This window comes from Cetorhinus maximus, chromosome 6 (assembly GCF_964194155.1).
Source record: "Cetorhinus maximus chromosome 6, sCetMax3.hap1.1, whole genome shotgun sequence".
In the NCBI taxonomy this organism is placed as follows: domain Eukaryota; kingdom Metazoa; phylum Chordata; class Chondrichthyes; order Lamniformes; family Cetorhinidae; genus Cetorhinus; species Cetorhinus maximus.
The window spans coordinates 140,668,087-140,812,265 of NC_135884.1; the positions used below are offsets into that span (position 1 = coordinate 140,668,087).

General features: G+C 44.2%; 1 long non-coding RNA gene across 1 annotated transcript; it reads right to left on the reverse strand.

Moving 5' to 3' along the window:
* Positions 1-21,269: 21,269 nt before the first annotated feature.
* LOC144681398 (uncharacterized) lies at positions 21,270-62,098 on the reverse strand. The gene is made up of 3 exons (XR_013576780.1): positions 61,727-62,098; positions 23,581-23,715; positions 21,270-21,837 (listed from the first exon to the last, which is right to left on the reverse strand). It is a non-coding gene; the product is annotated as an uncharacterized LOC144681398 (long non-coding RNA).
* Between the last annotated feature and the right edge of the window lie 82,081 nt (positions 62,099-144,179).

Below are 144,179 nucleotides of genomic sequence, written 5' to 3' on the forward strand. Positions count from 1 at the left end.
AAATTCTGCCTTTCCAAAGGGTTCTGATCATGACAAAACCTGAAATGGTATCAAGGTTTTAACTGGTGTGCAGGTTATCTTCTCAAGTTGCTTTTGCCTTTTGAGTATGTTTTTGTTTTCTGCCTAAGGTATTAAGTACATTGCATCTAGTTCAGTCGCTGAGTGCAACACAATTTTGATATGTCATCACTCAAACCAAAAAAATAAGTTAGATAATGACAATATTTAATATCATCTGGAATTCATCTATTGAAACCTAACTACAAGTTTGCATCACTGAAAGTTGCTTAATTAGTATTTACCATGAATTGTTTTACTCCTGCCAAGTCTGCTTTTAAAATTTCCCATGGGTCTTTCCAAAATTAGGGAATAAAAATACGTGGGATCCAGTGTTCTGGTAATGTCGTGGTTAAGAAGCTTCCTTGTGACCACAAGTTTGAGTTGTAGGGCTCACTCCTAGTTGAACCCAGCACCGACACATGTCATAAATGTTTATTCTCATTCACATTGCATCCTATGGATTAGGAAGGAGAAAATGGTATTATTTACGGGGCCCACCAGCGTGTGCCCACAAAAGAAATTGCAGCCCTGGAGATGTTTTCAGGCCTGCAATGCCCACTTTCCCTGATGAAAATAATTAGGAAAGGTTAAAACGTCTTAAATGGATGAATATTGGGAAATATAAGAGATTAGGTGCTTTTCCAGTCCACTGTTAGGCCACTGTACTTGCTAGAACCGCTGAACCAATGTTGTCAATTTAGCTTATATACTCTTGAAAAGTTACTAATTTTCACTTGATTAGCAATGGCGACTATACCTAATTATATAAATGATACTGGCTAGCTGGGGATGATTAAAAAAGCAATGATTTTAGTGAGGATTTAGATGATATTTTAAACAAGGACAATGTTGTATAATCTGAATTATTTGATTGAGATCTGAACTTCAAGATCGGTTTACAGCCTTCAAATCATTTCCCCTGTATCTTTGTTTTCCTTAAATATAATTCCAGGCATTGTGCTATATTTTTTATTTAATTTGAGGCTATTTTCATGCCACATGAATTGTCAATATCCAACCCTCTGCACGCCCAATGGTATTGATGGGTGTGACATTTACTCAAAGGGCTGATAATTATGAGATTATTACCGAACGCTCAAGAACAATGCCCTGAAATTGATTACTGGAGAATTCAGAAATCAGTGAATGGAACAATATGATCACCAGACCATTCCCAGAATAAATACTCCTTAACTAGGCACTAGGTCACAATGCTCATTTGGAGAGCTGGTGCAGACATGATGGGCCGAATGGCCTCCTCTAAGCTGTTCAAATTCTGAGATTCTGAAAATTAAACTTACATTTTCATTTTCATTAATCTAACTGTATTTTCAGCCAGGCAGAACAGGATGGTCAAGATTAATCTTGCACACGTTTACAAGATCCATGTGATAATGCATTATTGCAAATCTAACAAATACTTGAATAGCTCATTTTGTTTTTTTAGTCTTTTTTCACCAATTAATTTCCTTCCTCACGTGAAGCCATTGACCTTTTGCTGAGTCTTAGTTCAACAGGACCAGTAGTCTTTTGTCAGCTTAGAATCATAGAGTCATATAGTCATAGAGATCTACAACACAGAAAAAGGCCCTTCGGCCCATCGAGTCTGTGCCAGCCAAACAAGTACCTATCTATTCTAATCCCATTTTCCAGCACTAGGCCCATAGCCTTGTATGCCATGGCATCGTAAGTGTACATCCAAATACTTCTTAAACATTATGAGGGCATCTGCCTCTACCACCCTTTCAGGCAGTGAGTTCCAGATTCCCACCACCCTCTTGGTGAAAAAATTCTTCCTCACATCACATCTAAACCTCCTGCCCCTTAACTTAAATCTATGCCCCCTGGTTATTGATCCCTCCACCAAGGGGAAAAGTTCCTTCCTGTCTACCCTATCTATGCCCCTCATAATTTTATACCCCTCAATCATGTCCCCCCTCAATCTCCTCTGCTCCAGGGAAAATAACCCCAGTGTATCCAATCTTTCCTCAATAACTAAAACTCTCCAGCCTAGGCAACATCCTGGTAAATCTCCCCTGCACTCTCTCTAGTGCAATCACATTCTTCCCAGAATGCGGATTCCAGAACTGCACACAATACTCTAGCTGTGGCCTAACTAGCGTTTTATACAGTTCCAGCATAACCTCCCTGCTCTTATTTTCCATGCCTCAGCTAATAAAGGCAAGTATTCCATATTAACCACCTTATCTACCTGTCCCGCTACCTTAAGGGACCAGTGGACATCCACACCAAATTCCCTCTGATCCTCAGTACTTCCCAGGGTCCTACCATTCATTGTGTATTCCCATGCCTTGTTTGTCCTGCCCAAGTGCATCACCTCACACTTATCTGGATTAAATTCCATTTGCCACTGATCAGCCTATCTGACCAGCCCGTCTATATCCTCCTGTAATCTAAGGCTATCCTCCTCACTACTTACCACACCACCAATTTTCGTGTCATCTGCGAGCTTGCTGATCAACCCTCCTACATTCAAGTCTAAATCGTTTATATATACCACAAACAGCAAGGAACCCAACACCTATCCCTGTGGAACCTCAATGGACACAAAAATCCAGTCACAAAAACACCCCTCAACCATCACCCTCTGCCTCCTGCCACTCAGCCAATTCTGGATCCAATTTGCCAAATTGCCTTGGATCCCATGGGCTCTTACCTTCGTTATCAGTCTCCCATGTGGGACCGTATCTAAGGCCTTGCTGAAGTCCAAGTAGACTACATCAAATGCATTGCCCTCATCTACATACCTGGTCACCCCTTCGAAAAATTCGATCAAATTGGTCAGACATGACCTTCCCTTAACAAAACCAAGCTGACTGTCCTTGATTAATCCCTGTCTCTCCATGTGTAGATTAATTCTGTCCCTCAGAATTGCTTCCAATAGTTTCCCCACCACTGGGTTAGACTGACTGGCCTGTAATTCCCTTCCTCCCTTCTTGAATAACGGTACCACATTGGCTGTCCTCCAGTCCTCTGGCACCTCTCCTGTGGCCAGAGAGATATTGAAAATTATTGATAGCGCCTCTGCTACCTCCTCCCTTGCCTCACTCAACAGCCTGGGATACATTTCATCCGGGCCTGGAGATTTATTTACTTTTAAGCCTGCTAGACCACCTAGAACCTCCTCTCTTTCTATGCTAATTTCTTTAATTATATCACAGTCCTTCTGCCTGATTTCCATACCCACATCGTCCCTCTCACTTGTGAACATCGACACAAAGTACTCATTTAGAAGCCTATCTACGTCTTCCAGCTCCACACACAAATTACCACTATGGCCTTTAATAGGCCCTACTCTTTCCCTAATTGTCCTCTTACTCTTAGTGTACGTGTAAAATAACTTTGGATTTTTCTTTATTTACCTGCCAATGTTTTTTCATGCCCCCTTTTTGCTCCCCTAATTTCCTTTTTAAGTTCTCCCCTACACATTCTATACTTCTCTCGGGCTTCCGCGGTATCTGCCATAAGCCTCCCTATTTCTCTTTATCCAATCCTCTATATCCCTCGACATCCAGAGTTCCCTGGATTTGTTGGTCCCGCCCTTTGTCTTTACTGGAATATGTTGGCCCTGTACTCTCCCTTTTCCTTCTTGAATGAGTCCCACTGCTCTGATGCAGATTTATCTAAAAGTAGCTGCTCCCAGTCCACTCTGGCCAAATCATATCTGATCTTATTAAAATCGGCCTTCCCCCAATTTAGAACTCTGATTTCTGGCCCATCCTTGTCCTTTTCCATAACAAGCTTGAATCTAACGGAGTTATGCTCACTGTCTGTAAAATGCTCCCCCACTGATTCCTCTACCACTTGGCCGGCTTCATTCCCTAAAATTAAGTCCAGGACCGCCCCCTCTCTTTTAGGACCTTCTACGTACTGGTTTTAAAAGCTCTCCTGGATGCATTTTAAGAATTCCGCTCCCTCTAAACCTATTACACTATGACTAACCCAATTAATGTTGGGGAAGTTGAAATCCCCCACTATTACTACCCTATTTGTTTTACACTACTCTGAAATTTGCCTACATGTGACAATTTCTCTACAATTTAAAAAAAATTCACCCATGGAATGTGGGTGTCGCTGGCTAGGCCAGCATTTATTGCCTATCCCTAATTGCCCTTGAGAGGGTGGCGAGGGGTGCCTTCTTCAACCACCACAGTACTGTTCGGGAGGGAGTTCCAGGATTTTGACCCATCGACAGTGAAGGAATGGTGATATATTTCCAAATCAGGATGGTGAGTGTCTTGGAGGGGAACTTGCAGGTGGTGGTGTTCCCATAAGTCTGCTCCCCTTGTCCTTCTAGATGGTAGCAGTCGTGGTTTTCGAAGGTGCTGTCTAAGGAGCCTTGGTGAGTTCCAGCACTGCATCCAGCAGATGGTACACACTGCTGTCACTGTGCATCAGTGGTAGAGTGAATGAATGCTTGTGGATGGGGTACCAATCATGCGGGCTGCTTTGTCCTGGGTGGTGTCGACCTTTTTGAGTGTTGTTGGAGCTGCATTCATCCAGGCAAGTTAAGAATATTCCATCACACTCCTGACCATTATTAAAAATCATTCAGGGGATGTGGGTGTCGCTGGCTAGGCCAGCATTTATTGCCCATCCTTAATTGCCATTGTTTAACCACATTGCTGTAGGTCTGGAGTCACATGTAGGCCAGGTCAGGTAAGGACAGCAGATTTCCTTCTCTAAAGGACATTAGTGAACCAGATGGGTTTTTAACAACAATTGGCAATGGTTTCATGGTCAGACTTTTAATTCCACGTTAGACTTTTAGAGAAACATTTTCCCGCCATTTTAGGTGGGAGGGCCAATTAAGGCCCACCCAGCGTGATGTTCGCCAGGAAGCGCTATGAGCTCCCTGTACGGGCGAGGTGGGGGGGGTGATTCCCTCAGCCGGGAGTGCATTCTTTCACGCATGTGTGTGAAAGAGTGCACAGATCTCCCTGATGCAGCACTTTGCCGACTCTGATTCAAAAGTTGAAATAAAGGTAATGAAAAAATGTTCCTGCCATGTCCCCTCATGTGACACTGTCACATGAGTTGGGACATGTCCATAACTTTTATTTAAGGATTTGGTAAAAATTTAAAGACCCTCGTGAAACCTCATCCCGCCTGTGGATGAGGTTTCATGCTTTGCCTGAGGCCCGCCTGGGCTCCTGGCCTGCCCGCCAACCTTAAGGTTGGATGGGCAGTTCCATCAATCAGGTTAATTCATTTTTTAATGGCCTTGATAGGCCATTGATAGTTCGGTGGGCACGCAGCCGAATCGAAAACCTAAATGACACAGGGTGACATCAGGACATGTGCCCAATGTATCCCCACATCAGTGAGCAGGCCCCACCCCCACTTGCCAACCAGAAGATGCTGGCCTTCATTCCAGATTTTTATTGAATTCAAATTCCACCATTTGCCATGGTGGGATTTGAACCCAGGTCCCCAGAGCATTACCTAGGTGTCTGGATTACTTGACCAGCAACAATACCACTACACCATCGTCTCCCCTAAATTGAATTTCACCAGCTGCCATGGTGGGATTTGAACCCATGCCCCCACAGCATTACCCTGAGCCTCGTGATTACTAATCCAGTGATTTTACCACTACACCAACAACACCCCCAAGCTTACCCAAGGGACCATTATAAAATCCTGAACCTAAAATGAATGTTAGTAATCTAATCAACTGGAGGAGATAACAGAAAATACTTTTGCTCTGTCCTCCTCAAATGTCTACATGTAACACACTCCTGGCAGTGGTTGTTGGATACTAAGCATGAGCAGGAACTTTGATCAATCTTCTCTTTAACCCAGAGATCCTACCACCACAAGCTAAAATTAGCTAACTCAGCACTGACCAGGTGAAACTGGGCCTTCCTAATCTGCTTGGTTCACAGGCTAGCTGAGCTATTGGGTTACTTCAGAAAACTGATTTAAATTAAAGTTTTTTTTTTAACGGGATCTAAAATAATGGTATTTTGACAGTGGTTGTTTGCATTTCTTCCTAAACTTTACTAAATTACCGTCTCTGCATCCACAAGCTAACATCTGCCTCAAAGGAAAGTTCAAAATGATGAAATGTGAATGAGATAACTAAATGAGATATCAGAATTCCTGGGATGACTGTGGTCGACTCATTCTTTCAAGGACAACTCCAAAAATAAAAAACAAAAAACAAAAATCTAGAGGCTGCTCGTAGTTGTAACATAATTACATAAATCTCTCAGTTCTCTGGTTGCATCTCTTTTATAAATTTAATTTTTAATACTCTTGATTAATGCAGAGTTTCTTAGTCCTTTTTGTAGAGGTTGAATGTAGGCAGTCTAATGTCGCGAGGATGATTAATAAGGATAGTCCATCATTGCTGCTTACGGTGCCAATGGCATGCACTTACTTTGCAACATGATGGACGACAGCTCAGTAACTCTCCTACCTTTGCAAAAAGCCTCTGTATTAAAGATCACACCCATTTTATTCTTGGGCCTGAGCTGATCACAAAATTACTCACCCAACAGATGTTTCATGTTGGCCTAACACGGGAGCACAATCTCCTTCCAATTTTTTTTATAGCTCTCAGGGCATTTATCATTTCAACATCATTTATTTTCATGTTCAAATGTCCATTTATTGTTCAGCATTTGAAAAAAAGCATTAGAAATGCTTTTTTTTTCATGAATTCCGCAAGTAGTCTTTTTTGACATTGTTTAATGAATCAATGCGGACAAATTGGTTGCATTTTCCTTAACTTTATTGCAGTATTCCATGCTTGAAGCTTATGGTTCCAATATAAACATTACCTGAACAGTAAAAATGTTTTCAGTTGGTTTCCCCCTACATCTGCTTTAAATTTGTCTTTCTTGGCATTGAGGACCACAGCTATACTGAATCACAGAGTAAATTGACTGGATACAGAAATTTGAAGAACTTTATATTTACTAAACCCAGTGGAAAGATTAAATGTCATGTTTCCATGATATGGAAAATGAGGAGTGTACACTAAATTGTAAAGTGCAGCATTTTAATTCCTCCACTTCTTTCATTGCAGTTACAGCAAAAGACTGAAAACTTTCAATTTATGGAAGCTAAGTCAACTTGGTGTACGTTAAAACCACCTGAGTTTGAAATATTTTCCATGAAGATGGTATCTTAAAAATACTGTAATATAGCAAGTTTATTCATAAAGGTTAAGGAGGCCACTCAGCTCATCCACCTTAAACTTCCACTGAACCAATAGCCAAGATCACATGGTGTTAATGATGGTGAAATTGTCAGCGCCCGCTGTCGGTATTCCACTGAAACTGACAGCGACTTCTGGAGATTGCGTATGCGCAGGTTAATGTGGAAACCCAGAAGTTGCTGTCAGTGAGTATAGTTCCTCCATAGAGTGAGCTATAGAGGTTCCCACAGACTGCAATCTCCAGTGCAAGCATAATTTGATGAAAACTGCTGTTAGTCTCACTGTGTAAGATCTTGCAGTGGGTATACCTTGTTGAATGAGGTGTAACTGAGCTTTTAATGGTGTACTAAGTTTATAATGTGTTAAACATCTTCACTGGTGAAGCTAATTTTACATTTGTGGAATGCCAAATTTCCCAGTCATGACAAAAATTACCACATATTTTAACTAAATAATTTTCTTTAAGTTTGAAACAAAAACAGAAAATGCTGGAAAAACCCAGCAGGTCTAACAGCATCTGTGGAGAGATGCTGTTAGACCTAATGAGTTTTCCACCATGTTCTGTTTTTGTTTCAGATTTCCAGCATCCGCAGTATTTTGCTTTTTTCTTTAAAGTTTGTTTACGTTTAATTTAGATGCTATTTTAATCCAATCATAATCATTTATTTCACTATGTGAAAAGCTAACTTAAAAGTGAAGGATATTAATTGATTTTAACTTCCTGGTTTGCTGTGTGTGTGAAAAATTCAATCTGATTGGCTGTTTACCAATTTAAACATAGGAACATAAGAACAGGAGGAGGCCATTCAGCCCCTCAAGTCTGCTCCGCCATTTAACTGGACCATGGCTGATCTTCTACCTCAATGCCATCTTCCCGCACTACCCTCGAATCCTTTGATGTCATTGGTATCTAGTAACCTATTGACATCTGTTTGCTGGCATCACTGCTGCTGCATGCCAGGAGGTCCCTTTGATGGAGGTAGATTTAAATAACTGACAGGAAAGGGGAAAACCAAGTAACAGATCTTTGTGGGCAGCTTTCTTCACAGCTGGCTGCAAAATCCGACCTAAGTTTGCCCATTAAGCCATCTAACAATCCCTTGAATGATTTAGACATGGCAAGCGCCATGCACTTCAATTTTTATTTTTTAGCAATCGTGAATCTGCCCAGCCCATATTATGACTTCATTGAACTGTTATCCTGATGTCCTTACCGGCAATTGTTTTACCACAAATTCTTTAGCTGGTATAATAGTTTCACTTATGACTTTATTAAGTGTTTCAGCACAGATGAAGTCCTCTGAAGCCTTACATCACAGTCGTTTCATTTATAGAACCATAGGAGTTTACAGCAGAGACCATTTGACCATTCAAGTGTACACCAGCTCTTTTCTAGATCAATTCAAAGACATTCCTACTCCCAGTGGGAAACTGATAACCCATCATCACTGATTTCCTAACCAGAAGATATAGCCCTTTCTTATTCATTTGGTTGAAAACCATTAATGGCTTTAAAAATGCTAGTAAATTTCCTCTTAGCCTCTCTGCTGCAGTGAAAATATTCCTATCTTCTAAAATTATCTCTTTATATAACTATAGTTAAATCTTTTGGCATTACCCTGATGAATTTATGCTGGAGAGTCTAGGTCAGGACAGTCTAAAGCTTTATCCCATGAATTATGAACTTTGTAGAATCGCTTCTGTTTATTATTTGATCAAATAATACGATTCCAACATGCATTTTCTTTGATAAATATATTGCATTTTTAAAAGTGATCAATCTTAAAAACAAGTTTGGAAACTATTGAACCCAAAGGTTCTTTCATTTATAGGTATATTATAGAGTGCGGGTGATAGTAATTTAGACACTCTCATTTAAACGCTGCAATTGTTCCATTGCTGCTATCCCTTAAAGGCATATTACAACAGGAATCTAGGCTCAACATCTAGTTCAGACTAATTCAATAAATGGTTTCATTCCATGCAGAAAAACTGCCCAATTTAGTTCTAACTGGCAACCTCATTCAGAGGGGAGGCAGAAAGGCTGGTGTGAGAAATGGAAAAATGTCACATTCGCACAGCGAATTTTCTTCAGAGGCTGGACTGAGAGCTTAATACTGACACTGAATGCAGAGTGTATTGTTCAGCAATAGAGTCCTGACATCCATTATTTTGGTCAGTGCAAAATGAGCAAAAAATAAATTTTTAAAAAGTGATTTTCATAAACCTTGAAATCATAAAATCCACCTGACCATTCGGTGTCGAGCCGAAGCTGTATGAGATGCTCTCTCCAAGTAGATCTCACACCACCTGGTTCCAGTATGTTCTGAAATTATATCAGCCGGCTCCACATTTATGCTGCTGCTTTTATGTTGATGCATAGCTGAAATCATCACCCATTGAAGTGAAAATAGCACTCAGAGTAACTTTCCACCTGAAATTGTATTGCATTTCAGAAAGTTAGGTTAATGATTTTAATGGAAAACGGCTGGTGAGAAATAACATGAACAGAGTGGGGAGCAATGTACCTTTTATTGGTGGTATTGTGGTATTGTCATTGGACTAATATTTCAGGGACCCAGGGACCTGAATTTTTCAGGCGGCGGGTGGGCCCGGCATGAGTGGGCAGGGGTGCCGCCCGCGATTGGCCCCGTGCTGCCATTTTACGCGGGCGGGCTAATTAAGACCCGCCCAGCGTAAGGCATGAGCATTAGCGCTCAGCGCTATCAGCATGGGCAGGGAGAGGAGGGAGAGTCGGGGCCAGCGCTCTTTCGCACATGCGCGTGAAAGAGCGCTTCAATCTCCCTGAGGCATGGAGCTGCCTCAGGGAGATTGAAGGACTTCTGAAAATATTAAATAAAAGGTTTAAAAAGCTATTTAAACATGTCCCCTCATTTGACTGTGCGAGATGGGGCATGTTTTTATATTTATGAAAATTTATTTATTTATTTAATAAAAGCTTCAGGAAACCTCATCCCGCTGGTGGATGAGGTTTCCTAAAAAACGTGAAGGCCGCTTGGCCTTTTTGCCTGCCCGCCAACCTTAAGGTTGGACGGGCAGCATTTACAATAACCTTAATTAGATCCTTAATGGACTTAATAGGACGTTTACATATCGGTGGCCGCACCGCCGACTCCGACGCGCATCCGCCGAACGAAACATCGCGAGACAGCGCGGTGATGTTGGGACACACGGCCGACGTCATTTTACGCGTGGGCGTGTCAGGCCCGCCCCCGCATGCCGACTGAAAAGTCCTGCCCAGGGTAACGCTCTGGGGACCAGGGTTCAAATCTCACCACAGCAGATAGTGAAATTTGAATTCAATAAAAATCTGGAGTTAAAAGTCTGATGATGACCATGAAACCATTGTCGATTGTCATAAAAAATTCCCCATCTGATTCACGAATACCCTTTAGGGAAGGAAATCTGTCACCCTTACCTTGTCTGACTGACATGTGACTCCAGACCCACTCCAGATCCCAGCAATGTGTTTGACTCTTAAATGCCCTCTGATCAAGGGCAATTAGGGATGGGCAATAAATGCTGGCCTAGCCAGTGACGCCCACATCCCATGAGTGAATAATAGAAAAAAACATCGGCTGCAATAGACCATAAGTTGGGGATCTTATAGTTTTTGTTGCATGCACATATCTTAAGTTATTGTACACTTTGTCACAGGTACTCTTGGGTGAATACACTAACACTTTAATTGGAGTTGACTTTACAGCTGGATACCTGTTAGAAACAACGTGCAGTTTGTTTTTGGGGTGGGGGGAAATCAAAATAGTTTGACGCCAATCTTTGCAGTGTGTCTTGAAATGAAATGTGCAAGACAAATTGCTAAATTCCAAATTAATTACACCTTGCATCTTTGAGAGTCATAGTATTACGGCAAAGCAAAATGTTGGGTTAAGCACTCCAAATGTTGATTGGAGGTTAGTTTTAAGTACCTTATACTTTAATCTGATCTTTAGACTGACCTTTAATGAGCTCATATATTTTTCAATTAACCAGAGTGAAAAAAAGTTGAGTACAACCTTTCAGTGTGGTGCAAGGTAGTTAAAATTAACCTCCAATCAACATTTGGAGTACTTAACCCAACATTTTGCTTTGCTGTAATACTATGATTCTCAAAGATACAAGGTGTAATTAATTTGGGATTTAGCAATTTGTTTTGCACATTTCATTTTGGTGCAGCATTGCATCTAAATAATAGTAGAAAACTTAACATGCGTATGCACATTCTTGAGTAATCCTTGTTTGGAAGCATACCAGTAACATGAGTTGTTACCTCAAACATGGATGAATAATGTGTGGCCTTTCTTTTCATTAAGTAAAGCCTAAGAGGGCTGGAGAATTGAACTTTATTTCTATTTTATACACAGAGACAGATCATAAGCCTTGCTAAGTGAGGTATAATGCAGATCAGTAGCCATGCCAGAAAACATTGCCATCTTTCTGCCAACAGCCTGCAACCCACTCTGAGAAGAGCAAACCTCCTGCAGGGAACTGGTAACAATGCCAAGTTTCAAGGCAGCTTTCATGAAGGTGAAACTGCTGAATCAAGCCCATTTCCCTTCGTTTGGAATGCACAGCAGAATTATATGTGTGAGGCTAAATTATGCAATGCACCAAAGTGTTCGCACACATACTTTGTTGGAAAATTTGGGTCATATTCATTTCCTCAGAACCAGCAAAGGTTAGATTTTAATTTTTAAGCAAGGCCGTCGTAGGATGTTGTTTATTTTTTAACTAATTTTAAAATGCCATTAGTGCGTAGTTGAGTTGAAGCACTAATTTAAGGAACCCAATTTTCATGCTGTGGTGTATTTCTCTTGGCATTCAGTTACACTCAGTTGGTTCAACGTCTAATTTTCTTCTGCTTTAGGTTCTTCATTAATATCATTTATCTACAGGCTAATCCAGAACAAAGGACCCTTTTGGGCATCAAACTTTCCATAGTATTGGACTGGTTGTGAGCCCTGAGGCTTGAATCTCCAGAGAGCAGTCTATTTGGCATAGAACAAACTGTTACCAAAGTAGTGGAAAAAGAAAACACAAGTTGTTCAGGATCTACTTTGAGAATTTAGAAAAACACAAATTGAAATATTCTTATATGCCAGAATATAATGAATTTAAAATGTCCAATTCTATGGACAGAGTTTTTTGGATGGCGGGTGTGGGCAGAGCAGGAGCGGGCGCAGACGGGCATAGGCCCGATCGAAGGTCGCCATCGGGTCCACGCTGCCATTTTACGCAGGTGGGCCAATTGAGACTCCCGTGCATGGCGGGAGTGGGCGGGCGGCGGCAGGCACGCTCAGCCATCGGGTCCAATGGTGACCTGGCGGCCTGTATAAAAGAAGGCCTGGCGGCCTTGGAAAAACTGCTCGCGATGGCTGGGCGAAGAGCTCCGCAGAGGGGCAATGGAGGTTATGCAAGTCCAGAGGGTAAGCCATCGGGGCAGGCCAGGCCGGAGGGTAGGGCGGTGGGGGGCCCAGTGTGCCCCTTGTTTTTCCGATGACTGCCTTGCTGCCCTCATCGGGGAGGTGGCAGCACGGCCCGAGGGAGTTGGTTCCCCAGGACGGGAGGAGGAGGCCCCCCCCATATGACGAAATGTGCCTAGGAGGAGTTGGCGGAGCTCCTGCGATGTGTGCAGCACACCAGGATCCAGTGTCGGAAGTACTTCAATGACTTGTCGCTCTCTGGAAGGGCCAGCAGATATTGCCCATGCCGAGGTCAGCTTGAGAGGGTGGTGAAGAGCTGTGTTCTGCGCCCGCAGCATGTGGTACACTGAGACCCACATGACTGTTTTGGGGGCAGCATGGAGGAGCTGCACCTAGGCACTGTACTTGAACTGCAGGACATGTCCAAGTCAGGATGATGACATGCAGCGAGGGGAGCTTCAAAGTGGCGTGGCAACGAACCATCTGCTGCCCTCTGCGCTCCACGTGCTTGCACCTCCTTGCTATGGAAGGATATACCGTGTGGTGCCTAATGTGATGTAGGTAGCATGTGGCCAAGGTGGGGGTCAGGGGGTGGGGAACAGGCCTAGAATCTTTGTGTGAGTGTCCGGCAGCAGCAGAATGACGGGGCATTGGAGCCCTGATATCTCCCACTCTGGTTGGGGTGGGCCGTGTGTGAAGAGAATCCATGTACAATTTGCACAAATCAATGCCCTTCTCTCACTTTCAGGAGAAGAATGCTCATAATGCTGCAGAGCAGGTGAGGACTGGCAGTGGCCAGGCGCAGTTAGCCATTCTCAGCCAGTTTCAGCAGGTGGCCCTGGATTTGGAGAGGCGCCATGTGCCCAGGTCCACTGGTGTTGGTGAGGCTGGGGTCCCACGGGCAGGTATGTTTGCTCAGCAGTGAGGTCAGCATTGTTCTCCCAGCAGCCATGGCACTGCTGAATGTTCAGTGATTTAATTTTGCAACATGGCTTGACCATTGCTTATGGAAGGATGAGCGCATAATGATCCCGGGGACAGGGAAGCACTTTGTCATTGTCTCCACGTTAACTGATCCCATGTCCTTGTTCTTCCTTTCAGTATCAGCAGAGCAGGGCCGGGAGGAGGAGCAGCAGAGGACCCCTCTCACACCTGACGCCCTGGAGTCTCACCAACATCTCACCATCTCTGCCAGGCAGGCACCAGCGCAGATACTAGCACCTCAGTGGGAGTTGAAATATCGGCTAGTGTCCCGGGGCACTGCAGTGAGGGCACTTCACAGTCGCAGGAAGACCTGGCAGAGACAGGGAGTGCCCATATTGCCAGCAATCGGAGGGCTGCAGGGGACCAGGCACATGCTCAGTTGGTACCTGATGATGTGCCTCTGGAGTCATCTGCGATGCAGCAGGGGAAGGAAATGCGGCCAGGTGTGCGGGAGCATCTGGGGGAGATACATGAGGTTATGCTTGGCTTGGTCTCCGTGGTGGAGGAGTCTACATGGACAATCGCCGAAGCAATGAGACACATGTCCATACGCCATGCGTCCTCCATGGAGAGAGTGGCAACTCTCATGGAGAGGCTCTTCCAGGAGACCCATCAGGGCTTCCTAGGGGTGGACTCTGACCAGCAAGCCCTCACATTAGCAATGAGCTCAGCTGGTCAGTGCCAGTGTGGGAGATGGTCTGGGCACTAAGTTTTGCAGCTCGGTGCCCATCCATCCACGGTGAGCAGGGAGGTCCGAAGCGACCTCACGTTGGCACAGCAGCTGCCTGTCGTCTCTGTGGGCACCTCTCAAGGCGCTCCAGATGAGGGCGGCAGCTCCTCTGCCCCTCTCCCAGTGATCATAGCATCTGGTGAGGCTGCGACGACTGGGGAGATGCCAGCTGTGGAACTGGCAGCTCACTCCCAGGCAGGGCCAGCACAGGCTCCACGGGCCAGATGATGAACGCCAAGGCCATCGAGGCCAACAGGACAGCAGAGTCAGCAGGCTGTCTCAGATACCATTCCCAGCGATGGGGCAGCACCAAGACGTAGCACCCGAAAGCGTAAACATAAGGCATCTTAGGCACACCACGGGTTTATCACTGGTGCTTTTGTGTCGACCCGAGATGAGGTCTTTCTGATTTGCTTTGAACTGGAACATCCTTGTCCTTTTGTTTCATTAAGTTTCTTTGCCTGTGATATTAAATTTAGACATGTGACCATGGCTGAGGATGCCTCTTTTCTTCTGCATGTGTATGGTTTCCAAAAATGTTAGGTGTGCTTTGTGGGACATTCAGCTTTATTAACAAGGCCCTTAGTTACTGTTCCTAACTTAGCAGATTTGGCACTTAGGTATCGAGTATCGAGTATGGAGCCTACAGCCCAGGCTTATCCTGGAGGTCCATCTAGGTGTGTTAGCTGAAGGTTCATTGGGTTAAAGCCTCCTGGGTGTCTCTGCCTCCCTGGAGTATGCCCGGGTCAGCATCTACCCCTTCAGCCTTTCCCTGTGCATGCTCATCATGGGACTCACTGCTGGACTCATCATGTGCAGCCGCAGCCACTGCATCGACGTCTTCATTGTCCACTGCGTCCCCCCTTTCCAGCATAAGATTGTCCAATGAAACCACTATCACAGAGACACGATCTGGGGGGTACTGGAGTGCGCCCCCTGAGCAGTCCAGGCATCGGAAGCGCATCTTGAGAAGACCGATGGCTCTCTTCACCACAGCCCTTGTGGTGCCGTGGCTCCTATTTTACCGCTGCTCAGCTTCTGATATTGGATGGCGGAGAGGTGACATGAGCCACCTTCTGAGGGGATAGCCCTTGTCACCCACCAGCCAACCATCCAGCTGAGCTGGAGCACTGAAGAGCCCCGGCACCTGGGAGTGTCTGAGGATGTAGGCATCATGGGAGCTGCCTGGGTACCTTGCACAGACTTGTAGAATCAGCATCCTGTGATCACACACTATCTGCACGTTCATGGAGTGGAAGCCCTTCCTGTTGACGAAGGCACCTGGCTCACCTGCTGGCGCCTTGATGGCCACACGTGTACAGTCTATAGCACCCTGGACACGGGGGAAGCCAGCAATGGCCGTGAAGCCTCTGGCTCGCTGTGTCTGACTTGCCTGGTCACAGTGGAAGTGAATGAAGGTTAATGCCCGTCTGAACAGAGCGTCTGTAACCTGCTTGACACAAGTATGGACAGCTGATTGGGATACACCGCAAAGATCACCCACCAAGCCCTGGGAGGAGCCAGATACATAGAAGTTGAGGGCAACTGTGACCTTCAGAGCCGCTGACATGGGGTGTCCACCCACACAGTTAGGGAAGATCTCAGGCCCAATCATCTGACAGATATAGTTGACTGTCTCCCTTGAGAGACAGAGCCTCCTTCAGCACAGCACCTCAGACATATTGAGGTAGCTGCTTCACCGTCTGTATACCCTGGCAGCAGGATAGTGGCACCTTCTGCGGTCCCTTCCGCCTTCGACTACCGCTTGGCCCTGCGCCCCTTGTGCCTGTGCCTGTCCTCCCAAAGGTGGCTCCCGTGGAGGCTGAATGTGCACTCCTGGCCTCCTCCCCCTTCTAGCCCTCCCTTCTTCCTCAGAGGAGGTGCCTCCAGTGGAGAGTTCAACTCCCATTCCCAGGCTATGGGAAGGCTTCCTGAAACCTGCAGGCCCAAGAAAGATTCCTCACTGCAGAGTGCTGACCTGAAGGTTAAGAGTCCAGACAAAGCAGCTGGTTTGCGTTTTGAAGTATTGCAGATCACACAGGCAAGTTTCAATAACTTTGAAACATCAATATTTGACAGAGCATACTCACAACCCCAGTGACCCCTCTTATCCTGCCCGTGGAGGAGAGTTATTCAAATGTATGCTACCTGCCTGCTCGTCATGCCCATGCGCCGACCCGAAGATTGCACGGGTGCCGAAAAATTTGTGTCGATTGGTGAGTCAAGGGCCTTAAGTGGCCCATTAATTAATGGCGGGCACGCAGCAGATATCATCGCGCACCCGCCCAATGAAATAGCGAGTTGGCGCACTGTGACGTCGGGACGCTCGCCTGACATCACCCCGTGCCATTTTACGTGCGGACTTGTGGGGCCTGTGTCCCACACGCCGATGGGAAAATTCTGCTCTCTAACTCCACAATAGTGATATCAATATTTCACCTTCAAGTCTTACACCTCGTGTAAATCAGTCGTATTTCAGCCATCATGTGTTATTATAGATGCCAAACAAACTTTTAAAAAGTATGTGACAAAGGAAGGCGAGGGGCCTTGGTCGAGGGTCCAGGGATTAACAAAATGCTGTCAATTTACAGAGACAATCACTAAGTGGCCTGATGATGTACCTAAGAGGAATTGGCAACCGCTGACCTCAGTCGGAGTAATGTGGTCTTGTAGCCTTGAAAGGATAGGCACAATTGAAAATCTCCACCCTTGCAGCAAATGGTGGGGCATGGCTTTGGGGGGCCTATTTCGGAGCAAGGGTGAAAACACGTGCTAAATGGTCAATATGCTGATAAAACATGCCTGTCTGAAAGTCTGGTTTTGGGACACAATTTTGTCCCTAAATGCTGATTGTCATCATTTGAATTTGCCTAGAGGTGCTTAAACAAACACCTGCAGGTTTAGTGCTCAACTGTTGATTGGACACAATTTTTGAGGAGCTGTCAATGTGAGCTCCACCTACACACTTCCACTGAAGGTGTGAAGTATGCTTGCTGACACACAACATCACGTTTCAGGATGACTCAAGGACTGAGGGAGAGGGCGCACAAGTCATTGGACGTGGCATTGGAGGAGGTCCAGAGAATTAGGTATCTCCTATACCTGGATTGGACTGGGGGGAAGAGGTCCTCACCCTCCTAACCCTCTCTCTTGAAGAAGCTGAATACATGACCTCATGTCTACCTCCCATCCCTCCTGCAGGGCAACGGGAACACTTAGCAAGATGCTGATGATCTCTTTCTGCTTGTGAGTCCTATAAAGTGCTCAATAAGGTGGGGTAACAGAGCGATTATTCTTTTCAGGCGAAATCCTCAGAGAATTTCCGAAAGAAATGTTGACTGCGTGTGGGTGACGTCTTGGCAAACTGTCCCAGGAAGTCTCCCAAACCTCCAGCAGCAAGTGAACAGTATAAGGTGATATACCTTTAAACAATGCTTGAAATCCTCAGCAATAACTAGTTACTCCCAATCGGCTGGTCATTGTTAGGAGAGGGTTAGCTGCCAAAATACTGTGCAGCCTCATTATCAAGCTCGCGCAGGCAATTTGAGTGGCAGTCAGTGCTTAATGATCCAGTGCTTTGTTCCAGCTATTCCTAGAGCAACCTTTACCAAGATGGTGTCTCATGCTAAACACAGATTAAACTATTACTTCAACCAAAGGCCCTGCCTTGGTTACCCTGGAGACACTTTAGCATGTGCCACGCATTAAAAATCTTCCCCATAGCCCTTATATTGTTGAATATTTAAATCCTTATAAAGCCGCTTATTCCCCCAATTTATGAGCAAAACCACATAAGATCCGGAAGTTTAATAAAGAATGAAAGTAGGGAGTGTCGCATCCAGTCTTCTTACCACAAAATGGACATTTAGTAAAACTGTCAGAAGAAATGAGATGTAAAACTAGAGATTATTGTATGTTTTGACAACATTAATCTATCCCCCCATATTTTTAGTCACATTTTGACCGTTTACATTTAATGGTTTGCTTTTCTGCCAATTTTATGGTTGTCTTTTGAGTTTGAAAGAAAATACAAGTAGACTATAAAATTATTCATGGGGGTGAGGAAATTTGCTTAGAACTTCTGCCTCCCCAACACTGTAACTACACATGTAAACAGGATTACTGTCAAACTTACACTTATATTATGCTGGTGGAGTTGGAGAAGCTTTGAGGATATTTGCCTCCCAACAATGGTTATAAAGATAAGTGAAATTGTAAGTTAAGCATTTGCAGATGTTCGCATTTCAGAATAGTGCCATTATATACCAGTCCCCTGGTGCTGCACTCCCCATTTAATTTCCCATACAGTGCCAGTCTCCAAAAGACACTGGTCATTTGCAAAGTCAGCAAATGCAGTAACCATTTGTAAGACCCCTCCCAAACAAATGGTGCAGCTGACTGTTGGAGAACCATCGATGACCATGCCTCACTTTAGCCAGGTTGCCCAGAGGAGGGAGGGACAGTAATCAGGATGTGATTCCTTTCCACATTCCTTAAACATGCATTTCCTGATTTTTGCAGTAGGAAAATCCGTGCAATCAACAAGACTGACTGGAACAAGGTTTTACGATTTGGAGTCACATCTTTTGCAAACCAAAAGAAATGTTTAATTTAGTAGAGCTAGGTTTAGTGTATTTGTGCAATCCTCTGCTTTACCTTTGGACATTGTGGTGACTACAGTGAGACAAATAAAGAAGCATTGCCTTTAGCTAACTAAAAAATCTCTACCTTTTGGATATTTTGAAGTTGAAGGAAAATGAGCATTAGATAAGCGAAAGGTGTGGATTACAGGGTTTCAATTCTGCTGACTTCTGAATTATTGATATCAAATTAAGTATCCTTTTATAGCTTACAATAATATCTATGATGTCTTCTTACTATATATAATTACAATTTAGCTCAGAATTTTATTTTTTTAAATTGACTGTTCTCGCAATAAGCATTCTCAGAAATCTTGATTAGAATCTACATTTGTTTAAATCGTGGGTCTGGAGGTTTCTTGGAGCCATCAATGTAGTGAAGCTGGATGCCTGGTCTCCCCTTACCCAAGCAGTGACCCTGTGCCATACCATAGGGACAGAGTAATTTCCATGGCTGGGGTGGGCACCATGAAGATGTACACAAGGAAGCTGGCATCCCCACTGTGTTGGTGGCAATCAGAGTGGCATTCTGGCAGTAGGTGGGCCCGACTGGGGACTCCACGGACTGAGCAGCTCCAAAGATAGGAGCAGTCAAAATCTCTTAAAAGTGAATATAAGCAAAATAGCACAGATGCTGGAAAACTGAATTTAGAACGGAAAATGTTGAAATCACTCAGCTGCTCAGGTAGCGTCTGTACAGAGAGAAACAGAATTAATATTTGAGACCAGTAATTGATAGCAGGTCATAATGAAACACTGGCTTGAATTTTAGCCTGGAGCTGAGTTCTATGTGGGGTAATGGGTGAGGTGCAGGTGGGTTGGGGGGAGTGGGGTGGGGGGAGTGGAAAATGGGAAACCCAGAAGAGCAAGTTACCCAAATGCAGAACGTAATTGCAGGGAGCCTTCAAATGGGATGCCCCAATCATGGAGGGTTGTGGGGGTCGTGGTTAGTGTTGAGGGTTCTGGATCATGGTGGTGGAAGGCATGAGTCTGGATGGTGAAGGGGCTCCGCTGGTAGTGGGAGGATCAAATTGTGGTCAGGATGGAGCAGCTGTTGGCGGTCGAGAGGATCAGATGGTGATCAGGGGCGAGCAAATGGAAGGTCCGGGTCATGACGGGTGTGGGTTAGATGGTGGTCAGGAATGTGTCCGACGATGGTCAGTGGGAAAGCAGACAGACCACAGGGGTAACTTACTGGATGGCTTATTGGGCCTGGAGGTAACACATTAGTTCCTTCTGGCCCACAAGCAATGCTGTAAAGCCACTTACCTCAATAATGCATCTTTTCTTGCCTCCCTTAAGTTGCCAAATTTGCAGGCACCTCCCGGCTGCCTAAAGTTAAATTAGAATAACTGTTAAAATGAAGACATGCAGGCCTCATTATAATATGTAAATGGATAACCCACTTCTCATGAATGTATTGGTTATCAACCTCTTGTCCTATCTCCATTAAAAACAGAAAAGGGTGGATTTGAGGCATGTTGGGTTCCTGCTTCAGATTTCTTCTTGCATTTTAATCTCTGACGCAACCCCAAGCCATTCCTTTTTGGAAGTTAAAATACAGCTCATCTCCACAAATGCTGCTTGACCTGCTCGGTACTTTCAACATTTTCTGCTTTTGTTTCTTAAATGCTCATAGGGAAGCAAATAGGCAGCACTTCAATTCCCACTGAGATCAGTTGCTTTTCTCTTGGGCCTGGGACTTTTTAAAAGCCAAGTATGTGACCCATGCATGCTCAAAAGGCTCCACTGAAATGATACCTCCTACCAGAAGAGCAGGATTGCTGAAGTAACTCTGCGATAGTCCCAGGCAATGCTGCCAGATGGAAAGGAAGTGGGCAGAATTCATGGCCATTCCACAAGTCGGAATTAAGGATGCAGCATGATTTGGGTAAACCTGAGTTCTACCCAAATATTTGTTTCCCTTTCCTGGGTGGGATCACCCGCCACCTGCCTAGAAATTTCACTACCTATGTGCTACATAGAGAGGACAGTGTCATCTCTGTATTCATACTTGGTTGAGTGAATCAAGTGATTTATGGCTTTTTTTGCTTTCCTAATACTATATTAACATCTGTTTTCAACTGATAAATGTTCACATTCTAGTACAGAGTGATAATAAATAATATGTACAGAGATATAGAAGTCAAACACAATCTGTCAAGATTGGATAGCTTAGACTGTATATTATTATATTGGTATTCAGGAATTTTCATTCAATTGCCTTTAATTTCAATTGAATTTATTGAAATTTCATTTTTTCAATTAGTTTACATTTTCATTTTATTCAGTGTTATGAACATGTTGCACAACAGAGCAGCAAGTTTGTCACAATAAAATTCAAATCCATCAGCTTGAAATATTGAATGGGCCAGATTTTAACTCAGTGTAAATGGATGGGTTTTGAATTAAATAAATGAGTTTGATATTAAATGAGCTACATATATTCACACACATATTGGCAAACAGAAAGAACATGTCCGCACTTTGCGCCTTTGAAGCTTGGGGGACAGCCATTCCCTGGTTCATTCCCAATGGCATTGTCTTGACCAATCAGAGTCAACTTGCCTGGTTTGAACCTTAACAAAAACTTGGCAGTTAACTGTTTCTGTGCATTCTCGATGGCAATGTTTCTACCAATCAGGGTCCACTTGCCAACTAATCAGCACTCTCTTCTCATGCAGCATAAATCGTTGTTCCCTTTAAGATTTGGTATTCTTGTGATTCTCTCCTGATGAGTAGAAGATGAAAAGCTTCTGACTTGATGAGTGTTTCCAGCATTTTCTGTTCCTGTTTCAAATTATTAACATATTTGAGGAGTGGAAAAAAATGTGGAAGGCTTATGTTCAAAATCTGACCTGTATTATGTTTTTTAAAATTCATTCATGGGATGTGCGTGTCACTGGCTGGGCCAGCATTTATTGCCCATCCCTAATTGCCCTTGAGAAGTGAGCTGCGTTCTTGAACCGCTGCAGTCAATGTGGCATAGGTACACTCACAGTGCTTTTAGGAAGGGAATTCCAGGATTTTGACCCAGCAACAGTGAAGGAACGGTGGTATATTTCCAAGTCAAGATTGTGAGTAGCTTGGAGGGGAACTTCCAGGTGGTGGTGTTCCCATGGGTCTGATTCATTGATGAAGTAGCTCAACATGGTTGGGCCAAAGACACAAACCTCAAGGGCTGAAATGATTGGCCTCCAACCACAACCATCTTCCGGTTGTTCTTTCCTCCCTTCCTCCCTTTATTTTGGTCAGTCCTACAAAATGCCTATCTTGTCTTCCTAGTTCAGTTCTCACAGTGATTCTCATTTGAAATGTTAACCTATCTTTTCATTTTCAGAGGCTGACAGACCTACAGTAAACTTTCAGCATTTTCTGGGTTTTCTTTCAATACCTAGTACATTTGCGGTATTTCTATTTCTCTTTACCGCTTGCCTTGCTTGGGAAACAGCATTTCCATATTCATTAAGGCCATGTTCAAGCATGAAGAGGTATCTCAAAATGTGGCAATTAGTGAGAAAGTACAAACAGTATTGTAGGTAAGAGTGTGATATATGAGGAAAATTTTGAATGCGTGCATATTTAGTGCTATCTTTACACTTTTACATTTACAAAGACTCGCTACTGAACAGTCCCTCTCCATCAGTCTGCATATCACTTGCATGCAACAGTTTCAACTAAGTTGTGTATTAAGTAAAGATTGGCTTGAAGGCTTACCTCAGTGTAGGTATAGGAAAATAAATTTTAGTTGTTGATTTTGGCAGTGCTCTGCCATTTCTAGCATAGCTAAGGTAAAGAGTAATGTTTAAAATCTGTGTGCAATAATATCCGGGAATCTGTAGAAGAGGCAGTGACATTCATTTAAGTGCCTAAGTAGTGGCAGGCAGCAGTATGCCTTTACTTGCGCTGGTCATCTAGTCAAAATCCTACCGATTAAAACATTGATGGAGTCGGACAGAACCAGGAGACGGGCAAAATAAAGCAAGGGGAGGATGACAGCAAAGCTGTGTGATTGTAGATAGGATCCTGAAGAAAAAAATGTAGGAGAAAGAGAGAAAGCAAAGGAATTGTGGATAAAATAACAGTGGCAATACGGAAATAAGCAATGTGATGGAACAATAATAATGGGAAGTAAGGAGAGACAGGTTTTAACAACAGAAATCGAATTAACGTCTCGGGTTAAAATGTTAATTTCAGAGAGAAGCATAAGCCAATGTAATTTAACACCAGTGGTGCCAAGATTCCACTTATAGCATTGTCCTCAGTGCATTAACGCTTAGTATAAGGGAGGAAAGAAAGAGAAAGTGAGAAATAAGTGTGGGAAGGATTAAGAGATCTGTGAAGATCAATAACCTTGCCTAAAGCTCCATGTGTTTACCATTTCAGAACTAGTCTGGGATGGGTAGCATTGCATTTATGAGTACTTTCGTCTTGACATCTTCCATTTTGCCATATTCCTTCATGTGTTCAGCAGCACAACCTGTGCAGAAGTTATTTGGCCATCATTAGTGGCTAGAAGATTTATCTGCTTACCATCCATCACTTGATGAGTCCCTCATATTGTCAACATGCCAAGATACAGAGATAGCACAAATCATAGGGGGACTGACAACCTCACCACAGCAAGTTGAATGATGATACTGATTTTTCCACAGAATAATTTGGAGTCTTAAAGAAAGGAGAAAATGCATTAACATTTGAAATCTTAAGAATTCATTGAGCATTCAGAGCAGAGATATTATTATACCCTGACTGCCAGCAGCAAGAGCCAGTTACTGCATGTTGGTTCCTGGCAGAGGGATAATTCTGTTCTTTCATTCAAAGACATAAATCAATCATAAAATACATTGCATCTGCACCGGATTTCATACACCAGACAGTAAAAGTGTCAGTAACCCTCCCCTAATCTTTCAGACATATTACAAACATCTGAACTCATTAGCAATATTATTTGCCAATCTGAATAAAGCAACATTACGCAACACAATGCTAGTTCACAAATGCATTACAAAAATACAAGGACACTCCCAAAACCTGAAATAACATTTTTTTCAATCATAAAAGTTTTATGAATGTGGCTGCTGGAGGAACACTGCAGTTAATCCCTAAGGAATGCACGCTTGGTAAAAAACCTGTGGCACACAATTGAGCTGTGAAAATTGGAACACAGCCACATTGACACTGCAATTAAATTACCAATGCAAAACACTACTGAGAATTCCAGGTCAGTCTGAACCTCAGTACAAGCCTCAGCAATTTTTACTGGGTTTTTACTGTGTTTTTTTCCCTCAGTCAAAATTTGTTTAACAAATGTGCTGGGGTGAAACGACTGAATGATGTCAAGAATCTAAATGAAATGTGAATAAAATTCAAATTTACACCAGTAATTTGAGATCACTAATTTAGTTATCCTTTTGGTTTACAAACACAAAAAGCCTAGTCATTCAAAAGGTTGGAGATTTTTCTTCAATGCTACAGGATTCAGCCATGAATATAAAAAGCTATATAATGGGAGTTATTTTTAGCTATTTCCTTTCTTGCTCCCTTATCTCTGTTCCAAATTACAGCATATTGCTACAATACTGCACAGTTCCTGTATTTTGTTTATGATATAGAAATAGAAGGTGTGTGAAACAAGATAAATTGGAGATCCTGTGAACTTTGCCAGAGTCATCTATGTAAAAGCTAAACCTACCAATCGTCAATCCAAGCAGAAGAGGAAATTCATACCAATCTTAGCACCTGGTAGTGCACCCATGTGACAATCCTACTTCCTGTGTTCTTGGCAGCCTCTTCTGAGTGACAATGACAAGTTAGGAGCAAAGAATTCTTAGCGCCTGATCCTGGCATATGCCAAGAATGTGTAACACAAAAAAGCCGCATCCTTTATAGTAAATGGATGGAAAATTGCAGTTAGGCATACTTTTGCCTTTTGACCTTCGTCAATGGAGCTCTCAATGCAAAGAACACATTGTTAGCCTGTTAAGATGGTCTGGATGCTCAATCTGACTGCAGCCAGTGAGGATAGGGGCCCACTGCATCTGATGTTGTCATTGATTACCACACACGCTTCTGTAGTAATAATGCTTTTGTTAAATGTTGGACCGTACCTTTAAGAGTAGTGCTGTGATGTAAGATCACATGATCTGTGTAAACCAATGTGTTAGCAGCGCGGGCTACCTCCACAATTGGCGCAGAGGTAGAGATGGAGTTGAAAGCACACGTGCAGTTGTGCTGGCTGTATTGTGAATAAACCTAATGAGGAGAATTTTCTCCACATTGGTCAGGCCGGTCGGGAGCGGGCACGGGCAGGCGTGGAGCCAATCACCGCCTGCGATCGGCTGCACGCCGCCATTTTACATGGGCGGGCCAATTAAGGCCCACCCAGTGTGACGTGCACCCGGTAGCGCTCAGCGCTACCTGCGCGGGCGGGGGGAAGAGGGAGAGTGTGTGACAGCATGTGTGCGAAAGAGCGCAGAAATCTCCCTGAGGCACGGAGCTGCCTCACGGAGATTAGATTGAATTTGAAACTTCACAATAAATAAAGTTAAAAATCATTTACACAGCATCACATGAGCTGGCACATGTTTATTAAATGTTTAATAAATATCTATTAACTTAATAAACTCTTCATGAAATCTCATCCCGCCCACGGATGAGGTTTCATGAAAAATGCAAAGGCCATCTGGGCTCTTCGCCTGCCTGCCAACCTTAAGGTTGGATGGGAAGCCCTGTCAAATTGCTTAATTGATTTATTAGTGGCCTTAACAGGCCTTTGACAGTTTGGCAGGCGCACAACCGACTCCGCCGAGCGAAAGATCGGAATGATGCATGGTGACATCGGGACACACGCCCATCCCCCACGCCGAACAGCAAACCCTGGCCAATGTTTCAACTGGGAAAGCTGTCTGCAGATCAACTCTATTACAAACAGGCGACAAAGCCATGCTACAACAAACTGGCGACCCGGATGGGATCACAATAAATCAAGATAAGTCGGAATCGATACTGTACCTCGCGCAGTGATTGTGAGTATCACTGTCCATTTAAAATAACAGAAGATATACTCACCCAAAATGCCACAATTTGGTAGAATCAATCCCTTTGAGCCAGCCACAGGTGATTGGCCTCAGTATATAGAACACCTTGTGTCCTTCTTTCAAGCAAACAAAATCATGGGGGAAGAGAAGAGGTGAGCAATCCTCTTGAGTACTTGTGGGAGCAAAACCTACAGTTTGATTCGAAGTTTGATGGCACCCAGTGTCCCAGATTCAAGGAATTTTGGAGAAATGGTGGACCTCATGAAGGGACATTTTCAACCCAAGCCTTCAGACACAATGTACAGGTTCCGCTTCAATTCATGAAATAGAGCCCCGGGTGAAACAATTGCTAGCTACGTGGCAAATTTGAAGCAATTAATGAAACATTGCGAGTTCGGTGAGATTCTGAATGACATGCTCAGAGATCGTTTAGTGTGTGGTGTGAAAGAAGACACCATTCAGTGAAGATTTCTGGCTGAAGTGAATCTTGATTTTAAGAAGGCGTCAGAAATAGCGCTGGCCATGGAAAGCGCTGTAAGAGATTCACAAGCAATACAAGGGGTGCAAGATGGCGCTGTATTCCAAATCGGGCGGGAACAGCCAGCCGAAAGTGGCGCGAGAAATCTAGACTCCGCCGCGAAGCGGGAAACAGCCCCTGTTCACCGAAAAATAAGAAGAAATAATTTAGCAGTTAAATTGAAGAACAACTTTAAATCGATGTGGAAATAATCAGTCTTTTGGCAATTGGCAGTTTAAAAAAGTAGAATGTTACTTTTGTCACAGAAGTGGACATATAATGAGACGATGCAAAGAGAGGTTTAAATAGGCCTGCAAACAACAGAAGAAGCTCAGTGAAATCTACACTGTCGAAGAGCCTGAAACAACAAATTCTGACATTTATTCATTGTTTAACATGAAAGTTGGGAAGACAGAGCCAATATTTGTTACAGTACAAGTGAATGACAAACCAGTAAAAATGGGAGTAGACGCGGGAGCTTCCACTACTGTAATTGGAGAACACACTTTCAGATATTTAAATAATGGTGAAAAGCAATTAAATTTGGAACAAACATCTGCCAAGCTGAAAACATACACAGATGAAGAAATCCAAGTAAAATGTATCAGCAGAGTAACTGTCCATTATAGAAACCAATCGGCACAGCTACCCTTGATGATGGTAGTAGGTGAAGGGCCAAGCTTTCTTGGGCGAAATTGGTTAAAGGAGATTAAATTAAACTGGTCTGAAATCTTCCAGTTGAGAGCAAGCGGGCTACCAGGGCTGCTTAATAAGTATGCCACCATCTTCAAGGATGAACTGGGAAAAATCCAAGGCCTGCAGGCCAAGATTTATCTGGATCCAGAAGCAACCCATCGCTTCATGTAAGCAAGACCGGTGCCATATGCCCTGAGAGAGAAGGTTGACGCTGAGCTGAACCGGCTAGAGAGGTTGGGTGCCATAAATAGAGTTCAGTTCTCGGAATGGGCTGCACCCAGAGTCCCTGTTCATAAACCAGGTCAAAGCGTCCAAATTTGTGTGGACTATAAACTAATGGTCAACAGAGCAGCCAAACTGGACAGGGACCCCATTCTAAAAATCGAACACCTATATGCCAAGCTAGCAGGAGGGACAACGTGTACAAAGCTTGACATGAGTCATGCATATCAGCAATTAGAGTTGGATGACGCCTCCCAGGAATTCGTCACAATTAATACGCACAAAGCGTTGTACCAATGTACACATTTGACTTTCAGTGTTTCCTCAGCCTGTGCCATCTTTCAGAGAACAATGGAAAGCTTACTGCAGGGACTACCCCAGGTTGTGGTCTACTTAGATAATGTGCTGATAACTGGATTGACTGAAAAGGAACATTTGGCTAACCTAGAGCGAGTCCTAAAACGTGTTTTGCAAGCAGGAGTGTGACTGAAAAAGGAAAAATGCACTTTTCAAACAAAGGAAGTAATCTATTTGGGCCACCAGGTAGACTCTCAGGGGTTATACCCGGTTGAAGAGAAGGTTAAAGCAATAAGAGAGGCACCTGCACCCAAGAACGCCTCTGAACTTAAACCATTTTTAGGAATGATAAATTATTATGGGTGATTTTTTCTTAATTTATCTACAGTTCTGGCCCCTCTGCATTCACTGTTAAGAAAGGACCAACGTTGGTCTTGGGAGGTACCCCAAAAAGAAGCTTTCATGAAAGTGAAACAGCTGTTACACTCATCCAACCTGTTAGTGCATTATGACCAGGCAAATGATTTGGTGCTAACATGCGATGTGTCTCCCTACGGAGTGGGAGCGGTACTATCTCATAGAATGGACGACGGCACAGAGCAGCCAATAGGCTATGGATCCAGGATGCTTACCAGAGCTGAAAAAGAATATTCTCAGATCGAAAAGGAAGGCCTGTCGATCATTTTTGGTGTAAAAAAGTTTCATCAGTACCTGCATTTCACAATTGTATCAGACCACAAATCACTATTGGATTTGTTTAACAAGGAAAAGGCTATACTGTCCTTAGCCTATGCAAGAATACAATGATGGGCCCTAATTTTGGTGGCTTAAGAATACACCTTTGTGCATACGCCTGGCATTCACATCGCAAATGCCGATGCCCTGAGTCTCCTGCCCTTACAAGAGAATGACATTCATGTCCCAGGTCCACAGGAACTTGTTTTACTGTTAAATTTTCAAGATTCCTCGCCAGTATGTGCCAGACAGATCTAAGATCAGACGAGTGAGTCATGGCCCATCCTATCTTGAGTACGAGACCAAGCGTTACATGATTGGTCCCAGGAGCCAGTCTCCAATGAAATGAAACCGTTCTTCAACCGAAGGCACAAGATGAGTAGTCAAGGTGGCATCCTATTGTGCGGTGCATAGGTAATAGTGCCTCCAAAGGGAAGGGAGCCACTTTTATTCGAACTACACAGTGCCCATCCAGGGATCTCCTGAATGAAGACCATAGTATGCAGCTACCTATGGTGGCCGGGGATGGATGGCGATATTGAAAATGTGGTAAAGCACTGTGTGCAATGTCAGCAGCTGCAAAAGTTGCCGGTGGCAGCTCCATTGCACCCATGGGAATGGCCTGGTGGACCTTGGATGCAGTTACCCATCGACTACATTGGACTGTCCCTTGGAACCATGTTTATACTGAATACAGATGCCCATTCTAAGTGGTTAGATGTTTATGAGGTGTAGTCACCAACGCCAGGTGCCACAATAGAGAAACTATTCGCCATCCACGGACAACCAGAAGTAGTTGTATCCGATAATGGCACTGTATTCACGAGTGCCGAGTTCCACCGATTCATCAGCCTTAATGGTATCACCCATATGAAGACTGCACCGTACAATCCGTCATTAAACGGACTGGCAGAAATGGCAGTTCAAATTTTTAAGGCAGGCATGGAGAAGTTAACAGGTGATTTGTTGGAGACCAAGCATGCACGCTTTCTTTTTCACTATGGAGCGACTCCCCACACGACGACAGGAGCAACATCTGCAGAATTGTTGATGAGACACCGTCTTAGGACAAGACTGAGCCTAATATTTCCAAATTTGGTGTGGAAGGTGGAGAAGAATCCAGGAAACCAAAAATCTGCACATGACTTGTGCGGTCGTGAGAGACAATTAACTGTTGGAGAAGCAATATATGTGAAGAATTTTGGTGGAGGGCTGAAGTGCTTACCGGGTAAAGTAAGTTCAGTGACCGGACCATTATCATACCGCGTGAAAGTGGAAGGCCGGATCACCCATAAGCGTGTGGACCATTTCAGAAAGAGAGAGATATCAGAACAAGATATGGTTCCATCTGCAACCATTGCTGAACCAGTGTTTCCTGTTGAAGATGCTCAACCAAGGACTGACATGTCTGGTGTCTCCATCAGAGTGGAAGACACTGAACTGCAAGTGCCCACTGAGGTGCCTGATGTCCATGCAGCTCCAGAGAATGTAGTTCCTGAAAAAGAATCTGAAGTTATGGAGCTGTGGTGTTCCATATGAATCAGGAAACCACCTGAAAGACTGAACTTGTAAATCTCATGACCTGTGTAAATATTATAATGCCATGAGATAAATATACTTGTAAATACAATGTGTACAGCAAAATTAAAGGGGGAGGAATGTAGTAATTGTGGTTTTGTTAAATGTTGGACTGTACCTTTAAGAATAGCCCTGTGATGTAAGATCACATGATCTATATAAACCAATGTGTTAGCAGTGCAGGCTACCTTAACAGGCAGTGTAGAGATGGAGATGGAGTTGAAAGCACAAAGGTAGTTGCTGCTGGCTGTATTGTAAATAAATCTAATGTTTCCACTTAGAAAGTTGTCTGCAGATCAACTCCATTACAAACAGGCGACAAGGCCATGCTACAACCGCTTCCCTTTGGTGAAACTATATATCTCTAGAGGTACTAGTTCTAGCTCCTTCAAATTACTGTCACTAGTATTGAGGCTGCTTTAGGAACATAGGTAATAGAAGAAAAAGGACCAAGGTCCATCTAGTTCACCGTCTGCCACCATTCTAATCATATGATACATCGATAATAGAATTGTTGCATTTGGCTGCAATACTGTAACATAAATTCAGCTTTACTATCAAAAAAGGGTGGATGGGATATATGAGCAAATTTCCAACTCTCTTGCAGGTTTTCTGTTTTTTTTTGAAAAAATAGGGGAATAAATACAGCTGGAGGATGACCTTACTTTTGAGCTCTTTTTTTAGAAATAGTTCTTCCTCTCTTGAGAGGCACAGAACCCCCATATCAATGGGTCGCACTCTTGCCCCTGAGCCCTAATGTTCTGAATTGAGTCCCACTTCAGGATTTCAGCACAAAAATCAAAGCTGACGCTCCAGGTCAGGACTGAGGGAGTGCTGCACTGTCAGAGGTGTTATCTTTCAGATGGGACATTAAGCTAAGGACCAGTCTGTCCTCGGCAGCTGGATGTAAAAGATGCCACAGCACTATTTTGAGGAAAAGCAGTGGAGTTATCCCCGGGGGCCTTGCCTTGCCAATAATTGTCCCTCAGTCACAAGGCCAGATTATCTGTTCAATGTCGCATTGCTGTTTGTAGGAGCTTGCCATGCACAAATTGGCTGTCATCTTTCCTACAGTGACAGCACTTCAAAAGTACTTACTTGGCTGTGAAACACTTTGGAACATCTTGGGGCTATGAAAGACACAATATAAATGTAAACCTTTCTTTCATATAATTATATATGTGTGTTTGTGTGTATGGGCAAAGAGATTGTCAATGGTATTATAAATTATGCTAACCATTCAGTGCTTCTTGCCCTGATAGAATTTAGGCTTATCTTAAAGACTGAATTACACTGTCTGCTTTCTCCCAGTACCCCTTTGCACTCCTAGCCTTTAAGTCGTTTTCAATGATGCAACTCACTCACAATTGGAAAGGAGTTCCAGCACCACCCCCCCCATCATGATAATGCCCATGTTTAATGCCTGAACATCTCTATATTGCTGTGAAGGGGTCATTCAAATATTATCTTTGGCATTAGTGGGATACAAATCTCCCATTAGTCACTACCGCTTGTAAAGATCATAACTACCGTGTAAAACAGAAATTTGCATTTAAAGTGTTGGTGAGAAATCAGGGTGTTCATGGTCATTCATAGTGCAGGTAATTATGTGAAGAGTTATTAAGTATAGAATAATAGATAAATTACAAGTCTACTGCAGATGGCTGGGGTTAAATGTAAATAGAGGCAGTCATGAGTTTGGAGAAGTTGTCACCAAGCTATGCCCATTTAATTTTGAAAATATGATTTTTCAACTTGAAACTCATCACTGTCTAAGGGAGAGACACTAAAATGCAAAGTGCTGGATATTGAAACAATGGCTGCCACAGATATACCCACCCAAAACCTCTTGGAAATACACAACAGGTGAAGTAGAACAGGCCAGGCTGCAGCCAATGCAGGGACTGTAGGAAAGACTTCATCAGGAGAGATAGGCTGAAAGTTCACTATCTCCCTCTCCCTCTTTCGTAACATGTGTAGTACCCGGTTCGAGAAGTCAATTCTACCAGAAACCTAGCAGCGAGCTGAGATCTCGTAATAACTGTAACATCTTCTACATTTGACCACATCCAAGAAACCAAGTAACCTAAATTGGCCGCAATGTTTAAAATCCATGCCTGTTATGATATGGCAGGTGTTACTTGCCAGGCTGACCAAATCCCAAAAGGAAACTTGGAATCCAAAAGGATACTATCACAATGATTTTGCAATTTGTATTAATTATGAGAATGTTTGTGCACTGAAGTCAGAAGTAATGAGTCCACTACCACCTTTAGAGATTTAAAAGATTAAATTAAAACATTTATTGACAAAAGCAAAGTAAACACACAAGACTACAATTGCACAGTTACATTTAGTTTTATAACAGTTCTGACAAACATTCTACTTAACTAAACTCTCAACAACACACCCCTTTCAGGCAACAGTCCAAATAGATTCTTAATCTATAAAACATCCAGCAATATTACTACAAGCACCCACTGTTGCTTTAAGGGAGGTATTTCACAACTTCTCACTGGCTTTTAACAAAGCCTTGGGGCAGAATTTTATGCTGATTGGGCAGGCACGTGCCCGACCTGATCCGGCGTGAAATCGCGCGAGATGACATTGGGCGAACATCCTGATGTCATCCTATGCTTGGGCAATATTTCAGTCAGTGGGCACGCGTAAAAGTTGGGAGCATACCCGCCGACAATTTAGAGGGCAATTAAGTTCATTAATGGAGCAAGTGACTCCGATTTTTCATGGTCTGTCCAACCTTGCAGTTGGCGATCAGGCGAATTGGCCCGGTGATCTTTACATTTTCCATGAAACCTTATCCACAGGCCGGAAATAAAATATAAATAAATTTCTGTGCATAGCATTTTCAGTAGCTAAATTTTTAGGTGATTTATTATGATGCATGGACACTTTCTTTCAGCTTCTAAAACCTTTATTTTTGATTTTTCAGGTCTACAGCTCCCTAAGGCAGCTCTTTGCCTTCAGGAAGCTTTCGCTCAGCGCTGGCCCGCGCCTGTATTGACATCAGTGCCTGTCCACTTCCCACCGCCACCCTGGCAGCGCTGAGCTTCTCAGTGCGTGCTTCACGCTGGCTGGTTGTTAATTGGCCAGCCAGCGTGACATCACGGTCGGGGCCGTTCACAGTCATCGGTCTGTTCCCTGACCAATCCCAGGCCTGCCCATCACTCCCGCCAACCTAAGAATTCAGACCTTGGTTAGTGGAACAGCAAACTTCTCCAGGGTGACTGGAGGCATTTCCACAGATCTGTTTCACACAATGCACCTTCCAAGATCTCACAAGGCCAACCCCCACACAGCTTTCTATCTTTCTTTAAATATATTTCTTCCTTTTGACCTGTAAATACTATTTTCCCAAAATATAAAAATCTTTCATGTTGTCATTATGGCCAGCACTTTCGGGAAAAATAAACTTAATAACTTTGACTCATTTATCTTGTTGTAAACATCTTATCATGTCCCTTTGAAGATCAAACAAACTCTCAACTTGCCTAAAAATGCAAATTCCATTCACACTGTATCTGCTGAGAATTCATCCTAGCTTACCCATCTTCATTTCAGATGCCTGTTTATACCTAATCCCTTTTGATGATTCAAACTGTGAGGTCTGACTGTCTGCAGTTTAATTAAACTACACACACACACACAAATACACACACGCACAAGCCTGCTTTAAAGTATCCCACAGTAATATTAGGAAAAAATGATCTTTCCTTACATACCTCAAGGACAATCAAAGGACACTTAACCATATATTCTTTTACCTTTTTTATTGGACTCTTTCTCCTTTTCTCTGATACCTGTGGATCTGTGTGTGTGTGTGTGGGCCCGAACACTGTCGTTGCATTTTTATTATTTTTTTCCTTGGGTTTACCGGTTAATAAATTTGTTCTTCCTTTGCCTCAAGGAAACCTTGCTTCATTGGCTCCTTATTGCTCACAGCTTAAATAGTTAAATACATTTGGATTTGGTAAAGGCATATCCTTGTGAAAAAGAAACTCAAACCTTTGCTGTGCCCAGCTGAGGAGGTTGAATGGAGGGAAACCAGTTCACCCCTTCTCATCTGGCCATAACATAATGCAGATTTTGCAATCAGCGGCAAAGTGCCAGCACTCACCACTGATCTCAAAGAAAGGTGCCACAAAAATCTAGTGAACTCCATGCGTGGATATCACCTTTCCCAAAGTTAATTTCATTCTGGCACAAACCATTGAGGTTCTCTGGCCTCCAGCAAGAATGATGTCATCAAGCAGGCTAAGCAGCCAATCACATTGAAGAATTCTTACAGACAGCAAACCAAAAAGTAATAAGCAGGTTTTATACTTCAGTTTTATAATTTTATGGAAATAAAAGTTGGGACATAAAATGTAGGATTAAGGTAATAGTAATAAAATTATTATTATTTTTTTAAATATGTGAAATTTTTATCATGGAATGGAGAAATTTGACATTCCACAGATATAAAATTAGTTTTTCAGTGTCAGAGAGGTAGCCCGGCAATATCTATGACAGCATTCCATTAAAAATCCAGTTATACCTCATTCAACATGATATAACCTTTATAACAAAAATAACCACATAATGAATGGGAGTTCACATAAATTCAGTGAATTCTATTTGATTTCTATCTGCAAGGACTTCAACAACTCACCTTGTAGAGGAGTGGGGAATGACTGATGGCAACCTCAGGATTTCTGCATTTATTTGCACTTGTGAGGATGCCAGAAGTTGCTGTCAGTTTCACAAAATAATGATGGCTTCATCAGCATTGCAATTACAAAATGCTAGCCATGAATACTGCAACTTGAGAATATCAGTTGCTTATTTGGTCTAAAAAACAGGGTCTGAGATGCTATTCTAGTCACCTCCACAATATCTAATGATAACAGCACTCTCACTGAGTGGCCAAGGCAAAGCAGCAAATCGATCTAACTGTTGCCACAAAAGATAATGTGAATGTCCAGAGCAACCCTGCACTAGGTAGCTGTTTCAACTGGAACATTCTCAGGGTGGAATTTTCTGTCCCCGTTGGCATCGGATGTGAGCGGAAAATATGACGGGAGGGCCAAAAATCGATTTCACAACGTTGTAAAACTAATTTGTGATTGTCCACTCTGCCCGTCGATGGCAGGCCGCCTTTCCCATTGCCGCACATTGGGAATATCATTTTAATACATCTGCATCTAATTATAAGCCCTGCTTGCCGGAATCATCCCCCCAGGTCAAATTCAGAGGGAAAACATGTCAGCCCAGAACACGACTTGACAAGTGTGACATGCAGAAGTCAGGATATACTGTCAGGGCCTTGCTCACATCGCGGACGTCTGAGGAGAAGAAGATGCTGGAGCTCTGCAGCTATCCGACCCTAGAAGAACACTTGCATCGCCCGCTGGGTGGATTCTGATGGACATGACTCCATGCAAAGCAGCTCACGGAAGGTGCGAGGTCACCGTTTATGTTTGGGATCTGCTTCCGGACATCAGTGTCTTGGCCATGGTCTGCTATACGGATGATCATCGAGGGAGTGGAGAGGATGGTCCAGCTGTGAGTGGGAGAGGAAGGTGTACCGGGGCCGGTGGAGGGGGGGTGCAGTGTCGGGGTGGTGGGCGGGAGGGGAAGGTCTAGGTTTGACTGGGAGAGGAATGTGTACCGGGGGGTGTGAGGGTGAGGTTGGGAGGGGGAAAGCAGTGGTGTCGGGGGCGGGGGGGGGCGTGGTTAAGGTTTGAGGGGAGAGGAAACGATGGTGTCGGGGGGGTGACTGTGAGGGGGAGAGGGAGTATTGGGCAGGAGGGTGTAATGTGGGAGAATGTAGCAACTGAGGAGGTAGGTGTAAGGGTGGAGGAAGGTGTAAGGGAAGGAGTTCAGAGAGGGGAAGGAGTTCAGGGGCAGGAAGGAGTTTGGATGGGGGAAGGAGTCCAAGGAAAGGAAGGTGGAGGTGGAGGAAGGAATAAGAGGGGAGGAATGAGTAAGGGTGGAGGAAGGAGTAAAGATGGGGGAAAAAGTAAAGGGGGGATGTCCAGGCGAATGTGCAAGGGATGGGTCTGTGGAGTCAATGACTGCCTCTAGGGGAGTGAATTGAGGGTGGGCGTCATAGGAGGGCATGGTGAGAACAAGAGAGGGCAAAGTGAGTTGGTAGGGTGGGATGATGAGGATGTGACAGGAGCAGTAGAAGGGACGGCGAGGGTGGCTGGTGGGAACTTGGAGGTAGACACTGATCCCAGGGGTGGGAAGGAGGAGGTCGGGGAGGTCAATGTGGATGCGGCGGGACTCTCACAAAGGTAGGGAGCATGCACATGGACATCCCGGAAAGAAAAGGGTTCTGGCTGGTAGGTGATGGTGGGGAGGTGGAAGGTGGTGTCGGGGGGTCAACAGTGATGGGGGAAGGACATGGGTGACTGGAGGAGGGGAAAGGATGAGGGAGCTGAAAACATACTTTACAATCACCATGCTTGTAAAATCGAAAGTGAAAGGAGTCTCGTGTTGGGTGGGCACAGGTGCTGCATGGGAGTGCGATCAGTGGGTGGGTGGAGATGCAGGTCAGCTCAGATAGACAACTAAATGAGAACTCAACAGGCAGCATTGGAAATGCTCGGGACAGTGAGATGAGTGTGATGGAGGACGGCCGGTGTGCATGGAGGAGTGCTTGCACGAGGCTCCAAAAGGCTCCACCACACACACACACACTTCTCCCTCCAGAATCACTCGTGGATTGGCTGCATGCAGCTGAACTGCTAGTGAGCGGGGTTGAGGGAGGGGTGAGGTTGGAGGGTTGGTGAGGATGTAGGAGGAGGACTCAAGAAGCCTGAAAATGAAGCTGAAAGATACCATTACACATTATTCAGTGAAAGTGAACACATTTTCAGATTATAAAGTGACAAAATGTGTTCACCCGTGCAATCACTTGTGATCAGAATTTCTTAACTTTTCTAGCCCTACCACAGCTTCTAAGTGCTACCCTGACATCCACAACAGGGGTGGAGACAGGCTGTGCAATGTTTGGCCCTGTTGCCTCTGATGACTTCGGCATACACCCTCTGGAGAGCCGAGGCTTTGAGGGCCCTGGCTTGTTTTGGCTGTCCTCCTGTGCTCCCTCTGTGGCGACAGAGGATGAGGCTGACGGGGTCACAGGAAAAGGGACTCGGAGGGAGAGGACAGCCTCTGAGATACCTGAGAGGATGACCCAGCGGTGTCTAGCTGCTACTACTCCTCTCTTCACGTGCCCGAGGGTCTGGTCTGATTCCTTGAGGGGAAGGAGCACCTGGAGGGATGTTGAGGTGCCCCATTTCCCTCTTGCTTAACCACTGCAGGAACTCACCCATGGCTAACGCAATGGAGTGCAAGTTGCGTTCTGCTGGACCAGGGTCTCCATGGTATCCATAAACCTCCCCGTGGAGACCTCCATACGCACACATGTCGGCACCATTGCATCAAAGAGCAGGTAGATGCACTCTTCCGATTCGCATGCCACTCTGCTCAGGGCTTTCAGCCTCTCTGCATGATGTTCCCCAGCCTTCTGCTGACTCTCCATGATGAGTTGGAAGGCTGAATCCAGAGGCTCATCTTCTGACTCGGACCTCACAGATGCGTCTCCCTCCTCAGTCCTCCGAGCGCTGGGCAGCTCAGCTGAACCTGTCCCCCCTGCTGTGGACGCATGTCCATGCGGTGACCACCAGATTGTGTACCCGAGCCTGCTCTAGATCCAGGTCCCATTGAGGTGTGTGGCTCTGCGCTGGCGGAGCGTGTGAGTAAATGTTGTGACAAGTCTTCCCGGCTGCTTATTTCCAGCTCTTCAATGCAAGAGGTGTCCTCTTCTTTGGAGTTGAGGACCTAGATGGAGTTGAGGGACTGGCTGGCTGACGGTTTCGCTCACTTGGCAGAGTTCCCTGTGAACCAAAGTACAGATAATTAGTGCATGGCAGCAGAGTCAAAAGCAGGAAAGTGAGAACTCACCGTTAAGAGAGGGATGATGTGGTGCAGGATCCTCACAGGGGTGTTCTCCACTGACCTCACCATCACCGCAGGCACAGTCCATATCCTCACCAGCCAGCGAGATGGCACGCTCCTTAAAGTGAGTGAGTGGCCTAATATGAGCCACTCCACCCCCTGTCTGGGACCTCTCCCGGCTGATGTGAGCCAGCTTCTCCTGCATCTCCTGCATGAAAACAGATGGAGACAATGTGAGCAGGACACATGGCACTGTATGGAATGTTTGTGTGGTGAGCGGAGCCATGGACGGGGTGAGGACGTGAGCTCGAAAGGATATGAACCTGAGGAAGATGTGAGGGTGTGTGTGAGAGTTAGTGGGGTTGTCCCTTGAGGTGTGAAATCCCTGTGGATGTGTGATGGGTTTGTGAGTGTGTGAGTTAAGAGTGATTAAAAGAGCGACTTACCCTGGTGGAACGGATGAGACCATTCATCCTCTCCCTGCACTGGGTGACTGCCCGCTTTTGCAGGGCACTGCCCTCTGCATCCATGCTGGATTGGTGACCTTGCTTGCAGGCCTTCACCCAGGGAGATGTGTAGAGGGCGTCGCAGCAGGCCTCTACTGCATCCAGTAGGTGCTTCAGGGAGGTGTCGCTAAACCTGGGGGCAGCCTGTTTCCATCCTTTGGCAGCTAACAGTTTCCAGCAGCTTCCTATCCTTAGAAGAGTGTTAGCTCAGAGAAGGGGCGGCCTTTAAATATGACGCCCTTACTGAAGGGCTGAGGTGACGGTGAATCAGAGGATGCCAGTGACCTGGCATGTTTCTAGGAAATGAGGCAGGATTAAGACGATATAGCGCAAAAACCCGCCATTGCGGCCAGTGGGTAAAATGCTTTTTTCCTGCCCGTTACCACACTTAGAGCAAGCTTGGGACAATTCTGCCATCAGTTCAGGAGTGATGGAATGTAAGCTCACGTGACCCATGAGACTTAATCAGATTTATTCACACAAGAAGGGCTTCAGTCCATCAGAGGCATTGCATGTTACCCAAAATCCCCAAATCAGCACATTTTCACGAAAAAACCTTCAAGTCCTTGAGGGACATTTTCCAGCTCCTCCCCTAATCTCCTTAATTCAGGCAAATGACTTCAGGTTTTACCTTCATTTTGAGTTTCCCCAGCCATTAGCCCTTTCAGATTTTAGCGCACAGAAAACCAACCCTTCTCCCATCTTCAACAAATTACACGCGAAATAACGATCGTTGCTCCTTTCTATGAAATGTCCAAACCCAGTTTTTGTCAATCGCATGCCATGCAGGTTTTTTTTTTCTCTCCAACTTCCCCCATAGCTCCTAAGGAGCTCAAATTCGAGCTGATCCCATGACCCATTCTAGCTTGGTGCAATATCTTCCACAGGAACATCTGCTCCCTTGCGGGACAAGTCCACTGGAGTTAACCTCGCTTCTTCTGTGATTTTCCTGATGCTGCACTTGCTCTTTTTTTCATCATGCAAAGCAGAGGGCATTCGCTGCTCTCAAAACACTCAATGCTTCTAACTTAACCTCTAAATCATTATGGCAAAAAGCCAGCAACACAGAATTTATGAATTGCCATGGCAACTGTAGGCCATAAACCCTGGACAGAGCATTTGTTGTCAAGGAAAATACCATAAAATCTCCTCATAAACTTTTTACAGAATTTGCTAAAAGCCAGCCTTAGTCGGTTAACCTATTCCTATCTAGACATAAATAAAATGCTATCAAAGAAATACTGTGAAACATTTACATATATGCATAAAAAAAACCCCTCTAGCAGACGTTTTACCGGTCCTATTATGTCAAGCACACTTAGAGTTCATTGCTCAAATGATGTATTCATAAAACAGCAACGAGTCAGAATTAAACAGGTATAGGAACAGACAGATCAAAAACTACCAGTGATGAACGACTGAGGATTTATGAGATCAAAGAATCAAGCATCAGTAATACAGTGTAATCCAACAATAGAGGAGCATGAACAGTGCCAACACAAATAATTTTGTTTGCCATCTTGAACTCTCACAAGCTAGAAAACTAAGTACAAAAAGGATTAAATTGTGCCTTAAAATGTGCTCGAAATGTATCCAGTGGTATTTTCTCTCAGAAGTTATTGCCTCTCTGTGAACTATCGGACCAGAGTTTGTTATTTTCCTAGAGGCATCATTGAGAGCTGAAGAGATAATAACGACAATTCCCAGCAATTACCTGTATACTCAATGTCCCTGCATGGCACTGATTTGCAGTGAAAGCATTCTGCAGAGAAACCACTCAGAATGTTCTAGAGGAAATATTGTGCAGCACTTGAAATAAGGGAGAAAAGCTGAGTCAGTAATTATGGCCGGAATTTTCCAGGCCCCCACCACGCCCCACCTCCACACACACCCCCCACCCCACCCCCCCCCCCCCCCTCCACCCAACCCCCCCCACCCCCGCCAGCAGCAGGGCCGGAGAGCCATTGAAATCTCCGTTCATATCGGTGGGACCAGAAGATCCTGCCGGTGTGAAGGGCTGGATAATTCCGGCCTATGGGCTGAATTTTCCCCCCGTCGGGGGCGAAGTTGAATGGCGGGCGAGCACAGGAGCGCTTCCGATCGGGGGCGCGGCGCCACTTTACGTGGGTGGGCCAATTAACACCCGCCCAGCGTGATGTCCGCACAGAAGCACTATGCGCCCCCTGAGCGGGCGGGGGGGGTATCTCAAAATCGAGAGTACGCTCTTTCATGCATGCGCACGATAGAGCGCACTCATCTCCCTGAGGCTAAGTGCAGCCTCAGGGAGATTGGATCAAAATGTAAAAAACCTAAAAATAGAAAAGTAAAATTTCCCTAACATGTTCCCTCATGTGACAATGTCACATGAGTTGGGACATGTCCATAATTTTCACCAAAACTTTATTAACATTTTTAAAAACCTACATGAAACCTCATCCCGCCCGTGGATGAGGTTTTGTGTTTTTTCTAATTCGCGCTTGGGCCCCTGGCCTGGTCTGGCAACCTTAAGGTTGGACAGGCAGGTCCTTTAATTACTTAATTGATTCTGTCAATGGTCTCAATTGGCCATTGACAGGTTGGCGGGCGCACAGCTGATTTCGCTGCGCCCCCGCCTTCCTGAAAATTTAAATGGGGCGGGGTGGCGTTGGGAGTTTCCCCCGACGTCACCGTGTGTCATTTTACGCGTCGGCGAGTGGGCCCTGTGCCCACTTGCCGACGCATAAAATCCTGCCCTATGAGTTTGTTTTTCTCAAATATTTCAAAATAAGAAAAGCATACATTTCAAAAGAGGCTGCATTTCAAAAATACTTCTGTAAAGTGCTTTGGGACAACCTGGGGTCTTGAAAAACAAAGTATAAATGCAAGTCTTTTCTTTCTTGGGACCTTCATTCCTGTAAGTTTTGATAGGATATTTATTTTCAAAGGCTCATTTTTCCAGACAGAGATAGAAAAACACATGATATGTATGAGTGAATGAGAGGAAAGTGTGTATGACAGAGGGATATTGAGAATGCGTGGGAAGGAAAGAGTTTGAACATGAGTGAGAAAGAAAAATCCAAAGAGACAGTAAGAGAACACGAGTGAGAGCGATATGGAGCACCAGGAATAATGAAAAAGGATGAAAAGGAAATAGAAAGGTACAAACATTTAGAAATTAAAGACTTGGGGCAGAATTTTACAGGCTTCCCGCTGGTGGGTTTGCAGGCGGGGTGGGGGGGTGGTGGGGGGGGGGAGTCTGTAAACTCCCTGGGTTGTTTTCCTGCCACCTATCTCCCCGCCCCTGGGCCTAGGGTATCGCCCACATCCGTCCTTACCCCCATTGGGGCCCTTAAATGACTAATTAATGGCCACTTAAGGGTTGCTTCCCACGTGGTTGCAATTTTGAGGCCACAGGAGGAGGTTAAGGATTCTAGGCTGGGGGGGGGCGATGGGGCAATCGGTTATCCCCCACAGGTTCCGGACAGGAGAGGGCCCTCTTTCCTGATTTGGGCAACCCTCCCCCCTCCCCACGCCCCCTCCCCCTCACCCCCCTTCTCACCTCCCCCTATCCCCCCACCCCCGCCGCTCCCCCTCCCTCCTCCCCCCCCCAAGGTCCGCTTACCCTGGCGCTCCCTCCCTCAGGATCTGGAGACGAGGGACTAGGTGCAATCCCAGCAGTGGCCACCTCCCTCGCCATCCGAAAAATCCTGCTCTTCTATTTATATGGCACCTTTCGCAGCCTCATGATGTCCCAAATTGCTTTACAGCCAGTGATGTATCTGTTGAAGTGTAGGCACTGTTTTAAATTTAGGAAACAGGGCGGCAAAATTCTGCAGAGCAAGATCCCACAAACAATAATGAATAATAGCCAGATAATCTTTCTTGAAATTCATTTACTGGATGTGAGCTTTGCTGGCTGGGCCAGCATTGATTGCCCATCCCTAGTTGCCCTTGAGAAGGTGGTGGTGAGCTGCCTTCTTGAACCGCTGCAGTCCATGTGGTGTGGGTACACCCACAGTGCTGTTAGGGAGGGAGTTCCAGGATTTTGACCCAGCGACAGTGTAGGAACGGCGACATATTTCCAAGTCAGGATGGTGAGTGACTTGGAGGGGAAATTCCAGGTGGTGGTGTTTTTGGTGATGTTGGTTGGGGCTTGAGTATTGACCAGGAGAACTCTCTTCTTCTTTGTAGTAGTATGCTAGCATCTTTTATGTCTACTTGTAAATACACAGTAGAGAAGAGATAGAATCAAGGAGAGCCTTATACAAAAGGGAAGAGAGAGTGACTGATGGTCAGAGGCAGATCTAGTTTTATTGGAAGCATGTTTTAAAACAACTATGCTCTGTTTCACTCAGCCTGACATGTGAAAGATGCTATAAAAATACAAACATTTATGTTTCTGATAGGTTGCTATAATATCTGCCGTTACCATCAGCACATTTAAAACTAAATCGGTGATAAGTAAAGTAAATGCTGACTGTACAGTCAGTGACAATAACCAGCTGGAAACTTGCATCGCTCAGGTGGGTTGAAAGAGGTAAAATATTGGCCCATTAAAAAACGTTGCTGATTCCGGTTTCATGGCATGTTATGGGATGCATGGCGTATCATCTGACTTACCGTGAACAATGACAGGTCTGGTCGCAGCAAGAAAAAAGCAAAGTAACAAAGGGACTTTAACTATGGCTTGGCTGGTAGTCCTCCTGCTTCTGAGGCACAAGGTTGTGGGTTTAAGTCTTATTCCAGAACTTAAGCACAAAAATAACAAAGTCAGTTTAGCCCTGAGGTATGCTGCATCTTTTGGATGACACATTGAACCGGCTCTCAGTCTGCCCTCATTGGATGAAAAGATTTCATGGCACTATTTTGAAGAAGAAAACTGATTTACTCTTGGCGTCGTAGCCAATATTTGTCGCTCAATTAACACCACAGAAACAGATTACCTGGTCACTATGACATTGTTGTTTACAAATAGTCATTTGGGAGTACAGAACTTTAGTATTGCTGAAAAGAAAACACATGTTGTCGAAGCTTTGTGTCTTCCATTCATCAGGACAATTCGCAAGAATACCAAATGTAAATGGAACAACAATTTATACTGCATGAGAAGAGTGTGCTTGTTGGTTGGCAAATGGACTCTGATTGGTACAGCCATTGCCATAGACAATACACCAGTTAATTGATGACTAACAGTTAGCTTCTAAGCTTTGTTTAAGTTCAAACCAGGCAGGTTGACTTTGATAGATCAAGGCATTGCCCTGGCGAATGAAACAGAGAATAGCTGCCCCCTATTTTGTTGAGTTGAAAAAGGCACAATGTGTGTACATTTTCTTTCTGTCTGCAAAGGACAGGGCTCTGTGTATTAATATATGTAGTTTCTAGCATGCGTAAGTGAGTCACACTGAGAACCCAACTGAAAATCTTAAATTGATTGTAATTCTTAGCACACTCAGGATTGTTTAACAAGTGTTGTCCAATTGTGGAATCACATATAATGTTGGGCACTATGTTTTGAGTTTTTCAAGCACTGGTTAGGTATGGTCAGTACATTGCCTGTTGCAAACAGCCAAAAGAGCACGCTGTTTGATATGATCCACCTGTTCGGACTGACACAAATTGATTGCTGTTTTCTACATTACAACAATGATTACATTTCATCGATTGTAACGTACTTTAGGATGTCCTGTGGCCATGAATGGTGTTATATAAGTGCAAGCCTTTTTTTCAATATAGTGGAGCAGTCAGCCCCACCATAAGGTGGCCAGGTAGAAAGGGAGATAAGATGAGCTGTAGAGATAATGGTGGAATATTGGGGAATAATGCTTCAGCATTTTAACAATGCTGTTCAATCATCAGTAGCAAACAATCCTACAGATTTTTGAAGCTCTGTTAATTAAATCAAAAAATGTATCCCAATGGATTGTACAGCAATAATGCAGCACTTATCCAATATGTGAGATTTGAAACTATTTGCGATAATACCCTTTTTATTCACAAGAACATAAGAAATAACGTCAGGAGTAGACCATAAGGCCACTCAAGCCTCTGCCATTCAATAAGTTCATGGCTGATATTGCGCAACAAGTTTTGGCTGATTAAGAATTTTTTAAAATACATAATGATTTTAAAAATACAGATCAGATCTGCAGAAAAAATGATTTTGACTATGCAATTATATTACTGATATCCACAGTTGATTCTGAATTCTGCATCTGAATTCATAATTTCTTTCGTCTGAAGCACTCATGCACAGTTTTGGATGTTTGCTCTGGACAGTTAGTACATGGTTCAACAGCAGTATCCAGTTTGTAGAAAGACAAAACTATCAAGAGGCAGGGGCAGAAACCCATCAATTTGAACACAGTGGCCAGAAACTACAAGTTCCAGGATTCAATGGGTGGATTCGCGCACATTCGCTCATCAGGTGAGTTAACTGAGTTCATTCCACACTAACCCATAATACCACATCTCCGCAATTAGCTAGGAAAGTATTAAGAGAGCTGCTGAGCCCTCTTCCTATCACTGTGGTTGCATGACCATAGAAATTGAGGTGGGAAGCAATTATATATGGAGGATGCACATTTGAAAATGGTAGACTGAACAAAGCTAATCCAAAATGGAGCAGTAAGCAAATTATTGATCACAAAATTGACTCCACTATCTTTTTCTCTGAAATCCAAAAGGCAAGAATTCTGTAATTATATAGGAATGTTAAAGATCGCACGGTGACCACAGATGAAGACCATTCAGCCCATCTTTGCTTGTCCACTCTAAAACAAAATCCCATAGTTCCCCTGACACACCATCCAATGACATGACCACATCTTTTTGCCTACACTACACTTCTTGGAGGTTTGATTATGTTTTGTGTGAAGAAAATCAGAGTTAGATTTTTCTCTTTACCAGTTTGAATGTCTGATAGCTTGTCCTACCCTTATGCTTTATCTTGAAGTTATGGACACAATGTTGGCTGAGTGACAAGAAACAGTGTAACAGTGAATATTTGTTTTTAGGACTAAAGGAATGTATGCAGTGGGGTTCACCAGGGGTCGGTACTAACACCATGGATTTTCTTGATGTAGATTAATTACCTGGATTTGGGTGTGCAGGGCACAATTTCAAAATTTGTGGATGAGATAAGATTTGGAAGTGTTATGAACTCTGAGGAGTATAGTGATAGACTTCAAGAAGACATCGACAAGCTGGGTGAATGAGTGGACACCTGTAGAAGAAATTTATTGTAAAGTGGCACATTCTGGTAGAAAGAGCAAGGAGACGCAATATAAAATAAAGGGAACAATTCTAAGGAGGATGCAGGAACAAAGAGAACTAGGAGTATATTCGTGCACAAGTCATTGAAGGTGGCAGGGCATGTTGAGAAAGTGTTTTAAAACAGGCATGTGGAATCCTGGGCTTTATAAATAGAGGCATAGAGTACAAAAGCAAGGAAGTTGTGATGAGCCTTTATAAAGTGCTGGTTCAGCCTCAGTTGGAGTATTGTGTAAATTTTGGGCACCATAATTTACGAGGGATCTTAAGGTTTTAGAGACGGTGCAGAAAAGATTTATGAGAATGGTTCCAGGTATGAGGTACTTCAATTATGTGAATAGATTGGAGAAACTGCAGTTGCTCTCCTTAGAGGAGGGAAGGTTGGGAGGGTATTTGCTAGCATTGTTCAAAATCAGGAGTGGTCTAGACAGAGCAGAAAGAGGAAACATGGCATGAGTGTCAAGAACCTGAGGACACCACATGTGAGCTGAGGGAAAGCTTTTTTATGCAGAAAATGATTGGGATATGGAATACATTACCTTAGAGTGTGGTGAGGTAGATATAATTGGGGCTGTCAAAAGGGAATTGGACAACCATCCGAAGATAAAATATTTTCAGGGCTATGGGGATAGGGCAGGGGACTGGGACTAGCTGAGTTGCTCTTGCAGAGAGCCAGCATAGACATGATAGCTCAAATGGTCTCCTTCTCCACTGCAACCATTCAATGATTCTATAATTCTACACTCTGGATTTACTCTTCCAGTCCTGTCTTTTGTATCTGGTGTACTTAGACATGTTATTCCTAATTGCTCTAGTCTACTTTTATAACTCATCATCTGTTGTTGGCAGTAGGCCTCATACCTCTTCTCTGCACTGTTTCCAGGGTTTGAATGTTCCCCTTGTGTCTTGGTGACCAAACATAGACACAATACTGGAGTGCTATGCAATTTTAGCATAACTTCCTCTGACTTACACTTACTGATTTTGCAATATGGTTCAGTATTCAGTTTGATTTGCTAATGGCTGCTCCACAGAGACTTGACATGTTAGCCCCCAGATCAATTTCAATCTTATATATAGCAGTTTCTGCTCTGTTTATAGGAGGCAATTTTCACCTTCACCGCCTGGGTGGTAATCTGGCAGAATGGATCACCGGCCTGTTGAAGAATGTGCTCAATTTTCAACTCATTGATTTCATCTGCCAGTTTAATAACCAGTTAAGAAAGGTGAAAATGATCCACATAGATTGGTGGTATTGGGAGGGGTTTGGGGGGGCGGGGGTGGGTTTCCTTAGGATATAAGCTTGATAGACAGAAATACAGAGAACTTTGGAGAAAGAAACCATTTTAATTAGGAAAGAACGATTTGTCTTAGCATATATAAGCAAACCATGGTAGGTGCATTCATAACATGGCCAAAGAGATTGATTGTCAACCTGCAGATCCTTCCAACACAGCTATGGCAGCCAGTAAGAGTGGGAGAGGCTCCTGATCAGCCATGCTTGATGACGAGTGACACCTCTTAAGCTATAGCCTCTGGTCTCAGGCTAATGACCTGTTCTAAGTAAGCAGGCTATGGAAAACAGATGTAAGCATGTGCTTTGTCTGCCTCATGCATCTCTAGATGCAGGAAGTCTTCTAAGTCTAAGTATAAAAGCAAGGGCCATTGAAATGAATATGACATAAAGCATTTCAAGGCCTGGACTGCATACGCTTCTTACTGCAAAGCAGTCTCACTTTAAGTCAATGCTTTGCATGTTTAGCTAAGTCAGCTAGCTGGTATCTTTCAGTTCATTTGGATGCAATGAACACATTTGACTTTAAAGTTAATATATCTTCGCCGCACACTACAAAGTGTTTATATGGACCCGATTAATGTTGGCTGACAGAACGGGACCCTTCAAACTCTAGAAGCATGTGGGTAATGATCAAACAACATCTGTATTGTATCAAACTGTACGTACGCTACAAATGTGTTGGCGTCTTGCAGCAAAGACTGACATGTTGTGTTTACATGTTATTTAAGTGCAGTAAAGATATGTCAATTTGAGAAACCTATTGTCTACTACTCCTTTGTACCTGTTCCTACTTAATTTGCTTTTATTAATTGTATAGAAGAAAGCAACGACACACATTCCAAATCAAAAGAAAATGACTTCTTTGTAGCTCACATAGGGTGCAAGTAGTTCAACTATTATCTACGATGGTTATTCCAATCAAACAGAGAGAGAAAAAACCCTTAAATTATATTATGGCAGTGATGTTATCCCTCTAAAACTGACAGCAACTCCAGAATAACAAGGAGATCCAGAAGTTGGTGTCAGTGATTCTATGCTTTTCCCTACAGTCCACTGTTGAAGTCCCTGCAGACTGCAATCAATTAGAAATTATTGAACTGATAAGAACTTCCACTTTTATGCTATTGGTTTCATGGTAAAAACCCATAAAAGGTTATGGCTTGTTGAATGAGGTGTAACTGGGCTTTAATGATATTCTAAGTTCATAACTACTGTTGAACAACCTCCCTGGCCCAGAAAAGCTAATTTTACATTTTTGGAGTGCCACTATGATAAAACAATCCACACATTTTCAAAATAATAATTGACTTAATGGTTGCTTTATGATACTTCGGCTTCTACCTTAACACCATCCATACGTCCCAATTTTTAATTCGGTATCTTTAAAAAAACGATGGATAAACAGTGTTTTCCTGCCTGCTGTCTGTGAGAATTCTTCAATGTAATTGGCTGCTTTCCCTGTTTGATGGCATCATTTTTGCCGGGCACCTGGTGACCACCACCCCCCCCCCCCCAACACCCCCCCCGACCAGATTCATGCTGATATTGGGAAAGCGGAAATCCATGCTACAGAGATCAGTAGGTATTTGTGCAGAGGTTTCTCTGAGGTCAGCAGCAAGTGCTGTTACTTCACTGCTGAAGTTTGATTGTTAAAAATACATTATGGGAGGATTTTTCCCTCGTCGGGCAGACTTGGCAAGGCTGGGCGGGGGCGGTGGGGAAGTCGGCCGCTGCCCGCGATTGGGGCCGGACTGTGATTTCATGCTGACAAGCCAATCAAGGCCCGCCCAGCATTAAACGTGAGTGGCAGCAATTAGCATTGCCTGTGTTGGGGGTGGGGTTGGGGGGAGTAGGAGGGAGAGCATGAACTTTGCGCATGCCTGTGGCTGTGCACTGGAAAAGCTCCCTGAGGCACAGCGTTGCCTCAGGGAGATGAACAGTTTAAAACATTAAAAATAAAGATTTTAAAAATGTTATAAGGCTCATGTGATTCTGTCACAATAGCAGGGATATGTTATAAATGAAATGTTAAAAATTTTTATTTTATTTTTATTTGCCGTTGGAAACCTCATCCCACCTGTGGATGAGGTTCCCTAAAAAATGCAAAGGCCTTTTCGCCTGCCTGCCAACCCTAAAGTTGGGCAGGCAGTGAAAAGTTTCTTTCTATGATAACTTTAATGGCCTTAATAGGCCTTTTAATTGTCAGCAGGCTGCCGACTCTGGTGTGTGCCCACCGACTGAAATATCACGCGAGTGCGCGATGACATCGGGATGCTCGCCCGACATCATCGCGCATCATTTTACTCTCGGCCAGGTAGGACGCGCGCCCACCCAACAAGCTAAAAATTCTGGCCTATGTTTCCATGTGTGTTATCTCGATTAAACTACACTTAGAGTGATATGCATAGTGCTGGTGTCCATATTGCAAGAAGGATGTAGAATCAGTGGGGAAAGTGCAAAAAAGATCAATAATGATGATATCAGAATTGAGAGGGCATAATCATCAACAAAGACTGAACAGGTTGTTTCTCTTCTCTTGGAAAGAAAAGGCTGCCAGGTGGGATTGCCAACCCTCTAGGATTGGCCTGGAGTCTCCAAGAATTGAAGATCAAACTCCAAGATGTGCTGTGTGCAGCCCTGAAGAAAACTAATTGGGATATTAAAAAAATATTGTTCTTTTTCTTCTGTCATTTACTTTAGAATTTTCTCTTTACCAGAATTAAAAATATTAATGTAAGTAAAAAAGGCTGTTTGGCTGACAGTCAAGCATCATTCAATTGGGTAATGAGTCGTTTTGCTTTCCAATTGGTGTAGGCAGGCAGCATGTCACAAAGATGGATGTGTTAGTCGACTAATGGCTGGAGCTTGGGGGTAAGTGATTTGTTGAAGCCTCCAGGAATACATTTAATCACAGTTGGCAACCCTACTGAGAGGGGACCTAATAGATGTTTTTAAAATTTTGAAAGGGCTGGATCAGGTAGGCATAGAAAAAATGTTACCACTTACTTGGGGAGTCCAAAATTTGGGATTATAAATATAAGCTAGTTACTAATAAATCCAACAAGGCATTCAGAAGTTTCCTTACACAGCAAATGGTTATAATGTGGAACTCCCTACTACAAGGAGAGATCGGGGGATTAGCATTGTCAAGGATAAAAACAGAAACTGCTTGAAATAATTAACAGATCTGGCAGCATCTGTGGAGAGAGAAACAGTTAACATTTCAGTCCTGTCACCGTCCATCAGAACTTAAGGGAAAGCTTGTTAAGTACAAGAAGGATAAACGATTAAAGGGATATTATGATAGGGTGACATGAAGTAAGGCAGGAGGAGGTTCATTTGATGCATAAAAAGCAGGATAGTCCTTTTGGGGCATATGGCCTTTTTCTGTGTACGTTCGTACAGTAGATAAACTTAAAAATAATCTTCCAGCTGTTCTGAACCAGAGTAGTAGATGCTACAGTGCCAGTCAATAATCTAAAGTAGATAGAAGGATATGAAGCAGTCAGGTTATTTGTTTTGATTGGTATCCAGTGACTATTGCAAGAGTGTGCATGTGTGAATGTCTTGTGAGGATAGAAATATCGACATTCACTTTCTAGATTAATTTAGGGTTGGGTGAGATACATAAAGCCTTTATCCCACCTTGAGTCAGTATTGCTGTTGAGGAAAGAAGAAAATGGGAAAAGTGAAAACAAGGGCAGAATTTTTCCATCGGCGTGCAGGGGGTGGGACCCGCACGCCGACATGTAAAATGGCGCACAGTGATGTAGGGCACGCATTCTGATGTTGCCACGCGGCATCACGATATTTCGCTGGGCGGGAGCGCGATGATGTCCATTGTGCAGCTGCCAGTCATTACTGGGCCAATGAAGTTGGTTAAGGCTCCAATTGTCCTGGATTTTAAGGCATCCGTGTGATATTCGTCTCGCCGCACAGGCACCAGGAGCTTGCTGCTATCCGAAACTTTAATGATTCTCATCCACGGGCGGGAAAGAGGGATCATTGTGATTTGCGAATCCAGACATTTAACAGTTAGTTCTCAGAAGTTATTGAAAATTGCATGTGTGAGGTGGAGAAGTCTCAAACGCATAGCATAGCAGCTGCTTGGACTGCACTCATTACCTTCAGCTCAGCACTTTTCAATGAGGATTTGTTTTGGGGCCTGTAGATTTCAGCAAACCTCCCTGAGCCTGGGAATGGGAGGTGAGATCTCTCCATTGGAGGCACCTCATCTGAGGAGGAAGGAAGGACTAGAAGAGGGAGAAGGCCAGGAGTGCACATTTGCCTCCAGGGGAGCCACCTTTGGGAGGCCAGGCGCAGGCACAAGGGGTGCAGGACCAAGAGGTTGTCCAAGGCGCAAGGGGCCGCAGAAGATGCCACTATCCTGCTGCCAGGGTATACAGAGCGTGAGCCATCTACCTCAATATGTCTGAGGTACAGTGCCGAAGGAGGCTCCGTCTCTCAAGGGAGACAGTCAATACTATCTGTCAGATGATTGGTCCAGAGATATCAGCTAACTGCGTGGGTGGACACCCCATGCCCGTCTCTCCAAAGGTCACAGCTGCCTCAATTTCTATGCCTCCGGCTCTTTCCAGGGCTCAGTGGGTGATCTCTGCGGTGTCTCCCAATTGGCTGTCCACACTTGTGTCAAGCAGGTCACAGACGCTCTGTTCAGGTGTGCATTGACCTTCATCCACTACCGCTGGGATGAGGCCAGCCAGACAGAGTGATCCAGAGGCTTCGTGGCCATTGCTGGCTTCCCTCGTGTCCAGGGTGCTATAGACTGTACACATGTGGCCATCAAGGCGCCAGCAGGTGAGCCCGGTGCCTTCATCAACAGGAAGGGCTTCCACTCCATGAACGTGCAGATAATGTGTGATCACAGGATGCTGATTCTACAAGTCTGTGCAAGGTACCCAGGCAGCTCCCATGATGCCTACATCCTCAGACACTCCCAGGTGCTGGGGCTCTTCAGTGCTCCAGCCCGGCTGGATGGATGGCTTCTGGGAGACAAGAGCTATCCCCTCAGAGTGTGGCTCATGAGGCCTCTCCACCATCCAAGAACAGAAGCTGAGCAGCGGTACAATAGAAGTCATGCCTCCACGAGGACTGTGGTGGAGAGAGCCATCGGTTTTCTCAAAATGCACTTCAGATGCCTGGACTCTGGGGACGCACTTCAGTACCTCCCAGATCCAGTGTCGCTTATGGTGGCTGCATGCTGCGCTCTGCACAATCTAGCTCTGCAAAGGGGGGACACTGTGGATGAAGAGACGGAATGGCTGGGGCTGAGCATGATGAGTCCAGCAGTGAGTCCGAGGATGAGCACGCACAGGGAAATGACAAGGGGGCACAGGCTGACCCAGGCATGCTCCAGGGAGGCAGGGATACCCGGGATGCTCTAACCCAAGCAACCTTTAACTAGCACAGCACATATGGACCTCGAAAACAAGCCTGGCATGTATCCTCCATCCTGGAGACCTCATCTGTCTGGATAGGAGGATTGACGATGGGCGCCATCAATAAATCTAAAAGACACATAAATCATTCATCCAATCTCAGGAATCCATGCACCATTCCAAATAAAGAGGAACCCACAGCCATTTGAGACGACATTAATTTAATATTGTTACCAAAGTCTCTTCAAATTACAGAAATAAAAATGTGTTGGACTGCACACAAAGTTCTAAACAACTCTTCGGGGGGTGGTGGGGGACAACAGAAAACCACCAGTGATGAACCCGGGGTGTGCCTGAGGTGCCTTCATCTTTCGTTTGCTGGGGCTACACCTTTGTGGTGCCCCATCGCTGGCAGTGGCACCTGAGACAGCCTGCTCTCTCTGATGTCCTGTTGGCCTCGATGACCTTGGCGGACGTCCTCAGGCCTGTCGAGCCTGTGATGGACCCGCCTGGGAGGGAGCTGCCAGTTCCGCAGCTGGCATCTCCCCAGTCGTCGCAGCCTCATTGGGTGCCTCAGTCACTGGCAAAGGGGCGGAGGAGCTGCTGTCCTCATCCGTAGCACCCTGAGAGGCACCAGCAGAGACGACAGGCAGCTGCTCCGCTGATGTGAGGTCCATTTGGCCCTCCCTGCTCACCATTGATGGATGGGCACCAAGGTGGGATACCTGGTGTCAAACCACCACCCACATGGGCACTGATCAGATGAGGTCAATGCAGGTCCTGTGAGGGCATGCAGGTCTGAGCACAACCCGAGGAACCCCTAATCCTGTCCCTGGAGCTGCCTCTCCATGAGAGTCGCCAATCACTCCATGGAGGAAGCTTGGCGCTCAGCCATGATGCTCAATGCATCGGCCACGGCCCATGTAGACTCCTCCACCACTGACACCGAGGCAAGCAGAGCCTCATGTATCTCCACCAGATGTTCCCGAACACCTGGCCGCATGTCAGCACTTGGCTGCATCGCCCACAACTCCAGAGGCTCATCATCTGCCACAGATTGAGCATGTGCCTGGGCCATTTCAGTCCTCCGACTGCAGGCGCCATCGGCACTCTCTGTCTCTGCCAGCTGCTCCAGCGACTGTGAAGTGCCCTCACCGCTGTGACCTGGGACACTAGCCAAAGATATGATGCCCACCGAGGTGTCAGTATCTGCGCTGGTGCCTGCCTGGCAGAGATGGTGTGACGCTTCTAATGGTGAAACTTCATGCCCCTCAGGTGTCAGAGGGGCCCCTGCTGCTCCGGGTCCCAGCCGTGCACTGCTGATGCTGAAAGGAAGAGTAAGGAAATTCGATCAGTTAGCCTGCGGGCAGTGTCAATGTACATGCCTGACCCCCGGCTCATCAAGCGCTCATCATTCCACACGCACTGGGCAAGCCATGTTTGTAACGTCACTCACTGAACAATGGCATGGATGTTGGGAGACTACTGGTGACGTGAGTGCTGGCCATACATACCTGCCCGTGGAGCCCCAACCTCTCCAGCTCCAGTGGACCTGGGCGCGTGCCACCTCTCCAGGTCCAGTGTCTCCTGCTCAAAGCAGCTGAGCATCAATATCTCGGCTGGCCCACCGCCAGTCCTCAGCCGCTCAGTGCTATTATGAGAATTCTTCTCCTGCAAATGAAAAAAATTGCATTGGTAAGCGATAATTGCACCGTCAATCTCCTCGCGGCCGGCCCACCCCAAGCCCAGTTGGCCATTGCACGTCTGCAGTGCATCCTTCACCCTGCTGGTGGCTGGCACTCACACTACTATGCCTGATCCTTTCCCCCGCTGCCCCCCCCACTCCACATGCTGCCTTCATCACAGTTGGGAACACACAGTTGTACCAGCCGTTGCAAGGAAGCACAATGATGTGGAGGGTTGAGGGCAGCACATTCACCTGTGCCACAGGACCTTGAAGATCACCTCACACCATGTCATCACCCTGACTTCCGCATGTCATGGAGTTCGACCAGTGAGTCTGGGTGCAGCTCCTCGAGGTTGACCCCACCACAGTCATGTGGGTGTCAATGCACCACATGCTGCGGGTGCAGAACCCATCTCATCTCAACCCTCTCCCACTGACGCATGCATAGGCAATCTCTGGTGGGCTGCCCAGCTAAGGACACGTGCCATCACTAACTCATTGCACTCAGGCCACTCAGACATGGGTGGTCTGCCAGCGGGGGGAGAAGGTTACATGATGGGTGCTGTGAACGATGCCAACATGCTACTCATCCTTCCCGTGCGCAGCAGGTTATTGAAGTGCTTGCGGCGCTGGGTCCTCCGCTACCTCATCCCACGCACGCTGGGTCAAGTGAGGTGGCCTCTCCCTCCCACCCTCGGGGACAAACACATCCCGCCATGCTGCCACCCCCTTAAGTAGGGCAGCAAGGCACTCACCGGAAAACCTGGTCACACACTGGCCACCTGCCCTACCCTCCTGCATGTCTCTTTCTGATTTGCCTTGTCCCCCAACCTCTGGCCATGTACAGCAGCCTTGGTGCGGCCGCAGCTTGGCCTTTAAACAGGCCTCTGGGTCGCCATTGGACCCGGCGGTGATTGCCGTTCTGCCTGCGCCCGCCCACTCCCGCCATCCCGAGGGGTAGCCAAACACACTGGGCGGGCCTTAATTGGACCGCCTGCGCAAAATGGCGGCGCGGCCCCTATCGCCGGTGGCGATCGGGACCTTGCCCGCCAGCGCCCGCACCCGCACTCCCCGCCCGATATGGGGATAATTCTCCCCCAAGAATTTTTTCCATCAGAGACAAGTTTTAGTATTTTGTGCTCAAGAGTGTCAAAGTACAGCCACAGGCCCCTGATGCTTCACATGGAGGGTTTTGGGTGTTAAGCTGTCACCTTGGGGAGAAGGCGGCAAGCAGAGGGCACAGGAGATTTCTCACAGAAAGTCAAATTGTGAGTTGCTACAACGTCGGCCATGCTTTCTGTCTCCTCGGTCCAGGCGAAAGGGTAGCACGACAGAGGTTTGGGAGTAGACTGTTACTAGGGGGATGCCCCAGGGTAGAAAGAGGGATCTGTGCAAAGCAAAGTGTTTATTTTAAAATGAACGCAAAAGAAAGCTTGAAAAAGAAGAACAAATTATTCCTTAAAGCTTTTAGGACAGGGAAATCCCTAGCAGAAGAAAAATCCGTCAGAGATTCTAAAAGGGAAGTGGAAAGATACTTGAAAAAAGACAAATTTAAAGCATAATGGGAAAAAGATCAGAAGAATGGGACTAAGTAGACAGCACTTTCAGAAAATCAGCACAAATACAATGGGCCAAATGGCCTTGTTTAGTTCTGTAAAATTCTATGAATCTATGTTTCAGTTTATTCCCTTTTCCCTCAGAAAAAATGATTGTAACATATACTGAAAAGTGAGCTCTGTATGATTATTATTTAACTGTTTACATTCAGTCAGTAATCATACATCGACATATCCTCTTGCAAAACTCTCCAGCAAGTAAGTCAATTTCTTTTGCATAATATATTTGCATTGAAATTTAAGATTTTTAAATATGCAATTAAACAGATTACTGAAAAAGCAAACATATTTTGAGTTTTGACAAATTTATTTTATGCCCAAAATAACATTCAAGAACTCCTTTATGGTTAGAGTACAGGTTGATAAAGATTGAAAGCCAACATAAATTTATACAAGCTTGAATATGTAACTCCAGCACTGAGCTGCTGTTGTGGGTTATAACTCTCAGGCTGTACCAATTTTGGCATTAAGAGGAAACATTGCAGTCTTATATTAGTGGGTCAATTCTTCTGATCCAGCAGCAAAATTCACAAATCAATATTGCACAAAATGTATAGACTCAAAGTGTATAGCTCTGCTGAAGTGTCACTGGGGGATTAAAGCACGGCAGAACACTGATACAGGATTTGGATGAGTGTTCATCATTAAAAGAGGCTTTATCTACCAAACAAAGGCCATGCATCAGGGGGATGGAAATATAGTGCAAATGTTACTGGACTAGTAATCCAGAAGCCTGGACTACTGCTCTAGAGACATAGAAACATAGAAAATAGCTAAGGTGTAGGCCATTCGGCCCTTCGAGCCTTCTCCACCATTCATTATGATCATGGCTGATCATCTAACTCAATAGCCTGCTCCTACTTTCTCCCCTTTTCCTTTGATCCCTTTTGCTCCAAGAGCTATATCTAACTCCTTCTTGAAAACATACAATGTTTTGGCCTCAACTACTTTCTGTGGTGACGAATTTCACAAGATCACCACTCTCTGGGTGAAGAAATTTCTCCTCATCTCAGTCCTAAATGGTCTACCCCGTATCCTCAGACTGTGACCCCTGGTTCTGGACTCCCCCACCATCGGGAACATCCTTCCCACGTCTACCCTGTCTAGTCCTGTTAGAATTTTATAGGTTTCTATGAGATCCCCCCTCATTTTGAGTTCAATCCCACCACAGCAGCAAGGGGAAATTTAAATTAACTTAATTAACAAACCTGGAATAAAATAGTAGATCCATGAATGCTGTGTTGTCATGAAAAAAATCTGGTTCACTAATGCTCTTTAGGGAAGGAAATCTGCCATCCTTACCCAATCTGGCCTGTTCCAGACCCACAGCCATGTGGTTGACTCTTAACCGTCTTCTGAAATGGCTTAGTAAGCTATTCAGTTGTATGAAACCACTACTGAAAAGTCAAATAAGTCTTCACAGTTGCTGGGTCAAATGCTGGATCTCCTTCTCTCATAACACAGTGGGTGTACCAGAACCACATGGACTCCAGCAGTTCAGGAAGCCAGCTCACCATGAAATTTTCAAGGGCAATTAGGCATGGACAATTAATGCTGGCGATGCCATTGATGCTGACATCCCAAGAATGAAAAAAAAAACATATAGCATCTTTCATGTCCTCAGAGTATTCCAATGCACTTCACAGGTAACTGTGCTCTTCAGGTGTAGGTCTTGTTTATCACCTGCTCCTACTTACCGTGAAGAGATGGTCATCCGCCTTCTATTGAAACAGTTTCTAAATTGGAGTGGTTTATCAGGCTACCTCAGGGGGCTTGAGAGCCAACTATATGGTATGGGAAGGACTAGAGTCACAATCCAGACTAACTAGTAGTAATACGTTCCCTTCTTTGAAGGATATCAGCGAACAGTAGGCTGTTAGGCCAACTGGTAGCTTTCAATGTAATACTATTTTTCAGTTGCCAGCCCATAAATTATCAGATTTGTTGAATTCAGTTTTAGAACCTGCCTTGATGAGATGTGAACTCATGACCTCTAAGTTGCTAGCCAAATACCGTAAACACTACATTCCCATGCCAACATTTTTATTGAAGTGCAGCGACTGTTGCTTTGGAGGCAAACACAGCAATAAGTTGGCACACATAGCAAAGGCCCACAAACCATCATTGAGATGGCTGATCAGTTTATATGTTTTTTTTTAGTGTTAATTGTTGATTAGGGACTGGGAGAACTCCCTGTTCTTCTTCAAATAGAGTCATCAGCTCTTTTACATCCACCTGAGCATATAGGCAGGCTCTCAACTCAATGCAGCACCTCCAACAATGCAGCTCTCCCTCAATACTCAGAGACAAGAATGCTACCATAAAGTCAAATGCCATCATGCAAAAAATGGTTTTCGTTGTTGGAGGTCAATCATCTCAGTCCCGGGACATCTCTGCAGGAGTTCCTCAGGGTAGTGCCCTGGGCCCAACCATCTTCAGTTGCTTCATCAATGACCTTCCTTCCACCATAAGGTCAGAAGTGGGGATGTTCGCTGATGATTGTACAATGTCCAGCACCATTCGCGACTCCTCAGAGACTGAAGCAGACTATGGCAATTTGCAACAAGAATTAGGCAACACTCAGGCTTGGGCTGCCAAATAGCAAGGAACATTCGAGCCACACAAGTGCTAGCCAATGACCCTCTCCAACAGGAGATAAGCTAATCATCGCTCCTTGACATTCAATGGCACTTCCATTGCTGAATCCCCGACTATCAACATCCTGCATGTTATCTGAAACTGAACTGGATCAGCCATATTAATACTGTGGCTACAAGAGCAGGCTAGAGCCTAGGAATTCTGCGGTGAGCAACTCACTTCCTGACTCCCCAAGGCCTGTCCATCATCTACAAGGCACAAGTGAGGAGTGCAATGGAATACTTTCCATTTGGCTGGATGAGTGCAGCTCCTACAACACTCAAGAACTTTGACATCATCCAGGTCAAAGCAGTCAGCTTGACTGGCAAACCATCTGCCACCTCTATCATGTACTCCCTCCACCACTGACCCACAGAGGCAGCAGTGCATATCACCTACAAGATACACTGCAGGAACTCATCAAGGCTCCTATGACAGGACCTTCCGAACCTGTGACGTCTATTATCTCAAAGGTCAAGGGCAGATGTATGGAAATGCCACCACCTGCAAGTTCTCCTCCAAGCCACACACCATCCTGACTTGGAACTACACTTTTCCTCTGCTGTCACTGAGTCAAAACCCTGGAACTCCCTTCCTAACAGCACTGTGGGTGTACCTATACCACACGGACTGCAGTGGTTAATGAAGATGGCTCATCACTGACTTCTCAAGGGCAATTAGGATGGGCAATGAATGCTGGCCTAGCCAGTGATGCCAACATCCTGTGAATGAATAAACAACAAAAAAACAACTGTGTGATTGCAGCACTCCAGCTATTCAATCTACATAGAATGCTGCCAATGATATTCTGGGTTTTGTCGTTGACCTGATATACTTGTGGGCACATAGCAGATGTGTGTCCAATACAAAATTGCAAATAAATGACTATACAACTAGCTGGATAACTGTTCTATTGAGCACACTAGTGAATTACACAGAAATAGGCCATGTGGCCCAACCAGCCTGTGCTGGTGTTTATACTTCACTTGAGCCTTTTCCCATCCTTCCTCATCTTACTCTTTCAGCAAAACTCTCTATTTCCTTCTCCTTCATATGCTTATCTAGCTTGCCTGTAAATACACCTACACTCATTGCCTTAACCTCCTCCTCTGGTAGTGACTTTATCATTTTCACCACTCTCTGGATTGTGAAGTTTCTTCTGAATTTCCCATTCGATTTCTTGGTGATTGTCTTATATTGATGGTCTCTAGTTTTCCTCTTCCACACAATTAGGAACACTTTTTCTACATCTACTATATGAAAACCTTTCATCATTTTAAAGACATCTATCAGGTTACTGCTCAACCTTCTCTTTAAAAGGGAAAAGAGACCAGGGCTGTTCATCCTTTCCTGCACTGTCCTGGCCTCATGCTTGTAAATATTTTTTGAACAGCTAATAAAATAAAATATGTAGCTTGGTAATGTCAAATCAGCACACTCTTCTGTTGGCCAAAGTGGGAAGCAGTGATTGACACACACTACTAATTTTTTAGTTGGTAAGACATTGGCCTGAATCTTCTGGTTAGCGTGCGGGGGTGGGCCCCGCTAGCCGGTGCATAAAATGACGCGTGGTGACGTCAGGCGTGTGTCCCGATGTCACCGCGTGTCATTCAGGTCTTCAGTTCGGTGGGCGCAATCTGGAGTCGGCTGCACGCCCGCCGAACTGTTAAAGGCCTTCTAAGGCCATTAATGAACAAATTGAGGCACTTGCAAGGGCTGCCCATCCAACCTTCGCATTTTTCATGGAACCTCATCCACGGGTGGGATGAGATTTCATGAAGGCTTTATTACTTTAATAAAATTTAAAAATAAATTTCATAGACATGTCTCAGCTCATTGTGACACTGTCACATAAGGGGGCATGTCTGAATTTGTAAAAAAAATTCTTTATTTCAAGTTGACACAATCAGATTAATCACAGAGGTGCCTCAGGGAGATTTCTGTGTGTGCGAAAGAGCGCAGGCCCCGACTCTCCCTCCTCCCCCCAGCCCGCTCAGGGAGCTCTGAACGGTTCCGGGTGCGCATCACACTGGGCGGGCCTTAATTGTCCCACCCACGTAAAATGGCAGCATGCAGGCGGTGATTGGCTGCGCACCCGTCCGCGCCTGCTCCCGCCCGGCCTGCATGACAGGGAGAAAATTCTCCCCGTTATATTGAGCATGCACAGAAAACAAAAAACCTTCATCTGGCAGGGGTCAGTAAATCCATTTCAAAATAAGCAGTAACATTAATACTCAGCTGAAGCAAGTGGCTTAGAATTTTAATAAAAGAATTCCAATACATATCCTTTAGGCTGGAGACTTGTTTCAATTGTAGTTACGCTAAATTGCGTTATCGCTGGATCCTCGTAATATTTCCACCTCTGAGACTTAACACAAACTCTCCAGATCAATTTTCTTTCTCAGAAAAGGTTATTAAGCAGGGCAGGGTTGTCTGTTTCTTTAGATAGTGGTTTGAACACAATTAAAGAAAAATTGCTTGGCACTGCCCCACCTACAGTGACGTCAGTCAACAATCTAGCTAAAACAAGACTATTTCTTTTAAGCATCGCAGATGAATCACTGGGAAGCAGTCAACATTGATAGGTTAAATGGATATTGTGCCACAAATTAAAGAAACCTTTGTGCATATAAATGTTACACAGACTATTCAAAAGAGCCATTCTTTAGATACTTTCTCATTTTTCATCGATATAAAATCAGGCATTCCCACAATCTATGAAGATAGCAGTTTCTTTTAGAAATCATTTGAAGTTACATTGTGGGGAAATTATTGTTTGGCATTAATGCTATTAATGCTATGCTATTCTCACATAGTGTATATAGTATTCTATCGCAATGACTACAAGCTATCCATTGCCCTCATAAAAATATTTGTTCTGTTTTTCTTTGAAATGTATAATAATGGATTATGTGAAATAGTGCTCCTTATACAATAACAATACACCTACAAAAATGTTTCATTGTGGACAGTGTGGAAATCTACTCCCTTTGCAGTTTAGCAATATACAAGTATCCTTTTCTATATAAACATAGCCATCTTAGCCAAATTTTTGGCCAGATTTGGCTGCCTGACAAAATCCTAGGTAAGTAATCAACGCAAAGAAGATTTATGATAGTTGAGTTCTTTTTCTGCAAATCTTGCTCTATTCCATTTTTGTGATAATTTTAGGCTTTCAGTCATTAACACTGCCAAAGAATTAAGAGTTAATTCATGAGAACCACCAGGTCAGTAAATCTTACCTTATATGTGTGTCATTCTTCTCTTGCATGTACAGAATGTTCTCTATTTTAGAAAGGCCTCTTCTTTAACGGAATCCCTGGCTCCAGCTCTGTCATAATAAAAGATTGTCTTTCCATGAAAAGGCTTCTATTCATGCTTGTTTGTCAGGAAAGTAAAAAATTCAAATGGAAATTGTTGGCAATTGGAATGAGATAGGCTTGGACAATATGCCAATTCCTCACTTGAAGTAAATCTGATTGCTAAGATTCACCCTGCACGCGAGACCCCACACAGCGCCAGAACCGTTCAATTGCAGCGCGTTACACATATAATTTAATAACTTGACCATAGGCTTCTACTGCTCTAAGCATTTTGGTATTTAAAGTCCTTCAGAAAATTTAGTGACGGAAAAGTGGCTGTAGTGAGCTTGGCTCTGTTCTAACAGAGCAGAACAAAATATTTACTTTATGACTCATCTCATGACCTTTTATTTGAATGTTCAATGTAACTCACTCTGTTTATAATAAGAGAAGGTAATTTTTCTTTCTACTCCAACTTTAACAAGGGTTACGTAAACAGAACAGCCACAGACATGATAAACACCTGTTCAAAAAAAGAATTGTTTTGGATGAGCAACTTCCAGCGGCCCGTAGTTCATTGGCAGGGGATCAACTAAAAATTGCTCCAGAATTTTGCATGGAAAGTATCACTGTTCAATTCCACATAATTTTAGCATTGTCTTTGTTCTATGTTGACAGGATTGTTGGAGCATCACTTACCTGTTCTATGTCTTGCACGGCTGTGATTTTTAAAGATGGAATATCTCAGGGGTTTTTTTTTAGCTAACACAATGGTTCTTTGCATAAATGTTAATATATTTTCAGGCCCCAAAAGAAAGGGTTACTCCATTGAAGGCTGAGTTGATACTTTAATATCCTTGTTATCAGGGAAGCTGGAGAACTAGCACTCCCCATGCAAGGTAGCGAAGTAGTTGGGAAAAGGGCAAGTAGGGCCTCTTCACTAAGTTCCAAGATCTTTCTTAAACTCATGAAAACAGAAGGTGAAAATTCAGCTACCAAACTTAAAATGTGCTGCTTCTGCTCATGCCCAAGAGTGCTAGGGTTTTGTGTCCTGGGTCAATTGCATGGTCTGCAGGCACCCTGGCATAGATCTACCCCGCTAGGCATTGCCTTACAGCAGCAAAAGGGACAGGAAAATGTGGCGTAGCTTGACGGTTTCTCAGGCCTGCAGCTGCAGGTTAGACCTCAGTGATCAGTACCATCTCAAAAAGTCCTGATCAGACTTAACTCCTGAATGGTGGGGAGACTGACAAACAATGGGCTACCTTCAGCCCATCCCTGGGATTCACATGCACCCCTAGGCACCAATGGTCCAGAGGCAGTCGACAATGCCATGTTGTTTGTGTACCCCTGCAACTGGGAACCTAGTCAATAGTCATGGTGGAAGGTGAGTTGGGAGGCCTGGAACAGCCCTTCCCCTCAAGTAAATAAGTCAGATAAGCTTCCATCTGACCAAGCTCCATCCTCCTTTTTGGAAAGCCCTGAATTTACTGGGCAAGGCGAAAGGGATGGAGCTCCGGAATAGTGAAACGCCATCTCTTTTGCTGACCTAGATAACTCAATGATCCCACGGCCAAGACTTAGGAAAGTTAGTTTGATGTACATCCCAATAGCATCATTACATGTTGCTTGCAGTATAATGCTCTGATGAGGGCAAGGATTATGCTAACATGCTGTCATCAAAATTTATAAATTTGGAAGGAAGCATCACTAACCAGGCACCACATAAATTATGACATATGAGCTTATTTAGTAAAAGGATTGATTTGACTTTGAGAATCTTTGTTATGTTAGGAGTTACTAACATTCTTTTCCTTATTCTCCAAAAGTAAAAATTCTCATATTTACAGTACCAGAGGCCTTGTGATCTCTTTAAACTTCCTAAACCACATGATTTCTTCTCTCCCAAAATGAATGGCTGCTGGAAACACATTTAAGTAAGTTCATTAAATTGAGTGCCTGAATGAGCGACAATGCTGTCCAGTTAACAGCTTTAGAAATAATTGGGCCAATATCTGCTCGGGAATGGGACTGAGGCTTATAAGGATGAGTTCTAATGGAAATAACTGGATGCTGTGTGAAATTTGCTGGTTCCAGAGCCACTCGGACCATGGAAGTATTGAGTCAGTGATGGCAACTAGCCGGGGTTACGAAAGGTAAGATGTAAAACTAGAGAGTCTTCTTCAGTTTTGCTTGATGTGGAGTTGAGGAGAAAGTTTGTAGACACCTTCGCCAGGGTATTAAATGAATTGGGTAGAGTCAGTAATATATCACATGTGGTCTATGTAAAGCATGTGTTTAACCGGCTAAATTAGCTTTTCTCATTTCATGCTTTTATATAAAATTCACAAGGGTCTGTTTTGTCTTGGCAGTAAAACAGGCGATAGTAAATCGGCAGCCCCCTTTTACATCCCAGCTCTTTGACTTCAATGGAAACAAAAATCAGGGGAGATGAATAGCCAGCAGCCAATTCACGTTCACAAATTTTAAATAATTGCACAATGTTAAGATTAGCTCCAAAATGTGTCACAATGGATGGAATTGTGTTTGTGCTTGTTTTGTCACTAGCGTATAGATTATGTAAAATGCCAACATCCCATCTGTTGAAGTCAGTCAGTCAGGGGTAAAAATCACAATTTCCCTCCTCAATCAACAGACATTATTCTGTTTGTTGGAAAGCTCCTGATATGGCAGAATGATTGACTACTGTTCAGAGCGGTTACATTCTGCATGTTATTTGAGCAAATATTCAAAGCAGTTCGGCAAATCTCTCAGTCACTGCTCTTTTAACCAAGGTAAACCTTGTATGTGCCTTTTAATAAAATACCTTTCTGGATGGCACATATTTCTATATCTCTTTACAACAATCATTCCTTGCTGTAATTGGTACGTGTATTTCAATGCAAATTCATGGAATAAGAAACAGGTGTGATTGCAACAAAATGGATGAATAATTATTAGTAAAATAACAAAGAAAATGAAAAGATGTAATCCCAGTAGAAAGCTTCGATATCACAATGTGTCTCCCTCATTCTCTGCTTTCTGCTGCAATACACACACCTAGAAGGACAAGGGCAGCAGATAGATGGGAACACCACCACCTGGAGGTTCCCCTCCAAGTCATTCACCATCCTGACTTGGAAATATATCGCCGTTCCTTCACTGTCACTGGGTCAAAATCCAGGAACTCCCTCCCTAACAGCACTGTGGGTGTACCTACACCACATGGACTGCAACGGTTCAAGAAGGCAGCTCACCACCACCTTCTCAAGGGCAATTAGGGATGGGCAATAAATGCTGGCCCAGCCAGTGAAGCCCACATCCCGTGAATGAATGAAAAAAAAACAGACTTTAAAACTCAAGTTTGGAATCAGTTCTTCATTTACCTGGTCTTCTCTCCTGTTCTTTTCGGTCTCTGCATTTCCCACGTGTTGAGCCTTGGTCTATAGTGTTGCCCACATTAATTAAAACTTTATATCTGCTGAGAATTATCAGAGACTGCAAGTGGGTTATCTTCTTCTTGAGTTCTCTGCCTGAAGGCAGGTGCTTGGCGATTATTCACTGAACCACAGCAGAGTGCTACGACTTTTAACTGCAGGTCGGAAGGCAGGCCTTGAACCTACCGGAACAGGGATCGAGACCCATACTGTTGGCGCTAATCTGACCCACATTCTAGCTGTCCAGCCAACCGAGCTCGGCGACCCCCAAGTGGATTATGCAGCTTTAAAAAACTGAAAATGTTAACATTGGAATATGAAATCTCCAGATTCTGTTACTCTTTATGTCAGCTTTTGAACAAGAGTATCACAACTGTGCAACCCCTGTTAAAAATCAAACTGTGATGATGAATATTGAATAATTTTACTTTCTTTCAAACAACTTGTTTAAATTAGAAAGAGTTGCTGAACCCAGTAATGTGATGGCCCTGATTGAGCAAGATAACTAATGCCGAACCATATTAATCCTAATTGTTTTGTTTAAAACAGCCCAGTTTGAAAGAGGTCCTGATGACCAGACTCCTGTTTTCAATGAATGCTGTAACAACCCCTAAAATGACAACTTATTAACTAAAAAGACAGAATAAACAGCTGATGTGGAAGGGGCAGGCAGTGCTGCCATATGGATGAGGTCATGTGTCGATGCCACATACACCAGTAGTGAGATGTTGGTAATCGTTGATAAACCAGCATGTGATGTAAAAATCAGGTGAATGTAACTTGTCTAGCTTTCACAGTGGAACAAGGATCCCCAGATAGTTGGTCTGCCATCTTTAAAGTCAATGTTTGCTTGATCTTTCACCCTCTTTTCCTGCTGGTTCTCTCTCTCTCACAGTTGAGCCTTTCGATTGAAACAATAAAAGTATTTTTTTAACATTAACATCTTGGATTAATGGCTTTAACAAGGGAATGTTACTTAAGGGAACGATATAAAAAAGGGAAAAAAAAATAGTTCCTGAATTCCACTTCTTCTACGGTAACCAAAAGTTCATCATAAAACTGACTGTGAGGTCCCACATCACAGCTAGCATTAATCAGAGAGATCATTTACTAACATTTGTCTGGATGGATTTATTGCAGCTTTTCAACATCACATCGCCAAACACGAATTTGTTTCTGTTTGTTTTTCTTTCAACATATATGAGTGCTGTGGCTTGAGTAGGATGGTTTCACTTTTAGCTACATACAATTTACTTCAAAGCCGTGCTATTTTTATGTTGTTCACTTTCAGTACATTATATCAGAGTGTCCAGCGTTATTACTCGCTGATCATGTTTTTCTTTCTTTATGAGATCCAGAATTATTATTAATCTAACAAGATGGGTCAAGTGCTTACCATATTTACGCAGTAATTGGATAGTTTGGTATTAAAGCTAATGCTTGAAAAGGTAAAATTTGTTCAGTGGATTGAGTGATACAGTGGGTAAGCAAAGTCCAGACTGATGAGAGGAAGTCGTTGCTCCCAGATCCCACTCAAATTCCTGTGTGAAATGAGTTTCGACAATCTTAATCCAACTTCTAACAACAGTGAACCCGCGACACAAAACTGTCCATAGTTTGGGATACAATTTAATATTGTTTGTTTCGATATTTGGTGAGTTCTATTCTGGTGCATACTGCAGTGACAAAATATTAATGCTTCCAATGTTTACAGATTTGAAACACAGGTAAAAATCTCTATATAAAACACTGTGCAAAAGAATGGGTCAGATGCAGTAACAAACCAGCCAATATGGGTTCAATCTTACTAATAGTGGGACAGACATTAAAGCCAAATGCCTGAATAGGTAAAATTCAATTACAGAAGGGAAATTACCATCAAACTAGATTATGCATTGCATATGTTTGCCAAATGTGGCCACACACACACAAGCAATGACGTCATTATCTGAAGGAATGTTATAGCAGACTGGGCAAGCTGAATACTTTGAGAATCTTACCAAAATATAAGTGGCAACAGTGACTCTACAAGGCAACAACGCCTGCATTGAGGAAAGGTGAAACCCAGCCAAGGAATTTTTTTCTACCAACACTCAAGCTGAACGCTAAATGCCACAATGTGACAATTATGGCTATTCCCCTAAAGCTGGGAGCATATAATTCAAAATTACTGGATCTTGGTTATGCTGTTATTTTTAAACCAAAGACCACTCATATTCATGACCTGGTGAATTAAAATAATTTATTAAAGTCATTGGCTTCCATTCTGCACCGTGGTGAAGTATTTCCCTCACTTTGGAATAATTCAAGGTTTCGTTGAAACACAACCCCAATACACCAACTTTCTTTTACTTTGGGCTCAGTAATACGCCCAGGCACAGGGGTCTCTCCCCCACAGGGCAGCTTCCACAACTTCCGACTTCCAGGCCTACCATTGTGACACGTGTGATAAAGCGCTAAGTGGAGCAATGGACTTCGCAGGATGGGTTTGAGGCTTTCATCCTGCCGCATCAGTGTTGGAGGGCGGGATGTCCAGCCTTGAGGTCAAAGGCCGTGACCCTGAACAAGGTCACAGCCAGTAATTTAAAGGGCACCCAGACGTGGGCCAGTGTCAGTGGACCCAGCAAAGATCGGCAATCTTCAGAGTTGTGAACCTCATTGGGGCTTGAGAGATTTGCAGGCTTTTAAGGTGAGTGAGCTTTTTATAGAGTTCTGATGTGTCCAAACTTTGCCACTGAACCTGAACAAGTTTTCTATACCTTTGCTCAGAGGAAAGGTATGCCCAATGCCTAGTTGTTGCATGTTTCAATCCAGAGATATTAGAGCCATTGGAGCAAGGAGAGGCAGGTGAGAAGGTCCAAACCAGCCCCTCGGTTTAATGATGACTCCCTCAGAGCCCTCCTCGGTGCAGCCTCTAACCAACATGAGCAGTTCATCCCATTCAGTGGGAAGAGGAGAAAGCCGGCCAAACTCATGCTGGCTGGGAGGAGGTAGCTGCAGAGGTCAGCAGCATTGGGCTGGTGAGGCAAACTTGGTTTCAATCCCAGAAGAGGCTCAGTGACCTCATGAGAGCAGCCAGGGTGAGTAAGTCCATAGTATGTGTAATCTTGTAATAATGCGCCAGCAGCATGCCATCAAATAAGCTGACAGGCCTAATGATTGCAGTTTTACACATCTTTTCAGGAGAAGCATGCCCACGGTGCCCGAGAGCGAGGGTGGACTGGCAGGAGCGTGCATAACCTAATGGTCTGGATTCCATTTGAAGAGGAAGTGTTGGCGTTCACTGACACAGAGTCATCCAGGACCATTGGCAGAGGTGAGATTGGAGGAAGGTGAGATTAGAGTGAGATGGCAAATGGCACAGATAAAAAAGGGGAGAGGGTGATTGGGAGGTGGATGGATGTTTGGCATTATGCAATGAAACTCATTAATATCGTTCCGAGGCTAAAACCCTGAGAAGCTTCGTAATCAGAAGCTTCACACGTTGGTACAAGTGTGTATTGTGTCGGCATAGTCTCATCTCTCATGTTGGGCGTGAGTAATGTTGCAGAGCTTAGTGACTTTGTGCTGATGTGGCAAGGTTTGTGATGACCACTAACCCTCTTACTCATGTCTCTCTGTCACAGGTGAAGCCTCTTCCACAAACCCCCCTCTGGATGCTGTGTCCGAGGAGGAGGAAGAACCCTTGGGGGATGCTGTGTCACATCCTCTCTCTGTCCCAAGCACCATCACAGATACTGGCACCTCAGCAGGGATTTGTCCATTGGAATGGGGGCATGCACAGTCTGGTGAGGATACTTCAAATTGCACATGCAGTTGCCAGACAGTGTGGTGGAGCAGGCCTCAGGCAGTCAGAGAATTGCCTGGGGTGGTTCAGACACTGATTCTATGTCAGATGATGAGCCTCTGGAGTCATCTGTAAGGCAGCAGATGCTTGATGTCCGACGCGAGGTCCATGAGGATTTGGCTGGTATACCAGGGGGTTGTGTGCCCTGGCCCGGACTGTGTAGATATCTATCCAGGCCATGTGCACTGCCATCACCCACACTTCAGAGTGCCAAGCTTCCTCCATGGACAGACTGGAGGGACAAATATAGATTGCAGGTACAATTGTTGATATGCGTTCCGGCCTGCACACCATTGCCCTGGCTCTGGGCCCCTGACCTCAGAGCCAGCATGACAGGGGGACTGAAAGCATGGGCACAGACGCAGCTCCTGGGACCTCACTGGAAGGCGGGGGGGATCAAACAGTCCTAGTGGTGTAGGATGAGCATCAGCTGCTGTCATTTGGGAGCACTAATCAGGGCACATCTGATGGGGCAGCTTCTCCACCATCCATCCGCCATTGACAAAGTCTTCATGCAGTGCCATGGTGACAGAAGATCCTCCTGCCACTCAGCAGGAGCTTTCTAACATGGCAGGCTGCTCAGGGCCACAGCCGCATAGTGGACACTCCCCGAAGTCACCCAGGGCAAGAGAGGTGGCAGATCTAGAGCTTCTCTCCAGTGCAGCAGCAAGCGAGGTGGGAGCACTGTTCCAGATCACTCTTAAACGCATCAGAAAAACTCCACAGTAGTCACCAAGAGGGACACAGTAGCTTATTCCTGTGAATGTAACTAATCATTGTAAGCTTGTAAATAAGTCTAGACCTCATATGGTCCCTCATGCTGATGTTTTTCTACTGTGTCTGGGGGACTTGTATCAGGAGATAGATGATAGCTTTAGAATATTGATGCAGGGCAGGATGCCTCACGTGTTAATGTTTGGAAAGGGTAAATGTGTTGGCATGATGGTCACATGAGGAGCACATTGCACATGGGAAAAGGTTTGGACAAATGGCATCCACGCATCTCTGAGGCTGGGACGTTTGAGACTAATGAAACCTCTGCCTCCTTAGGGCATTCCTGGTGCCATGGCCATCCATGCAATCACAGCCAGGGCCCTCGACATGAACATCGTCATGTTCCCTCACCTCATCCTCACCCTCGTCCCCTGAGCAATGGACCCTATCAGCCATGCCCTCAGCTTTCACGGCATCCCCTCTTTGTATAGCGAGGTTATGGAGGGCGCAGTACCACGACCATGAGTGACACATGTGAGGGAGTGTACTGCAATGCCCCTCCTGATCTGTCAAGGCATCTGAATCTCATTTTCAAGAGGCCGATGGTCTGCGCGACGATGGCCCTGCTGCTTCTGTTGCTGTCATTGTACCTCCGCTTCTGTTCTGGGCACCCTCACAGGCATCATTAGCCATCTCTTCAACGGATACCCCTTTTCACCTATGAGTCACCCATCCAGGCCTTCAGGGCCGCTGAATAGGTCTGGCACCTGTGAATTTCGAAGAATGAAGGAGTCGTGGCTGCTGCCTGAGTACCTGACGCGTGTCTGCATGACCACAGACCAGCTGGAAGTTCAACAAGCGGAAACCTTCCCTGTTGCTGAAGGTGCAGGACTGTCCAGCAGGAGCCTATATGGTGATGTGAGTACAATCGATGGCTCATTGTACCCTTGGGAAACCTGCAATCACTGCAAACCCTCTGGCTCTACAATGTTGACTCAGTTCGCCCAGTGTGAAGGAGATGTAACTCCCTGCCCTTTGAAACATGGCACCAGTGAAGATATTGATGTAGTGGTGTGCAGCAAGCTGCATAATGCCTCTTCAGCCTGCACGTGCTGCCTGAAAGGAGGCCCTCGTGAAGAAGTTGAGCGTGACAGTGACCTTCAGAGCTACAGGTATGGGGTGCCCTCCAATGTAGTTGGAGGAGATCTCCCCTGCGAGCATGTCACAGAGTGATGTGAATGACTCTTGATAGCCTGAGCCTTCTCTTGCATTGTGTGTCTGACATCTGCAGATAGCACAGTTTCTGCCTATTTATTCCAGGGCTGCATAAGTCCCTCTACGCCTCCGTTGAGGAAGTATGGAGGCTTCATTATCCTCTGGGTCTGGTGCAGCTTTGGCCCCTTCATGCAGCACCAGTGCTTCCTGGACCTCCTGATCTGCCTTTCTTCCTCCCACAGTCCTCCTGCTCCTCCTCCTCATCATCATCATCATCATCTCCTCCTCCCCCTCACTGCAGGTTTTGTCTCCGATTGAAACCACAATGCCCACTTTTCTCAGCTACTTTAAAGCCTGGAGGATGGACAAGGACTAAATACAGCACTCAGCAGGCGGATAAAAGGCCTCAAATTAATATACGTTTTAAGTGGAAACTCTGCTCTTTAAATGAAGCACTCCCAACAGTTACAGAACTCCGAACTGCTAGGATGAGATTCAAGGGTTAACTGAGCCTTTTAGACCCACCCTAACAGGTTGACTGATAATGAAACAGGAACCCCACACGGCATCAAACAGACTCTACAAGCGTATTATTGCTGACACAACATATCATTCCAGTCAGTAACCTTAAATAACTACTTAAAAAAACTTGAATAACACGGGGAGGCTCCCGAATTTTAACCCTGCCCGCCTGGCGTATTGTTCGATTTGGGAGCAGATTATTCAGCCCTTTGACACATCCTCATCCAGTAATTAAGATTATGTTTATGTTTAATGCTCTTCAATCACAATTTGGAGCAACAGCTAAAATAATTCACAAGACCACAAACTGGAGTACAATTTGAGTAGATAAAGCGGAGGCAAGGGAGAGGGGGTAGCAACTCAATAACACACGAGAAGGCTTCTTTCATATTGAGGTTGTACAGAAATTGATAAAATTAAACGCAGCTCATTATTAGATAGGTTTCCAAGGTTAAAACAGGTAGGACGTGAACATATGGAAATTGGTGGATAGGAAAATGCCAGTAGCCTCTCCAGGCTGTTCCATAGAGTTATGTTGCAAGTAAGCATAATGACCCTCAACGAACCCCAACCCAACACCAGTCATGTCATCTCCTAGGAGAGGTATGAAAATACCCATAAGAATCCAGGGACACGACAGGACGAGGAAATAATTCTTGTAATTTACTTTCTGTCATCCTGAGGTAATCAAAACAGGTTCCAGTGACCTTGAGGTGCATCACACAATGTAACATCTACCTGTTGTACATCCTGATATCAGCCTCAGCCAGGAACTTTTTTTAACACTTGCAGTAAATTTACACTGAATACACAAGTTGGCAAGCAACCAAAGGTTAATGGCCCTCTGCAAAAAGAAACATTTCCTGACACCTAACCTGGTTCTGTGCTTACATGACTTCTATGCATTTCCCTCATTAAGCCCAGCCTATCAAATTCGACATGGATATGGTGTATTGCTTCATTATTTTTAATATGTCAATCCAAATCTCATCTAAGTGTAGGGGTTTCTTACAGTATGAAGACCCAGTTTTCTAAGTCTATAACGATAGCTAAGGCTTTTAAATGAGGCAATTGTCATGAAAGTTTAATAATTTTCATAATTTTTTTTGGTTTATTGTGCAGTAGGTTTATGGGGGTAAGAATAGTTGGGTTTGTCTGTGTATGATTTACTTACATTTTGTAGTTAAGCAGACTGCAGGCTTTAACTCATCAAAAGAAACTAGGTGCTTGACATGCCAATGAGTAAACATGGATGCTAGCTTAGCATATAAGGTGTGAAGGGAATTTGCATTTTTAGATAAATGAAGGGATATTTGGATTTCAAAAGGTCTGTTTACAACTAGCCAGATAAGCAAGGCTAAGGAATGTGTGTATTTTTCCCACAGGTTACTGACAATAAATAGTAGCAACATGAAAGTTTTTATATTATGAGGGAGATACAATTTCAAAGGCATATGGAACAATAGAATTAAAAAGAGAGAAACATATGTAAAGGAGAATGAAAGCCTATGTGTCAGAAGGCCATGTAAGATCTAACAGGATTGTGTGAACTAGCCTTAATGAAGCCTCCAGCATTTGTGCATATGTCTGCTGTCTACCGAAACTGAAGCTGGAGAAAAACCATTTGGAATTCCACTGTCCAGGATATTGTGTTAACTTGTTGGATCTGTTTAGAATCTAAAACCTATTTTTGGATCATTGCCTTAAAGGGAGTGTAACTGGAGGTCAGGTTATTTAGGGATTTTAGGAGTTATTATAGTAGTAATTATAGTCATATGTATGTGCTTGAAATATTTTATATTTTGTTAATAAATATTTTAATTTAACTTTTTAAACCTCTAAAGCTCTTGGTGGATTTTTTACTTCTGAATTCAGTGCATGCACCTCATAATAAATACAAATTGCAAAACCATTATGATAGCGCGACCATGTTCCCCTCATGCATTTGGTCTGCCTGGCATACATTATCTGCCACGTCATAACACAATAATGCCGTAACCCTCCTCTGAGCCACTACTAGAGCCTCATAGCTTGCACCATTTGAGGGGAGCCAATTTGAAAACAGTGTTCTATATGAAACCTAACTAAGGCCTTGTACAGATTACTATAGATTTTTTTAAAAATTAATTGGATCATTCAATAATATACCCTAATGAGGGACAAATTACTGGTATTTATACCTAATAACAGATTCCCTGGTGTTATTTTCTAGTATTGCAAGCTTAGTTTTAAAACAATGTTTGAATTCTATTAAAAGTTTTAATGAGCATCTAAGTTCATTAATGACCAGACTCAATTACTCAAAGGCTCCCTTAGTCAGTCTCACTTCCTCCAAATCTTTTAAACCTGTATCCTATCATGCACCAAGTCCATCTTGCCCAACACCCCCAACCTTATTGAACCTACCTTCACTCCCAAACCCCCAACACCTCAATTTTAATACTCTGCATTTAAGTATCTCTATGGATTCACCCCTCCCTATGTCTAAAATCTCATTTCAGCCCTTAGGGCATGTTTCTATTTTAAATGAGCTATATTAATGTAAGTTCTTATAATGTTGATGTTTCCCAAACTTTCAATAAGTGGACTTTTTTGCTTATATTCCCCCCTCCCCCACCTCCAATCCTCTCCTGTATCCAATTACATTCTGCAGTTGAGCGGGAAGGCGAATCATCCTTCTGGCTCTCTGCTATTCTCTAACTAGCCACCAGGAGGTGCCAGGGAGTCATAGCTCACAGATTGATTTCCCCTCCCATTTCCTGTTGAGAAATGCCTGGCCTTTATCCCAACACCTTTACACAGCAAGCCTGAGATTGGAAAGACACCACGCGGAGAGTCCTGGGCCCTAAGCCCACTTCGTGCCACCTTGTGGCATACCGCGTGTTGCGAGTGACGCTCTGCCCCCACCTCCCTGCACCACCAACAATCTTAACATGCCTTGTGAAAATATTTGGAAAGTTGTAAGTACTATAGATCACATTATCCAGTCACAGAAGTGGTTATGTAAGCGTAATAATGCAAATTTCTCACTTTTAGTGCCTTAAATAAAAATACAGGATGCTGGCACAAGAACACTGAGCTTCCTGTGAGCCTTTCAATGTATGTTCTACCAAAAATAACACAGAGGTTGTCAGCACGTGCACTTGTGAGTGTTTCAGTTCAGGCAAAGTCTTTATTTCTCACAAAAATAGAATATTTCACACTGAAATGCCATATTTAAACCAAGTTGCCCAACATGATGAATACGTTTTGATGATAGTTTTATGGCTGGTAATGAAACTATACAGAAACAAAAATATTTCCAAATAACTTCCACAGCAGATGAACCTCCATGAAGGAATGAAAGGTGCCAGCTTCGTTCACCCAAATTAACTCAACGGCCCAAAGTTTTTATATTGCTTGTTTTAGTGATTTCATTCACTAATGAGTATAATTGTGAAGGATTTAAAGAATAACTTCAAATTTATTATGGAAAAGTCTAGCTGTACTTTGAAAATTTTCAGCTGATTAGAGAGAGCCAGCATAGATTTGTAAAGGGTAGGTCATGCCTGATCAACCTGATCAAGTTTTTGGAAGTGGTAACTTAATTAGTGGACAGGGGAATTTTTTTATTATTCATTTACGAGATGTGGGCATCACTGGCTAGGACAGCTTTAATTGCCCATCCCTAATTGCCCTTGAGGAGAAGGTGGTGAGCTGCCTTCTTGAACCGCTGCAGTCCATGTGGTGTAGGTACACCCACAGTGCTGTTAGGAAGGGAGTTCCAGGATTTTGACTCAGCGACGGTGAAGGAACAGTAATATATTTCCAAGTCAGGATGGTGAGTGGCTTGGAGTGGAACTTCCAGGTGTTGGTGTTCCCATGTATCTGCTGCCTTGTCCTTCTAGCTGGTAGCAGTTGTGGGTTTGGAAGGTGCTGCCTAAGGAGCCTTGGTGAGTTCCTGCAGTGCATCTTGTAGATGGTACACACTACTGCCACTGTTGGCGGTCATGCAGGGAGTGAATATTTGTGGATGGGGTACCAATCAAGCAGGCTGCTTTATCTTGGATTGTGTCAAGCTTCTTGGGTGTTGTTGGAGCTGCACTCATCCATGCAAGTGGAGAGCATTCCACCACACTCCTGACTTGTGCTTTGTAGATGGTGGACAGGCTTTGGAGAGTCAGGAGGTGAGTTACTCACCACATGATTCCTAGGCTCTGACCTGCTCTTGGTAGCAACAGTATTTATATGGCTAGTCCACTTCAGTTGCTGGTCAATGGTAACATCCAGGATGTTGATAGTGGGGTATTCAGCAATGGTAATGCCATTAAATGCCAAGGATCGATGGTTAGATTCACTCTTGTTGGAGATGGTCATTGCCTGTAACTTGTGTGGCGCAAATTTTACTTGCCACATGTCAGCCCAAGCCTGGATATTGTCCAGGTCTTGTTGCATTTGGACATGGACTGCTTCACTATCTGAGGAGTAAGAAATGGTGCTGAACATTGTGCAATCATCAGGGAATGGCTCCACTTTTGACCTTATGATGGAAGGAAGGTCATTGATGAAGTAGCTGAAGATGGTTGGGTCTAGGACACTACCCTGAGGAACTCCTGCGGTGATGTCCTGGAGCTGAGATGACTGACCTCCAACAACCACAACCCATCTTCCTTTGTGCTGGGTATGATTCAAACCAGCGGAGAGTTTTCCCCCTGATTCCCATTGACTCTGGTTTTGCTGGGGCTCCTGGATGCCACAACCGGTCAAATGTGACCTTGATGTCAAGGGCAGTCACTTTCACCTCACCTCTGGAGCTCAGCTCTTTTGTCTATATTTGAACCAAGGCTGTAATGAGGGTAGGAGCTGAGTGGCCCTGGTGGAACTTAAACTGGACATCAGTGAGCAGATTATTGCTAAGCAAGTGCTGCTTGATAGCACTGTTGATGACCCCTTCTATCACTTTACTGATGATCGAGAGTAGACTGATGGTGCGGTAATTGGCTGGGTTGGATTTGTCCTGGCTTTTGTGTGTAGGACATGCCTGGGCAATTTTCCACATTGCCAGGTAGATGCCAGTGTTGTAGCTGTACTGGAACAGCTTGACTAGGGGTACTGCACGTGCTGGAACACAAGTTTTCAGTACTATTGCCGCAATATTGTCAAGGCCCACAGTCTTTGCACTACCCAGTCAATGCCTTCAGACATTTCTTGATATCATGTGGAGTGAATCGACTTGGCTGAAGACTGGCATCTGTGATGCTGGGGACCTCCGGAGGAGGCCAAGATGGATCATCCACTGGACACTTCCGACTGAAGATTATTGTGAATGCTTCAGCCTTTTCCACTGATGTGCTGGGCTCCTCCATCATTGAGGATGTGAGTATTTGTGGATCCTCCTCCTCCATTGAGTTGTTTAATTGTCCACCACCATTCTGGATGTAGCAGGACTGCAGAGCTCAAATCTAATCCGTTGGTTGTGGAATCGCTTAACTTTGTCTATCATTTTCTGCTTATGCTCTTTGGCATGCAAGTAGTCCTGTGTTATAGCTTCACCAGGTTGACACCTCATTTTTAGGTGTGCCTTGTGCTGCTCCTGGCAACAATCAACAATGGTTTCATTATTAGACTTTTTAATTCCAGATTTTTATTGAATTCAAATTCCACCATTCCACCCGGGTCCCCAGAGCCCTAGCCTGGGTGTCTGGATTATCAGTCCAGTGACGATACCACTATGCTAACACCTCCTCTGAAATGTCCATGTATGTTTTTTATATTGACTTCCAGAAGGTGTTCAATAAAGCCCCTCTTAAGAGACCATTAGCTAAAGATGAAGTTCATGGAATTGAGGGCAAATCATTGACCTGGCTATGAAATTAGTGAGCATCAGGAAACAGAGAGTAGGTATAATGGGCAAGGTGTCTCAGACGGTGGGAAAGAGAACCACATATCCAAGTGTGCCAGTGGCAGCATTGTAAGCAGTGTAGGTGGAAGGATCAAATTAAGTTGCTGATGCTTGTCTTTTTCAAAGTATTTTGTGAAAAAAGAGTAAAACCTGTGGAAGAAATATATATTTTCTTTATACTCTGAGAACAGAGGGTGGATGATTTGCTAAAACTTCAACAAATAAGCTGAGAATGGGAAGTAACATTTTGATTTTCATGATGCTGATACAAGAAAAAGTTATAATGAATAGTTATATGACTTTGATATAATTGGAATTTCATGTCATCCGTTTTGACTCATCGCGATTTCACTGTCTGTTGACTCACTAGCTCCTTATCTCTCGGTGTTGCATACTAATAAAAACCGTTTCCAGCAATGATAACTCTATTTCCCTATAGGAACGGACAATCGGGAAAAATTGAATTCGAACTGATATCAGGTGTGGGGTTCACAATGTGCGATTACCCCATGGCCAGTCCAGTTGAGGTAGTGAACCCACAATCTTCATGCTGCCTGCTTATCAACATGATTATAGTGTACATCCCAGTGTGAAACACATTGTTGACTGGCTGCATGCTCAGCAAGGGACCAGCAGCGTGTGTGGCTAGTGCAGTATTCAAATAGCTTGCATTTCTTAAAGACAGGCTGCCCCTTTAAAAGGGGAGGTGCACTTAGGCTACAACAGCAACTAACATAAAGTCTTTGGTGGAGGAAAAATGATAGATAATGAAGAAAAGAGATGGCGTTAAACTCCTGACAGTCAGCTCATGAAGTAGGAGACCAGAAGTCAATCTTTACTCAGTTTTAGGTTTATCCACAAAGTTAAACATTACAAGTGCATGGTTCCTAAATCTACTGCCCAACACCAGTGTCAACAAGTGCCTTCTTATATTATTTTGAGGACACTAAAACAAATGGCTAAATTAACTGATCAGCAGCTCCTTAAAGAGCTATTGCAAGTAAAACAAAAACTATAAAGAAAGCTTATCAAACTAAAATAATTTTCCAGGAGCTGATGATAAAATCCAGCCACTGTGGCACCTGCCAGTCGCAGAATACATCAGGTGTACCAATGGACACCATGTTGTTACTATCAGGTGAGGAGGGTCAAATGGCTCCCCTGTTTTCCCTCTCCTTCTTTGACCATAACAGGTTTATTTTTGAAAAGGATATACTTGCTAAGCCAATGAGTGTTTAACTGTTTACGCCTAGTGATCATTAAAGAATCATTTGGACAGGTTTTCTTGAATTTAACAAAGAAAGATGTTAGCTTTATTATACTTAAACCAACCTAGTAAAATAATAAAAAATGCTTCGATTCTCACATGTGCACACATACACTTGAAGTTCACACACGCACCAGGAGATTATGGAATGTTAGAATTAGATTTGTCAGCTTAGGGTCCACAGAAATAAAAGGGTATACAGTCTGTATTTGGTGATTTGGCTGGTTTCAGGCTGAATTTGGTGGTCTTGTGACTTTAGTTCAGTGGACCCAATGCTCCGATTTAAAGAGGTAGACAGTTGATTTGGTTCTTTTCCTGGAGGTGGTGGCACTGTGTTGAATTCTTTTAAGAAGATTCAAAGCTTGCCAGGTGGGTTGGAGAGAGAGAGAGGAGGAAGGGACCCTACTCGTGTCTTCTCTCATAAGTGTCTCAATTGCTTGTTCCTAAAACACACAAAGGGTGGGCCTGTCACATGGCCGTTCATCCAGTGATTCAAACATAGTTGTAACCAGGGTATTCCCCCTTCTAACTTAATCAGTTCATGTCTAGGAATCCTCTCTCTCAGTCACTGCCCTATTGTTCAAGCGATTGGGTTTAGCATATTCCCATAGTAGCTTGATGAGTTCATGTCTGGGAATTCACTGTTGAATATCCCAGGTGACTGCCTTGATGTCTTGCTAATGGGGATAGGATTGAGGCTCATTCATATTCTCCTGAGATCATTGTCCTTGATGGGTCTTCACAAAAGTGGCGTCTCCATCTCAATGGGTTGAAATGTGGAGAGTACAGTGATGCAAACTGGATAGCCATCATTGTTGCAAGCTGAAGTCACACTTTTAACCTGTGATTCAAAAAGTCTGTTTTTAACAGTTCAGTTCGGTTTTCCAACTGTTGGATTAAACATCATTATTTGGCATAAAGCAAGTTCTTGTGACAGCGTGCATAAGTGCCTCTTTATATGTGCTCAAGTAATCATCCAATGAATGCCCTCTACCTATATATATAAGTAACTTTAATTTATACAATTAACAAAGTTTTTGGATGCGACACTGAAGACCTTAGTAATGGAAGTGGAAAGGAGGAAAGAGGATATGTTTTGACAGGAGTGGGGGTGATACAACAGGAGGCTCTCAAGGCACACCCTATGAAGCAAATGGAAGCAAGTGCTCAAAGTGGTCAATTCCCAAAGTCCGGCTTCAAGGGCCTAGCTAGGGTGCTAGAGAAAATTCAATGAGCTCGCACAGGTGGTCAAGTTCAGAGAATTCATTTTCAAATGCCACCTCCCACCCATCACACCCCCAATCTTTCACAGTGTTCAATGCGCCACACCCCTATAAATCACCCATCACTCATTCCTAACAGTCAGATGCTCCAGCTCACCAGGCGCATCACCCAAACACATAGCGACACACTTACTGACATTAAACACTCTCTCTGTCTCTTGCAGGGCAAAGTCACACACAACTGCAGGCAGTAGCAGAAAACCAGCTGGGGATGGACACATCTGAAAGGTGAGAGAGAGAGAAAGCAGGGATTTATAGACCAGTTAGTCTGACATCAGTTTTTGAGAAATTGCTAGCATCTATAATTAAGGATAATGTGACTGAACACTTTGAAAAATTTCAACTGATCAGGGAGAACCAGCATGGATTTGTAAACGGAAGGTCATGCCTGATCAATGGAGAAGGGTAATGTTTATAGATTATTCATATGGTCTTCCAGATATCATTTGTTAAGGTCCCTCATAAGAGACTGTTAGCTAAAGATGAAGCTCATGGAATTGAGGAGAAATTATTGACTTGGTCAGGAAATTGGCTGAGTGGCAGGAGACAGAGGGTAGGCATAATGGACAGGTACTCTCATTAGCAAGATGTGACTAGAGGTGTGCTGCACAGATTTGTGGTGCGACCTTAAACATTCACTGCATTTATTAACGACTTAGATGATGGGCTGGAGAGCCAGATATCCAAATTTACCAATAACAAAAATATAAGTGGTTAATAGGTATAAATTGAAGGAAATTTCCAAGAGCTATCAATAGATTAAGTGAATAGGCAGAACTGTGGCAAATGGATTTCAATGTAGGTAAATGTGAGATCATCCACTTTGGGTCTAAAAAAGATTGAACTGGGAATTTTTAAATGGTGAAAGGGCAGAAATAATGGAGGTCCAAAGACACTTGCAAGAACCGGTATGTTGATTATTAAAATGTCATGAACAGGCACAGAAAATATTTTAAAAGGCTAATAGAATGCTGCCCTTTATATCTAGAGGAATAGAATACAAGGGAGGCAGAAGTCTTGCTCCAGCTATACAAAGCTCTGGTGAGACCACACTTGGAGTACTGTGAACAGTTCCAGGCACTGTACCTTAGGAAGGATATATTGGCCTTGGAGGGAGTGCAGCATAGGTTTGCCAGAATGAGGTTAAATTGCACAAACTAACATATAATTCCCTGGAATTTAGAAGGTAAAGAGGTGATCTGGTTGAAGGTTTCAACATTTTCAGGGAACAGGTAAAATAGATAGGGAGAAACAATTTTTCACAAGTTGGGGAGACTAGGACATGGGGGCATCGTCTAAAAAATAGAGCTAGACCTTACATTTCTTCACACAAAGTTGGTAAACATTTGGAATTCTCTTCTGCAAATGGTAATTGATGCTGTTCCTGTCTCTTAAGCCATTTGGAAAAGACAGTGCTCCACATCAAGGGTCTGGCTGTGACTAAGATGATAATATTTTTTTGACCTATTCCCTTTTTCAAAGCGCACTTCACCCCATCCTACAATCGGGCATGAAGCTGTAGATGGTGTAACCATGAACCTTTTTGCTTTCCACCCCACCCTCTTCCCTCAATCCAACCCTCCCCTTCTGCATTTCTGCTTTCAGAAACCCAACACCTGCTGCCTAGCCAGCCATTGCAGCCTCACAATGAAGGACAAGAGGACCTCTGATAAGGAAACACTATCACTTGATCTGACACTCGCAACCACAGGTCAGGTATTTGGCACTGTGGGTACCTTAGTGGGTACTATAGAGTGGGTAGTATAGGTTAGTATCAGAATATCACCAGCACTAGGCATGAGTGAGCTGCGACAAGGGAAAGTGCAATGCTATGTAAACTCCACGGACAGCAAGGTCTCAGATGATTTCTGCTGCAGAGGACACTACATCATGCACACTTTGATGTAGTGGCATAGAGGAGAACATTGATGGCTATGTACACATAGATGCTTGGTGCATTGGCAGGCCTGCCACAGAGTTTCTTCCTACTTGTCACTGGAGGAGTCTATCCCCAACTTGGCAGAGGGCTTCATACAGAGCTTGGAACTCATCCTTTCCAGTTCTGACCAACTCCATGATAGCACTTGCCCACCCATCTGTGATGGAGTGCCTGATGGCCAATGTCTCAGCTTCCACTGCAGCACAGGCAGAAGCCATCCAACATCTCAGCGCTACAGTGGATGCACAGACTGAGCTCATGAGATACATGCTTGCTTCCATGCAGGCCCAGATTGGTGCCAGGCTCAGACTGCTGCCATCCTGGCTGCGGCTACCAGTGTTGAAAAGGCTTACAGGCTCTCACAGCAGTCCAGCAAGCTATGCTTCAGAAGGTTACTAGGACTACTGAGATGCTGCTGTGTGGGAGTAGCAGTGAATCCATGGTGTTCGAACCTGCTGCCTTCTCCTAAAATGACAGCATTAACCACTGCTACTCCACCAGCGTGTCTCATACCCACCTACGCTGCCATCCATGCTGAGGTGATGCAGTGTGAAACTGGGCCCTCAAGGCCTGAGCTGCTTGAGGTGGCCCTCAATCTGCAGCATCCTCAATGAAAGTCAGCAGCCTTCCACCAGACATGCTGCAGCCAATGGGGTAGAACTGCAATACAGCACTAGGCCAAACAAAGGCAGCCATAAGATAGACATGAAGGGAATGCACAAAGGTGAACAGTTCAGTTTTGTGTCCATCATTGGAAGTGTTTTTGCATAAAGCTGTTATGGAATGTTATTTTGGCAGTGGTTTTTACTTCAGATTTTGGCCAACAGTACACTGTGATGGTATGTAACAGATGGATAGAGCAGTGGTTAATTGTGGAGCAACTATGATGTGGGAATCAGATCTCAGGATAACTGAGTATCCGGAGTGAAAGTGTCCGCGATGCCTCCTCAATTCCCTCTCCTCGTCTTCCTTTTTCTCTCCCTCTTCCTCCTCCACTTCCTCCTTCTCCTCAATCTCTTCTTCCTCCACTTACTCATCCTCCTCATTGTCCTTGTTCTCTTTCTTTTCCCAAGGTGAGTCCCAAAGGCCTGTGGCAAGGCTGCGCCCTCATGAAAGTGACAGTGTGGAGGACACAGCAGGCCACCATGAACTTGGAGACACGCTCCTGTGAGTACTGAAGTGTTCCTCCCAGGAAACAGAACTGTTGTTTCAGGATACTGAATGCTTGTCCTGTGATGTTCCTGGTCACAGCATGGTTCTCATTATGGGTAAGTGGTGGAGTGTAACCATGAGCAGGTGTAGTGCAGATATCCCTTGTCACCCAGCAGCCGGCCACAATTAATCATGATGGTCCAAAGGTGGCAGGTAGTGCTGACAAGTATGGGGTGAATGCTTTATGACTGTTACCAGGATATTGGGCATTCACCAACAGGATATTCTGGGCATGTTCATGCTAACTGCAGGTCTGTGGAGTGATAGGCCCTGTGGTTGCGGTGCATTTCCCCATTAATACGTGGGGCCTTCAGAGTCAGGTCCATGCAGTTGATGGTTCCCTGCACCAATGTGAATCCCACTAACCTGGCAAAACCTCGTGCTCACTTCTCCCACTTCTGTCTAGTAAGTGAGAAAACAATAACGTTCCCTCTCCTTCTGTACAGGGTCTTTCTTACCTTCCTGATGCAGCGAAGCACAACAAACTGTAAAATATTGGAACTGTCACATGCGACTGGTTGAAATGGTCCACTGGAATAGAAATTGAGGGCCATGGTTCTCCCCAGAGCCACTGGCAATGCTGTTCTCACCCTGCTGTGTGACTGCAGGTCTGGTTGTACAAAGTGGCACTGTTCAGTCACCACTTCCTTGATGCTCATAGGGCTTCATACACTGCTCCTGGCTGAGATGGAGGCAGGAGAAGTACTCTTTGAATGGCATTGTGGGGTAGGGTTTTCTACTGAGAGTCCACCTCCTCTTCTCTCTACGCACAGCTTTCCCTCTCTCTGCTGTCTGTGCTCCATCTCCAATTCATATTGTAGCCCAAGAGGGACTGGAACTATAGCTCCCATTACTAAAGCAGGCTTGTTCCTGATAGGCTTTCCAACTCTACCTCCTTGTCAGAGCACAGCACCACCCCCTTCTGTCAATTCCTCTATTAACACAAAACATAGTCCTTCCACTCACTGCACCAGCAAAAGAAAGTCAACAGCATTTCAACTAAAATTTGGGTGTTGAACCTTTTAAATAATGCTAGTAGAAGGTGGGGGTGTCCCTCATGTAGCTGAACACATGTTTAGCTGGGAGTGTGTAAGAGATGGTACGCAAGACTGGCAAGGTCCAAAATGGCAGACCTGACACCAAACCAGCATTAGGTGCTGTTTGATGTCTCAATCTGCCCAGCGTGCAGGATGACATACCCTCTTTAGTACCCTTACAGGGCTCGCTACGCAGGCCAGCAGCAGCGGCATGAAGAAGCCAAATGTTAGGACCAGTGCCTTTTGGATGTTTTGTTAGGAGGTCCCCTGTAGCTTGTCAAATTTACAGAGGGTTCCCCATACAGTGAAATTTAAACACCATTTCTGCAGCTGAACTAACTGGGCTAAAGTGTATTCAACATAAGGAAGATTAATAGAAGCAATACTGAAAACATTGTCTCTTCAGTGAAGATTGTTTCTTTTTTGTTCACTTATTTATTGCACAAGATAATAGATCAAGAATAAATGATGGACAGTTGCTTCCAGTTCATTATCCTCTTAGATTGGTCTTTAAGAGGCCTCATGAGCAACTTCCATCCGTGCTGCCCAGAAAATGACTCTGCTGCTTATAAATATTCAGAAGTACAATACATGTGGCCACCACATGTGGATTAAATGTATACTTGAACTCAAATGTTTCACCAATAAGCCTTCGGTCAACTCAGGGTAACTTCAATCAGCATCTGTGTACAATGCAGACAATTACTGAAAGTTTCTTCGAGGGAGAGAGTTGGGGGACGGGTCACACACACAATCGTATTCACATAACTAAGGCAGCAACTGTATTTAGCACTTTGAGTTAACTAAGAAGGAGTAACAACCCAACAAACTTTCTTGTGAGTTACATAAAGTGGAAATGTATGTTTAAAATGCACTTTAAATGCCAAAAAGGAATGGCTTAGGTAGGAAAAAGCTGACAAATATTGCATAGCGTGGTGACAAATGACTTGAGTGTCAGCTCCACTCAGCTGCCTTTGAGTCACGGGATCAAACCCCACTCCAGCACAAGCATATGACCCAGTCTGACACTTCGCCGAATGAGTGCTGCATCGTCAGAGGTGCTGTCTTTGAGTGAAGCATTAAGGCCGGGATTACCCGGCCCCGTCATGGTGGGACCTGCTGTGGGAGATTCGGCAGCCCTGCCAAGAGTCCAATTATTTTCAGTGGGGCTGGGAAAACCCCACCCTAAAACTTTTCCGCTTACTAAGAAGGGCATAAAAGGTTTTCTGGCACTATTCACCAGTTCTCCTAGTATTCTATGCAACAGTTCTTCCTTAGCCAACAACAACAAAAACAGATAAGCTATTCATTCATCTCATCCCCTGTTGGTGAAACTATCTTCTGTGTGCTCTTTATAAGTGCTGCAATTGCCTAGATAGCAACAGAGACTAGTAGCACTTTAAAAGTAATCCATTGTGGTATGGGTGTAAAAGTCACTAGATAAATACCAATCCTTTCTGGATAAATAAAAATCAAGTAGCCATATGATTTTGAGAAAGGTATGGTAGTGTAAAGGTATATCACTGGACTAGTAATCCAATAGGCCTGGGTTAATAATCTAATAAAAATAAGTTCAACTCTCATCATGATAGAGAATTTGAATTTGGTTTCAAGAGTCTGGAAATACAAAGCTAATATCAGTAAAAGTGGCCACAAAGATGTACTTTAGGGAAGGAAACCTGCGCTTCGTATCCAACCTGGACCTATATGTGACCCCAGTTGAATGTGGTTGACTCTTAATTTCCCTCTAAAGAAACCTGACAAGCCATTCATTTGTATTAAACACTGCAAAGAATTTGGGGCAACTTGGGATGGGCAATCAGCTGTATACCAGGAATGAATAGGTAAATAAAGGAAACACAACAGATGCAGGTCTAATTGGAATATCTGATGAAAAGTTATATAAATTGCAGTTAATTTTCAACGTTAGTGTTTGAGGGGTAACACCACCACCTGCACGTTTCCCCCCTAACCCACTCACCACCCTGATTTGGGCCATGATTTATCCCTCATCGGGCGGGTTTGGCGGGAGCGGGCGGGAGCAGTCAGGAAGCCGCCCGCCGCCTGCCATCGGGGCCAGACTGCAATTTCACACTGGTGGGCAAATGAAGGCCCGCCCAATGTAAAACACGTGCTTCAGCGCTGCCTGTGTGAGGGAGGGGGGAGGAGGGCGAGCGTGAACTTCGCGCATACGTGCGGGTGCACACTGGAAAAGCGTCCAGAGGCACAGAGCTGCCTCAGGGAGATGAAGAGTGCTGACAAGTAAAAATAAAGATATTTGAATTATTAAAAACATGTCCCCTCATGTGACTCAGTCACATCAGCAGGGACATGTTAGAAATCAGGATGATTTTTTAAAAAATGATGGATCAAAACCTCATCCCGCCCGTGGATGAGGTTTCACAAAAAATCCTTTTTGCCTGCCCGCCAACTGTGAGGTTGGATAGGCATCGAAAAATATAAATCAATTACATTGTTAATGGCCTTCTTCGGCCTTTTAATTGTCGGCGGCCACGCTGCCAATTCCCGCATGTGCCCGCCGACTGGAATATCATGCGAGTGTGCAACGATGTCGGCATGCTCGTGGAGAGAGCAAGAGGAGCAGTGGGTCCATTAACAGCGAGAGAGAGCGAGAGGAGCAGTGGGGCAAGTAACAGCGAGAGAGAGCGAGAGGAGCAGTGGGGCCATTAACAGCAAGGGAGTACAAAAGGAGCAGTGGGGCCATTAACAGCAAGGGAGTACAAGAGGAGCAGTGGGGCCATTAACAGCAAGGGAGTACAAGAGGAGCAGTGGGGCCATTAATAGTGAGAGAGCGAGAGGAGCAACAAGGACATTAAGTGAGAGAGTGTGAGAAGAGTGAGAGGCCACTAAAGAGAGTGGAGAGAGAGGCGAGCGACCATTAAAGGGTGCGGAGAGCAGCTGTTTGGTGAGTAGGATTGGTGAGTATTTCTAATCTGTAAAGTAAAAGTAAGGTCTTTAGTTCGTGTTTAGGTCTCCAGCCTTTTGTTTCTTTCTTTTTTTCCTTCTTTCCTCTTTTTCTTAGAAATAGCTTGTTAACTATAAGATTGATACTGGTGTGTAAAAAATAATAAAGTGTAAAGAGCGGGGGATTTTCCAAGTGTAAAGAGCAGGGATACTGAAGTAATTAATTAAATAATAAAATAAAATATGATAGTGATGGCAGAACGGGTGATGTGTTGCTGCTGCAGCATGTGGGAGCTGCTGGACACAAAGGTGACCCAGAGCGAACACATCTGTAGTGTTTGCAGTTCGAGGAACTTCGGATCCGAGTTAAGGAACTGGAGTCTGAGCTACAGAAATTGTGCCACATTAGGGAGGGGGAATGTTACCTGGACACTTTGCTCCAGGAGGCGGTCACACCCCTCAAATTAGATAATTCAAATTTAGTCTGTGATCAGGGACAGGAGGGTGTGACTGCAGGTGAAGCAGGTATGGGGACCCAAGGGGTAGCATTTGCGGAACCTCAGCCCCTGCAACAGTGTACCAGTTACGAGGTTCCTGCAAGCTGTGTGGATGAGAGCAGGGACTGTAGGGAGGATGAGTGAATTGACCATGGTACAAGGAGCCATTTAAGTGGGGGGAGGAAATAGGAATGTAGTATTGGTAGGGGACTGTACAATTAGGGGGATAGATACTGTTCTCTGCAGCCATGATCGTGAGTTCAGAAGGCTGTGTTGCCTGCCCAGTGCCAGGGTTAAGGACACCTCCTCAGGGTTGGAGAGGAACTTGGAGTGCTTGGGGAGGGATCCAGTTGTTGATGTCCATGTTGGTGCCAACGACATTGATAGGACTAGAAAGGAGGTTCTGCTGAAAGAATTTGAACAGATAGGAGCTAAATTAAAAAGCAGAACCTCCAAGGTAATAATCTTGGGATTATTACTTGAACCACGAGCAAACTGGCATAGGGTAAATAAAGCCAAGGAGTTAAACATGTGGCTGAAAGATTGGCGTGGGAGGAATGGGTTTCAGTTCATGGGGCACTGGAACCAGTACTGGGGTAGAAGGGGGCTGTTCTGGTGGGACAGGCTTCACTTGAACCATGTTGGGGCCAGTGTCCTGGTGGATCAAATAACTAGGGCCATAGAGAGGACTTTAAACTAAATAGGGGGCGGGGGAGGGCTCTAGAGAGGGGATACATAGGCTAACATAGCAAATATATATGACAGCATTGCAGGGCAGCTATTTAAGTATTAATACCCAGAGTGTAACAGGAAGGGACAGAGTGTACAAACATAAAAAACAGCAGCATATAGGGTCAAAGGGGGAAAAAATGGTAAAAAGGCAAAATGAATAGCTCTTTATTTAAATGCATGTCGTATTCGGAATAAATGAATTAATGACACAAATAGAGGTTAATGGGTATGATCTTATAGCCATTATGGAGACATGGTTACAAGGAGATAAAAGCTGGGAACTAAATATTCAGGGGTATGTGACTTATCGAAAGGACAGGCAGGAAGGAAACGGTGGTGGGGTAGCTTTGTTAGTACGAGTTGGAATAAGTATGATAGCAAGAAAAGGTCTTGGATTAGAAGATGTAAAATCCATATGGGTGGAGGTAAGAAATAACAAGGGGAAGGAAACATTAGTGGGACACTATAGACCCCATAACAGTAGCTATACTGTAGGACAGAGAATAAATCAAGAGATAATGAAGGCATGTAAAAAATGTAGTTCACTATTCACAGGTGACTTTAATCTTCACGTTGATGGGAAAATCAAATTGGCAGATGTAGTCAGAGATAGCAACAGAGACTAGTAGCACTTTAAAAGTAATCCATTGTGGTAAGGGTGTAAATGCCAATCATTTCTGGATAAATAAAAATCAAGTAGCCATATGATTCTGAGAAAGGAATGGTAGTGTAAAGGTATATCACTGGACTAGTAATCCAATAGGCCTGGGGTAATAATCTAATAAAAATAAGTTCAACTCTCATCATGATAGGGAATTTGAATTTGGTTTCAAAAGCCTGGAAATAAAAAGCTGACATCAGTAAAAGTGACCACAAAGATGTCCCTTAGGGAAGGAAACCTGCTGTCCGTATCCAACGTGGACCAAGATGTGACCCCAGTTGAATGTGGTTGACTCTTAACTGACCTCTAAAGAAACCTGACAAGCCATTCATTTGTATTAAACCACTACAAAGAATTTGGGGCAACTTGGCATGGGCAATCAGCTGTATACCGAGAATGAATATGTAAGTAAAGGAAACACAACAGATGCAGGTGTAATTGAAAAATCTGGAGCAAGAACTCATAGAGTGTATTCAGGACAGTTTCCTAGAACAATATGTTGTGGATCCAACCTGGGATCAGGTTAGTTTGGATCTGGTACTGTGTAATGAGGCAGGTTTAATAAATGATCTCAGAGTAAAAGATTCTATCGGAAACAGTGACCATAACTTGGTAAAATTTAGCATTCAGTTTAAGAGTGAGAAACTTGAGTCAGAAACAACTGTGCTAAACTTAAATAAGGGTAATTATAAAGGAATGAGAGCAGAGTTGGCTGGAGTGGACTGGGAAAGGAGTTTAGCAAAAAAGACAGTTGATGAACGATCCCAAACGTTTAAGAAAGTAGTTTGTGACTCACAACAAAGGTATATCCTAGTGAGAAAGAAGGATTCTAGGAAGGGGATAAACCAACCATGGTTAACCAAGGAAGTTAAGGATCGTATCAAATTGAAAGAAAATACATACAATGTGGCAAAGATTAGCGGTAAGACAGAGGATTGGGAAAGTTTTAAAAACCAACAAAAGATGACCATAAAATAATAAAGAGGATGAAAGTAAACTTCGGAGGTAAACTAACAAGTAATAAAAAAACAAAAAGTAAGAGCTTCTTTAAATATATAAAAAGGAAGGGAGAGGCCAAAGTGAATATAGGCCCCTTAGAGAATGAGGCTGGGGAAATAATAATGGGGACTAGGAAATGGCAGAGGAGTTGAATAAATACATTGCAGCAGTAGAAGACACTAATAGCATACCAAAAATAATAAATAATCATGGGGCAAAAGGGGGGGGAGGAAATAAATACAATAACTATCACTAGGGAAAAAGTACTAGGGAAACAAATGGGGTTAAAGGCCAATAAGTCCCCTGGGCCTGATGGGTTGCATCCTAGGATATTAAAGCAAGTAGCTACACAAATAGTGGACGCACTGGTAGTAATCTTCCAAGGATTCTTAGATTCTGGAGAAGTCCCAGAAGATTGGAAAACTGCCAATGTAACACCCTTCAAAAAGGGAGGGAGACAAAAAACATGTAACTATAGGCCAGTTAGCTTAACATCTGTCATTGGGAAAATGTTAAAGCCTATTATAAAGGATGTAATAGCAGAGCATTTAGAAATGCATAATATAATCAAGCAGAGTCAGCATGGCTTCATGAAGTGGAAGTCATGACTGACAAATTTATTAGAATTCTTTGAGGAGGTAACAAGCAGGATAGATAAAGAGGAACCAGTAGATGTAATATATTTGGATTTCCAAAAGGCATTCAATAAGGTACCACACATAAAGCTACTTAATAAGATAAGAGCCTATGGAGTTGGGGGTAGTATATTAGCATGGATAGAGGATTGGCTAACTAATAGAAGACAGAGAGTTGGGATACGGTGGGCATTTTCAGGATGGCAACATGTATCAAGTGGAGTGCTACAGAGATCAGTGCTGGGGCCACAATTATTTATAATATATATTAATGACTTGTATGAGGGAAGCGAATGTACTATCGCCAAGTTTGCGGATGACACAAAAATAGGTGGGAAGGCAAGTGGTGAGGATGGCACAAAGAGTCTACAGAGGGACATAGACAGGTTAAGTGAGTGGGCAAAAACTTGACAAATGGAATATAATTTGGGAAAATGTGAGGTTATGCACTTTAGCAGGAAGAATAGAGGAGCTGAATATTATTTAAATGGAGAAAGACTGCAGAAAGTTGCGGCACAGAGGGATTTTGGGGTCCCCATGCATGAATCACAAAAAGCTAGCATACAAGATCAACAGGTAATAGGGAAGGCAAATCGAATGCTGGCATTTATTTCAAAGGGAATGAAGTATTATAATAGAGAAGTCTTGCTAAAACCATACAAGGCACTAGTCAGACCACACCTAGAATATACTGTGAACAATTTTGGTCCCCTTATCTAAGGAAAGATATATTGGCATTGGAGGCAATCCAGAGAAGGTTCACTACTTTGATCCTAGATATGGAGGGATTTTCTTATGAGGAGAGGTTGAGTCGTTTGGGTCTGTACTCAGTGGGGTTTAGGAGAATGAGAGGCAACCTTGTTGAAACAGATAAGATTCTTAGGGGGCTTGACAGGGTAGATGCTGAGAGGTTGTTTCCCCTTGTGGGAGAGCCTAGGACCAGAGGGCATAATCACAGAGTAAGGGGTCACCCATTTAAGACAGAGATGAGGAGGTATTTCTTCTCTGAGGGCAGTGAATCTGTGGAATTCTTTACCACAGGGGGTGTAGAGGCTGGGTCATTAAGTATATTCAAGGCTGAGATAGACAGATTTTTAATCAGCAAGGTAATCAAGGGTTATGGGGAAAAGGCAGGAAAGTGGAGTTGAGGATTATCAAATCAGCCATGATCTCATTGAATAGTGCAGCAGACTTGATGGGCCGAATGCTCCTATGTCTCATGGCCTTATGAATTTTGTGCAGGTGGTAGAGTCCAGCTGATGAACCAAAAATGGGAGGCAACCCATTTCAGCTAGCGGTAGGACCCAAGGAGGCAGATTCTGGGTGGTGGCTAATAAAGTGCCACCATCAGGGCCCCTACACAATTAAGGACATCGACCCACCCCCTAGAGCTGCCAGCCCAATCGGAGGACCTATCTGCCTAGCCCAGCTATCCCTAAATACAATTTACACCTCTTGGTGGGCACCAAACCACTGAAGCTACAAATGAACGAAGAGGGCACCTCAATGGTTTGTGAAGAGAGGTAAGTGGTGTTGGAGAATGCCTGGGTCAGGCAAGCAGGTAAGCTCCGGCGATTGCAGTGGGGAGTTGTGGTGCATGGACAGTGCCGTCACTGCGAGGGCGGCCCTTGCCACCAAAGGATCACTCTGCGAGTTATGAAATTCCCATAAAGGAGGACCCTCTTACCCCAGAGCCCACTGGGAGGCTACAAGTTTTCAATGGGTGTTCTCCCTGTGGGGCGGCAGGTCCCCCAATGCAGGCAAAATGCCCATGGAGGCGCAAAATGGCCCTTAATTGGCCATTTAACCGGCTCAGTTGGACTCTGGCCAGATGACTGATCTGCCATTTTTCCTGCCACTTGCAAAATTGAATGGTAGCAGGAAGATGTTGGGATAGCCAGCCTTCCCACCCAGTCCGACACCAAGTACTGGTAAACTTCTGGCTATAATTTTACAAATGGCAAGTGATTTGTGCTTTAAAATAAAATAGTGCAAATATGAACATGTGAAACATTTAACAAATTCATATGAAATTCCTTTGCTCACTATTTTAAATGTGTTAAAACCTCAGTTAAAATATAACACTAAAAAATTATATTTGAGTATGTAAAACGTTTATGCACTAATACTTGTACAATCTAATTTCAAGGCCTGGTTCAATGACAAGGACAGATTACTTTGTTAATGGCCATCAGTAGCATGCCAAGTGCAAGGAACTCTCCCGAGAAAACTTAGGTTATTGTCATAGATATTGGTGGCACAGGAGTAATCTGCCTTGCTCCTCCTGTGTGGTCTCAGATTTGAATGTAACCAGAAGTCAGGTTCAAAGAACAGTCATATATGAAAAAGTGCTTGTAAATGATCTCAGTTTCATAGTGGCTGTGCTAAACTTAGTAGCCTGAGGATACCCTCTCCACTCAGCTCCTCCTCAGACACTGCAACCCAGCCATCATAAGGATTTATAACTCACTTGGTAAGGATGTACTTTTCCTCCAAGATTCAACATCAGACCCACCAAATGAGCATATTTTCAAAGTTTAACTTGAGGATACAGCCCCGGTGATGCTACCAGGGATCAAGAAGCGACGTGAGATAATCAGATACAGAGAACCTTATGCCAGCAGGATTCAACACATCCACAATTCATACCTGTCTACCAACATCATGAGGAGAAAGAAATGCGTCCGTCCATCATTGCTGGACACTCCCAGAGAAAATGCATGAACATTCTGCCACTTCTGCTGCAACAGGTCTCTCTCCTGGGGGCTATGGGTAACAAAACATTACTTTAAAGCACCTTCTTCTGTTTCCGCCACTCCAATCATAGGAAGGAGGTGGTTGTCTGCTTAAAACCTATCAAGGCAACTGGGCATCCAAAATGGTCACTCACATTTACAATGAAAGAAAATGATTGTCCGCCCAAGGAGCAGGCAATGAATGCAAAATGTTAATTACATATATGGAGGGATAGTTGTTGTTTTCTCTCCAAATGTATGCCACCATTTTTCTATCAATCTAGAGTAAACTCAAATCAATGAGGTCCAAATAAGGCCCAAATATGTTTAACCTGATGCATTTTAAAGTTAAAACACCCAATTTGTGTCAGCCTAGGCTTGGACTAGAATTTTAAAGTCAACCTTTACTTCCAAATACCTTTATACATTCAAGCTCTCCATTGTTTTATGAGTGAGTTAAATATCTTGGCTTATATCATCATCATCTCGCCATTCTCCCAAAGGACCAGAGGCATCTCTCTCCATTAGAGAGACACAATTTTGGCAACTTGTAGTTTGATAGGCGCCGCTTCACGAGCGTGGAGCAAGGCAAGGAGGCAGGGTCTCCATGAAATATCACAGCCAGCACAGGGATTGGTGTAATTCTGCATCACGCTCTAGCCATCTAGCCAACTGAGCTAACCGACCCCACTTGGATTATATAGAGTTCATTTTATGAGATTTCTCGAGGACAGTGGCCGCTTTCAGATGAGAGGTCTCATCAGGTCTTTAACACTCCTGGGAAATCATCACAACAACCCACCATTCAATATCATTGAAAGGAGAACTTTGTAGGAGGAGTTGATTAAGAACTAGTCTATGTAAGTTAGCTGCTACAAAGGGTAGTCACTGTGTTCACAAGCGGTTGTAGAAGGAGAGAATGATCTTTGTTAGCAATCTGGTGAATTTTGTAAAGACAGCTTCCTCACTTAGAGCTGTGAGTTCATTTCAGTATAGCATTCAACATTTGGGAGCTGAATGATGACAGAGAATTTATAAACTTCAGGAAGTTGGCAGGAAATCCTGGAAAGTGAGGGGCCTTGTGCTGGTATGGGGGCATAACGGGCAGGTGTGAATTGACTTTATTTAGTGAATCAGCCCTTATTTATTGAAATTTCTGAGCTACCAAACGTGTTCTCCTTGCCTTCCTTGCAGCTGCCTGTTGACTCCCCTCCCTGTTCACAACCGTCATCTTGTGAGGATGCCTAAATAAGATTTTCTTGTTCTGGTGAGTGAGCTTCTATACGTAAGGAAGAGTTACTTTTGCTGATGGATGACTCTCAGAGCTTCAAACCTCTTCCATTCATTGCACATTAATTACATTCATACTAGTGTGTTAACTATTATGTTTCATCTTCATCACGCTTATTTTTCTCATAGATCATTATGAGGGGATCCCAGGAGGTCCCCAAGATATTTCTGTCCATCATCAGGTTTGTGTATCTATCTGTATCTGCTGGCTCGCTCATATAGAAGCGTTTGGCCTATAAAACTGGCTTCACTAGTCTGTTAGCCAAGTCAGATCTATCTTTTTAATTCCAGTTCCTCACCTTTTCATCATGATTCTAACTTTTTAAAAATATTCTTTCATGGGATGTGAGCATCGCAGTCAAGGCTCACCCGTAATTCCCTCGAGAAGGTGGTGGGGTCAGCCACCTTCTTTAACTGTTGCAGTCCATGAGCCAATATTCTTACTTCCATAACAAAAATTGCCTCTCTTTTCATCACCTCAATTGTTTTTGTGTGCGGTCTTATGGGGCAATGAATTCCACACTCAAGAAATTCTATATATTTCGGGGGTTCACTTTTAAATGCATAGATAATGAGGTTAAGTTTCCATCAGTTTCTGCCCTTGGCATCAGTGTAACCCAAGCAGCATCATTCAAATCAGCACGGAACGGGAAATTCGAAACAGAAGTCAGTTAGGCCCAAAATGATTTACTTCTGTGCTCTCTGAAATCCTTTAAGCTGGTTTAAGATCCATTTTGCCCAAATCAGGCCATGCCCACAACATTGACCATGCCCCCAGTTCGAACTTGCAAGATTCTGCTGATTGCATTGATTTGAGAAGACTCCTCAAATTACATTCATTTCCTTATGCACACAGGCACCAGGCACATTCTAAGGGATTTTTTTCAGATTAAAAAAAACTATTTAATTTGCTAAGAAATTGACTAGTATATGCCAATGAAACTATTAAATAATTCAGCATAGTTTTTTAAAAATAATTTTTAAAAGGTTATTTGCATGGGGTGAGGGGACTGAACACCCTTATTAAAAATGTTTATTTTGGCGATAAACCTATTTTTAGCTGTATTATTAAAACTGCATCAGGTAACCATTCTTACAATTTGTTACCATCCTGTCAGGGACCGATAATGTTTAAAGAAGAAATCCTAATACCCAACAATTAACTGACAGAACTGCACCACAATATTTCACATGTTTTAAATAAAAGCAAACTTTATTGTATATCAAAAGAATTAAACAAGTTTAACGCTATTTACTTAACACTATGGTTTATAATTATTTATGCTATGAACTCAGTTTTACTTTTTACTCCCCCCCCCAAGAATTCCTTTATACATTACAACAACCTTGAAGGTTCATTCACTTCTTTAGGGACCAACCCAAAGAATGCCACAGTCCTCTGGAATTCACTTTAATTCTCCCCAGTGTTCCAACTATCCTCCGAGGTAAGATTTTATCTGTAATAAAGCAGTGCCTTAGGATATTATGACTCTTATATGATTGAACTCACTATCAGGCATGAAGATAAGAAAGGTATTGGAACTAAACAAGGCTAACTTTGAAAGAATGGGGCAAGAACTGCCTATAATAGGGTGAGTAAAATGAGTGCTCAGTGATTCTAGACATTAACTGTGGAATCTAATAAAGCAGGTAAGCTTTTTGGCTACACAACCCTTCATCTTTCCTTTACAGACCTCACGACTGTGGATGCCTTAGCTCCTTGTTCAATTGCTGGCAGATACTCAACTGAGTTCCCACATAATTCCACTGCTTCCTGCCACAATGCTTTGTGAGGACCACTGTAGATTTCTTCCACTAGTGACAAGCTAAAGAAAATCTTCCAAATGCGCTTCTCTCATGAAAACCAAGCTGAACTGCCTGCTTCTGTTAGCAAATACACATGGGCAAATTAAACAAAAGAACCTACGAATCAAGGCTCTGCCCTGAATCATCATCTCCATGGCACTGTGTCATGCTTTGGTATGATTCAAACAGAAATGCAAATGAATGATTTTACCTTCAACACAACTCTTTGATTATGCAACCCATGTGAATCATTTATATTTACAAATGGAGTTTTAAGGTCCTTTCTCCAGACCCCCTAGCTCTATTACAAGCTTAGAGCTGGATCATTCATTAAGTTTCTCACTATCAACTCTGACCTTGCAAGATAAACACAGGCCACCTTTTAAGTTTTGTAAGCCCAAGTTTGTTTAAGTTGCATTTATGTCTGAGCTGTTTTTACCAGTTTCTCAACCAGATGTCCACTTACCTTACATTTTAACACTTCAACCTCCAACTCAAAAGTTATATTCCTGAAATTAGAAGTTACATGCTAAAACATATGAACTCGATTTTCACAACAATATGTCGAGGAATACTTTTTCATTAAAAAATTGTGATTATGCAAATGATTTTAATGGAAACTTGAAGCCTAACCTAATCAGTGCAATTTCAAGCATTTTTGTGAGTGCAGTTTCCTGATTGCACCCAAAGCAGAAACTTTACCATAATGCTCTGGATTTGCCCACTGTAATGAAAAGACGTTCTCTGCCTTCCCCTTCATTATTTCAAATGTGTCGACCAGGTTACTCCTGAATTTCCTCACCTCCATGTATTATAAAACAAATGTACCCAGTCTCTCATCATAGCTCAGCTCTTTCCATCCAGATACCATCCTGATGAATCATATCTGGACTTTCTCCAAGGCCAGCATATCCTTCTTCAAACAGGATGCCTAAACTGAAAACCATGTTCCAAATGTCATTTGACCAGAATGTTGTATAAATGTTCGAGCATACCCTTGCTTTTATATCCTTTCAAATGAAATCCAACATTTTATTTTTATTTACATTTATTGGTCTGCTTTTGTTGCTTTCTATGATCCTCTCAGAATTCAATACTGTCACCATTCTTTACCTTCACATAAGCCTTCTCCTTCTGTTTAATGCTAATCTGAACCACTTTTGTGGACATGGATTTTAATGCCCCCTTTGCCTTTCAGGAATTTGCAGTCATTTTACAATTCATTAATTACCTGCTTGATTAGATTCCACAGTTAATGTCTAGAATCACTGAGCACTCATTTTACCCACCCTAGTGTAGGCAGTCCCTGTTTAGTTCCAATACCTTTCTTCTCTTCAAGCCTGATAGTGAGTTCAATCATATAAGAGTCATAATATCCTAAGGCACTGCTTTATTGCTGATGGCAAGCAATTTCTGATCAGTTACTCATAACTGAATTAAATATTGCCTTGCTCCCCAGTTGCATTGAAGACATGTTGCTTGAGGAACCTTTTTTGAATGTCATAAATTAACCTAAGCTTGTCCAATGGGCTGGATGCAGTCCACGTAACCCCTCTATCCAGCCCCCGGAGCCAGTTTTCAAATTTCTGGTCAAACAGATGAGTTTCAATGCAAGATTCTGCATGGAGCTGCTCCTCCAATCAGAGACTGTTTCTTTCCCCCAAATGCGGGATCCTGAGGGGACTTGATAAGGTAGGTTCCTGGAGGATGTTTCCTCTCGTGAGGGAGACTAGTACTAGGGGACACAGTTTAAGAATAAGAGGTCTTCCTTTTAAGATGGAGATAAGGATTTTTTTTTCTCTCTTAAAGGGTCATTTGTATGTGGAATTTTCTTCCCCAGAAAGCAGTGGAGGCCATGTCATTGAATTTATTAAAAGCAGAGTTAGATAGATTTTTGATAGACAAGGGAGTCAAGGGTTATGGGGGACATACAGAAGAGTGGAATTGTGACCACAAACAGTTCAGCCATGGCCTTATTGAATGGTGGGGCAGGCTTAAAGGGCCAAATGGCCTACTCCTGCTCCTAAGCCCTATGTTCTTATATTTGTATGCGTCTCCAATTGGAGAAAAAAATGAAATTCACGGATGCCGTGCATTTTGTTTGAGCTGAGGGTAAACATTCTACTGGGACTTTTCTTCTGTGATCCAGCAATTCTGGTTTTATTTATTGATGGTGTTCGGTTATTTGGTAGTATTTAGCCTGTTGATTTTCATTATTAGGCTGACAATATTTGTCTTGAGCCCAGTGATCTAAAGTGTCACTCTAGAAATGGATGGGGTTAGCTTTTGGCAGATGAGAATGCATTTAAGTAGATGAGTGTTTGTCATAACAGGCTGCAATGAAGCTCATTCCATGCTGGAGAAAGTTCATATAGCTCTTTTAGCTTTCTTTTAACTTCCATTCCAGATGTTAACAGTACATGTATAAATACCAGCTATCTCAGAACTATACCACTTAATATATGCTCAATGCCATATTTGGTGATATCTCTCTTGGTTTCTTTCCCAGTTAATTGTTCATTTCGACTGATTCTAGAGAAAGTTGTCATAATCATGTGGCAATATACTAACCCTTTTGGAGCTGTCATTATAATCTCAAACCAAAATATATGGAAAAGAAACTAATTCTTCTTTTATTAAATAAGAATTCAATTAAGGAATACCACATTTCTGTTAATTCTGTTCCATTAAATATTCAGTCTAATAACAATGCATTAAGGAAAGAAGGGAGGGAGGAAGGGAAGGCGAAGACATATAGCACCTCATCAAATTGTCAAACCATGGAAAATACATTATGCAGTGAAAATTACTGTTTTGAAAGATAGTGAATGTTGTTTGGCCTATACAATAAGCATTTTGAAAGCTGCACGGTTATTTAAGATTGGAGAGTTTGTGCCCATTTTCCCTTTTTATAAGACCACACTAAAGCATGATCAATGTCTTACTTTGTGTGCCCTGTCGAATTATTCATGAACATTGTAAATTGTACATCTAAACACACAAGTGGCATAAGATATTGCAGCAACTATGATTGAAAGGATTGAACATATGTTAGCATAGCCAGCAAATGTTTGTTCATCCTGTGACACAAACTGACACATTTGTCTATTCTTTATAGTACTGAGGGTAAAAAATATTCTTTAAAAGACTGCTGCATATAGCTAAGACTATCCAATGAGTGAGATATGTATGTGCACCAAACATGGATACGCTTTGATTTTAGAAATACTTAGATTTATATAACACCTTCCATGACTACAAGACATCCCAAGGCACTTTACAGCCAATGAAGTGGCTTTGATGTCTATTCACTGTTGTAATATAGGAAACACAGCAGACAAATTGCACACAGAAAGCCCCCATAATAAGTAATTGACAAGATAATCTGCTTTCTTAATGTTGATTGAGAGACATATATTGGCCAGATCACTTGGGATAACTCCCTTGCTCACCCTCAAAAGAGTGGGGAGGATTTTGCCCTTGGCGAGAGTGCCCAGCAGGGGCGGTCGGGATGCTGCCGCCCGTGATTGGTTCCGCACTACGATTTCATGCTGGTGGGCTAATTAAGGCCTGCCGAGCATGGAACGCGAGCAGCAGTGCTCAACCCTGCCTGTGCAGGCAGGAGGGAGGAGGGTGAGCAGGCCTAGCGTGATCTTCACACATGCGTGCGTGAGAGCACTTCAATCTCCCTGATGCACGGAGCTGCCTCAGGGAGATGAAGCGCTGTTTAAAAAAAAAATAAAGGAAGTAAAATTGTCACAAAACATGTCCCCTCATGTGACTCTGTCACATGGGCTGGGACATGTTTTTAATTCAAAAATAAAATTTTCATTTGATGTTTATTTGCTTGAGGAAACCTCAACCCACCCGTGGATAAGGTTTCCTAAAAAATGTAAAGGCCGCTTGGCCTTTTCGTCTGCTCGCCAACCGTTAGGTTGGACGGGCAGTGTAAATTTGAATTTAATTAGCTTCTTAATGACCTTAATAGGCCTTTCAATTGTCAGCGGGAGCGCAGCCAACTCTGGCGCTTGCCTGCCGAACGAAATAATGCGAGACCGCGCGATGACATCGGGGCGCTTGTCCGACGTCATCACGCATCACTTTACACTCGGGCACATCGAGTGCATGACCGCACGTTGAGCGTAATATCCCGCCCAGTGTCATGAAATTTTCACCTTCATTTGAAAGGGCAGACAGGGCCTCGGTTTAACGTCTCATTAAAAAGATAGCAGCTCCAGCAAGGCACTATGTGTTGACCTATTTTTGTTTTGTGCTCCTAGTGCTGGGGTAGGACTTAAAGCTAGAAGCAGGAGTGCTACCAATTGAGCTACCACTTGAGGTAATCAAACTGTAATACATGAAGGTCCACTGCAATTTTAAAAATAATGCTGTCTCCTGCACAGATATATGGAATAGCAAAAAAGCTCATTAACCAACATTATGCTTGTGGTTAACATGGACACTATGAGCTGAATTTTAATATGCTGACCGACTCGGAGTGTGGGAGGTCACCAGTGGGTCAGGAACCCGTAAGTTGGAGGAGCGAACTTATCAATGACTTTTTAACATAACAACACCCCTCCGGGTTTTGCAACCAATTAGACCACATGATTTGAGATCACGGCCTGCACAGTCTGTTGAAGCCTTCCCCCAAGCAGGGAGAGAATGGAACCATTCTATAATTGACTAGTGAGAGTCAGCAATTTGAGCAATTGAGTCCCAACAAGGGAAGTCATCCCACAGATTTCTGAGGCATCCCTGGGTATCACGCTGTGGGTTATAAAGACTCCAAGAGATTTTCTTTCTTGCAGGCGGAGGAAGTGGCCTGCCTTGGAAATCAAGTGGGCATGACTACAGGCAGCTAAGGAAATAAGCAGCAGGAGTGTGGTACCTTGCTCCTGGGTGTAGTGTCGCAAGAGGTTCAATGATCTCATTAGGGCAGGAACTGTGAGTGCCATGTCACATTCAACGCCAATCCCCTCACTTTAATTTCCCCAGCATTCTCCTGCACAACACTTCTCAGCCCAATACCCCTTGCAGGTCCACTCCATCTTCAAGGCATCTCCTCACATCTCCACCAGACCAGCCATCACTGGCTCATCCCCCTCATCTTATTGCTATCTCACATCCAGCCCTTGTAGTCAGCTTCCTCAAATGTTGTCATTTCGTCCTCGCTACACTTTCCATTTCTCAACTTCATGGGTCTCTTCTTTCTCTCCTTGAGGGAGAAGAGATCACGGAGCACAGGGGAGAGGCAGTAAACCTGTGGGGGCAGGTGAGGAGGGGGGTGACCCTTCAGTAGTAAATATGCTGACCTCCATGGAAAACAATGCACTGAAGATAAAAGTGTCAAGATACGCATGGCCATTTGCAAAGAAGAGACAGGAGTTGCCCAGCTACTTTGTGACAAAATTCAAAGTAGCACTATTACGATCCCCATCGAGACTGATAACTTTTAAAAAGAGATAAGGATTTTCCAGTGACCAATGCAAAGAATTGCACAATAAGGTTTTGGTTTTAAGACTTTTACTGTAACAGACAAATTGAAATCAACATAAACTAAACATTACTCAGGCAACTAATACATAAAACTACAGAAAAGGTATTCTCCATTAATTTCTTAATACAACTGAAAACCCCATGCAATGTTCATACAGTACAATGCACTCTCAGCAGAGATGTAGTCTTGTGTGTAAAGTCCCAAGCTCCAACTGGCTTTAACAAGATCTCTTTTCCCTGCCCCACCAGGGTGAATCTTTCAGTGTCCTTTTAAACAAAGTTCCTTCACTGAATTTTCAGGGCATAATCGAATGGACTCCCTGTAGTAAGGCACCATTTGGTGATTCCTTGATCTTTAACTCTTAAGTCTTCTTTCTTCAAATAGGGGATCCATCCACTCCAGCATGCTGTTTGGTGATTAATCCAAAGACAGCTTTTTTTCCCTGCCTGGCATAGCAACACCTGATGTGGGTCTTCTTCCTCAAATCTCTCTGTCTAACTGACTGTGAGTCTGTCAGCAGTAAGACTAGCTGCCCCCTCCTTTGAGCAGAATCTTCTGCCTGTCGGGCGGGCCTGACCCAATCTTCGGCGGACGGGGAGACGATCCCCGCCGGACAAGCGGGCCCTGCCACCATTTTACGTGGGCGGGCCAATTAAGGCCTGCCCAGCGTGATGTCTGGCGGGAAGCGCTATGTGCTCCCTGTGCGGGCGGGGGGGATTCCCCAAAAGTGAGATTGTGCTCATTCGCGCATGCGCACGAAAGAGCGCACATCTCCCTGAGGCTAAGTGCTGATTCAGGGAGATCGCTGACACTTCTAAAAATATGAAAATTAGAAGAAAAAAAAATTCCCTAACATGTCCTCCTCATGTGACAATGTCAAATGAGATGGGACATGTTCATAATTTACATACTAACTTTATTAAACTTTTTAAAACCCTATATGAAACCTCATCCCGCTGGTGGATGAGGTTTCATGTTTTTTCTATTCCCCGCCAGGGCTCCTGGCCTGCCCACCAACCTTAAGGTTGGCCGGGCAGGTCCTTTAATTGTTTAAATGATCCTGTCAATGGCCTCAATTGGCCATTGACAGGTCGGCGGGCACACAGCTGATTTGGCTGTGCCCCCGCCTTTCTGAAAATTTAAATGGGGCGTGATGATGTAGGGGGTTCCCCCCAACATCATCCCGCATCATTTTACGCATCAGCGAGTGGGCCCCGCCCCCTGCTCGCCGACGGCAAAATTCTGCCGTTTGTGTCCAGATGCTAAAACTTGCATCTTACTTTCAATAAGTTTTGACCTGGGACACACGGGCCAGGATTTTCCCCTCGGCAATTTGGGGGCGGGGCCCGCTCGCCGAGGGGAAAATGACGCGGGATGACGTCAGGAGGAAACCCCAATGTCATCCCAGTCCTTTTAAATTTTTAGGAAGGCGGGCGGACAGCGAAATCAGCTGTCCGCCCGCTGACCTGTCAATGGTCAATTGAGGCCATTGACAGGCTAATTAAGATAATTAAAGACCTGCCCATCCAAGCTTAAGGCTGGCGGGCAGGCCAGGAGCCCCAGCGGGCTCCAGATTATTCATGAAACTTCATCCACTGGCAGGATGAAGTTTCATGTCTGTTTTTTAAAAATTTAATACATTTTATGTCTTCATTAGTAACATCTCGTGTGACATTGTCACATGAGGAGGACATGTTAATAATTTTAATATTTATCTATTTTTAGATTTTACTTACCTCTCACGAATCTCCCTGAGACAGGACTTTGTCCCAGGGAGCAATGCACTCTTTCGCACTTTGACAGCTGGGGATTCCCTCTCTCCCCGCACAGGAAGCGCATAATGCTTCCCGTCGGACAGGCCGCTGGGTGGGCCTTAATTGGCCCGCCCATTCAAAATGGCGGTGGGCCCCGTTTCGGTGGCGGGGGTCGGCTGTCCGCCCGCCACCAAGACGGTGGGGCCCACACGCCATCCGAGGGCAAAATTCTGCCCATGGACTTGATTCCAGACAGATTTAGTATGAGGTCACATCCCCCTCTCCAAACTATTCTATTTTATCTTGATGTAATGGAGGCAGTGTAAAACATAACCGTCTTATAAGTCCAAAGTACGTAACACCTCCTCCCTAAAAAAGAAAAAAAATTACTGTGGTAATGATTTTTAACATGACTCAAAATATAACAACTTATAACATTGTAACTATTAACTTACTACATTTAATACAATAATATTCTTTCCCTTTTTGTCACATTTCACCATTAAATATTTTGTCCTGACAACGTTACATGGTTTACCCCATCACAACCAATTGAGTGTAACAATTAAGATTTAAAGTGCAGTTTGTGTGAGTTCTTACAGTCCCAACTCTTGCAAATGAGAGTTTACCTTACTACTAGTGGCTTTACTTTCTGTCACTCATTGCAGAAGATCTCATTTTTCATTTCATGCATTATTCATAACTTTTCCATATCCTTGGTTAAAAAATTGCATACTTCATTTGGTCTGGTTAACTTCATCAAGAAAAACATTGTCATCAGAGTTTTGACCTTCTAACACAGTCTTTCAACTACACTGCTCAGGTTGTAACTCCTGCTTTCTATTCTCTTCCATGTTTGCAGGTTTTTAAATGATCAAGTCTGTAAAGAAAGTCTCAACCAGCCAAATATCTGAATTGTTATCATCCTGTTAAAATTCAGGGTCATTTATACCTTTAAGTCTGTTTTCACAATTTATAATTAAATTTTTTTTCCAGGAGAAGCATACTTAGCATGGCCTCCTTTTGCGTAAAAATTTCATTTTTCTGATGAACAAAATCATTTTTAACTGTTTTAAAAACTTCATTAAGATTATGCCAATGATCAGACAAAAAATGTGATGCTCCTTTTTAGTCAGTTCACAAATTTTATAAAATCCTTTTTGCTTTTGATCTTCTCATTCAGTCAAAGTTTTGTCCAATTCTTTTCTAGCAAGAGTGACTGCTTTGGCATTCTGACGTGTTAATATAGGTTCAAGCAAAAGTCTGCTTCCTTGCAGCTCTATAGTATCAATGTTGGTTTCAACTGAGGCACGCTGTTTTAAAGCTGTTCTTTCCTTTGTCTCATCATTGGCTTTGAGCACTGTCGCTATCTGCTTTACCACGCCATGTTCATGCTGTTTGTGCATGTTTACTTCAGACAGCTTTACCTTATTTCCAACTGCCATTGACTCTTTGTCGTCAGTCTGATGCTCTAATGTCCTTTTAATAGTAATAGTTTGAGCTTCTGACCCTTTAGCACGTCTTTAGTTGAAACAGTAATTTCTGCCCAGGGTTACAGAAGATCATGTACGTTACTCCATTTTTCTTGTCAACTTTCAGTTTTAATGGTTTTCCTGAAACTCTTTGGAGATGGCAATACCTTAGTCCCAGCCAGGTCATTTCCAAATGGAAAATTGGCAACTTTAAGAGGTAATTTTAAAGCAGCCCCAACAACAACAGAACTGATGACCAAAGCATATTTTAAGTTAACTTTACAAAATGGAACAGGTAAACTATTTCCATCAATACCCTATATCAATATGCTTTTATTTAGTGAACTTTCCAGAGAGAAATTCACATCACATGCTAATATTAATGACTGTGCAGGGCTGTACTGCATCTCTATCTTGACTTGCCTGTTTTAACAGGCAAAATTGGAGTTACTTCACCTTTAAACAGATAATTTCCATAATTTTCTATGCTATAATTACCTCCAACAGTAAATATATTCAAAGCTACAGGTTTGTCATAAGCTTCACCCACTGGTACATCATTTTCTGAAGAAACACTATGCAATGCTACAAATGCTACAATTTTACTTCTAATTTCCAACAGTCTGTTTTTAGTATGCCCTCTGCTATGGCAAGAATAACATGTTGTTCCCTTTGAATTATAGTTATCTTCAACATTGTCTGTTTTATTACTCTAAGGAGTAACTGTCTCTTTATTTTTGCTATTTTCCTGAGTTTGGTTCACTATCAAACCTCCTATCTCTCCTGTTTCTCTGTAAGTTTGCAACATTGGCTTGTTTACAATATGCTTGTGAGACAATTTGTAATTGTCAGCCATTATTGAAGCCTCTCTTACTCTCTTATCGTAGAAATTTTATGGTCTTCCAGGTGGGACCTCAATCCAAAATGGATAGTTTTTCAACCTTCATAGATTTATACCACCTATAAAATACCATTTCTTTTCCCCTAGCAAATTCCACAAAAATCTGATTCTGTTTCTTCTTTAAATGCATAAACCTCTGCCTATAAGCGTCCGGTACTAACTCATAGGCATTGAGAACAGCAGATTTCACTGTATCATGATCACTAGACTTTATGGGCAGGATTTTTAGGTCGACGTGCAGGCACAATTGGTGGGCCCGGGAGCGACCAGGGAATGGACCGCCACCCACAATCGGCCCCCGACTACGATTTCACGCTGGCTGGCCAATTAACAGCCAGTCAGCGTGAAGCACGTGCTGATATGATCAGTGCTGCCTGGGTTGGGGGCAGGAAGGGGGCAAGTGCTGAAGTCAGCGTGGGTGCGGGACAGCGCACACAGAAAGCTCCCTGCAGGCAGGCCTCAGGAGTCTCAGGAAGTTGAAGACTTCAAAAGTATCAAATAAAGATTTTTAAACCTGGAAAAAAATGTCCATGCCACAAAAGCAGTCACCTGAGCATAGATGTTATAAAAATTCTATGCATAGATTTTTATTTTTTTAATTTAATAACGGCAACCTCAACCCGCCCTTGGATGAGGTTTCCTGAAAAATGCAAAGGCCGCCGGGCTGATTCGCCCACCCGCCAACCGTTGTACGGCCAACGAAAAATCCCAGTTAATTGTGCAGTTAATGTGCTTAATTGTCGTAGTGCGCACCCACCAACTGAAATATTGCCTGAGTGCGCTATGACGTTGGGATGCTCGCCTGATGTCATCACGCGCTATTTTACGCTCGAGCTGGTTGGGAGCGTGCCCGCCCGCTCAGCGAAAAATTCTAGCCTATGTTTGAGAGAAAAGCCTTCCCCATGAAGCTGCTCTGCAATCAGATTATCTGACTTTCTTGTGGCCATTGTAGTTTTGTATCAATGTTGTCAATGACACAAAATGCATAGAGGTACCAATAAGTTTGTAAAAGGCAATGGTTAGGTCGCAGTTAGAGTGCCATGTACAATCTTGGTTACCCTATTATGGAAAGAACATTAAAGCCTTAAAGATCATGTGGCATAAATTGACCAAGATGACACCAGGGAAGGAAGTCACTGGGATTGTTTCCATTGGAGCAGTGATAGCTGAAAAGAGGCGTAATAATTGTTCTTTTAAAACATGAAGAGTTTAATAGGGCAAATAGCGAGAACGAAATGGTTGAAGAGTAAGTAACAAGAGGTCATCAATTTGAAATTACCTGACTTGGTTAACTCTTAATGCTCTCAGGGAAATGAGAACTCACATTCTGAGAACAAGTAAATTAAGGTTATCTGCACTTTTTGCCCTGCAACTCATTCTACTGACTTCATCTTGTTTGTGCATTGTCAAATTAATGCATCCATCTGCACTTTATTAAATGCATTTTTGGGAAGAAAACAAAGTGTGTTTATTAATAACCACATGCTTTACTTTTGGGAGAGTTTGTGAAACAGGCTATTCTGAAAAATTTGCTTAAAGCCATCCTTGCTGGCCATCTGGGAAGATTTTGAATTGCAGATGTTCCATATTTATACAACTGCATGTGTATATAGAATTACATAGAAATTTCAACACAGAAATAGTCTATGTTGATGTTTATCCTGCATATGAGTACTCGTCCAAATCCCAGAGGTCTGCTCTGTTCCTATATCTCTTTATTTTCCATTTCCTCATCACCTATTTAAAATATTCTTATATGTTGACAGGATCTCTGCATGTATGAATACATGAAGACACATGTGAATGTTAGCGTTTACATATAAATATAAAAACAATACATTTTTCAGCTGCAGATATGTTCAATGAGTCAATGGCGTAAAAATTTCTCTTGAGCAATAATGCATGAGTCACCCACTATATGCCTCTTTAAATACTCTGTTTATTGACTTCAACGGACCTGGGTATCAGGTGAGCGTACAATGGGTCAGTTGTAACACCCCCCATTTTACACTGCCCACATGGTTATCCCCAGTAACTTCCTTGTAGCATCAACTGCATTTCTATTTATACTCCTGTAATAAGATTTTCCTGCCTTTTTTACCATTGCAGCTGCACAAAGTCTGGTTAACTGTCGATAGTGAGAGTAGGGAGTTTTAACCTGTGGGATTGGGTTGGGTGGGTGGGATCGAGTAGTTAAAATCTGAACAACCTGTTTCCTGAAGCAAACCCACCTCCAAGCTGCCTCTTTCCAACTTTATCTGAGGCTGGAAGGTGGGAGAACGACAATCCCGCTCCAGATATGCACGTTGGAATGCTAACTATGATAATAATGAGGCTGAGAGCCTCATTGATATTCAGGTTTTGACTTTAATTCTGTCTGACCTGATTTGCGATGCTCAGGGGAACCCAATGGCTTCACTGAGGCAAGGGCTTGTTGGATTCAGGAGCTAAGTGCCTTCACGGTGGGCCAGTTAACTCAGTCAAGTAGAGTGTGTGCTTAATAATGCCAAAAGCATGGGTTCAGTCCCTTTACCAGCTGAGGTAGTTCTTAGGACCTGTCTTATCTACTTGCCCCACTGTGATACTGTAACACCATGGAGCCATGATTAGCAACCCTCTGACAAATGAGGACACGACTTGAAATGAGAGAGAAATGATTTCACACCTACTGCTGCCTGCTTGAGGAGCCACTGCAATTGGCCAACCATCCGCAATAGCCTTAAACCACAGCCACCCCACCCCGAGGCCCTTCCAACTTTACCACCTACCACCAGGCCCCTACTCCCCTGAACATCAGGCTTCTGATAAAATTCAGATAACCCCCAAGGCTCCAACAACCACAGCCCCCCAGCAGCCCCCCAGACCCCAACCCCAGGCCTGTGAAACCCCCATTGCATCCAAATGCCCTCTGCTGAGGTCTCAAATTCTTCCCTTTCAATCTGGTCTGCAATCCCTCCACCAGTGATCCTGTGACCTCCCCAATTAACCCCCTCCTCAGGCCCCAACATCTTCCCCTGCCCTGGAGGTGTCAGCTGTGGCTCAGTTCATAGCACCCTTGCCGTTGAATCAGAAGGTTGTGGGTTCATGTCCCACTCCTGGAAACCAAGAACTGTGATTGTACTCGAAAGAGTTGCAATCTGTGACTGTTGGTAACTCGAAAGAGTTTCCCTTGCCCTGTGATCAACAACCTACCTGATTGCCTCTCTCTGATTGACACCCCTCCTTCCCCACCAATCAAACCTCCAGGTCAGCCTAATCACCCCTCCCTACCCCAGATTGAGCCCCAACCCCCCTCCCACCCAACCTCTCCTCGAAGTGGACTTACCAGCATCTGCGGCTTTCACTGATTGGCTCCCCACCTGATTGGGAGTTAGATTTACACACTCCTGGGGGTCAGTTATACAGAAATTCCCCACAAGGTCTCCAATTTTAACTGCTTTCTCTTTTATCCAACTATGTAATGGGCTAAATTTTCAGCCATCATTGGGAGAAATAAATATAAAATGCAATCATTTGTCATTTAGCATTATTATTTTGTCTCTTTTCTTTTAATCATTTTTTTCTCCCTCTCTTTGAGCTATCCCTGCTCTACATATGATTCTACAAGAGCAGAGAGGTGAATAAACTCATAGAATAAGAGAATCAAGGATTGATTACGAGATAGAAGGAGGTCTGCTGCGTCTGTTCTGTTCTCTGCAAGAGCAATTCACCTGGTCCCATTCCCCTGTCCTAAACTCTGGTGCCCAAAATTGGACACAACACTCCAATTGAGGTCGAACCAGTGTTTTATAAAGGTTCACCATAACTTCCTTGCCTTTATACCCAATGCCCATGTTTATAAAGCCCAGGACCCTGTATACTTTATTAGCTGTGTTCTCAACCTGTGCTGGCACCTTTAATGATTTGTGCAGGTATCCCCAGGTCTCTCTGTCCCTGTACCCCCTTTAGAATTGGAACCCTTTAGTTTATATTGTCTCTCCTCCTTCTTCTGACCAAAACATATTACCTCACACCTCTTTGCATTAAATTTCATCTGTCATGTGCCCACCATTTCATTTTGACACTTTTTATGTCCTCTTGAAGTCTATCGCTATCATCCTCACAGTTCACAGTTCTTCCCAGTTTTGTGTCTTCTGCAAACTTTTGTACTCTGCACAGCCAAGTCCAGGTTATTAACCCGGTCAAGAAAAGCAGTGATCCTAGTACCATCCCCTGGGGAACCCCATTATATACCTTCCTACTGTCCAAAAAGCAATCATTCCCCACTGCCCTCTGCTTTCTGTCATGTAACTGACTTTGTATCCCTGCTGCCACTCTCCCTTATTATTCCATGGACTTCAGCTTTGCTGTCAAGTCTATTATGTGGCACTTTATCAAATGCCTGTGGGAGTCTATATTCAACACATCAACAACATTACCCTCATCAACCCTTTCTGTTAGCTTATCAAGAAATTCAATCAAGTTAGTTAAACACGATTTGGCCTTAATAAACCTGTGCAGCATTTCCTTCATTAATCTACAATTGTCCATGTGACTGTTAATTCTTTTCTGGAATGATAACTTTTATAAGCTCTCCCAACACTGAGGTTAAACTGACTAGCCTGTAGTTGCTGGCCTTATCCTTACCTTTTTTGTTTTGAGCAAGGATGTAATATTTACAATTCTCCAATCCTCTGGCATCACTCCTGGTTCTAAGGAGGATTGGAAGATTGGAGGATTACCAATAATTCTGTAATTTCCACCCTTAATTCCTTCAGCATCCTCAAATGTATCTCATCCAGTCCTGGTGACTTATCAACTTTACGTACAGCCAGCCTATCCAACACCTCTTAATCAATCTTTATCCAATCCAGTATCTCAACTGTCTCCTCTTTAGTAAAAGAGGGGGCACCATCTTTTTCTGTGGTACAGACAGATGTAAAGTACTCATTTAGTAACTCAGCCATGCCATCTGCCCACATGCGTAAATACCCATTTTGGTCTCTAATCAGCTGCACTCCTCCTTTTATCACCCTTTTACTATTTATCTGCCTGCAACAGACTTTTAGATTCCCTTCTATGTTAGCTACTAGTCTCTTATACTCTCTCCCTTTGCTTCTCTTATTTATTTTTTCACTTCCCCTCCAAAGTGTCTATATTCAGCCTGGTTCTCGCTTGTATTATCAGCCTGACATTTGTCAGATGCATCCTATTTCTGCTTCATCTTACTTTCTATCTCTTTTGTCATCCTGGGAGTTCTGGCTTTGTCTGTCCTACCTTTCCCCCCTTGCAGAATGTACTTTGACAGTGCATGAACTATCTCCTTTTTCAAGGCAGCCCAATGTTCCATTGCAATTGTGCCTGCCAATCTTTGATTCCAATTCACCTGGATCAGATCTATTCTCAACCCATTGAAGTTGGCAGTCACCCAATTATTTTTACTCTTTATTGCTCCTTCTTTTCCATAGCCAACATAAAATTTCTGATACTATGATCACTATCTCCTCAATGTTCTCATATTGGCAGATGATCCACTTGACCCAACTCATTCCCCAGAACCAGATCAAGCAATGCTTCCTTACTCATCGGGCAAGAAACCGACTTATGTAGAAAATTCTCATCAACACACTTCGTTAACCCTTCTCCCCTCCCTTTACACTATTACTATCCCAGCCTATATTAAAATACCTAAAGTACTCCCATTATAATCACTCTATAATCCTTACACTTGCCTGCCTGCTTGCAGGCTTCCACCATTACCACTAAAATTGGCTGCCAACCGGTGCACAGCAGTAGCACTGTTGATTTGGCCACTGACTTTAATCTCGCCTTCTGTGAAAAAGTACCTCACCTTCACCATCTGACCCTCCCAGATCTCAGAAGACCAAAAACTGCCTATGTGGTGAGTCTTGAGAACCTTACCATTCGTCCTACCATTAATGACACATCAACATGTGTCTCTAATATAGAAAAAAAAATGACTCTCCAAACTAATTCTTTTAAGTGTTCATTTTTTTTAAGGAAAGATTCAGCAAAGATAGCACGCAAGTGGTTAATCAGGATCTCTATAAATTTGCATTCTATAACAGCTGAAGAAAGGCACACAAAAATAATCTGTCTAGAAACTATAGTTTATGAATACCAGAAGTCAGGCTAAAAGCTTGGCTGCAACAACAATGTAAATTTTTCCTTGTCAGGCAATAGAAAGCAGGACTAAAGGCACAGCTGTCAGGCTTTTTTGGCCCCTTCTTCCAATTAAACAGTGGAAAATTAGATAGCTTTATAAATTCATCGCTCCTGCCACTGGTTGTCATCAGTGCCCTACAACATATCTTCGAATTACCACCCACCTCTTAAGTTTTACAATTTTTTTGCATTTTTATTTGTATTTTGCTTCTTTCCTGAAGCATTCCTCTTCTTCCCCTCTTGATTACTGTTGACACTGCAGCCTTCGGTTTGCTTAGAGAGGAACAGTGTCTTTGAACAGCACTAAACTTATAAACAAAAGTGTAATCATGGTTTATAGCAATGCCCACATGTGCACATGCAACGTGTGTGTCCATCCGATTGTGTATACTTGTTCATGTGAACCTCAATTGACTGGACCATGACCAAACAACTTTGAGCTGCACCCATGTGGGAATGTGCTGCTCCTTCTGCTACTGTTCTCAGATCATGTTAATAACCATATTTTGGTATATCACTAGCATGTAAATGGTCACAAACCATGCACAGTAGAAATGACTGTCAGTGACCTTATTATATGAATGCTTAGTGCCCACCTCACCATATTCCTTTCTTCAGGAGGAGTTAGTCTATATAAAATAGATAGCACAATTAAATGTAAAGCTTTCCCCACTCTACCTAACACTGTGCCTCAGCACCAGCAGATGCAACTATTCCTTCCTAATATCATCCATTCTCAGAGAGAAAGTCAATCCTATGCTCCCATCCTGTAGAATCTTGCCTTTTTCCCTCTGCCTTGGAACCAGCCTCTCTGCTTTCAAAAAAATTCCCCAACCCTATTTTCTTGCATTAATCCATTAAAACTGCATATAGCTTTCCTGCTGGCCATCCATTAGCATTTAGTCTATTCTTCATATTTCAAAGCAATTCTCTGTGCTGAAAAATTAATTGGTTAAAAATTCTACTTAAGCAATGTAAAACAGCAAAGGTGCTATTAAGTGCTAATATATTTTGAATTAATAATTAAATCACCTGATAATGTAAATTAAGCAACTTTGAATTAAGAAGTATAGTATCATGCTTATCCGATAGGCTCTGTCTTTTCAAACTTGAAATACTGTAAAAATGTTTTATGAAATTAATGTCTAAATATAAGATATTTAAGGTATTAAAGATAAGGTTACTAATAATTACAATAAGAAATTCAGGAGAAACTTCTTTACTCAAAGAGTGGTGAGAATGTAGGACTCGCTACCACATGGAGTGGGCAAGGCAAACGCATAGATGTATTTGAGCAGAAGCTAGACAAACACACAAAGGAAAAAGGAAAGAAGGTAATGGTGATCGGGTGAGATGATGTAAGGTGGGACGGAGCTCATATGGAACATAATCAACGGCATCGCCCTGTAGGGCTAAATGATGTGTTTCAATGCTGCAAATTCTAAGTAACATGCCTTTATTTCTGATAAATATTTCTTAATTCTGGAAGAATTATATTTTAATCAGTCATGCAAAATAGTGATTAATATCCAGGTGCAGCTGTTCTATTACAAATAAAACTAGCAGACTAGAAGACGAGAAAGTAAATGGCATAAGAAATTGGTATCATTTAAATGGACAGTCATTTAATTGCAAAGGACAATTGACAACACAGGGCAACAAATACTGATGTGCAGTGCAGTGCATTGATGGTTTGGGGAATGTATCGATGTATCACTTGTCTTGTGTGGGCATAGTCTTAATAACAGAAGACACACTTTTGGGTAACGCATTTCATCCTTTTGCATTACATCTTCATACTCTGATGGGCACAAAGCACAGGACTCATAGGACACTGAAATTGTGACATCTGTCATTCATCCTATTGCATTTGAATCAAATTGTGAATCAACAATCAGTTCATGCATTCTATAGGGTGGATTTCACATAATTGTTCTTCATCCCCTATTTTCATCACTGTTTGTGTGTCACAGTCATTAAGGTGAAGAAAATATTGATGCCATTTACATTTCATGTGTGTCTAATGTTTCTACCAAAGCTACCGCAATCATTCAGGAAAAGCAATGAGGAAATTCTCAGCTGTTAGTTTCAATTAAAATACAGATTCAGTCAGCATGTTACACAGATGTAAAAATGTATTCAACGTTATTCATAACCTTAAATACTATTTGTAAGGAAAAAAATAGTTTTACTCTGATATTTAGTTTTCAAAATTATTAATTGAATTATTTTCGGGGTCTCTTTTTAATCTGGGAATAGTGAAAAAAATGTCTGTTTGGTCCTATTTATTAACAGATAGGTGATTGTAAATTTGAGAGTAAATCATGTGCTGAAATGATTTTATTGAATTCAGTCATTTTTAAATGTATCACCTTGGTGGTAGTTAATAATGTTAAACAATTAAGTGATATGGTGCCTCGAAACAGAATAAATCAATTCCTACTTGTGCAAAATTCAAACAAATGCTGACACTGCAAATCCTGCCTTCCCTTTGTATGAATGACCTCTCACACTGAATGTGAGGTCAGCACTATTTTATTTCATCTCCCAAAAGTTTCTCAGAATGGGTCTATAACTAGGCATTCAGATTCCTTGACAAACTGGATTATTTTCTGCTTTAATTTCCTAACATTCACCTTGGAAGCAAGGCTCAAAAGCAATAACAGACATACCGTTCCCTACTTGTCTTATTCACCTGCTTATTCATTAAGTATTTTTTCATTAACTCCCATACAGTATATAGTTAGTAATGGTTTAGCTGTCTGCCTACTTGCAAGGCTGGACATTGATAACCTTTTTTTGTCTATTCTGGCACATTTTGTATAACAGGGGTACTTTGTGATTTAATATAAACCAACCTCTGTTAAATCTTTGCTTTTATTGATTCTGTAACTCAATAGTTGGATGAATATTATTAATAAAGTTAGTGAAAAGTAAGCTGGACCATCCAATTTTTAAGAGTGACTTGGAATTTTTCAAAAGTGAGGAAATTTCCTGCAGCAGAAACAGAGTTTCATTCTTTACACTGAATCCTAAAGCGACAGGCTGCCAGCTCTCACTCACTGTGGAATGAAGAGATTGCATTGAATAGCCTCATGGTTTCCTGCACTGATTTAATGTTGCAAGTTAGTTATTGCCCAAATAGAGATTGCACTAAATTACTTCCCACCGACCTTAATAAACAATATAGCAGCCATAACATTGCTGAGTATATCAGCATTAAAAAGCTTCTGCTTATTCACGTTAACCACAGATGTCCGACCAATATTCGAGAACGTTTAATGTATAGTGCATTCATTAGCAATGAATGTAATCATTTAATAGGCATTTTGTGCTGAAGCAACAGCAAATCTATTTATTTTCAATTGTCCAAGTATGCAACCATGATTGGATGTATCCTTGCATTGGTGTTCGAATTTTTCAGCTGTAGCTGTTTTAAACATAAAGCAGCTAATTTTCATGGTATTTTAACTTGAAAATGCTCATTATAGTTATGTTAGATCTCTTGCTTAAAAGCATCTGTGTGTTTGTTTTAACATAGGGCTAGCCAATTGTGTATCCGAATTAAGATCAACATTTTAACTATGACAATCAATGGTGAAAATGTATCAAAAGAGTGAATTGATGGTTTAAAGGTTGCCAAAATCTGAGCTAAGGAACTTTGAATAACTGGTGTTAGAATTCAAACCGGCTTTAGAAGACTTCTATTATGTTACTTTGATATAGTTTGAAATTATAGATTGAACATCTCATTAATTCGATTGACAGCATTGTGGTAGGGATTTCATAAAATCCAGCCTTGACTCCATCTTATGGTCAGTGAAAAGAAAAACGCGTTAACTCCAGTGGTGGAAATAATCGCTCTTCATGCATCTGGTGGCCTGAGATCCCTGCAGATGATTTTAAGAGATTCAGATGAGCTGTGGTGAACAATGTAAGCTTTGTAAAAAGGTTCCTGGAACAGTATTGAAATTCATTCCTGAGCCAGTCTTTGTAGATGAGGGGGATGGGAGGTGGTGGAAATCAGAGGCACACTTATGAATATAAGCAGTACGCTTCCCAATATTTGCCATCTTTAATGCAGCACTGCTCAGAGCATCAAATTCTATGTTAGTTAAATGCCTGCTCTGTAATGCAAAAAACTGACTAATGCAAAATGATGGCCATTCCTTTGACTGTTTAAGAAGTACAGGCAGGAATAAATTTTGCCAACACGTTTTCTATATATAAGATAAAAATCGACAATGCTAGCAATACTCAGCAGGCCTGGCAGCATCTGTAGAGAGTGTTCTGAGATTGGGTCCTTCTGTCTTGAACTCATAGAAACATTTTGTTGCTTTAGGACTTTTGTAATGCTCGCACCAACTCTGCTAAAAGGTTGTCAATCTGAAGCGTTATCTCTGTGAATGAGGTTTCATGCTTCTTTGGAAGCCCACATGGGCTCCCGGCCTGCCTGCCAACCTTAAGGTTGGACGGGCAGGTCCACTGATTGATTCAATTACTTTATTAATGGCCTTAAGTGGCCTTTGGCACCGCCGACCTGACTCAGAGAGGGTGGACAGCCTCTGAGATTTCTGAGTGGATGACCCACGGGTGTTCAGCTGCCGCTCCCCTTCCCTTTGGGCCCCAGCCTGACATCTTGAGGGGAAGGAGCACCTGGAGGAACATCAAGGTGCCCGTTTCGCTCTCGCGTTGCCACTTCACAAACTCACCCATGGCTACCACGATGGAATGCAGGTCTGTGCACATCCCTGTATTCTTCTGGATCAGAGTCTCCATGGTGTCCACCATCCTTCTCATGGAGACCTTCATATGCGCACAAATGGGAACCACTTCATCAGAAAGTAGATGGATGCACTCCTGCAACTTGCATGCCACTCTGTTGAGGGTTTCCAACAGCTCTGTGTGATGTTTCCCCACCTTCTGATGACTCTCCACAATGAGTTGGAAGGCCAAAACCAGAGGCTCATCATCTGACTCTGACCTCACAGATGCCTCTTCCCCAGCAGTCCTCTGAGTGCCAGAGAGCTCAGCTTAACCTGCCTCCTCCTGCTGCTGACATATGTCCGTGTGGTGCCAACCAGATTGTGAACCCGAGCCCGCTCTAGATCTAGGTCCCACCGAGGTGTATGTCTCTGTGCTGCTGGAGGGTGTGGGTAGGCGTTGTGATGGTTCTTCCAGGCTGCTTATTTCCAGCTCTTCAATGGGGGGGGGGTGTCCTCTTGGCTGGAGGTGAGGACCTGGATGGAGCTGAGGGACTGGCTTGCTGAGGGTGTCGGTCGCTTGGCAGTGCTCCCTATGAACCAAAGTAGAGATAATTAGTGCATGGCAGCAGAGTCAATAACAGGAGAGAGAGCACCTCACAGTTGCATTGAGAGAGGGATGATGTGGTGCAGGGTCCTCATTGTGGGTGTTCACCGCCGACCTCACCGTTGCCATAGGCACGGTCCATGTCCTGACCAGTCAGCGTGACGGCACACTCCTCAAAGTGAGTAAGGGGCTTAATGTGGGCTACTCCATTCCTGGTCTGGGACCTTTCCCTGGTGTTGTGGGCCAGCTTCTCCTGAATGAAACCAGATGGAGAGAGTGTGAGCAGGACTCATGGCACTGCATGGATTGCTTGTGTGATGAGTGGAGCCATGGCCGGGGGGAAGGAGTTGAACTCCAGAGGATATGAGCCTGATGGAGATGTGCGGGTGTGTGTGAGAGTTAGTGGTGTTGTCGCTTGAGGTGTGAGATCCCTGTAGATGTGTGATGGGTTTGTGAGTGTGTGAGTTGAGAGGGATGAGGAGATTGACTTACCCTGGCAGAATGGATGTGAGCATTTATCCTCTTCCTGCACTGGATGCCTGACCTCCTCTGTGCTCTGGTGGCACTGACCGCCACTGCCACCACCTCCCAGGCTGGATTGGTGATTCTGGTGGACCTGCTACAGCCAGGGTGGGGGTAGAGGACAATGCGGCAGCCTTGCACTGCGACTAGCAGGCACCCCAGAGAGGCATCACTAAATTTGGGGGCTGCCGTCATCTTTGATTTCGGGGCCATTTGTCACCTGGAGCAGTCCTGGTCTGTACGCATGAGGTAGGCTGCACTCTGGTGTGTTTTGAATGTGGCGCCCAAAGCGGGGAAGCACTGACATCACGGCGAGGCGTGCAAATACCAGCCTGCCTGCCAGCGATCTGGAGTGTTTCCTGTGAATGCATTCTTAATGAGGTGGGACAAAAACCCGCCATTACGGGTAAAATGATTTTTTTTCCAGCCCGATACCCCACTTTGTGCAAGTCTGGGATGATTCCGCCCAGTGTCTTCAGTCTTCCCATTGCTAGGCAAAAGGAAGTAGGGACTCGTCCAATACCATACAATACAACCGGAGCCTCATTCCGGGGGCAATCGGAAGCCTCATGGGGAAGGTCAGTGGGAGTGGCATTCGCTCGTGGCAGTTCCTCAGGCAGGCTCACTGGATCTGCAAAGTAGACATAAAGACGCTCCTGGATCCACCAAGTTCTCGCTTGGATGGAGCTGTTGCGTTTCCTGAGACTCAGTAAAATTGGCCAATTACAGATAAAGTTAAAACGATGAATGACAATGAGGGTCTCGTTATCATATTTAAAGCACCAATCCGTCTCCTTTGAGTGCCGGTTCACCTTCTGGCCTCAATGAAAGCCAGCCAAAAGCGGGTTTAGGTCAGCAATCTAATTTTTAAACCTTTAAACCCCTGCACCTGACTCAAACCTACCCCACATGAGTTTGGTAAAATTGCCCTGTTAGCCTTTGTGCTGCTTGTCATTATTTACTTTTTTTTTAGTATTTTTGTTTGCGCCAGCAGATTGGCCAATGACATAATTTAAACCAACATGTTCAGGGAAAGAGGCTGTCGAGGGTGCCCAGGGAGGGCACTCCTGTCATCCTACCTGCACCACACCTCTGCAGAGAGAGGTTTAAACTCCATGTAACAAATGAATTTCATGACATGTACAGGACTATAGGCAGACAGTCTGGCAGCACATTTCAGCCAATCAAATGAATGTAGTTTTGCTAATCTGTTCCTCATTTAAATTTCAAACTACAAGAACAGACCCACAGCAAATGTATCAATTTTGAAACCAAAATTTTTCTTAAAAGACAGAGTAGTAAGCATTATCCTGAACAGCAGTTTATGTAGTACTGGTAGTTAGGCCCTCATTGTCACTCAAGCAAAGCAAAAGCATTAATGTGGACCTTAGGGACAATAATGGGCATGACGGCAAAACAAAATGATGTTATCAATCCTGTTATCGTATCTTAGGCTTTCAGTGGCCTGGGAGGGCTGCCCTAAAATCTTTACCATCTTAATACTTCTGTTAATGAAGTTACTGGAACAGTAGCATTCCCCAGATCTATGGCCTGAATTTTTCTCTTATCGGGCGCGTGCGTTCCGTGGGCCTGGAAGCAGTCGGGAAACAGGCCCCCGACCGCGATTGGCCCACGCAATTTCATGCTGGCTGGCCAATTCAGGCCTGCGCAGCGTGAAACATTGTCTTCCGCATGGTTGGGAATGGCCGAACCGGGATGGGATGGGGACCCGTCAGATGCCAGATCCAATGGCAAGCCGGTGGGCGGTTTAAAATTGACAGAGGCAGCTCCTTGAAGGCTGCCAGGGGAGAATCATTCGACACTCTGAAGGCTGGAGCAATGGCCTCACTAGCGGCAGGAAACATCAGGTGGGAGGGCACTTGCCCCCCCAATCACCCACACCCCCCCACAACCCCACCCACCAATTCTCGAATGAGTGCCTTGGGGTCCTCGTGGAGGAGGTGGGTGTCAATCGGGGCACCCTTGGTTCCCAGGGATGGCAGGAGGAGGCCACTGCACCAGACCAAAAAAGCTTGGCAGGAGGTGGCAGCCAAGGTCAGCAGCCACGACGTTGTGGGTGTACACATGGGTGCAGTGCCACAAAAGGCTCAACGACCTGCTGCACTCGGCAAGGGTGAGTACCATGTTGGCATGGATCAGTGTGGAGAAGTGTTAAGGTGTGGCCATCCCCCTGTGGAGCTCAGGGATGTTAGAGTCTGAGTGCCAACTGTCAATGACGCCGGAGCTGGCCAAGGGGATGAGCCCTGGCTGGTTTGCCTGATTGCCTTGCGGCTCGAGTGCCACGACTCGGAAGTGCCCTGCAATGTGCTCCTCAGGTAGGGTTGGCCAGGCTGCAATGGCGCTGCAGGCAGAGAGTGAGCTAATCAATGCTTCTCTGTCCTTTCAGGAGAAGAGGAGTCATAACAACATTGAGAGGTCAAAAAGAGGCGGAGGCCTCCCAAACCTCCTAATTGTAATGAGGTTTGAAATGGGTGCTTTGGAGCTGAAGAGCTGCCACCCACCTCGGTCAGCCAGTCATGGAGAGGCAGTGTCTCTGATGAAGGTAAGAGTGCAGTGCACAGATGTGAGAGTTTCGGATGGTGCAAATGTTCTTGTGTAGTCTCATCATTAATGGGAGCCTCAAACCTGGAGACCCCATTGATCATTGAAAGACGATGGCACCATGATGTAGATCTCCATTGTGTCACCAGGGCGCCTGGCATGCACAGTGACAGTGTGAGGACTTAAACTAATGACATGTTGTTGTTCTCCCTTAGATTCGCCAACAAGCGCTCATATTCAGGACCCCGAAGAGCCACCCTTGATGCCAGAGGACCGCCGGGCTTCAGATGCACCTTCGTCACACCCATTTTCAGAATGAGGCATCAGTGCAGATACCAGCACCTCGGTGGGCATTATCTCATCAGCTAGAATGTCAGTGTACAGCGGTGAGGGAACTTCACACTCGCTTGAGGAGCAGGCAGAGGCAGAGAGTGCCCAGCGCACCGGCAGTCAGAGGACTGCTGGAGACCAGGATGATGCTGAGTCTCTGGAGTTGTCCATTAGGCGGCAGATGCTGGATGTCCAGAAGGGTGTGTGGGAGGATCTGGCAGAGATCTCTGTTGTGGAGGAGTCCATGTGGAGCATGAGCACTGCATTGACCCTCATGGCCAAGCGCACTGCCTCCTCCATTGAGAGAGTGGCGACTCTCATGGAGAGGCAGTTCCAGGGACAGGATCAAGGGTTCCTGGGGTTACACTTTGGCCTGCAAGTCCTCACATAGGTAATGACCTCAGGTGGTCAGTGTCAGTGTGGGAGATGGATGTGGCACCCGGTACCCTCACTAGGGGCCCATCCATCAATGGCGAGCAGGGAGGTTCAGAGCAACCTCACGTTGGCGCATGACCTGCTTATTGTCTCTGTGGGCACCTCTCGGGGTGCTCTGGATGACGGCAGCAGCAACTCTGCCCCTCTGCCAGTGACCATGGCATCTGATGAGGCTGCGATGACTGGGGAGATGCCAGCCGTGGTTACTGGCCACTCACTCCCAGGCGGCGCCAGCACAGGCTCCACTGGCCAAAGGACAACTGCCAAGGTCATCAAAGCCAACAGGACAACAGAGTCAGCAGGCTGTCTCCAATATAATAAAGGCAAAATGTTGGTGCTGCTGCTGATGCCAGCGATGGGGGGAACAACAAGATGCAACACTCATAAATGTTAGTTTAATGCACCACGAGCACAAGAGGGACTGTTCATGGGTGATCTTCTGTTCTGCCGTGTTTTGTTAATGTGTTTACTGGTGTGGCCATTAACACTAGATATAGCTATGTCCATTTGTTGTCAGTGTCAAAATGATATAAATTTTGCTTTTGTCTTAATGCCCTGAGTATGCTTCACTTTTTTTTGGTGCAGGATACATCAGTATTTGATGCTGGACATGAAAGACTCTAAACTTTATTGCACAGGCACTGAGTGGACTTCGGGTTCAAGTGAAAGGGTCATTTCAAACCTCCGGGATGTAGGCAGCAGCCCTGACATGAGGTGGAAGCAGATCTTTGGCAGCCTAACTGAACAAGCTTTGGATTAAGGAGTCCCTGATGTCCCTGTCTCCCTGGAAGTTACTGAGGTCTACCTCTACACCCTCAGCGTTCTCCTCCCTGTGCTCCCCTTCTGACTCACTACTGGATTCATCCACTGTAGCCTCTGGAGCTGTCTCAAGATCCTCTTTCTCCAGTGAGTCCCCCTCTTGCCAGATTGTGGAGAGCACAGCATTAAATCACTATCAGTGACATCCACTCTGGGGGTATTGTAGTGCTCCCCCTGAATGGTCCAGGCATCGGAAGTGCATCCCCAGAAGACCTGTGGTCCTCTCTATCACCGCCCTTGTGGAGGCATGGCTCGTATTGTAACGCTGCTCTGCCTCTGTTCTTGGGTGGCGGAGAGACGCCATGAGCCACCTTTTCATCGGATAGCCCTTGTTATCCAGCAGCCATCCATCCAGTCGGGCTGGAGCACTGAATAGCCTCGGCACCTGGGAGTGCCTGAGGATATAAGCTTCATGGGAACTGCCAGGGTGCCTTGCACAGACTTGCAGAATCTGGTCAAAAACTATCTGGATGTTCATCGAGTGGAAGCCCTTCCTGTTGACAATGGCATCCGACTGATCCACTGGCACCTTGATGGCTGCATGTGTGCAGTCGATTGCACCCTGGATGTGGCAGGGCCCAGCAATCACTGCAAACCCTCTGGCTCACTCAGCCTGGCTGGCCTCGTCCATACGGAAATGAATAAATGTCATTACCCACCTGAACAAAGCATCAGTCACCAGCTTGATGCACTGTAGACAGCTGATTGGGACACTCCACACAGATCCCTCACTGAGCCCTGGAAAGAGCCAGAGGCATAGAAGTTGAAGGCCAATGTGACCTTCAAAGCCACTGTCATTGGGTGTCCATCCATATAGTTGGAGGTGGATCTCAGGCCCAATCATCTGGCAAATGGAGGTCACTGTCTCCCTGAAGAGCCTGAGCCTCCTTCGGCATTGCACCTCGGACATATTGAGGTAGCTGCATCGCTGCCTGTTAACCATGGCAGCAGGATAGTGGCCCCTAATGCCTTGAGCTACTTGCTGGCCCTGCACCCCTTGTGCCTGTGCCTCTCCTCCCAAAGGTCATTCCACTGGAAGCTGTATTGGGACACCTGGCCTCCTGTCCCTTCTGCCCCTCTCTTCCTCCTCAGAGCAGGTGCCTCCAGCAGAGTCCACAATTCCCATTACCAGTGTTAGAGAAGTCTGTCTGATACCTGGAAGGGCCCACACAGTCAAAATTCTTCGGGGGTGTTGGAGACACCAGTCAGTCCTGAAATGAAGCCTGGAAATGCTAAGAATGAATTGCAGAACAGAGATGAAGTTGTCACGTTCAAATAAGCAACCAGCAACAAACTACCTCCTAAACTCCTCACTACTCACAATGGCAATGTTGCTGACCCTTTTTATCCCGCCCTTGGATGAGGTTTTGTAAAAAATGGGCTGCCCGGCTGGCCAATTTGCCCATGTGACGAGTGCGAAATCGCACGGGCAATGTAAAATCACGAACAACTGCCTTTTTAATGGCCTTAAGTGGCCTTTTAATTGATGGTGGGCGAGGCTCCGACACTCGCGTGTGCCTGCCGACCTGGAGATTGCTCGCTTGCGGGATGATGTCGGGACATTTGCCCAACGTCAACTCGTGCGATGTTATACCCGATCGGGTCTGGCAGGCTCCCGCCCGCGGAATGTCAAATTCTGCCCTATGTGGTACTTGGGTCAATGTATGGACTGTGACTGAACAGTGAATTTTTTGGTTAACTGGTAACAATTAAACTGATAATTCACCTCATCATTTCCTCATGCCTAGGCCTATTTACAATTTGTAATTATTAGGATACTAATTTTCAGAAGGCAGAACGAGATCTCTAAAAATAAAAAATAAAATTTCTTCATGTAAAAAAATGGAAACTAGATCAAAAAGAATCATTGAGTTCCTTTATTCCAATGGCAGGTCAGTCACTTTGAATATGCCATTGTTACATAACTATTTTCCCTGACATTGAACTGGCTGCTGACTCTATTTCTGCTCTCACGCCACTCTTGGTTTGCTGAAGAGGTATATTTAACCTTAGAAAACATATATTTAACATTGGCAAAAGTAAGCAAATAAATGGATGTAGAAAAATGAAAATGCTATGTTAACCCTCACAGCCCCTTCAAGATGTTCATTGCCCAGTTGTGTATATCCAGCATTTTCTAATATTTTTAGATTTATAACATTTTGCTTCAATATCCTCTACTTTTTGTTCATTTGGCTCTGTTGGCAAGAATGCCACCTCTGAACCAGAAGGCTGTGGGCTCAAACCTCATCATAGATTGAGTACATCAGTGCAGTACTGAAGGAGTGTTATATTGTCAGTTGTGTCAGCTTTTGCAATGGGGCATTGCAGCAAGGCTCTGTCTGATTGTTCAGGTGAATGTAAACGATCCCAGGGCACTTCTCAAAGAAAAGAAGCTCTCATTGTGCCCTGGCCAGCATTCCTCCTTCAACCAATCCAGCCTAAAGACAGATTATCTGGTCATTCGTTAATTACTGTTAATTACTGTTAATGGGAGCTTGCTCTGTACAATTTGGCAGTCATGTTTATCTACATAAGGATAGTGACTGCATTTCAAAAGTGAATAACTGGCTGCAAAACATAGCTCGAGGATGATGAGGCACCATTTCAATGCAAGTTCTTTCTTACTATTTATTTCCTTTATTCTTCCAAGTGTGAAATCCAGGGGAGGTTCTTTGTTGTGGTCTTATGTTGTTTCTTTCCTCCTGTTTTCTAATTTATTGTCCCTTTCCTTTTTTTGTGCCAAATTTTGCTGGAGGATAGGGATGCCAACCCGCGCTGAATGGTCCGAAGTCTTCCAGAATCGGCATCAATCTCCCCGTGGCCAAAGAAAGCATTCCAGGAGATTGGAATGCGCCTGCTTCCTTGTTTGCCAGTAACCAGACTGTGCATGTGTACAATGATGTCACAATTCACCACAACATCAGCGGCAAAGGGAGCAGAGGGGAAATATAGTGAAGGAAGAGGGAGAATCTCTCTTCTGAGTTTGTTTGGCCTGCACCATCTGTTGTATGATGTTGTATGATGTGCCTGCATGCCATTGTACTGTAAAGGTGCTCAGCAGAGGAAGGGTTAATGTGGGGCTGGAGAATAGCACCACCCACAGGGTGATGTATCGACTCAGAGTGAACAGTCTAGAGAAAACACTCTGGAACCAGCCTGCATGGAGTTAACAGCACCATGTATGACAGTAACTGGGATCTGTAATTAGTTAAATGTTACCAATAAGCAGTTCATGCTTAATATACAAATCTCAAGATCTCATCATTGAGACATCTAAAGAACCCATATTACAACATGATGGCAACAGTGGAATGTCAGCACTATCAACATTGCACATCATGATTGGCAGTGGTGGAACTCCTAAATCATATTTCATTTCAGCGGTGATATGAAAGGTGGCAATTTAGACAATGAACTCAGAACAGTATCCCAAGGTACAACAAATTAAAAACAGTTGAAGGCAAACTAGAGAGGCATGCGCCTGAGAAGAAAATTTGAAGAAATGATAGAAGAAGCTTCACTATAGCCTTTGAAGTTGAGGAATCCACCAGAGTGAGTGGAAGTTTACTGCAAGACCCCCAAGTGATGCAAAATAAAAAGAAAAAAAAACCTGGTCAGATCACAAATACGGGTGAGCAAAAATGCAAAAATCGCAAGACCCTGAGCAACGCAGAGTCAAAGAACCTGGACAGTTTATAAGGCAAAGTTACAAAAAAAGAAGCTGTCCTTACATTATAGAATAGGTAGCAGCCCCAGGGCTCAGCAGGTTGCAGCAGTGGTGGGCATGCTGCACTGAAGTTAAAAGCAGAAGAAGTTAAATTACTTCAGCTGTCAAAGGTCAAAAGTTTAAGAAGAAAAACTGCAGAAAAAAGAAGCTTCTGCTGAAAAAAAAGAAAGTTACCCTAAAGAAAAAACAAAGGGCGGACAGCGAAGAAGAGAAACGTCCTATCATTTGAAGTTGAAAAAGGGTGTTGATCAGACCAACAGCCCACCAAAACTCCAAAGAAGAGGACGTGCAGAAAAAGAATCACAAAGAAAAGTAATACTCCTACCTTGAAAGTTTAGAAATTCAAAAACAAAAACAGCCATGATCACTAGGTCACCGGGAAATGCACGGGAAACTCAGCAGAGAAAGCCAACAGCTGCAGACAGCCCAAGTGGAAAAAACGGTTACCTCACTGACAATCTTCAAGGGGTAACGAAATTTAAAGCTGTAACTAGGAGAAAGCGCAAACGGTCATGGACAGAAAATGAGAAGAGCCAGATGCATTTTTGTTATGGAAAGGGCTAAACCAGGCCCAAGGGTGAGAGTCTTGGAGAAGACAATTTTTAGTTTACAGGGTTTAGTACGGAATCAGTAGAGTACAAGTTGATAAGTTTCTATTAGTCTTTGGTTTATCTGCTGGTAAAGTACTCCACAGCCAACGTATAGATCAATACTCAACAACATTTGGTGAGATATTAAAAGGCATTGACAGGTATTTTAAACTCCAATTTGTAGAGAGTGCAGATTTAGAAGAAAGTCTAGCATACTCCTAATACAGTGAGGGCAACAAGAGACCCCAGAGAGAGGGAAAATCCCAATAAAGTGGCAAGGGCAACGAAAGACCCTAGCATGAGAATAACAAAGGACCCCAGAGTGAGGGCAACAAAAGACTCCAGAGCAAGGGTGACAGAAAACCCAAGACAGAGGGAACCAAAAGACCCCAGAACGAAGGGAGACAGATGGCAGTGCAGTGTGAGCAGATGACTATGAATGGAGGGAAGCCATTTGAGGTAACTCAAAAGAAACAAGACGTGCAAAAAGCAAATGAAGCTGTTCTACAGGAAAATGTACACATGAGAGCTGAACTGGAAGATTTAAAGCACAAGATTCAAGCTGAGTACATACCTTTGAAAACACACAATAAACTGAAGCAATCGATGAACTAAGCTGTTCGAGATCAGAACAAACAAATTTCAGAGAGAACACAAAGGTACCAGGAGGAGATAACAACCCTCAATTCCACAGTTGGCAAATCTGAGCAGGAGTTGGGAAAACTCAACCAGTTGTATAGCTAGGCAAAACAGCAGGCAGAAATGGCATGCAGAGTAGTTGCAACCTTGAAAGACCCCTGAAGAATCAATATGCAGCCATGGAAAGACATGAGGAGCTACAGAGGATGTTGAATGTTGCTTCAGAAAAAGCTATATTGGAAATATCAGTAACAATGAAATGATGCACTGAAGCCCACAGTGAGTTGGCAAGACATCAACAAGGAAATAAATGGTTGAAAGAACAAGTGATTACCCTTCAAGGTCAAATGCAAAAGGAATGCATAACCATTCAGCAACATGATGAAATGAAAACTGTCTTAAACAGCAGAATGGAAGCACAGCAGAAGAAACACAAGGAGGCTTTGCTGAATTACAGGAAAATTCAAGATGAAACAAGTGAGCTTTGCAAAGAAAAGGAAAACTTGTTGAAAGACCTTCACGTGTTACAAGAATTCCTTAGGTCAAAGTTTATTCTTTTGGAAAATCATGAAGAGAAGGAAAATGAATTTAACGTCACTTTGAACAAACTGAGGCACTACTTGGCAGAGAAGACTCAGCAATGTTCAATATTCCAGAAGGAAGCCAAAAGCTACAAGGAACAGACTGATGAGCTGAAGGAGCAGTTGAACGGAAAAGAGGCATTGAAAGGATAAGCCACAGAACATTCCAAACCATGAGCAGATAATGAAGCCATGCATGGCACAATTACTGTACTGAAACAGGTTAAGAATTTGCTGGAGACAGATCTGGTCAACAGTGAAACCAAAATGAAGGACAAGGGCAAAGTTCTGTAGCAGACAGAAAAATAAAAGACAGAAATAAGATCAGAAAATGTAAATCTGACACTGAACTGGAAGAAGAAAAAGCATTGGATGTCTCAGAAGTACTGAGAACCACTGAGCTGAATGAAAAGTTTTGCAAGCCTTGCAGAACAGTTTGAAAATATAACAGCAAACAAATGTTTGGCTGAGATTGCAAAACAAATGGAAATGAAGGTGTATACATCCAGCAAGAACATGACGGGCACCAGGATGGCCAAGCGGTCTATGGAGCTATGGTCAGGTCGCTGTCACCTTTGGAGGTGTGTTCGTATCCCACGCCTGACATTAATTGGGGACGGCAATGGCATTGTGGTATTGTCACTGGACTAGTATTCTGGAGACACAGGGTAATTCTCTGGGGACCTGGGTTCAAATCCCACCATGGCAGATGGTGAAATTTGAATTCCAGATTTTTATTGAATTCAAAGTGATCACGAAACCCTTGCCGATTGCCATAAAAACCCATTTGGTTCACTAATGTTCTTTAGGAAAGGAAACCTGCTGTCCTTACCTGTGATTCCACAGCAATGTAGTTTGACTCTTAAATGCCCTCTGAACCAGGGCAATTAGGGATGGGCAATAAATGCTGGTCTAGCCAGAGATGCCCACACCCCATGAATGAATAAAAATATTCAAGTCCATTCTAGGAATGCATGGAGTGTGCATTCCATTTGGAAGGAACAGCACAGCCAATGGTAAATACTGAGTTGTTCAAATCCCAGAGGGAAACTTGAGACAACTGCCACAACTATTTTTTTGCAAGTTGTATGTTTTGAGATACAGGCTTTGAATCCAGTAGTAATAATACCACTGAGCCTTCTCGGTTTTTACAAAACCAGATTAAACATTTATTAATAAGAGAAATGATATTAAGCACATACATATGTCTACAAATTACTACTATAATAACTTCTCAATCCCCTAATCAGACTGACTCCCAGTTACACCTCCTTTAAGGCAACATTAAAACACAAAGGGCAGAATTTAGCCCTTGTCAGGCGGGGGCAGCCAAGAAGCCAACTGCCACCCATGATCAAGGCTGGAAGGCGATGTCATGCTGGCTAGCCAATTAAGGCCCACCCAGCGTGAAACACGAGCGGCTGCGCTCATTGCTGCCTGTGCGTGCGGGCGGGACGGGGGGAGCGTTGGGGGGAGGAGGGTGAGCGGGGCAACTGCGACCTTCACGCATGCACATGAGTGGACGCTTGAGAATCTCCCTGAGGACAAAGCTGCCTCAGGGAGAAGAAGAGTTTTCAGAAAAAAAAATAAGGAATTGAAAAATATTTTAAAACATGACTCTATCACATGAGCAGGGACATGTTATGAATTAAAGTGCTGCCTCAGGGAGATCGCTGAAAGGTTTTCAAACTTTAAAAATAGAAAAATAAAAAAATCATTAACATGTCCCCCTCATGTGACAATGTCACACGAGATGGGACATGTTAATAAATTGCACAAAAACTTTAACTTTTTTAAAACCGACATGAAACCTCATCCCACCGGTGGATGAGGTTTCATGTTTTTTCTATTCCCCGCCGGGGCTCCTGGCCTGCCCACCAGCCTTAAGGTTGGACGGGCAGGGCCTTTAATTGGCTTAATTATCCTGTCAATGGCCTCAATTGGCTGTTGACAGGTCGGCGGGCGGACAGCTGATCACGCTGTGCCCCGCCTTCCTGAAGATTTAAATGGGGCGGGATGACGTCGGGGATTCCCCCCGATGTAATCCCGCGTCATTTTTGCGTCAGCGAGAGGGCCCCGCTCCCTCTCGCCGATGGAAAAATTCAGCCCATAGAGTACCATTACCATTCCTCCAAACGTGACAGACCGAGATGTGGAAGAACTGTCAAGCCGCAAGACCATTTGAATTTATAAAGTCAGAGTCTTGAGATGGGGGAGCATGGATAGCAAGTAAAGATTACATTACAAATAGTTATACTCCATTGGAAAGGAAAGTTTTCTTTGGAGAAGAAAGGGGTATGTTGTATGATGTTGCATGTGCATGCATGCCATTGTAATGTAAAGGTGCTCAGCAGAGCAAGGGTTAATGTAGGACTGGATAATCGCGCTGCCCATGGTATGATGTATCGAGCCATGTGGTAATAGACTCAGAGAGAACAGTCTAGAAAAAGCACTACTGCCATGCATCACAGTAACTTGGGACCTGTAAATAGTTAAAGGTTAACAATAAATGGTTCATGTTTAAAAATACAAATCTCAAGATCTCATCATTGAGACATCTAGAGAACACATATTACACAACACCATCTTTAATGCAGGTAGCTGACCTGCATGTGCCCTGCCTGATGCTGGGAGGAAAAAGCTTCCAACTGGGAGGGTTGTCCCTCCAGACTCATTTATTGAGACAATGGGGGGAGCGCTTTGAAAATAAAGTCACAATGAGTAGCCAGCAGCCACTGTGCTGAAACTAACCTACCACTCTTCACTGTACAGAGTTTATGTTTTTTGCTATGATCCCAGCTGATGTTACCACTGGACAAGCCAGGACCCAGGGTGGAACCCGGCTTGATAGATCCTAACTTTTATTTTTTGTTTAGATACATGGAGAGTGGCTACTGAACAGTCACAGGAGTCACTGATGAACGTTTAACAAATGAATAAAACATTTATTAAACAAGAAAAGATGAACTATATTACATTGCTCCTTCGCCTACAACTATACCTTTACAGATATATACAGATTTGTATGGATAATACAAGTTACAAAAGCTACCTTATACTCTAATGTTCACAATATGTAGGCAGTCCATGTAAACCAATAGGCAACCTGTGGTCAGACATACCACACTCTGAAACCAAGTGTCAGATACCATCCCTAGCAGATGCCATGGATCTCTTCTCAACTCCCCCCCCAGACGCTTGTCAAACTGTGAGCCGACTGGTCGCACTGAACTCTGTCTTTCACACGGGGGTTTCTATCCTCCACTTTCAAAGAACTCGCTTTGGAATCTTCTCCCAAATGATGCTTTCTCTCAGACGCCTTCCACAAGGTCCACTTCCAGGGTTTTGAACTCTCCTTCTGATGTCCCTCTCCCCTGGATCACCACGTGCATTCAAGCTTCCTTCTACACACTCTCTCTCAAATACTCAGTCATGCCAACAGAACACCACTGCTTCACATGCCTAGAAAACGAGTTACAGACCTTCAGCTGTCTCCTCGGACATTCTGGCTTCTCGCAAGCCTATATTGTTTTAAGTCTGCTTCCTGCAGCTTTCTCCCTTTAAGCTTGGAGCCTTTCTCTGCTCCTCACTCTTAACTTTACTTAACAGGACCTTTTCCAGGCTCCTGACCTTGACTTTTGACTTTATTGTCCTCTTGGGACCTTTCCTGTTCCACTCCCCTGGATTTGGGGACTTGCTTCTTTAATTTCTGGAAACTGCTCCTTGCAGTTCTTTTTTCTCTGTCGTGCTTCTCCTGGCAGCTGACTTCAACGTTAATTTAGGACTTGCTATGTCTCCCTCTCCTATGCTGCTTCTGCTGGCAACTGCTTCCAACTTTAGAGCACACTGACCAACAGAATTCAAACAGCTTTCGATTTGTCTGTCTGTGTGTGTGTGGGGGACCTTGCTCTCTGGACCCCTATTGCTAGGCAGCAGCACATTTTTTTCTACCTTATTTGTTTTAAGTCCCCTTCAAGAGTCATAATATCTCATTAAAATGCAGGCATCTTTTAAAGTGAATCTAAAACTCGGGTTTCATCCTTTCAACCCACAAATGCAGAAATACAAATTAAACTTAAACTTAAAGATATACCTTATTCCTTTCACACCCAAATACACATATAACTTACTTAAACTATCTCTATTTCCTAAAATCCATCCTAAGATGCACTGACTCATTCTCAGAAGATGCTGCCAGTTCGAGCTCCACTTTTGAGCAGAAGGTAAGAGGAACTCACAGGTTTGAGAGGAATAATTTTTCCCCTAATATCGAGCATATTGATTTAATTGCACCTGTCCATATGTGACCTCCTGGACAATTTTACACTCTACAGGGTTGAAACTTTGCCACCATTTTTTGCATTGAAACATCGCAAAGATTTGAAATGCGAAACAAAAACAGAAAATGCTGGAAAAACTCAGCAGGTCTAACAGCATCTGTGGAGAGAAAGACAGAGTTAACGTTTTGAGTCCGTATGACTCTTCTTCAGAGCCAAAGGGAAGTAGAAATGTGGTGAAATATATACTGTTTAAGGGGAGTGAGACAGGTGAAGCTGAATAGAAGGCCACCGATAGGTGGAGGCAAAGGAGAGATTGCGAAAGATGTCATAAACAAAAGGTCAAAGGGGTGTAAATGGTGGCGGTACTGGCTAAAGGAGGTGTTAATGGTGACATTAAGAGTAGAAAGCAGAATGTGATAATAGCCGGACTAGGGTAAGCACCCTGGAAAGAACAACATGAACAAGTGACAGGTGGGGGTGGGGGGAGGGGACAGTGATGGGAAAAAAGATTGAAAATAGGCTAAAAGCTGGGGATAAAACAATGAATAAAAATGGAAATAAATTTTAAAAATAATAATAATAAAAATAAGTGGAAAAAAATAAATATAAATTAAAAAATAAAAATGGACATTGAAAAAAGGGGATCAAAAAGGGGTGAGGATGGAGGAGAGAGTTCATGGTCTGAAGTTGTTGAACTCAATGTTAAGTCTGGAAGGCTGTAAAGTGCCTAATCGGAAGATGAGGTGCTGTTCCTCCAGTTTGCTTTGAGCTTCATTGGAACATAGCAGCAGGTCAAGGACGGACATGTGGACATGAGAGCAGGATGATATGTTGAAATGGCAAGAGACAGGAAGGTCTGGGTCATGCTTGCGGATAGACCAAAGGTGTTCTGCAAAGCCATCACTCAGTCTGTGTTTGGTCTCTCCAATGTAGAGGAGACCACATTGGGAGCAATGAATTCAGTGGGCCAAATTGAGGGAAGTGCTGCTTCACTTGAAAGGCTTTAGGCCCTTGGATGGTGAGGAGGGGGGAAGTGAAGGGGCAGGTGTTGCACCTTCTGTGATTGCATGGGAAGGTGCCGTGGGAGGGGGTTGAGGCATTGGGGGTGATGGAGGAGTGAACCAGGGTGTCCCGGAGGGAATGGTCCCAACGGAATGCTGACAGGGTGGGTGAGGGGAAGATGTGTTTGGTGCTGGCATCATGCTGGAGTTGGCGGAAATGGTGGAGGATGATCCTTTGAATGCGGAGGCTGGTGGGGTGAAAAGTGAGGACAAGGGGCACCCTATCATGTTTCTGGGAGAGAGGGGAAGGTGTGAGGGCAGAGGTGCGGGAGATGGGTCAGACACAGTTGAGGGCCCTGTGAACCACCGTGGGTGGGAAACCTAGGTTAAGGAAGAAGGAAGACATGTCAGAAGCATGGTTTTAGAAAGTGGTATCATTGGAACAGATGTGATGGAAGCGAAGGAACTGAGAGAATGGGATGGAGTCCTTACAGGAAGCAGGGTGTGAGGAGCTGTAGTTGAGGTAGCTGTGGGAGTCGGTAGGCTTGTAAAGAATATTGATGGACAGTCTATCACCAGAAATTGAGACAGAGAGGTCAAGGAAGGGAAGGGAAGTGCCGGAGATTGACCATGTGAAAGTGATGGAGGGGTGGAAATTGGAAGCACAAGCGATCAATTTTTCCAGGTCCAGACGAGAGCATGAAGCGGCACCCAGACAGTCATCCCTGTACTGAAAAAAGAGTTGCGGGAGGGGGCCTGAGTAGAACCAGATGGGATTTTGGAACAATCAGTTATAATTTCAAGTCATCATTGATGAGACTAGCTTTCAATTCCAGATTTATGAATTGAATTTAAACTTCACCAGCTGCCACAGCAGGATTGCAAACTAGGGTATTAACCTGGACCTCGGGATTATTAGATTAGTGACATTATCACTACACCACATTCTTCTCCTTCTTTTCCTATTGGCATGCACGGGCGGGACCTGCACGCCGACATGTAAAATGACGCGCGGTGACGTCGGGCGAACATCCCGACATCACCACGCACTATCGCGATATTTCATTGGGCGGGAGCACAATGATCTCCGATGTGCGCCCACCATTAATTAATGGGCCACTTAAGGCTCTTGAGGCGCCAACTGATGGCAATTTTTCGGCGCCCGTGCGATCTTCGGTTCAGCACACAGGCGCAATAGGCAGGTGGGTAGGACACATTTGTATAAATCTCATCCGGACGGGATAAGAGGGCTCAGTGGCGTCGCGAGTGTGCTCTGTCAAATATTGAGTCTCTAAAGTTACTGATACTTGCCTGTGTGATCTGCAATACTTCAAAACGCATACCAGCTGCTTGGTCTGGACTCACAACCTTCAGGTCAGCACTCTGCAGTGAAGAATCTTTTTTGGGCCTGCAGGTTTTAAGAAGCCTTCACTTAGCCTGGGAATGGGAGTTGAACTCTCCACTGGAGGCACCTCCTCTGAGGAGGAAGGGAGGGCTAGAAGGAGGAGGAGGCCAGGAGTGCACATTCAGTCTCCAAGGGAGCCACCTTTAGGAGGACAGGCACAGGCACAAGGGGCACAGGGCCACGAGATAGTCCAAGGCAGAAGGGGCTGCAGAAGACGCCACTATCCTGCTGCCAGGGTATACAGGCGGCTATGGTTCAATGCGGTAACTACACTCAGAGTTGGGAGGTGCAGGAGGGGTTGGTGGCCAGGGGAGAAAGCCAACCGCCAACTTGCTGGGTTAAGTGATCAATGCCAACATGGTACTCACCCTTCCTGAGCGCAACAGGTCATTGAAGCGCTTGCAACATTGGACCCAGGTGCATCGCACCATGTTGCGGGAGCTCACCACCTCCGCCCCCTCCTCCCAGGCACGTTTGGTCATGTGGGGGGGCCTCCTCCTCCTGTCCTGGGATACCAGAACCTACCGCCGTGCTGCCATCTCCTGGAAGAGGGCAGCAAGGCAATCATCGGAAAAACAAGGGGCACAGTGCCCCCCCCCCCCACCTGCCCTATCCTCCTGCCTGGCCTGCTCACCAGCAGCGCTCTGGGGAGCCCTTCTGCTGGCCATGTTTGTCAGCTTTTGCAAGGCTGCAGGAGCTTTTTTAAACAGGCGGCCGGGTCGCCATTGGACCCGGCGGGGTCATAGCAGCCCCGCCGCCACCTGCCCTCTCCCGCTGTCCTTGGGAGCCGCGTTTCACGCTGGGCGGGCCTGAATTGGCCCACTTGCATAAAATGGCGGCGTGGACCCGATCGCGGGCAGTGATCGGCTCTGCTCCCGCTCTGCCCGCCCAACAGGCAGAAAATTCTGGCCATGGAAATAGAAGCAAGTCTTTGTTTAGGATTTTCACAGAGCTGAATAAACAGAAAATATATAAAATGTAGTTTTTTTATTTATTTACCAAAGATGGGAAGGAACACAATTATTATATTTTCCAAACTTCTGTTTCTTCTTTCCTGGGCTGAATTCCCCAGCTTCACTAATACAAATGCAGAAATTCTGTGGAACTCTGCAAAATCACAATTTTTGATAACTTTGGTGAAGTTTTAAAGAATTACAGAGCAGTGCAACAGTAGAAATGCACCGTGCCCATGGAGTGATATAAGGAGATTCATGCCCTTCATCATCGGCATTGAAGAGCAAGTCATCCTGGGCACTTGTGCACGCTTTGCAGCAGCTCCTGTAAACAATCGTGTAAAAGTAAAATTTTGAGACTAATTGCTATGGCAGATGTCGTGGAGTCAACTTTCACATGGGTAATCTTTTCAAGGAGTTGATATGCTGCTTGATTTGTGCCCAGCTGAAATCCAAAACGACCATAATGAAGCATCAAAATGAACCACAGTAATGACCTGTAAGTAATTAATGATCACAACCAGGTTTGCCTGATCACTAATGACCTGATCACTTTAATAATTTGAATAAATAAAAACAAGATTTAAACGTACAAATGTTTTAAGATTTTAATTACCGGTATTCATTTTAACTTGTATTTATACATTTACAACGAAATAAAATCATTAACTTCTCCAGAATGATACTTTGGTTCTGAAATATTTGGGCTTTGGCCCCTGAAAAGCTAGGGGTTGAACTTTACACGATGTATATGAAAAATTACAGCTTTTAGGCCAAAAATCATGGGGTCGACTTTTACATGAGATCGATTTTCAGCCGGATATATACGATAGCTACAGACTGGCAAGTGGACAGAGAGAGAAGAACGTCTTTTCCACTTCAATGACTAGGAAATATTGCAGGAAATATATATGTTAAAGAAAGTGAAGCACAGCCCTTAACCCCAAGATATCAAGAGGGTCAGTTATAATTCATGAAAGGATAAGACTGAATGAATTTGGCAGGCATAAGCAAACAGCCATTCAACTTAAACACAAACAGAAACAGAAATAGCTGGAAAAACTCAGCAGGTCTGGCAGCATCGGCGGAGGAGAGCACAGTTGACGTTTCGAGTCCTCATGACCCTTCAACAACGTCAACTGTGCTCTCCTCCGTCGATGCTGCCAGACCTGCTGAGTTTTTCCAGGTATTTCTGTTTCTGTTTTTGTTTTGGATTTCCAGCATCCGCAGTTTTTTGCTTTTATCTCTAGCCATTCAACTTGACCTATCAGGTCCAGGTTTGACTCCAAGTCAGAACACTGTCAACTCCTTCCTCAATCCAGGTGAAAAAAAGATCACCTCTATATTTTGGCTTGTTTTGCTAATGCTAACTAGATAGCATAGCTGTTTCAATCTTACCTTTTGCTTAAAATATCAAATATTATTACAACATATAGGCCAGAATTTTACCTTCGGCGTGCGGGCGCGCGCCCACCGTGCCGGAACGTAAAATGAGGCGCGGTGATGTCGACCGAGCGTCCTGACATCACCACGCACCGCTGCAGTATTTCACTATGCAGGCGTGATGAAAACAGAGGCGTGCCTGCCATTAATTAATGGGCCAGTTAAGGCCCTTGAGGCACCAATTGTCTCTGATGTTATGTAGCCTGTGCGATTTTCAGGGTGTAACGGGCAGGTGGGTAGGCCACATTTTCAAAAACCTCACCCACAGGCGGGATAAGAGGGGTGAGTGGGCTTTCTAATGCGAGTTGTTTGTACTTTAGCTTATAAGTTGCTGCTGCTTGCTCGTGTGAACAGAACATCTTAATTTCACCTGAGAACTGCTTTGACAGAAATAAGAGGTATCAGTTCAGGACTCCGGAGTAGTCATACCACTTGGGACCTTCCAGGTATCAGACAGCCATCCCTTACCCTGGGAATGGGTATTTTGATCTCCGCTGGAGGCAGCTCCTCTGAGGAGGAAGAGAGGGCCAGAAGGCAGTGGAGGCCAGGTGTCCCTTTACAGTCTCCAGGGGAGCGACCTGTAGGAGGACAGGCGCAGGCACAAGGGGCGCAGGGCCATCAGAATGTCCAACAGAAGACGCCACTATCCTGCTGCCAGGGTTTACAGGCGGCGATGCAGCTACCTCAATATATCTGAGGTGCAATGCCGAAGGAGGCTCCGCCTCTCAAGGGAGACAGTGACCTCCATCTGTCAGATGATCGGCCCTGAGATCAGCTCCAACTGTGTGGGTGGACACCCCATACCAGTGGCGCTGAAGGTCACAGTGGCCCTCTATGCCTCTGGCTCGTTCCAGGGATCAGTGAGCGATCTTTGTGGAGTCTCCCAATCAGCTGTCCACAGCTGTGTCAAGCTGGTGACAGACGCTCTATTCAGGCGTGCTTTGACTTTCATTCACAACCGCAAGGACGAGACCAGCCAGTCAGAGTGAGCCAGAGGCTTCACAGTGATTGCTGGGTTCCTCTACATCCAGGGTGCAATTGACTGCACGCGTGGCCATCAAGGCACCAGCGGGTGAGCCCGGTGCCTTAGTCAACAGGAATGGTTTCCACTCCATGAACGTGCAGATAGTGTGTGACCACAGGATGCTGATTCTTCAAGTCTGTGCAAGCTACCCAGGCAGCTCCCATGAGGCTTACATCCTGAGGTACTCCCAGGTGCCGAGGCTCTTCAGTGCTCCAGCCCGACTAGCTGGATGGCTGCTGGGTGACAAGCGCTAACTCCTCAAATGTGGCTCATGATGCCTCTTCGCCATCCAAGAACAGAGGCCAAACAGCAGTACAATAGGAGCCATGCCTCCACAAGGACCGTGGTAGAGAACTATCGGTCTTCTCAAGATGCACTTCCAATACCTGGACAGCTCAGGGGTGTACTGCAATACCCCCCAGATCATGTGTCACTGATAGTGGTTGCATGCTGCACTCTCCACAATCTGGCACTGGAAAGGCGGGACGCAGTGGAAGAAGAAGATGTTGACGCAGCCGCTCTGGCAACAGGTGATGAGTCCAGTAGTGAGTCCGAGGGCGAGCACAGTCAGGAGAATGCTGAGGGGATAGACGCTGACCTGGGCAACCTCTAGGGAGGCAGGGACACCCAGGACGCTTGATCCAATGGTCCTTCAGCTAGCCCACCAAATAAGAACCCTCACCACATGCCAGGGCTGCAGGTTCCATACTCAATATTTGACAGGAACATTTGCTTGGTGAACACCATGCGCTATGTACCATTTCAATAAAGCTCAATGACAAACAAGTCACTCATGACATCATGGGCTACCCTGCACCTGCAGAACTAATGAAGCACCCAGAGGCTTGTTGAACACAAACACATTTAATGTTGTGGTGCCTGGCATACATAGTACAAATTAAATGGAAAGGTGTTATCCATCACACCAAATAATATTTACCATAAAGCTGAGGAGAAAAAATATCACCAGTGATAAGCCCGCGTTGTGCTTAAGGTGCTTTACATTTTCGCTTGCATGCTCCCCCCTCACTGGCACCAGCATTGGAGACAGCTGCTGACTCTGCTATCCTGTTGGCCTTGATGACCTTGGTGGGCATCCTTTGGCCCGTGGAGCCTGTCCTGCCCCGCCTGGGATGGAGCGGCCGGTGCCATGGCTGGCATCTCCCCAGTCATCGCAGCCTCATCAGATGCCACGGTCACTGGCAGAGGAGTGGAGGAGCTGCTGCCCTCATCCGGAGCACCCTGAGAGGAGACCGCAGAGATGACAAGCAGCTCGTGCACCAACACCAAGTCGCTTTGGACCTCCCTGCTCACCATTGATGGTTGGGCACCTAGCTGGGATACTGGGTGCCCAATCCATCTCCCACACTGGCACTGACCACCTGAGGTCATTGCCGGTGTGAGGGCTTATAGGTCCAAGTGCACCCCCAGGAATCCCTGATTCAGCTCCTAGAGGAGCCTCTCCATGAGAGTCACCACTCTCTCCATGGAGGCGGCAGTGTGCTCGGCCATGAGGGTCATTGCCTTGCTCATGCTCCGCAAGAGCTCCTCCACAATGGAGACCATGCGTCACATTCCCTCATGTACCTCCGCACACCCTGCTGGACTTCCAGCATCTGCTGCCTCAGGGAAGACTCCAGAGGCCCATCATCAGCCACCGACTGAGCATCTTCCTGGTCCACAGCAGTCCACCGACTGCCGGAGCCCTGGGCACTCTCTGCATCCACCTGCAACTCAAGTGAGTGTGAAGTGCCCTCACTGCTGTGCACTGAGATACTATCCAACGGTCTAATGCCCACCGAGGTGCTGGTACTTGCTTGGATGAGAGAGTATGACGCAGGTGCATTTCCATGGTTGCTGTCCTCTGGGGTCAGCAGTGGGTCTTCAGGCTCCTCACCTCGATGGGTTTCTGGTGAGGCTTCTGAAAGGAAGAATGAGGACATGTCATTAGTTGAAGTCGTTACACTGTTTCTGTGCATGCCCAGCACCCAGATCAGGGTGCCCTCGTCTTTCCGTTATCAATGGGGAATTCATGTTTGAGGCTCACATCAATATAGAGACTACAGTGGAATGGTTGCAATTACAGACATTCTGACCTCAGTGCACTGCACTGTTACCTCCCTGTGGTACCCCAACCTCACCACGGACGATTGGCATAGGCACATGGTGCCTCTCCATCTCCAGGGCTTCCTGCTCATGCCTACTTAGGATTAGAAGGTGGGCCAGTCCTCCGCCAGTCTGCAACCTCTCTGCATTGTTATGGGATGTCTTCTCCTAAAAGGACAGAGGAGCATTGATTGGTCCACCCTGTACCTGCATTGCCATTGCAGCCTGGCCAACCCCACCTGAGGAAAACCTCGCAGGGCTCAGCTGATTGTGACTCTGGAGCCACAAGACACTCATTCCAAGCAGCCAGGGCTCACGCCCTTGCCCAGATGCTGCCTCATTGACATTTGCCACTCACACTCTTAGAACTCTGAGGTCCTGGGGGTGGGGGGTGGGGGGGGGCAGCTCCTAACTGCTGTGCTAAGTGACCCATGCCAACACGATACTCACCCTTCCCGATCACAGGAGATCATTGAAGCGCTTACAGCACTGCATCCATGTGCACCTCACCACATCCTGGGAGCTGACCCTGGATGCCACCTCCTCCCAGGCATTTTTAGTGAGGTGGTGGGGGGGGTCTCCTCCTCCCGTCCCTGGGGACAAGGATCTCTGTTCATTCTGTCACCTCCTCCAGGAGGGCAGCGAGACGCTCATCAGAAAAACACGGGGCCGACTGCTCTGCCGCCTGCCCTCCGGCCTGCCCTGTTCACCAGTGACGAGTTCCATGATGATGTGCGTCTGCTTCACTGGCAGCCTTCGAATGGCTGCCACGGCCGCTTCTGAATCGCCCGCTGGGTCGGCATTGGACCCGGCGGACAGTGAGCTCCCACCCCCACTGCCCCTTCTCCCTGTTGCCGCTGTCATGTCTTACGTTGGGTGGGCCATAATTGGCCCACCCGCGTAAAATGGCGGTGCGGAGCAGATCGTGGGCGATGGTCGGCTTCCTGACCGCCGCCACCCACTCCCGCCGAGCCCGCACGCTGACCATAATATTCTGGCCATAGAAACAGAGGCATTAAAAATTTGGAAGATGAAGATTTAGGATGTGAACAAATAGAGTGAAATAATATATGCAAAAAGCCATCATAGAATTTGTTTTTAAATTTGTTAATCCTGTTTGAAAGGTTAAGGCCTATACTGTAACATGTCACCAAGACTGAAAAGAACAGGGGGCGTTACAATTGAAGCCAACAAGTGGGGTAGGATAACCAGCTCGAGTTTCAGCAGGCTGTAGGAGGATGGGAAGGCTTAAATGTACAGTGTTCCACAGTGTTGAGGCCTCAGGAAGAATGACTTAAGAGAAGGAGACAGTAGAATGACTCTTGATTTGTGGGAGCTGGAAGAACACAAAAGAGAGCTTACATGGAACTTGGAGAAACAAGAGAGGGTAGTCCAGACCAGAATTGTTTTTATTATGTGCTCATGGGATGAGAGCTTCCCTAACAAGGCCAGCATTTGTTATTAAAAGCAAAATATTGCGGATGCTGGAAATCCGAGACAAAATTAGAAAATGCTGGACAAACTCAGCAGGTCTAACAACACCTGTGGAGAGAAAGACAGAGTTAACGTTTCAAGTCCGTATGACTCTTCTTCAGAGCTGAGTTTTTCCAGCATTTTCTGGGGTTTTTTTTCAGCATTTGTTGTTGTCTATCCATAATCGCCCTTGAGAAGATGGTGTTAAGCTGCTTTCTTGTACCGCTGAAGTCAAGTGGTGTAGGGTGCTGTTAGGAAGGGAGTTCCAGGTTTTTGATTCAGTGACAGTGATATAGTTCCAAGTGAGGATGCTGTGTGAAGTGGAGAGGAAATTGCAGCTGGTGGTGTTCCTATGCCCCTGCTGTCCATGTTTTTCTAGGTGATAGAGATCGAGGGTTTGGATGGGGCTGTCAAAGGAGGTTTGGTGAGTTTGTGCAGTGCATCTTTTAGAGGATACACACTGCTGCTACAGCACACTCGTGGTAGAGGGAGCGAAAGTTTAAGCTAGTGAATGGGGTGTTGATCAAGCGGATTGCTTTGTTCTGGCTGTTGTCAAGCTTCTTGAGTGTTGTTGGAGCTGCACTCATCCAGGCAAATTATAAAGAAGAAAGGACCACATATAAAGGACAGCATGAGGGCTAGAAGTAAAGAAGAGTCACTTTTCAGATTTATACGGGGAGGATTTTCCCCTCGTTGGGCCCTGACTGCGATTTCACACTGGCTGGCCAATTAATGGCACACTGAAACGCTCAGCGCTGCCTGGGTGAGGCGGGGAGGAGGAGGGCGAGCATGGAATTCAGTGCATGCGTGCAAGTGCACCACTCAGTGAAAGCTCACTGAAGGCACAGAGCTGCCTCAGGGAGCTGAAGATTTCTAACATTAAAAATAAAGATTTTAAAATTAAGGTAAACATGTCCCCTCATGTGACTCTGTCCCATGAGCAGGGACATGTTCAAAGTCAAATATAAAATTTTTAAATTTATTTTTAATTAATATCGGAAACCTCATCCCACCTGTGGATGAGATTTCCTCAAAAATCCAAAGGCCGCTTGGCCCATTCGTCCATCCGCCAACCGTAAGGTTGGACGGGCAGGGGAAAAATTCACTTTAATTAATTTATTAACGGGCTTAACATCCCTCTTAATTGTCGGCAGGAATGCTGCCGACTCCCCCGTGCACTCGCCGACAAAAATATCACGCAAATGCGCGATGACATCGGGACGCTTGCCCGACGTCATCGCGCACTATTTCACGTTTGTGCGTGTCGGTCCTGCGCCCGCACACTGAGCTGAAAATCCAGCCCCACATCTAATATGGTTGAGAATGTGAGCACAGTTCCTCAAAGGGTTAACCCATTGCACAAACTGTCTCCACAGGCAGCTACTTGCTATGGTTGTCCCAGTGGATATTGCTGATTCCACCCGATCATCAACACACTGACAGAGTTATTCACTTGACCAGCTGTTTGCCTTCTTGCTTTAATAGGCGGATTGGTGCTTAACATGCAGAGTGTATTACTTGACAACAAAAATACTTTGTGTTGACTGACGGATGAACTGGTATGTGACAGATTGGAGTATAAACATAACATACGGTGTTAGTCTCAAAGCGGTGTGACTGAAATAGCAAAACTAGAAGTTGAAAGGATTGTATTTACACTCAAAAAAAAAGATTGGAAATGTGATAAAATACCTAAATGAAGATAAAACATTCATCAGCACATATTGAAAATGTCCAATCAATCTCTTGGAGCAGTAATAGACTGATAAGAACAGCTCACAACACTGAAGCAATTAGTTTGCATTTTGTAGTATTTTGCAGGGAGTATAGTGATTTACAAAGTCAAAGGAGTTTTGAATACATGAATCCCTGAATACAGTACTTAATATTGCAAACTGAGAAGGCTGACCATCAGAATGATTCTGAATAAGGAGTGCTTCTAGATGACATTTTCAACCCCGTTCAATTCAATTTCACTTTATTGCCCATACAAAAATTCATTTCAGGTACATTGCTCGTTCATTCAAAAATTAAATATAAATGAATAATAACAAGAAAAAGAAAAACAAAGTAAATAGATCTATAGTTTGGCCTGATGAAACACTATCATTCTGCTCAATTTGCCAGTCAGTTTTGTATTAAACAGCCTATGAAGATAAGCAAGCTTGGAAGAACAAATGGAAGAACACCGACAGAAATCAATTGGTGATGCCACGGTACTTTACTTATACTGGTGTATTTAACAGCAGCCTCCTTCTCTAACAGAGTGAGAATTACAAAAGTATATGGGGTTCAGTGCCTCACAGCACATCATAATCATGTTCGCGTCTTTAAGGCAGTGGTAGATAGATTCTTGACTAACAAGGGAGTAAAGGTTATCGGGGGTAGGTGTGAATGTAGAGTTGAGGCCACAATCAGATTAGCCATGATCTTAGCAAATGGCGGAGAAGGCTCGAGGGGCTGAATGGCCGACTCCTGCTCCTAATTCATATATTCGTATCATTTCCGATTTTAAATTAAAAGTAACCATATAAATTTTACTGATATTAAGATAAAAGTGAAAAAGTTCAACTTAGCCAAATCTGTATACTTTAATTAGCTGTAAAGGCCATTGATCATTAACCTTAACCCTGCTGACACAACAAATCAGTCCTACTTTTATAACAATTGAGAATTGATAATAGAACGCTTATTTGACATGAATTTTGATCCTTAATTTTAATTTTATTGATATAACAATGACATGGTCTGGGTTTTGGAAATG